At 40.9% G+C, this 117,407-nt stretch overlaps 1 protein-coding gene and 1 non-coding gene across 2 annotated transcripts; one reads left to right on the plus strand and one right to left on the minus strand.

Annotated features, from left to right (window-relative positions):
• Positions 1 to 23,301: 23,301 nt before the first annotated feature.
• Positions 23,302 to 108,716, plus strand: LANCL3 (LanC like family member 3). The gene is made up of 5 exons (XM_061179059.1): positions 23,302 to 23,874; positions 93,059 to 93,182; positions 94,110 to 94,307; positions 101,670 to 101,877; positions 108,557 to 108,716. Exons 1-5 carry the CDS (start codon positions 23,302 to 23,304, stop codon positions 108,714 to 108,716), a joined length of 1,263 nt encoding a protein of 420 aa, XP_061035042.1.
• On the minus strand, positions 37,575 to 37,647 carry TRNAP-UGG (transfer RNA proline (anticodon UGG)). The gene has a single exon. It is a non-coding gene; the product is annotated as a tRNA-Pro (tRNA).
• Positions 108,717 to 117,407: the final 8,691 nt, after the last annotated feature.

Raw genomic sequence — 117,407 nt, forward strand, 5'->3', positions numbered from 1 at the left:
TTGATTTAATTCTAATCACAAGGAAGAATTGGCTGGTGATGGTGGTGCTGTAGAAGTGTTAGGAATCTGAAGAATATTGCCTTGTTGTTTTAGAAATTGTCTGACTTAGATGACCCTGGATATATCTGTCTAGATATTTGGTAAGCAGAGATTTCAAAATTTTAACAGAAGAAAAACAGGAATAAACTCTTTTGACAGTTGTGTTATAAGTGTGGGGGTGAAAGACTAAGAGATTGGGATGGTTTTTTTGGCCTGGTATCCCTCTTCCTTTGCTGTGGCATCAACAAACACCCTATCATATATATATACGTAAATACATATTATTTGGTCATACATATGACCAAAGAAGTCTGGACAATCAGATTTGTTCTGGAATGAGACCCAAATCAGGCCAAAGAGAGCCAAAACCTTGAGAGAAGCACTTTTTTTTTTGGCTGAGCCACACAGTTTGTGGGATCTTAGTTCCCTGACCAGGGACCGAACCTGGGCCCCCTGCAGTGGAAGCATGGAGTCCTAACCACTGGACTGCCAGGGAAGTCCCCAAGAAGCACTTTTATTAGGGCGTGAATTTGTACCACTTAAGCCTGTCTCCACTGTCTGATGGTGGCTATTTTATCAGTGTAAGAAAAGAGCCTGCTTAAGAAAGGATCCAACATGGGGAGTGGAGAGGGTGAGAGAGGGGGAGGGAGGGGGAGGAAGGGGCAGAGAGAGAGGAGATATCTTAACATCATTATTTTAGCACTTGGTTCCAGCCATGCCAGGATATTTTGGTTCTGAGCCTTTTGGCAAAGCCCAGGTAGAAAGGTTGAGCTGAGTTCTGCCTAATTCAGAGGCATCTAAAGAATCCAATGTAGTTGCACAGTGCATTTGCTGAGCAACAAATATTTTAGAAAGACAAAGACACGATGGAGCAACTAACCAAACATGAATACAGAGGAGTAGCATGAAGGTCTAAGGGAGGCATCAGGAAGACACAGAGAGAGTTTAGGTCATTAAGTAAGTGTGCAAAAATAAGATACAATCCTTTTTAAAAATTATTTTCTCAGCAAGAAGATATAGGAAACTATAGGAGTATTTGTTGGGTCATAACAGATGATAGAAGGAAAGTTAAAACTATTCTACTTCTGTTTCTATTGTTTTTCCATTGAGGAAAATTATTCTCAAATTGAAAATGTCAGAACAACAAAGATCAGGAGAAAATGGAAACCAGGAACACTTACAGAGACTGGAGGTTATTTCAGTCGAAAACAACTTTGGCTGATTTGAACAGAAAAGTGATTTATTAACAGGAAATTGGGTAGCTCATAGAAACTCTGGAAGGGGTGGAAAGCTAGGCTCAGAGACTAAAGGCAGGGACACTGACCTAAATGACCTGACAGAACAGCCTACTGAGGACTCAGCTGTCACAATCTCTGGGCAGTGGATACTATAGTTTGTGCCACAGCTACCACAGTATCGGACATTACATGCTGCCACTAGGATCCTGTCTCTGCTGCCCTGGGAACTCTATCTTGACACAACCATACTTTCCACCCAAGATGAATCTCCACAGCTATGGATTTTGTGCATGGCTGACTTCAATCCAAAGTCTGAATGGACTGACAAATGTATCTGAGTAACAGAATGTAGTTATGTACTTACATCCTAGCTGCAAGGGATGCTGGGAAAAATCTGAGTGTGGTATTTTTTTATTCTATAAGAGGAGGTAGATTCTGCCTCTCACTAAAGCTCACAAAATGTGAATTCCTCAAGCTTTTCATATATAGTTGTTAATGTGTTGAGGTAAATTCCTCATATACTTACCTTGTTCAGAGTTTTTATCACGAAAGGGTGTTGTATTCTGTAAAATGCTTTTTCGGCATATATTGAGGTAACCATGTGATTTGTATCCTTAAGTCTGTTAATGCTGTATCACATTTATGGATTTGGGTATGTTGAACCATCCTTACATCCCAGGGATAAATACCACCTGATCATAGTGTGTGATCCTTTTAATGTGCTGTTGAATTCAGTTTGCTAGTATTTTGTTGAGAATTTTTGAATCTATGTTCATCAGGGATATTGACCTGTAGTCTCCTTGAACTGTCTTTTTCTGGTTTTGTTAGCAGGGTAATGCTGGTCTCATAAAAAGAGTTTGGAAGTCTCCCCTACTCTTCAATTTTCTGGAGGAGTTTGAGAAGGATTGGCATTATTTGTTCTTTAAATTGTTTGGCAGAATTCACTCATGAAGCCATCTGATCCTGGGCTTTTCTTTATTAGGAAGTTTTTGATTACTCATTTAATCTTCTTACTAGTTATAGGTTTATTCAGATTTTTTATTTCTTCATAATTCAGTTTTTTGTAAGTTATATGTTTCTAGGAATTTATCCATTTCTTCCAGGTTATCCAATTTCTTGGTGTACACTTGTTCTCAGTAGTCTCATAACCCATTTTATTTCTGTGGCATTGGTTCTAAGGTCTTCTCTTTAATTTCTGATTTTGAGTCCTCTCTGTTTCTTAGTTTAGCTAAAGGTTTGTCAATTTTGTTGTTCTTTTCAAAAGACCAAATCTTATTTTGTTTTTTTCTATTCGTTTTCTATTCTCTGTTTGATTTATTTTTGCTCTAATCTTTATAATTTCCTCCCTTCTGGTATTTTTGGGCTTAGTTTCATAACTGAGCAGGACTCCATGGGGCCTTCCTGGGAAAGAACCCCCCATGTCCTCTGCCTGCCTCTTGTTTGTAGAAAAACTTTACCCCCTAGGCCTTCCCCGAATTCCAAGAGATAAATTTAATCAGAGGAGTAAGAAAGTACAGAAACAAAGGAAAACAAACAAGACAAAATAATAGTTTAGCCATTAAACAAAGTCAAGGATCTTTAGTTCCTCCTCAAGGGCTATAGATAATATTCTGAGCCAAATCCTTTGAGCTGTTTTGAAGATACTGAAACCCCCACCAGGTGGAAGAAGTTAACTATGTGCTGACCACAAGCACATAGACTTTAGACCAGTTGGAACCAGAAGGTTGATGATGTTGACTCCTGATTACCTCACCAACAACCAATCAGAAGAATGTCCACAAACTGATTATACACCCTGAAACTCTCCCCCTTCCCCATTTTTTTGAAATTTATTTATTTATTTTTGGCTGCATTGGGTGTTCGTTGCTGCACGCGGGCTTTCTCTAGTTGCCGCGAGCAGGGGCTACTCTTTGTTGTGGTGTACGGGCTTCTCATTGCAGTGGCTTCTCTTGTTGCAGAGCGTGGGCTTCAGTAGTTGTGGCACGTGGGCTCAGTAGTTGTGGCTTGCTGGCTCTAGAGCGCAGGCTCAGTAGTTGTGGCACACAGGCTTAGTTGTTCCGTGGCATGTGGGATCTTCCCCAACCAGGGCTCGAACCCATGTCCCCTACATTGGCAAGTGGATTCTTAACCATTGCGCCACCAGGGAAGCCCCTCCGCCGTCTTTTAAAACCTTTCCCTGAAGGACTTCAGGGAATTCAGGCCTTTAAGCATTAGTCACCTTTACTCCTTGCTTGGTGCCCCATAGTAAATGTTGTACTTTCCTTCACCACAACCTGGTGTTAGTAAATTGACTTTACTGCATGTAGGCAAACTGACATGTTATTTGTAGACCTTTTTGATGATAGCCATTCTGACAGGTACGAGGTGATACCTCATTGTAGTTTTGATTTGCATTTCTCTAATAATTAGTGATGTTGGGCATCTTTTCAAGTGCCTGTTAGCTGTCTGTATGTCTATTTTGGAAAAATGTTTTTTCTCATCTTCTGCCCATTTTTTGATTGGGTTGTTTGTTTTTTGATATTGATTTATATGAGCTATTTATATATTTTGGATATTAACTCCTTGTCAGTTATATAATTTGCAGATATTTTCTCCCATTCCGTGGGTTGTCTTTTCGTTTTGTCAATAGTTTACTGTACAAAAGCTTTTAAGTTTAATTAGGTCCCATTTGTTTATTTTTGCTTTTATTTCTTTTGCCTTAGGAGACAGATCCGAAAAAAATATTGCTGTGATTTATGTCAGAGAGTGTTCTGCCTATATTCTCTTCTAGGAGTTTTACGGTTTCAAGTCTTATATTTAGAACTTTAATCCGTTTTGAGTTTATTTTTGTATATGATGTGAGGAAATATTCTAATCTCATTATTTTACAGGTAGCTGTCGTTTTCCCAGCACCACTTGTTGAAAAGACTGTCTTTTCTACATTGTATACTCCTGCCTCCTTTGTCATAGATTAATTGACCATAATGTGCATTTCTGGGCTCTCAATTCTGTTCCATTTATCTATGTGTCTGTTTTTGTGCTAGTACCATAATGTCTTAATTACTGTAGTTTTGTAGTATAGTCTGAAGTCTGGGAGGGTGATACTTCTAGCTTTGTCCTTTTCTCTCAAGACCGCTTTGGAAATTTGGGGATTTTTGTGGTTCCATATGAATTTGGATTATTTGTTCCAGTTCTGTGAAAAATGTCATCGGTATTTTGACAGGAATTGGATTAAATTCGTATCAAAATAGATTAGATTGCTTTGGGTGGTAATGCCATTTTAATAATATTAATTCCTCCAATTCAAGAGCTAGAGGTATCTTTCCATTTCTTTTTATCATCTTTAATTTCCTTCAGTAATGTTTTATAGTTTTCAGAGTATAGGTCTTTCACTGCTTTGGTTAAGTTTATTCCTAGGTTTTTTTTGTTTGTTTGTTTGTTTTTTTGGCCATGCCACGTGGCTTGGGGGATCTTAGTTCCCCAACCAGGGATTGAACCCATGCCCCCTACAGTGGAAGTGCGAGTCCTATCCACTGAACTGCCAGGAAATTCCTCCTAGGTATTTTCCCCCCCTGGGTATTTCATTTTTACGTTTTGATGTGATTTTAAACAGAATTTTTTTTTTACTTTCTCTTTCTAATAGTTCATTGTTAGTATATAGAAAAATAACATATTTCTGCATATTAATCTTATATCCTGCAACTTTGCTGAATTCATTTATTAATTCTAATAGCTTTTGTGTAAAGACTTTAGGGTTTTCTATATAATGTATCATGTCATTTGCAAATAGTGACAGTTTTACCTCTTCCTTTCCAATTTGGATGCCTTTCATTTCTTTTTCTTGTCTGACTATACAGGGAAGTATAACCATCATTTCTTTAAATAAGCTTTCTGCCTCTTTCTCTCTCCTCCTTCTGGGACTCTCATAATGCATATATTGGTCCTCTTTTTGATGTCCCATAATTTCCTTGGGGTTTTGTCACTATTTTTCCTCTTTTGTCTTTTTGTTCCTTTGAGTGGATAATCTCAAATGGCCTTTTCTTCAACTTTGCTGATTCTTTCTTATGCTTGTTCATGTCTGGTTCCTCTAAGGAATTTTTAAATTCAGTTACTGCATTCTCCAGCACCAAAATTTGTTTTTTTCTTTTTTTATATTTTCTCTTTGTTGAAATTCTCATTTTGTTCATGAATACTTTTCCTGAGATCCTTGAGCATCTTTATGATAGTTATTTTGAATTCTATGCCAGGTAATTCATATACTCCTGTTTCTTTAAGGTTGATTTCTGGAGATTTATTTGTTCCTATGACTGGGCCATTTTTCCTTGTTTGTGTTCTTTGCAATTTTGTGTTGGTATCTGCACAATTGAAAAAACAGTCAACTCTCCCAGTCTTTATGGACCGACATCATACAGGGAAATACTTTCACCAATCAGCCCAGTTAGAGATTCTGGGGACCTCTCAAACCTTTTCTGTGGATGTCTCTTCTCTAAACTTGGGCATGTAAACCGCTAATTAGAGGGATTTGCTGGTTTCTTTTTTCAGTAGTTTGTAATCTCTTGCTCCCTCTGTTGTCTGTCTGCTGTACTGCGGGCTCTCTGAAGCAGCAGCATGCTGGCCAGCTCTTTTTTTGTTCTCAGCGGGCCCCCAAGCAGTACAGAATGCCAGTTCCTGTTTATGCTCTGAGACATGTGAGACAGAAGCTAGTCCTTGCATAGCCCCCTGAAAAGCCAGAAATGTTGGATGCACACTCCACTCCTTTCCCCCTGAGGGAGAGGCCACCAAGCTGTATCAGCCTTTGTCTACTGTGGTTCCCCTGGAGCTCTAGCATGCCATCCAGCTCAGCAACTCCAGGCATCTAGAGTGTGCTAGTTCACATAAGTGTTCCAAGACAGGTGAAACAGAAACCAGTACTTTGGGCAGCCCCCTAAAAGTCAGAACATTGAAAGTAAGGTCTAGTCTTCTCTTTCACTCCCCAGAGAAAAGCCAGGAGCTAGGAGTTTGATCCAAGATTGCATAGCACCATAGCAGGGAAAGAGACTACAGCAAGAGAGTGTCACAAATTTTCCTATGGACTTCAGTGTGACCGGTTGCATGCTTGAATCAGTATTTCCTTGGGAGGAAGGAAGCTCTGGGGCTTCTATTCTGCCATATTGCTGACATTACTCTCTATACCTTTGACTTTTTTTTTTCAACAGGAGAGAGAAATAAACTTCTACTGTACTTAGAATTTTATCAAATATATTTTTTCTTTATAAGCAGCTAAATATAATTTGAATGGATGCAGATAGATGCCTGCTTTGGATGGTAGGTAATACTAGATGAAGTCTTAAAACTTTACAAACCTAGGATGATCCAAATCTAAGATTCAAATTATTTTTCTTCTCCCAAATATTTTATGAAAAAGAGGAAATTTTAAGAAATGATGAAAATGAGAACAAACAAAACCTAGTCAACAGAAGGAAGGAAACAATAAAGATCAGAGAGGAAATAAATAAAAAAAGAGATTAAAAAACAATAGAAAAAGTTAGTAAAACCAAGATCTGGTTCTTTGAAAAAATAAATAAGATTGACAAGCCTCTGGCCAGGCTCACCAAGTAGAAAAGAGAGAGAACCCAAATAAACAAAATAAGAAATGAAAAAGGAGACATAACAACTGATACTACAGAAATACAAAAAACCATAAGGGAATACTATGAACAATTATATGCCAACAAATTTGACAACCTAGAAGAAATGGACAAGTTTCTAGAAACATACAGCCCACCAAAATTGAATCAAGAACAGATAATTTGAACAGACCAATTGCTAGAACTGAAATAGAATCTATAATTTAAAAACTCCCTACAAAAAAAAAGTCCAGGACCAGATGGCTTCACAGGTGAATTCTACTAAACATAACATACCGATCCTTCTCAAACTCTTCCAAACAACTGAAGAGGAGGGAACACTCCCAAGGACATTCTATGAAGCCACAATCACCCTAATACCAAAACCAGACAAAGACACCACCAAAAAAGAAAATTACAGGCCAATATATTTAATGAATATAGATGTGAAAATTCTCAACAAAATATTAGCAAACTGGATCCAACAACACATAAGAAAGATCATACACCAAGACCAATGGGATTCATCCCAAGTTCACAAGGATGGTTCAACATATGCAAATCGATCAATGTGATACACCACATAAACAAAAGAAAGGACAAAAACCACATGATCATCTCGATAGATGCAGAAAAAGCATTTGAAAAAATTCAATATCCATTCATGATAAACTCTTACCAAAGTGGGTATAGAGGGAACATATATCAAAATAGTAAAAGCTATTTATGACAAATCCACAGCCAATATAATACTCAATGGTGAAAAGTTGATAGCCTTCCCACTAAAATCTGGAACAAGACAAGGATTCCCACTCTCACAACTTCTCTTCAACATAGAATTGGAAGTCCTAGACACAGCAATCAGACAAGGAAAAGAAATAAAAGGTAACCAAATTGGAAGGGAAGAGGTAAAACTGTCATTATATGCAGATGATAAGATATTATACATAGAAAACCCTAAAGACCACACAAAAACTACTAGAACTGATAAACAAATTCAGCATGGCAGCAGGATACAAGGTTTACAGAAATTGGTTGCATTTCTTTACACCAACAATGAAATATCAGAAAGGGAATGTAAAAAAACAATACCTTATAAAATCACAACCCCAAAAATAAAATACTTAAGAATAAACCTCACCAAGGAGGTGAAAGACTTATATGCTGAGAACTATAAAACATTAATAAAGGAAACTGAAGATGATTCAAAGAAATGGAAAGATACCCCATGCTCTTGGACTGGAAAAATTAATATTGTTAAAATGGCCATACTACCCAAAGCAATCTACAGACTTAATGTGATCCCTATCGAATTACCAATGACCTTTTTCACAGAACTAGAACAAATAATCCTCAAATTTATATGGAACCATAAAAGACCCAGAATTGCCAAAGCAATCCTGAAGAAAAAGAACAGAGGAGGCATAACCATCCCAGACTTCAGACAATACTACAAAGCTACAGTAATCAAAGCAGCATGATACTGGCACAAAAACAGACATATGGATCAATGGAACACAATAGAGAGCCCACAAATAAACCCACACACCCATGGTCAATTAATCATCGACAAAGGAGACAAGAATATACAATGGGTAAAAGACAGTCTCTTCAGCAAGTGGTGTTGGGAAAATTGGACAGCTGCATGTAAATCAATGAAGTTAGAACACGCCCTCTTACCATATAGAAAAATAAACTCAAAATGGCTTAAAGACTTAAACATAAGACATGGCACCATAAAACTCCTAGAAGAGAACATAGGCAAAACATTCTCTGACATAAATCATGCCAATGTTTTCTTAGGTCAGTCTCCCAAGGCAATAGAAATAAAAACGAAAATAAACAAATTAGACCTAATCAAACTTACAAGCTTTTGCACAGCAAAGGAAACCATAAAAAATACGAAAAGACTACCTATGAAATGGGAGAAAATATTTGCAAACGATGCGACCGACAAGGGCTTAACTTCCAAAATACACAAACAGCTCACACAACTCAACAACAAAAAAACAAACAACCCAATCGAAAAATGGGCAGAAGACCTAAGTAGACATTTCTCCAAAGAAGAAATACAGATGGCCAATAGGCACATGAAAAGATGCTCAACATCACTAATTATTAGAGAAATGCAAATCAAAACTACAATGAGGTACCAACTCACACCGGTCAGAATGGCCATCATTAAAAAAACTACAAACAACAAATGCTAGAGAGGGAGTGGAGAAAAGGGAACCCTCCTACACTGTTGGTGGGAATGTAAGTTAGTGCAGCCACTGTGGAAAATAGTATGGAGGTTTCTCAGAAAACTAAAATATAGAATTACTATATGTTCCAGCAATCCCACTCTTGGACATATATCCAGAGAAAACTATAATTCAAAAAGATACATGCACCCCTATGTTCATAGCAGCACTATTCACAATAGCCAAGACATGGAAACAACCTAAATGTCCATCAACAGATGAATGGATAAAGAAGAGGTGGCACGGATATACAGTGGAATACTACTCAGCCATAAAAAAGAAGGAAATAATGCCATTTGCAGCACCATGATGCAACTAGAGATTGCACCAATGCAACTAGAGATTATCATACTAAGTGAAGTAAGTCTGGAAGAGAAAGACAAATACCATATGATATCACTAATATATGTAATCTAAAATATGACACAGATGAACCTATCTATGAAACAGAAACAGAATCAGGGACATACAGAATAGACTGGTGGTTGCCAAGGGGGAGGGGGGTGAGAGAGGGTTGGATTGGGAGTTTGGGATTAGCAGATGCAAACTGGTATATATAGAATTGATAAACAACAAGGTCCTACTGTATAGCACAGGGAACTATATTTAATATCCTGTGATAAACCATAAGGGAAAAGAATATGAAAAAGAATGCATATATATGTATGACTGAATCACTTTGCTATACAGCAGTAATTAACACAACATTGTAATTCAACTATACTTCAATAAAAAATTTTTTTAAATGATGAAAATGCATAAAAGTGTAGTTCCCAGGAAAGCAAGTCCTCCTCTTTGATTTTTTTGTTGTTTTTACCCATAGGAAAATAATGGCTTTCATGCTGTTTTGGTTAATTAGGAAGAACAGAACAGACATCCAGATGTTAATCCCTCATACTCTACATCTTTCTTTGGTCTGGAAACTAAGTCTGCATCAGAAACCCAAGTCAGCTTGTATTAAATAAATGGTCTCATTTTATTTATATTTAACCACTTGGTAAATGAAATAAAGCCATTAGAAGAGATAATAGACCTCAGATTTAAAAATAAATGTTGAGACGAGATAAATATCTCTGCTTTTCCATGACATTTATCTGGCAGCAGGAACCTATTAGACTGTCATGATATTCTATTCCACTGACTTATTGCCAGGCTCCCTTTTACAGAAGGCCAATCTTTCAGATGCTTTTACACTCCTCATTTATATATACTTACCTATTTATCTCTTTTGCATTTGCTAGTACTCTATATCTGAATTCCAATTTTGTATATCTCATGCGAAACTTAAAGTCCAAATGTACGGTGTTCTTGACAGAAAAAAGGCTAAATGTCCCCATCTGAATAAAAACCAATTTTACTGAGTACTGGTGGCCTGAAGGTTCAGTTATGTGGAGGTTCTAATTGTGAATTTCAAGTGACCACGTATGAGCCACTCTTGCCCGCATGTTCAAGAGAAAGATAATATTGACGGTTTTCTAGAACATTTAATTGAAAGAGAAAATATAATTAAAGACTGAAAATACTGATTTCTTTTCTTAACTAAGTTTGTCTTGTACAACTTCCAGCCAATAATAAAACCAAATTTCTCTATCACTCTTTCCAGAAGCAGCTCAAATAACCCAAACAACCAAAGATATCTTGCAGGTTTTCTTTAAAAGTTGTGAGACAGTGATAAAGTAAGGAGAAATGGTGGAAATCTTCCATTGTATTTAAAAGATCGAAAACCACTGAGTCAAATATCCCCCTCATGTAGTGCCCGCCTACCCCTCTTTGCAGACACGCTCACCAGCATGGCTTTATGTCACATGTTTTTACTTTCCTGCCCACTCGTACCACTGTAGAACCAGAAAACCTCGAAAAAGATTAATTTTATTCTCTCTTATGCATTAGCAACAAAAATTTGTCAACTTGAATCTTTATTACCGGCGATCACATCAAGGCTGAAAAACACAGCATAATCTCTCTTTTCACCTTAGAAGTTGAATTTGTCACACTAAAAAAAAAATTCTTTAAGCTTGTAAATGGAACATGTTTGACTTAGGAATCATTGAGAAAGAATAAGCAAAACAACCCCCCACCCCTGCCCCATGACTCTCTTCTAAGGAGAACCAATTTAGAAAAAGACAAAGATACAAGAGGTTAGGTGGTAAGCAGGCAGTGGGAATTCACTTTTTGAAGCAACTACATGCAGAATAATAATGATTGTGGACAAATGCTAACATTTATTCAGTGTTAGACAACAAGTTATACCCTTTATAAGCTTTATCCTAACCATTTTGTGAGGCAGAGTCTATTATCACTACCAATTTCTAGATGAGAAAACTGAGGTTTAGGAAGGTTAAATAACTTTCCCAAGGTCACACAGTTAGATTTGGTGGAGCAGAAATTTGACATCAGGTCTCAATGCAACACCTCCACTAATTCATTTCTCAAGAGCTGTTCTCAAAAAGCTCTTATTCTCAATCATCTCCTCCAACGTGACTTCTACAACTGTTCCAAACATTTTCCCTTGTTCCTCTCCCTACCTACCCAGCTTCTCTAAACAAATCACGGCAAACTACTTTAAATGATCAAAAACCCGAATCAGTCCAGACCTCTTTCTTTTGCAAATGACAGTCACCCACTTGAGCAAAAGAAAAAAATGTACTGGGCCTTATAACTGAATAGTCCTTCAGATAAGGCCAGGTACAGGCATGCCAACAATGTCATCAGGTCACACTTTTTGTCCATTACTCAGTTCTGCTTCCCACTGTGTGGCTTTATCCTCGGCTTGATAGGATGGCCACCAGAAGCTGTAAGTTTAATCCTTTTACTTTAGCAATCCCAGCTTTCCCAATGTTTCTAGCAGAGAAAGCTCAGAATTACTTCTCCTAGAGCAGGCCTGGGATATATGCTTCCCCTTGGGGACATGGAAATCGTTTAGCTCCACTCAGATCACACGTTATGGTAATGGGGGATGGTTGTCTTTCAAAGGAAACTCAAGATATTATTGATAGAATGTAATGGAAGCTGGGTTGGCAAGCACAACAGACCTCGTTCTGACGTCTAGCTGCACGCCTTTTCCCATATTATCACTATATTATCCCATTTCCAAAGCTTACCTCCATCAGCCTCCTTTAGTCAGTCTTACTGAACTTTGAGTGCATCTTCAGGACTTAAGTGCTGTAATTTTATATCTATATATCTCCCATAATAAGACTATAAAGTCATACTCAACAGTTTCAAAACTGTATTAGCCATTGTCCTTCCCCTCCTGCCCCATACCTATTCTACTACCTGTATTCTTTGGCTTGGTGTAGAACACCTCCATTGGCCCAATTGTCCAGAGCAGAAAACAGCCATAATCTTTGACTCTTATCCTACATTACTCCCACATCTAGTTGGTCATCAAACCCTGTAAATCCTATCTGCATAATATCTCTTGACTCGTTCTAAGTCCCTCCATATTTCCTGCTACAGACCTAGCTCAGATTTCCTCATTTCTTGACTATTCTACTTACCATCCCAATACATCTTACTCCTTTCAAATATATTGTCCAATTTTCCAGAAAAATAATCTTTCTAAATCACAGATATGATCCCATCACTCTCCTCTTTACAACCATTCAGTGACTCCCTGTTGTATGACTGCCAGGGATCTCAGTTTCCTTATTGTTAAAGGAAAGGATTAAATTAATGATCTCTTGGATCCTTCCAGCTCCATAATTCTTTTAATCTTTGCCAACCTAAAGCAGTTATTTTTCTTTGGCCATCTGGTAATGGCTTTTTCTGCCTTTTGGATTATGGGCTAAGACTCAGGTTCTTTCTGGGTATCACTCCTTATTGTACCTCATAGGAACGCTGGGTCAAGCTATCTTGAGAAGTCATCTCACATTGAGAACAGCTGGAAAAGTGTAAGCATGGGCATTGCAGAGTCAAAATCAATATAAATTATTTGAGACATATCTGATTCTTTAACTACCACCACTTACATTCATGAAAATGTCTAGAGATTGACTGTATCAGAGAATAAACTCTATGTTATATTTCTGATATTGGAACTTCTTCCAACAATGAGAACTATATAGATGCAGAAGTAGAAATATTGGTTTATCATAAGATGAAGAGCAGAAATGTTAATGCATTATTCATTACTACGTTATTATCTGACATCTGTTGAACTATACCACCATAGAGATCTTTAATCACTCCTTTCCTCCTAATATCCTGAATATTGGAGAAAACCTTAGAAATGACTACATGTAGGAAACTGTTGTAACTTTCAAGTTAAAAGAATTTACTCTAACCAAATGAACACCTCCATCTCCACTTGCCGATTTAAGGTAACAACACAGATTCATCAATTTAAAATAGAGGCATATAGGGACTTCCCTTGCGGTCCAGTGGTTAAGATTTTGCCTTCCAATGCAGGGGGTGTGGGTTTGATCCCTGGTCGGGGAGCTAAGATCACACATGCCTTGTGGCCAGAAAACCAAAACATAAAATAAAAGCAATCTTGTAACAAATTCAATAAAGACTTAAAAAAATAATAGAGGCATAAATTTGCTGTACACCTGAAACCATCAAAACATTGTAAATCAACTATACTCCAATATAAAATCGAAATTAAAAATAAAATAAAATAGAGGCATACCTGTTTTAGCACTGTCCCATACAGCAATGATTTACTATAGCACATTCAAATCTTATATACATACACATACATTATAGTACCCATAGAAAAATAGTAAATATATTTTTCTCACATCCAGTACGGTAGGGTGTGCATTATTACTTGCTCTTGGCCAATGTGACTGATCCTTCAGATGGAGCAATGAGTGCCAGTGCACTTACTTATTGCACCTGGTTTCTAATTCTGCCATTACAGTGTGTGATTATGTTTGACTTATAATGGCTAGAAAAAGCTTCAAATTGATAATACTGGAGGTACAGAAAAAGAGACAAGAAAAAGAATCAAATCCAATGTTAAAAATGCACGTTTTTATGGCCGCCTGTGCAGAGGAGCACAATCAGGAAACTGGTCAAGAAAGCAGACAGCAAAGCTCAGCCATCAGTTTGGGATCGGTGGAAGTTTTTGATATTATCAAGGGTATCACAGACATCAGTAAATATCTACTGAGCAAATACTCTGTGCCAGGCATTAATCTAGATGCTGGGGATAAAGCAGGGAACAAGAGAGATGAAAATTCCTGCCCTCATGGGGATAACATTCTAGTGCAGGGAGACAGAAAAGAAAAAACATAAATCAGTAAAAATTTTTGGACACTAAGTAAATACCTTTTAGACACTAGTGGTTGGGGGAAGGATTGTAATTTAAAATAAGAAGTCCGGGGACTTCCCTGGTGGCGCAGTGGATAGGAATCCCCCTGCCAATGCAGGGGACACAGGTTTGATCCCTGGTCCAGGAATATCCCACATGCCACAGAGCAACTAAGCCCATGTGCCACAACTACTGAGCCTGCACTCTACAGCCCGCGAGCCACAACTACTGAGCCCATGCACCACAACTACTGAAGCCCGCGCACCTAGAGCCCGTGCTCCGCAACAAGAGAAGCCACTGCAAGGAGAAGCCCATGCACCGCAACAAAGATTAGCTCCCGCTCACCACAACTAGAGAAAGCCTGCACACAGCAATGAAGACCCAATGCAGCCAAAAATAAATAAAATTTTTTAAAAATGTTAATTATCCATTCTGTGTAGCAAAATTTTTAAAAATAAATAAAATAAAATAAAATAGGAAGTCGGGGAATACTTCATTGAGAGAGATTTGAAGGGGCAAGACATGAGTATATCTTTTGAAGAGTATATCAGGAAGAGAAAACTGCAAAGGAAACTCTCTAAGTTAAGGCTATGACTAATACGTTTGAGGAACATCAAGGCAGCCAGTGTGGCTAGAACTGAAAGAGCAACAGGAAGAGGAAAAAGAGGAGAAGTTGGGGAAGTGATGAGGGTGAGATGGCTGTGAGGCTTTTAAGCCATCCTATGGACTCTGAATTTTACTTTGAGGGACATGTGAAACATTGATATCATCAGTTAGAAGATGATATGGCTTATATCATTCTGGCTGCTATTTTGAGAAAAGCCTATAAAGGATGAAAGAGCAGAAGCAGGAGAAACCTCCAATTAGGTTGCTGAGCTAAAAAATCAGAGATGTGGCACCCGGTTTGGGCTGGGAGAGGCAGCCCCAAGGCCCCAGCTGGGCTGTCCCAGACGGCAGCTGTTGGTGTGCCATGGGAGAACTGAGAACGGTAAGGTGGCTGCACCACGCTCCTTGGCTCTTAGACGCCAGAAGACGCAGATCTGAACAAACCACTTGACCGGAGGGTGGAGACAAGATGCGGAGTGAGCTCATCCCCCATCATGAAAACACCAAAATCACTACTAACTGCTGAACAACCATTGATAAAAAAAAATGCTGGAACCTATCAAAAAAGATATCCTACATCCAAAGACAAAGAAGAAGCCACAATGAGACAGTAGGAGGGGCGCAACCGTGATAAAATCAAATCTCATACCCGCTGGGTGGGCAACTCACAAACTGGAAAATAATTATATTGCAGAGGTTCTCCCACAGGAGTGAAAGTTCTGAGCACCACATCAGGCTCCCCAGCCTGGGGGTCTGGCATTGGGAGGAGGAGGCCACAGAGCATCTGGCTTTGAAGATAAGTGGGGTTTGATCACAGGAATTCCACAGGACTGGGGGAAACAGAAACTCCACTCTTGGAGGGCACATACAAGGTCTCGTGCGCACCAGGACACAGAGGAAAAAGCAGCTGCCTCCTAAGAGCCTGGGCCGGACCTACCTGCTGGTATTGAAAGGTCTCCTACAGAGGCGGGGGGTGGCTGTGGCTCACTGCAGGGGCAAGTAAACTGGCAGCGGCAGTTCTGGTGAGTACTCATGAGAGTGAGCCTTCTTACAGGCCGCCATTTTCTCACCAAGACCTGGCCTTACCAGACAGCCTGTAGGCTCCAGTGCTGGGACACCTCAGGCCAAACAACCAACAGGGTGGGAACACAGCTCCACCCATCAGCAGACAGGCTGTTTAAAGTCTTCTGAATAAACAGCTGCCCGATAAACACATCCCCTGACATGGCCCTGCCCATCAGAGGGACAACACCCAGTTCCACCCACCAGTGGGCAGAAACCAGTCCCTCCCACCATGAAGCCTGCACAAGTCTCTTAGACCAGCCTCACCCACCACGGGGCAGACAGCAAAAGCAAGATGAGCTACAACCCTGCAGCCTGCGGAATGGAAATTACAATCACAGAAAGTTAGACAAGATGGCAGAAGAATACGTACTAGACGAAGGAACAAGATAAAACCCCAGAAGAACAGCTAAGTGAAGTGGAGATAGGCAATCTACCTAAAAAAGAACTCAGAGTAATGATAGTAAAGATGATCCAAGATCTCGGAAAAAGAATGGAGGCACAGACCGAGAAGATACAAGAAATGCTTAAGAAAGAGCTAGAAGATCTAAAGAACAAACAGAGACGAACAATACAATAACTGAAATGAAAAATACACTAGAAGGAATCAATAGCAGAAAAAATGAGGCAGAAGAATGGATAAGTGAGCTGGAAGACAGAATGGTGGAAATCACTGCCACAGAACAGAATAAAGAAAAAAGAATGAAAAGAAATGAGGACAGTCACAGAGAACTCTGGGACAATATTAAACACACCAACATTCGCATTATATGGGCCCCAGAAGGAGAAGAGAGAGTGAAAGGACCTGAGAAAATATTTGAAGAGACAATAGCTGAAAAATTCCCTAACCTGGGAAAGGAAACAGTCACTCAAGTCCAGGAAGCCCAGAGAGTCCCATACATGATAACACCAAGCAGGAACATGCTGAGACACATATTAATCAAACTGACAAAAAGTAAATACAAAGGAAAAATATTAAAAGCAACAAGGGAAAAGCAACAAATAACGTACAAGGGAATCGCCATAAAGTTATCAGCTGATTTTTCAGCAGAAATTCTGCAGGCCAGTAGGGAGTGGTATAATATATTTAAAGTGATGAAAGGGAAGAACCTACAACCAAGAATACTCTACCCAGCAATGCTCTCATTCAGATATGATGGAGAAATCAAAAGCTTTACAGACAAGGAAAAGCTAAGAGAATTCAGCACCACCAGACCAGCTTGCCAACAAATGCTAAAGGAACTTCTCTAGATGGAAAAGAGAAGACCACAACTAGAAACAATAAAATTATGAATTGAAAAGCTCACCAATAAAGGCAAACATAAAGTAAAGGTAGGAAATCATCCACACGCAAATATGATATCAAAACCAGGAATCGTGAGAAGAGGAGAGTACAAATGCAGGATACTGGAAATGCAGTTGAAATGAAAAGACCAGCAACTTAAAACAATCTTGTTTATATATAGACTACTATGTCAAAACCTCATGGTAACCAGAAACCAAAAATCTACAATAGATACACACACAAAAAAGAAAAAGGAATCCAAACACAACAGTAAAGTTAGTCGTCAAATCACAAGAGAACAAAAGATGAAGGGAAGAAAAAAAGACCTTCAAAAACAAATCCAAAACAATTAACAAAATGGCGGGAATTCTCTGGTAGTCCAGTGGTTAGGACTCTGCACTTTCACTGCTGAGGGCATAGGTTCGATCCCTGGGCCTTTGCACAGCAAAGGAAACCATAAACAAAGCGAAAAGACAGCCCACAGAATAGGAGAAAATATTTGCACACAATGCGACCAACAAGGGATTCATCTCCAAAATATACAAACAGCTCATGCAGCTCAATATCAAAAAAATAAACAACCCAATCAAAAAATGGGCAGAAGACCTAAATAGACATTTCTCCAAAGAACACACACAGATGGCCAAAAAGCACATGAAAAGATGCTCAACATCACTAATTATCAGAGAAATGCAAATCAAAACTACAGTGAGCTATCACCTCACACCAGTCAGAATGTCCATCAACAAAATGTCTACAAACAATAAATGCTAGAGAGGGTGTGGAGAAAAGAGGACCCTCCTACACTGTTGGTGGGAATGTAAATTGGTACAGTCACCATGGAGAACAGTACAGAGGTTCCTTAAAAAACTAAAAACAGAACTACAATATGATAAAGCAATCCCACTCTTGGGCATATATCCAGAGAAAACCATGGTTCGAAAGGATACATGCAACCCAATGTTCACTGCAGTGCTGTTTACAATAGCCAAGACATGGAAGCAACCTAAATGTCCATCGACAGATGAATGGAAAAAGCAGATGTGGTACATATATACCATGGAATATTACTCAGCCATAAAAATGAATGAAATAATGCCATTTGCAGCAACATGGTTTGACCTGGTGATTATCATACTAAGTGAAGATAGTCAGACAAATATCATATGATATCCCTTATAAGCGGAATCTAAAAAAATTATACAAATGGACTTATTTATAAAACAGAAACAGACTCACAGACCTAAAACACAAACTTACGGTTACCAAAGGGGAAAGGTGGGGGGAGGGATAAATTGGCAGTTTGGGATTGACATATACACACTACTATATTTAAAATAAATAACCAACAAAGATCTACTGTATAGCACAGTGAATTCTGCTTGATATTCTGTAATAACCTAAATGGGAAAAGAATTTGAAAAAGAATATATATATATATATGCGTAACTGAATCACTTTGCTGTAAACCTGAAACTAAAACAACATTGTAAATCAATTATACTCTAATATAAAGTAAAAATTTTTTAAAAATCAGAGATGCATCTCCAAAGAGAATGTGCTATAAGGACTGGACATAGCACTGATTCAGTTATCTAAACCATTTTCAAAACGCACGCTTTGAGCAAAACTTTGGAAAACTTTCTGAAAGTAATTTTAAGATGGTTTATCCCATAAAATGTACTAAACCTTACATGGTGAGGTTTGACAGTTATACAACAATTTTTTTTTCATATTCACCCTTAGATAGCAATGATGTTCATAAGAGAAGCCCTTTAATTTCAATATGTTTTTCCTGGATAGTTTTGCATAATTTTTACATGATTTCCTTGATGAACCCACTAAAACTATTTTCCATCCATAGTTTTGCATAATCTGCATACTAAGGAAATACTGAGGAAGAGCTAGGAACTGGGCAATTCAGCAGGATCACAGAAACCACGTGCTGGGAGCTGCCTGTCAGCAAATGCTGCTAGAGATTCTGTAAATATCAGGAAAAGTCTTGCAGGTAAGGACAAAATAAATGGCTTTGGCAAGTTTTGTATAGGCTGCATATTTCTTGTGGGGTCAGTGCTACTTCTAAAGAGTCCAAGTAGATTATTTTGGAACACAATTTTCTGTGTGCCTGAATACTTGCTGTCTCCCTGCTTAGATTCCTCCATAAAAAGCCTCTTGAGTGCACTATTGATTACAGGGACTTTATGGCATTGGATGATGGGAAGCTAGCAGGATGTTCTAGTTAGCATTGCTGAATAACAAATTATCTTAAAACTTAGTAGCTCAAAACAACTATTTTATTTTGTTCATCATATTGTGGGTCAGGAATTCTGGAGTGGTTTGGGATGGGGTTCTCATGGAGCTGTAGTCATCTGAAGGCTCAACTGGGCTGTATATCCAAGGTGGCTCACTCACATAACTGTCAGTTGATTCTTTCAGCTGGGCTGTTGATCCAAGCACCTACAAATGGCCTCTTCATGTTGTCTGCACTTCCTCACAAAATGGCAGCCTCTCTTAGATTCTTACAAGGTGGCTCAGTGCTCCAAATATGAGTGTTTCAGCATGTAACACGGAAGCTGTATCATTTTTTATGACCTAGCCTTGCATGACATGCAGTGTCATTTTGATCACATTCCATTGGTTACAAGTAAGTCATAAGCCCACTCAGATTCCCACTCAGATTCTCAGCCCACTCAGGGGGCACATACCTTACCTCCTGATGAGAGGAGTGTCAAGGTCACATTGTAGAGGAGCATGTGGCAGAGCAGATATTGTTGGGGCCGTAGTTGGAAAATACAATCTCCCACACAGGGTTAGTTATTAAAAATAGAATGTGTGAAGTCACTGAATTCAAGGTAGAGTATAGAGGTCACCAGACTTCGTGGAGAAACAAAGTAAGGAGGCAGAAACTGCAGAATGTTTACATCCTCACATTCAAAAGAGCAAAAGGATCCAAGAAAACAGTGGGAGTTTAATCAAGTCAGGCTAAAGTTTCAATAAAGGCTTCACTGCATGCTACACTCCAGGTGACCTTGCTAACGGTTCTCTTAATGGCAATTCATTCATCATTTCACAAACTTTTAGTGAGTGCCTACTACATGTGCCAGGGACTATTCCAGGCTCTTGGTGCAGATCAGTAAATTAATGTAGCAAAAAGCCCTACCCTCACGGAGAGTATATTCTAGTGGAGTCATGATATTAAAATAAACAACACTGCTTGCAAATTAAGTAAATGACAGAGGCGAGGCTTCACGTGGTCTAACTAGCTAACTTCGCCCTGAAGAAGGTTCTGTGCTAAGATTTTGCCAGGTAATTGTGCAACAAAGTGGCAAGGTCTTTGGGAAAGAAGTTTACAGGTAAAAGGGTTAATTTGTCCTGTGAGTTTAAGAGGGCTTCTAGATACCACTAATTTCTTGCTTCTCCCAAACCAGGCTGTTTCTCATCCATCTTGCGACCTTTGTTCTACTTGTGGGCATCACTGCAGAAAAGAAACCCCTAGGAACCCTAATACTTCACCCCACCCTGTATACACACCCTTTGTCATGTAGCTTTGGAATTACATAAAGACACCCTGTATTTCCTGATGTAATTTGCCAATAGAATAAGGCAGACAAGAGTGTGTCAGCTCTGAGACCAGACCTAAAGAAGTCTTGCATGTTTCCTCTTGTGCTCTGGCCCCTCTGCCATTGCCATGCAGTCATGCCAGAGTTGAACTGCTGGAGGATGAGACATGTGGACCAGAGCCCAGTCAACCCAGTCTCCCTAAGCAACAGCCAGCCCACCCCCAGAGCGCAGCCAAGATCCCAGACGCATGAGCAATAAACTTATTATTATACGCTACAAGATTTTGTGATTGCTTGTTATGCAGCGTTTTTTGGCAGGAGGTGGGAGGGGAACACAAGTGGGAAAAAAGCAGAGCTTCTCTCGGAGACCTGCTTCCATTTTATTTTGAAGGCTATCAGCCCAAGTCCCTTTCATTGCTGCTGGTGCTACCTTGGTGCTGGGCTGTGTGGAAGGATAATCAGAGCCAGAATGAACAGAGTTGCCTCTAGATTCATGACGAGGGTGAGGTGGGGAGGAATAAAGTAGAATAAGGCTTCACTTCTGCTTATGCAGGTTTGCATTTGATGTCTCCTTGCTCAAAGGGGCAAAAATCACTCCTAACGCCTACTACGACTGAGGGATGAGGAAGAAGCTCCAAGGAGAAACAGAACATTCCAGATGCTCCTTTGATACCGTTAGCCCATCACACTCCCTGCCTAAAAGTGGACTTAGCTTTTTATTATTATAATTAAAAATGAACCTGTTTCGGCACGTTACAGGAGAACGGAGGCCATATCATCCGCTCTATGGATGTGTCAGTCCTGGCGGTCATCTTGGCAAACTGAACTTCTCCAGAATACATCAAGCAAGGACAGAGGGACAGCCTATTTAATCTCTGCTTCCAAATCATTGCGACAATTAACACTTTTGAGGAAAAAAATTACCTCCAAGCAAAACTGGCCTTTCAAGTAAGTGGAGCTGCTGCTCTCCCAGCAAAGGGTCAGAAACTTTTCCACGAGTCACTCATTCTTTTGTGTCTTGCACCGTCCCTATCAAAATGCAAATACCCCTGGGAAAGGTGAGCTCTTTGGCCTTCACTAGTCAACACTTTGGGAAAGGAAGAATTATTTCAAAACAGCTGAGCAAAAGAAGGCAATTCATTTGTTTAATTGTTCATTTTCTGTCTTTCCCACTGGGCTGTAAGCTCCAAGAGGTCTAGGACCATGTCTATTTTGTTTATCCGTCTATTTTCAGGGTCCAGGACCCATAGGAGACACTCAATACGCCTGCGGCGGGTGTGGGGGGGGGGAAGGAGCAGAAGGGAAGAAACATGGGAAGGAAGGAAAGGAGGGAAGGAAGTAACTAAGGACACACAGAAAAGGGTCAAAACGCCTAATTAAAATTCTCAGCAGCGTTTACCCTTATATTCACTAGTTAATGGCCTCAAGACATTTGCGGGGTGCTCAGTATGCATGAATGGGGGTCGGGGGCGGTCTCTAGAGTAGGAGACAGAACCCCCATCCCTTACCTTATCCTGGTGTGGTTCTTTGAACTTTTACTCCTAGATAGTCCAAGAAAAACAACACGACAGCCAAGGCCGAGAAAAAATTACCCTATGGGGCATTTCACCGTTTTACTGCACGAAACGTGCGTGATGCATTCAAATCCCTCAGCCTTTGGGATGAAACACTCAGCATGAGAAAGCCAAGTTGACCAAGACGAAAAACAAGTTGCAGGAGAGCGCTCAGTTTTTTCCCAGTAGCCTCTACTAGTTGCGTGGCTTCTCAACCTTTACTGTGCATGCGAATCACCTGGGGATCTTGCTAAACATGCTGATTTTGATTCACTAAGTCTGGGGTGAAGTCTGAGCTGCTGCATTTTTAACATGCTCCCAGGTGATGCTGATCTGCTGACTCGAGGAGGGCCACCCTGGAGTACACGAGGGACTCGAGGTCTTCGCCTCCGCCGCCAGGTGTGCGTATGCCCATCCTCAGCGTTCCGGATCGGTGTCCCGCGCGTTCCTGGCCTTCCGCCGAGAGGGGAGGAGCCGGGGGCGGAGCGAGAGGAGTGGCGCGGCCCCCGCGTGGGTCCTGCCGGAGATCACCTCGGCCCCTACGAGAGGCGGCCGAGCTGCGGCGGCGCAGGAGGGGGCGGGTTCGGCAAGGGCGCGGCCTCTGCGAGGGGAGCGCGAGACGCGCATCCCCCGCGCTCGCCGGGGCCACTCGGGAGCCTCGCGGCAATCCGGTGCCCCACTTGGCAATCCGCTCCGCGCTCCTTCCTCGCGCCCGCCTCCTCTTGTCACCTCCCGTCTCAGCCTCCTCGCTCCATTCCGGCCGCATCCACCGCCATCCGAGTGCCTCAAAGAGCGAGAGGTGGTGCGCGGGACCGCAGGGCGCGCCCTCCGGCAGACCCCGGCCCGGCTTTGGGGGGCACGGGCGGCAGCATGGACACCAAGCGCTGCTTCGCCAACCGCTTCGATGACTACCAGGGCAGCCTGCTGGCGGGCCAGTGCGAGGAGGCGGTGGCGCCCTTGGTCACCGCCACCATCGAGCGCATCCTCCAGGAGCTGCCCCCGCTGGGGGGCGGCGCTGAGGGCCGGGGGGCGGCGGCCGCAGCCAGCAGTTGCCAGGGAGGGCTGTATGGCGGCGTGGCCGGGGTGGCCTACATGCTCTACCACGTCTCTCAGAGCCCGCTCTTCGCCGGGGCCCGGGAGCGCTACCTGCGCTCGGCCAAGCGCCTCATCGACGCGTGCGCCCGCGCCGAGGAGTGGGGCGAGCCGGACGCCGACACCCGCGCCGCCTTCCTGCTCGGGGGCGCGGGCGTGTACGCCGTGGCCACGCTCGTGTACCACGCCCTGGGCCGGTCCGACTACGTGCAGCCGCTGGGCAAGTTCCGGTCTCTGTGCGCCGTATGCGCGCCGGTTTCCTTCCTCGAGTGCGGCTCCGACGAGCTGTTCGTGGGCCGCGCGGGCTACCTGTGCGCCGCGCTCGTGCTCAAGCAGAAACTCGCCCAGGAGGTAAGAGGCAGCCCCGGCCGCGAGGCGGCGCTCGCCGCCTGCCCGGCCCTGACCCGCCGCCCTGCCCCGGACTCGCGGCTCCGGGAACAGCGCCCCTGGCTGTTCTCCACCTCTCTTTGTTACTCTTTGTCTGATATTGTCGTTTCTTGAGTCTCTTGAGGTTTATTTGAGGTTTATCTCCTGTTTTTTTCCCTCTCCCTCTTCTCCCTCCCCCCCCACTCTCAGTCTCTCAGTTGGGATTCTGAGCCTTTGCGCTTTGCTGGTGTTTTACAGCGGACGTGGCACCTCCCCAAAAGCCAATTTGCCCAGTAGTTTTCTGGAGGCCCTTTCAAGTGAGATTTTTTTTTTTTTAATCCCAAATGAAAGAGATTTCCCTTCCTTTGACCCCCCCCTGTCAAAAGCTGAAGCACCCTCGAATGTTAGAGTACTAGAAAATAATAGAAGTTTGGGGGGCTGATATGCTATTATTGTTCCCATCATTAAGGTGAAGGTAAGTTGCTTCTGCGACCCCCAGGTCTGTAACCCAGAATAACTGCCCAGCTATAGGTCTGATGTGCTTCCTGTGTTGCTTTCTATTCAGTTCATTTCATGGCTCTTATAAAATGCAGATCTGATGGGGTGTCCTCTTTTAAATAAATGTAGACAGAATTTTACCCCATTGTAATTCTATGTGTTTTTGTTTTTTTCATTTTCAAGTGCGTCTTTAGGATTGTCAAGACGACAGCATACTTGACAGGGCAGGTTTTCTTAATGAATAGCTTTCCAGTGGCTCCTTGAAGTGAATTGGATTTCACAGCTACATATGGGGTGGGGTTTTTTTTCCGGATTCACTTTGAATACAGCGTGTGGATATTAGAAGAGAATGTGCCAGTTCCTGTAGAGTAGGCAAAAAAAATCCTCCAAAGGATCATAGTAACTAGAACTGAAAGAGAGGCACTTTCATTCATAACCCACTGGAGCCAAATATTGTTCTAGGGAGGAAGTGACACATTTAACTTGGCTCTATTTGGGCGAGAGCGGCGTTTGAAGAAAAATTAAAGGCACACAGTGTTTTTAAAGTGTAATTAACTTAGATAACCTCTACAGAGGCAGGCTTGATTTTTGTTTTAATTTATAGCAGGTGAGGTTAATTCAAGTGAGAAAAAAGATTACTAAAGACTGCACTGTGCTAGCAGGGAAGCAAAGGGCTGTGTGACCAAGTTGTCTTGAAATAGTTCACTCTGCTTCTGAGTCACTGTTATCTGCTAGCGGTTTCCCAAGGGCCCTTCCAGTTGTATAAAACCTTTGAGAAGGCCACAGGGCTATTTACATATCATTTGCATTATATTTGCATCTGCTCCTCAGACCTTGCTGTCTGGCGGCAGGCAATTTTCAAATTCGTGGGGGTTTTTTTTCCCCCCTAGTTGTTTTCCTTAAACTTGCTGCTTTCCCTTTCTATGCTTTTCTCTGGAATGGAATGGCAGAGTGGGAGACCCATCAGGCTACGCAGGTGGCAACAGATCAGGACTCCTTGCCTCAAGACTGGTGGCCCAGGGCCAGTCTGCAATGCTGATCCACAAAGACATTTATTAAGACCTCTCTTTTGCCCTGCTGCCAAACCAGATCTCTCTTTTTATACTAATCAAGTTGAGGTGCTCTGGCCCCTGCTCCCAGGACATAGAACAAGCTCTGAGAGTAAAACAAAACACAAAACAAAACCCATCTCTTAGCCTGAGCAAATCAGCTAGTCTCAGTGCCAGCCTCAGCTGTGGTAACCCAAGAAGTTCAGGCTTGACAGGTGCAGGGCAGAGGCTAAGCATGCCAGGCTGGAAGCCCTTTGAGGGGAAAATACAAGTTTTCTGCACCATCCCCACCCCCATGTCCTAGCCTGCATATGGCTTTGCCCTCAGTAGATGATCCATAAACCTTGATTAAATTGAACTGTGAACTTCTGTCATTTCTCTATAAATAATCTGTCATTCTGTCCTGGGTTTCTTTTCCTCCAATGTCATTTATATTCACTTTCCTCTGGCCCGGTTACCACCCTAGTCTAGCTCCTCCCTACCCTACTAGGCACATCTTTGCCATCTCATAAGTAGTTGAATGAATGAATCACCCTATACTGGGATTAGTGCAATATATGTACTCTGAGCTGGCTTCTCTCACTCAAGCCATTCCATGTATCTCTGAGATACTAGGGTTTCTTAAAAACACTTTTCATTATGTCACTACCCTGCTCAACATCCTGCAATGGCTCCCTATTACCTTTTCTCTAGTGGCTGCTCATCTCACTCACAGTTAGAGCTAAGATCCTTAAAATGGCTGACAAAGCCGCATGTGATCTGGGCCCTGCTTCAACCATACCAGCCTTCTTGCTGTTTCAGGTATTTATTGTCTCAGAGTGTTTGTACTCGCTGTTCCCTCTGCTTGGAATACTCTTCCCGTAGGTATTTTTATGGTTAGCTCCCTGACCTTGTCCAAGTTAGCTCCTCAGTGAGACCTTCCCTTTCCACCCTATTTAAAACTGCCACCTGTCCCCTGACTTATGCCCCTTTCTTACTTCATTTTACTTATTTTGTTTATGTCTTTTTTTAAAATAACAGAACATACTTTATTTTTTAAATTTATTTATTTATTTTTGGCTGTATTGGGTCTTCGTTGTGGTGCGTGGGCTTCTCACTGTGGTGGCTTCTCTTGTTGCAGAGCACAGGCTCTAGGCGCCCAGGCTGCAGTAGTTGTGGCATGTGGGCTCAGTAGTTGTGGCTCGCGGGCTCTAGAGCACAGGCTCAGTAGTTGTGGCGCATGGGCTTAATTGCTCCGTGGCATGTTAGGATCTTCCCGGACCAGGGCTCGAACCCGAGTCCACTGCATTGGCAGGTGGATTTTTAACCCCTGCACCACCAGGGAAGTCCCTGTTTATGTCTTCTTAATTAGAATGTAAGTTCCATAAGAGTAGAGAGTTTTTGTTTTATTGCTGTACTTAAGCATTAGACAGTGCCTGGTGTATATTTGGGTACTCAGCTTTCCTTGTTTTGGTGGTGGTGCAAATATTGTCTACTCTGTGGCTTGCTTCATCACCCAGTTTTAATGGCATCCCATTTATCAATATCTTCCTTTATGGTGCTGCTTTTGGTGTTAATGTTTTAAAAAATCCTTTCCTATTTCAATAAAAACTTTAAAAAAATCCTTTCCTACTGCCAAGGTATCAGTAAATATTGGTTGAATGCGTGAATAAATGAATACTAGTTTGTTACAAATTTGACCTCAAATCAAACTTAACCACTAGACCAGTGTTTGTTAAACTTTAACATTATAGGCCTCACCTGCAGATCTTGTTAATAAAATACAGATTCTGATTCAGCAGGGCTGGGACTGGGCCTGACGTTCCGCATTTCTGACAAGTTCCCAGGTGATGCCGCTGGTCCAGGGCCCACACTTTGACCAGCAGGGCAATACAGTGCTGCGTAGATTTCGGCATTACACCAGCCATGTCTATTAAGACACCGTTTTGTGAAGCTTGATATATTTATTTGTAAGGTTTTAGTTTAGAAGACTGATCACTATATCCTACCATGCTTTCATTATAAAGATCCACAAGAGGAATTTCTGTCAAGGCTTCGAAACAGGAAGAGTTGTGCTCCTCCTGGAAATTGATTGAATTTTTTAAATCTCCAGGATAAGTTGTGTAACTGATTGTCTTTCTCACTTTATGTTGGCTACTAGGAAGCATATGGCAGAATTGTGGTCCACACAGCTTAGGTACAATACCTTATCACGTGTGTTTTTGCATACTAAACTTTGCCCTGGGTTTGTCTAATTTTTTTTCGTCTTTCATTTACCGTTTTCTGCATTTTCTTTCTTACATTTGATTTTATCATTTGTATTTGTTTATAAGATTCATACATTAAAAAAAAGTGTGTGTATGCAGAGAGAGAGACATACATACAGACAGAACGAACCACTCTATCCAGGTAATATATTTTTGGTTAATTTGGCCCTCCTGGAAATACTCAAGGGAAATAGCTTAGAGGGTTTGTTAGGCAGATAGCCTTGAGCAACGGAGCACTAAAGTCTCAAGAAATCACACCATAAAAACTTGCATTGGGTCTATTCTGCTTTCCAGATTGGTGGAAATGTTGCAGGGAAAAGGAAGTTAGAAAGTATGGTGGAGGGATTAAGGGCGAGGCCTAGGGACCACAGTTAAAATAATAACTTTTGCCCCCGGGTGACCTTGGACAAATAATTTAACATCTTGGAGCCTTAATTTCCTCACTTGTAAAATGGATTAATAATAGCTTCCTCCTTCGCTTAGTCTGTCATTCATTCATTCAGTGAATGTCAGGTTTCCACGTGTGCCAGGCACCTTGCCAGATGCCAGGATTGAGCAGTGAACAAAAATCAATATATAGTTATGTTGTCAGAAGGGCTTGGAAGGAGGCAAACAGGAAATAAGTGCAGGCGGGGCGGGAGAGGGGAGGGGTGCTGCCTGGCATACGTTAGCGGGGAAGCATTCTCTGCGGAGGTGATGTCCTAGCTCATCACTGAAGCATGAGAGTGAAGTGGCTGCCTTAAGGGCAGGCATTCCAGGCCTAGGGGACAGCAAGGACAAAGCCCCCGAGGTGGGCAACTGCTTAGAGATTTCCAAGAAAAGGAAGGTGGCCTGCCCAGCTGGAGCAGAGTGCGCAAGGGCTAGAGGGCTAGAGACCAGGTCGGCGCTGTGAGCAGGGGAAAAGCAGATCCTGCAGGGCTGGGGCCGTCCAAGTTAGGAGTTCGCATTTGTTTCAGGTTGAAACGGGAATGTCTTCATCTTATTCACCTTTCAAAAAAAGATTTCCCTGGTGTTCTGTGTAGATAATGGGTTGACCAGTATTAAGAAGGGTCACAAGGGGGGCTGATTAGAGGGGGTCTAAACCCCTTTTGTGCCAAGGACTCCTTTGTAAATCTTGTGAAACCTACAGTACCTCTTTTTAGAAGAACATTTTTAGATGCATAAAATACACAGGATTACAAAGGAAGCTAATTATATTAACATTCGGTTACCAAAACATTTTAAAAATGTGTGATGCAGTAGCATATGTGCTGCTTGATTAACACATTCAATAAGGTTTTGCAGCGGGGCCTAAGGATTATTGTACATTTGTATCATGAGGGTCAATGATATTTCAAGATATCTTCAACAACTGCAGTGTGACATGAATATATCTGATTTCTATAGGTGGCAAAGTCACAAGTACTCCTGGTGGTTCGTGGTCTGCATTCATAATGAAAGGAAATGCCAAGTTGTTTAAATAAGACTGGAGAAAATATAGATGTGATTTTCTTTCCCCAAAGGGGACTGTTCTGGAAGTTGCTGCAATGACTCACCCTAGATAAAGTGCCTGGTGTAGTGCTTGGCACAAAGTACCTGCTTAATGAAATCAATGTTATTTCCCTTTGCACCTACTAACAAAAAATCAAAAGTGATTCTGAACATCACATAGAAAATTATACCCAATACAAGGAATCTATCTTACTGCCATGATTACAGGAAAACACCTTTTGCCAGATTGTTAGTTGTGTCCTTAGCTCATTCCTAAGGCAGGTGGTTGGCAGCTGTCTAAGCGGGGATGCCTTTAGCTGCAAATAATGGAATGTCCAGTAGAAAGTGATCTAAATCAGGTAACTGGGCCGCACAGCAGGAGGTGAGCGGCGGGCAGACGAGAGAGCGAAGCTTCATCTGCTGCTCTCCATCACTCGCTACCACCTGAACCATTCCCCCCCCACCCCACCCCCGTCCATGGAGAAATTGTCTTCCACGAAACTGGTCCCTGGTGCCAAAAAGGTTGGGGACTGCTGATCTAAATAATGGGAACACTATTACCTCACTTGACAAGGAGTGTAGAGCTAGGTCATTACAGGATTGGTTCAGCAACTCAGGAAAATCATCAGAACCCAAGCCCTTTCCAACCTTTTTCTCTGCTATTCTGGGTGTGTGAGCTGTATCACTCTTCAAAATTGCAAGATGGCTGCTGCCATTCCAAGCATTGTGTTCCCATACAACTGGGTCTGAGGGTTTTTTCTTTGAATTTTTTTCTTATCATATGGAACATCCTATCCTTGAAGAATTTCCCTTCTGCCTCATTACCCAGCACTTGGTTAACAACCCAGCACTGGCCACTTCTGGTTTCTGGGGATGCCAAAAAGGCTAATATCCTTCATTTCTAACCTCTGACCTCTAGTGGATGCAGGTTCTGACAAGAAGAAAGGGGAGGGCAGTGGCTGTTGGGTGGTTACCAAAGTGTCTGCCCCTTGGCTCCCTTACCAAGGTCTGTCTCATGACTTCCCGCTTGGCTATTGTCAATAATGCTGCAATGAACATGGGGATGCAGATATCTCCTCCAGATCCTGTTTTCATTTCATTTGGATAAATACCCAGAAGTGGGAATTCTGGATCATATGGTAGTTCTAGTTTTACTTTTTTGAGGAACATCCATACTGTTGTCCGTAGTTGTCGTACCAACTGACATTCCTGCCAACAGTGTACAACGGTTCTCTTTTTGCATCCTCACCAATACTTGTTATCTCTTGCCTTTTTGGTGATAGTCATTCTGACAGGTGTGAGGAGATACCTCATCGTGGTTTTGATTTGCATTTCCCTGATAGTGATACTGAACACCTTTTCATCCAACTGTTGGCTGTTTGTATGTCTTCTTTGGAGAGATGTCTATGCAGTTCCTCTGCCCATTTTTTTAATTCAGTTGTTTGTTTTGCTATTGAGTTGTGTGAGTTCTTTATATATTTTGAATATTAACCTTTTATGGTTCACAAATATTTGCTCCTATTCCATAGTTCCATAGGTTGCCTTTTCTTTTTGTTAATAGTTTCTTTTTGCTGTGCAGAAGCTTTTTAGTTTGATGTAGTTCCACTTATTTTTGATTTTGTTGCTTGTGCTATTGGTGTCATATCCAGAAAATCATGGCCAAGACCAGTGTCAAGGAGCTTTTCCCCTATGTTTTTTCACAGGAATTTTACATTTTCAGGTCTTATGTTTAAGCCTTTAATCCATTTCAAGCTAATTTTTGTAAGTGGTGTAAGATAGGGGTCCAGTTTTATTTTTCTGCATATGGTTATCCAGTTTTCTCAATACCATTTATTACTGAGACTGTCATTTCCCCATTGAGTATTCTTGGCTCCCATGTCAAGTATTAGTTGACCATATATGTGAGGGTTTATTTATGGGCTCTCGATTCTGTTCCATTGGTCTGTCTGTTTTTATGTCAGTACGATACCATTTTGATTACTATAGCTTTGTAATATAGTTTGAAATCAGGAAGTATGATGCCTCTAGCTCTGTTCTTTTTTCTCAAGATTGCTTTGGCTATTCGGGGTCTTTTGTGGTTCTGTATGAATTTTAGGACTGTGTTTCTCTTTCTGTGAAAATGCCATTGGAATTTTGATAGCAATTGGATTGAATCTATAGATGGCTTTGGGTAGTATGGACATCTTAATATCAATCCTGATCCACAAACACAGGATGTCTTTCCATTTATTTATCTTTAATTTCTTTCATCCAAGTCTTAACAGTTTTCAGTGTATAGATCTTTCACCTACTTGGTTAAATTTATTCTGAAGTATTTTATTTTTGATGTTATTATTATAATGGGATTTCTTTATTTTTCAGATAGTTTTTTTAGTGTACAGAAGCACAACTGATTTTTGTATGTTGATGCTGTAACCTGCAACTTTACTGAATTCATTTATTCTAGCAGTTTTTTGGTAGACTCTTTAGGACTTTCTGTATATATGATTATATCATTTGCAAACAGACAATTTTACTTCTTCCTTTCTGATTTGGATACCTTTTATTTCTTTTTATTGCCTAATTGCTCTGGCTAAAACTTCAGTACTATGTTGAATAAGAGTGAGAGTGGGCAGCCTTGTCTTGTTCCTGATCTTAGAGTAAAAGCTTTCAACCTTTCACCATTGAGTATGATGTTAGCTGTGGGCTTGTCATATATGGTATTTATTATGTTGAGGTATATCCTGTCTATACCCAATTTGTTCACTTTTTATCATTAAAAGATGTTGAATTTTGTCAGATTCTTTCTTTATCTGCATCTATTGAGATGATCATGATTTTTATCTTTCATTATATTAATGTGATGTATCACATTTTTAGAGGAAAACATTTTTTTATTTACTCACTCATTCAATTACTTATTGAACAGACTATGTGCCATGCAGTGTCCTTTGTACTATGTATACATTTTTATTTTCATTTTTTCAGCTGTACTGAGGTATAATTGACAAACAGAATTGTAAGATGTTTAAAGTGTACATCATGGTGACTTGATATATGTATACATTGTAAAAGGATGCTCACCATATAGTTAATTAACACATCCATCACCTCACATATTTGCATTTGTTGAACCATCCTTGCATCCCAAAGATCAATCCTACTTGATCCTTGGGTATGATCCCATTAATGTGCTCCTGAATTCAGTTTGCTAGTATTTTGTTGAGAATTTTTACATCTATATTCATCAGGAATATTGGCCGTTAGTATTCTTTTCTTGTAGTGTTCCTATCTGGCTTTAGTATGAGAGTAATGCTGGGCTCATAAAATGAAGTCGGACATGTTCCCTCCTTCTTTTGGAAGAGTTTGAGAAGGATTGACATTAATTTTTCTTTCAATGTTTGGTAGTATTCACTAGTGAAACCATCTTGTCCTGGACTTTTCTTTGTTGAGAGGTTTTTGATTACTGATTCAATATCCTTAGTCATTATTGGTGTGTTTAGACTTCTATTTCTTCATGATTCAGTCTTGGTAAGTTGTATGTTTCTAGGAATTTATCCATTTCTTCTAGGTTGTCCAACTTGTTAGCATATAATTGTTTATAGTAGTCTCTTATATTTTGTATTTCTGTGATATCAGTTTTAATGTCTCCTCTTTAATTTCTGATTTTGGGTCTTCTCTCTCTTTTTGTCTTAGTCTAGCTAAAAGTTTGTCAATTTTGTTTGTCTTTTCAAAGAACCAATTCTTAATTTCATTGATTCTTTTGTCTTGTATTCCTGTTCTCCATTTCATTTATTTTGGCTCTAATGTTTGTTTATAATTTCCTTCCTTCTGCTAACTTTGGGCTTAGTTTTTTTTCTTTTTCTGGTCCCTAGAGGTGTAAATGTTAGGTTGTTTGAGAGTTTTTTTCCTGAGTTTTTCTTAAAAATTATTACTGTCATACTCACAAGGTAAACACAAACAACAAGAGGATACAGAAAGATATACAGGCATACCTCAAAGATATTGTGGGTTCAGTTCCAAACCACTGCAATGAAGCAAATGTCTCAATAAAGCAAGTCACATGAAGTTTTTGATTTCCCAGTGCAGATAAGTTATGTTTACTCTTATATTGTAGTCTGTTAAGTGTGCAATAGCATTATGTCTAAAAAAACAATGTACACACCTTAGTTAAAAAATACTTTATTGCTAAAAAATGCTAACCATCTCAGCCTAACATTAGTGAATCATGATAGTAACATCAGAGATCACAGACCATCATAACAAATATAATAATAATGAAAAAGTTTGAAATAGTGGGAGAATTACCAAAATGTGACTCAGAGACACAAAGTGAACAAATGGTTTTGGAAAAATGGCTCTGATACATTTGCTTGACACAGTGCTGCCACAAACCTTCAATTTGTAAAGAAAAAAAAAAAAGGCAATGTCTGTGAAGCACAATGAAGTGCATAAAACAAGGTATGCATGTTTAAAAAAATGTCTTCTTTGAACATTTTTAAAGAAATATTCTGGGTATATAAAATACCTATATTTTTATCCATTTATGTGATATTTTGTGTGTGTGTGTGTGAGTGTGTGTGTGTATTGGGTTGGCCAAAAAGTTTGTTTGGGTTTTTCCGTAAGATCTGATGGAAAAACCAAACGAACTTTCTGGCCAACCCAATATATACATACACACACTACAGCTTGTTCTTTTATGTGCCTTGTGCATCTTTGCACATTACTGTGTAGAGAGATCTCATTCTTTATACTGGTTTGATTTAATAGCTATACCATAATTTAACCATTATTGATGGACATTAAGTTGATTCAAACTTTTTTCCTTTTTTGCTATCAAAATTAATGCTGTAAAGTATACACACTAGTACATATAATGTGCATATATACGTATACAACATCTACATGTAACATATACATACATACATATGTCTGTATATGTATCTTTGCCTTCTGTTGCAAGTATATATGTAGGATAAATTTTTAAAACCCAATTGCTGAGTCAAAGTTTATAGATATTTTTCACTTGATGGAGATTATCAAACTGTTCTCCAAAAAGGTTACATCAATTTCCATTCCCTCCATGAGCGTTTGGGGGTGCCTGTTTTCCCACATTATTTTCTTTTTTTTTTTTTTTTTTGCATTTTATAATCTAAACTGTTTTTTTTGAATTTTTGAATTTTATTTATTTATTTTTTATGCAGCAGGTTCTTATTATCTGTTTTATACACATTAGTGTATACATGTCAATCCCAATCGCCCAATTCATCCCACCCCCACCGCTTTCCCCCCTTGGTGTCCATACGTTTGTTCTCTACATCTGTGTCTCTATTTCTGCCTTGCAAACCGGTTCATCTGTGCTGTTTTTCTAGATTCCACATATATGCGTTAATATACGATATTTTTTTTTCTCGTTCTGACTTCACTCTGTATGACAGACACTAGGTCCATCCACCTCACTACAAATAACTCAATTTCGTTCCTTTTTATGGCTGAGTAATATTCCATTGTATATATGTGCCACATCTTCTTTGTCCATTTGTCTGTCAATGGGCATTTAGGTTGCTTCCATGTCCTGGCTATTGGAAACAGTGCTGCAGTGAACATTGGGGTGCATGTGTCTTTTTGAATTATGGTTTTCTCTGGGTATATGCCCAGTAGTGGGATTGCTGGATCATATGGTAATTCTATTTTTAGTTTTTTAAGGAACCTCCATACTGTTCTCCATAGTGGCTGTATCAATTTACATTCCCACCAACAGTGCAAGAGGGTTCCCTTTTCTCCACACCCTCTCCAGCATTTGTTGTTTGTAGATTTTCTGGTGATGCCCATTCTAACTGGTGTGAGGAGATACCTCATTGTAGTTTTGATTTGCATTTCTCTAATAATTAGTGATGTTGAGCAGCTTTTCATGTGCTTCTTGGCCATCTATATGTCTTATTTGAAGTATCTATTTAGGTCTTCTGCCCATTTTTTGATTGGGTTGTTTGTTTTTTTAATATTGAGCTGCATGAGCTGTTTATATACTTTGGAGATTAATCCTTTGTCCGTTGATTCGTTTGCAAATATTTTCTCCCATTCTGAGCATTGTCTTTTCATCTTGTTTGTTGTTTCCTTTGCTGTGCAAAAGCTTTTAAGTTTCATTAGGTCCCATTTGTTTGTTTTTGTTTTTATTTCCATTACTCTAGGAGGTGGATCAAAAAAGATCTTGCCGTGATTTATGTCAAAGAGTGTTCTTCCTATGTTTTCCTCTAAGAGTTTTATAGTGTCCGGTCTTACATTTAGGTCTTTAATCCATTTTGAGTTTATTTTTGTGTATGGTGTTAGGGAGTGTTCTAATTTCATTCTTTTACGTGTAGCTGTCCGGTTTTCCCAGCACCACTTATTGAAGAGACTGTCTTTTCTCCACTGTATATCCTTGCCTCCTTTGTCATAGATTAGTTGACCATAGGTGTGTGGGTTTATCTCTGGGCTTTCTATCCTGTTCCATTGATCTATATTTCTGTTTTTGAGCCAGTACCATATTGTCTTGATGACTAGCTTTGTAGTATAGTCTGAAGTCAGGGAGTCTGATTCCTCCAGCTCCGTTTTTTTCCCTCAAGACTGCTTTGGCTATTCGGGGTCTTTTGTGTCTCCATACAAATTTTAAGATTTTTTGTTCTAGTTCTGTAAAAAATGCCATTGGTAATTTGATAGGGGTTGCATTGAATCTGTAGATTGCTTTGGGTAGTATAGTCATTTTCACAGTATTGATTCTTCCAATCCAAGAACACGGTATATCTCTCCGTTTGTGTCATCTTTGATTTCTTTCATCAGTGTCTTATAGTTTTCTGAATACAGCTCTTTTACCTCCTCAGGTAGGTTTATTCCTAGGTATTTTATTCTTTTTGTTGCAATCCCACATTATTTTCAATACTAGGTTTCATGAGACTTTTTAGTATATGACAAACTGATGGGTAAAAAATGAGGATGGAAATTTCTCAGATAGGAAATGTGTCCTCTTATCGTTCCATTCAGCACTCACTGAACAAAATGTATATGCAAGATTTCACTCAGTCTGAATTTGAGTGGTCCCTGGTTTGTAAGCAGCTGTGTGTTGTTCATTGCATAAGTAAACCCTGCAGTTTGGCTTGAAATGACAGCAGGTTGGGGAAGCTGGATTTTTGTAAGCTGAGTCCAGTTCCTAATTGCTCGATTATAGACCTCTCAGGAAATGGGGCACTTCTGTGGGCTGCATCTTAGATCCTTTGTTACTCTTGATCCAGAACCCTGTGATGGCTAAAAGGACATAAGAACTAGCACTGCTTGATTCCTTGTTGTGCACACCGTTGTAAGCACTTTACAGATATTGTGTCGTTTAATACTTATGACCTAGGCACCAGTACTATCTCCATCCTCCCCGGTGAGGGAACCGAGGCACAGAGAGGCTGTGGAACTTGTTCCAGGTTACACAGCTAGTCAGTGGCAGAGGGGGGTTCCATCCCCACAGGCTGGTCGCCAAATCTGTGCTTTCAGTGCGCACTCTTCACACTTTAACGTGCACGCAGATCTCCTGGGGATCCTGGTAAAAATCAGGTTTTGATTCAGCAGGTCTGGGGTGAGGCCCAAGATACTGCATCTCTAGCAAGCTCCCAAGTAACGCTGCTGCTCCTGGTTCATTGAGAAGATTTGAGTAAAAAGCTTGAAATCACTAATTTTTTTTTCAATTTTATGGGATTGCCTGTCAACAGATTTGACTGATCCCCCCCACCCGCCTCCGCCAAACTTCATGATTTTCATCGTTTGGCCTTTGTACTGAACATGATTTCTTCCGCAAATGCCAGAATATCAGCTTTCCAATTCGTGGGTGATGCTGAAGGAAAGAATCACTGCCTGGCACGTCTTCTTGCAGGTTTAAGGACTCTGAGTGACTACATGGATTTCTTTTTTTCTGATAAATGTAATTTTGCACTATATACACAAGGATTTTGTTGTTGTTGTTGTTTGTTTTTTACATTTCTTTAAAGACCCAAATAGACCATGCTCCAGCAGTTTTAAATCCTTTCATAATAAGAGACACTGTCATTCCCAGATCAGATCGAAAACATGATGCTCATAGAACTACTCCCATTTTAGACTCATTCAATTAAATTTACCTGTGTGACATAAAGGAGTGCTGCCCCAACTCTAAATTAAATTGAAGATGCGTAGACTTTTTTCCTTTTTTTTTTCCTGATACAGTGATTTAACACAGAATAATCTGGATTTCCTTAGAGATAACTTGTTTACCCCTTTTAATTAATCTACTAATATACATTCCACTAAAACCTAAACTTATCATTTGTATTGTAATTTATTTGGAGAGAGCATGGTTCATAATTTTCTTATTACTGAAGAAGTAAATTGGGGAAATGTGCATAGTAAAAATTATTATTTTTTTCCTGCACCTCGTGGCATGCGGAACTTTCCCAACCAGGGATCGAACCTGTGCCCCCTGCATTCCAAGTGCAGAGTCTTAACCACTGGACCACCAGGGAAGTCCCAAAATTATTTTAAATGTACTGAATTATTTGTTTTGCCAATAACCTGACCTCCCAGTGTTCCATAAGAAGGTGGTTTTAATGGAATTTCACTATATTTATTGATTCTGAATGTGAAAATGATAGATTGTATTAATTTCTCATTAACTTGGCTAATTTCCTCTTTGCTGGTTAATGAGAGATGTTTGTCACTCGACTGGCTCCTACACAACACACAGTGGATTTCCTCCATGTGTGGAGGGGGTCCTTTAATATCCCCATGTGGTGATGGTCTCTTAGTAAACTTGCCAACAGTCCATGATGTGTCCAAATAAGCATTTCTCTTCGTGGTTCACTTTTACTGATTACTCTCTGACCTACATTCACTAATTAAGTACAATGCCTTGGACGTTGGATGTTTGGTTTGTCTCAAAGAAAAACATGTTGTTCTCATGCGTTATTTATATATATCTAAGTACCTCTTATCTTTTCCTAGTTACTTTCTCAATGGATTTAGCTACTAAGGAAACCTACCAAGTTAACAGCCTCATTATTCTTGGGGTGCTAGCCACTTGGACAAATGGAATTTTCAAGAAGTCATTTGATCCATTCTTTCTTTTAGCAAGCTGAACAAAGAAGTGTTTTGTGTAAGGTCACATTTCCTTTTCTGAATAGCTTTACACATTCAACAACCCAGACAAATGAATGCCTTTGACACTGTGAAGTGTGAGCATTGCTACCTGGGCCATAAAGAAGCTGTTTCCCAGATGAGAGGCAGTCTTACAGACTTCATGGGTGAGAACATCATCTGAATGAGAGGTGGCAAAACAAATATTGGTCATAGCATTATGTGCAGTTAGCTGTTACTGTATCCATCTGCTGGCTCCATTGCTTTGCATGGAATGGATTCCCCGTGCTCAGTGGTGTATTGAAGTCTGGTGTCCATGGCAACCGAAGCATCACCAATCTCAAAGCAAATACTGTGGGGACCAGCTGAATCTCCACTCCTACAATGACTTTAGGAGGGAGTCACATTCCTAACAGACTTTACAGCTATCTAAGGCTGAAGAGAACCAGTGCTCAACCAGAAAGGAAGTATTGTTCTCATGCACATTTCAGTAACATAATTTTGCTCTTTAAAATGTTTCCTCTTCCCTTGTAAGGCAAAGAGAATTGCACGTGTATCACCAGTTGCAGCTGTTGAAATAGGTTAGCGTCTCAATGAAAGCATTAAAAGATGATGGTTAAGAATAGGGCTTTTGGGACTTCCCTGGTGGTCCAGTGGGTGAGACTCTGCACTCCCAATGCAGGAGGCCTGGGTTCCATCCCTGGTTCGGGAACTAGATCCTGCACACATGCCGCAAATAAGAAGTCCACAGGCGGCAGCTAAGAAGCCCAGGGCCGCGTACCGCAACTAAAGATCTGTGTGCTGCAACTGAGACCCAGTGCAGCCGAAATTAAATAAATAAATGAATATTTTTTTTAGAAAAGAGATTACTTAAAAAGAACAGGGCTTTCAGTCATATAGCCTTGGGATTGAATCGTGGCTCCATCACAGTAGCTGGTTGACCTCAGCCATGTTACTTAGCATCTTTGAGGCTTGATTTCCTCATCTGCAAAATGTAACACAAGCAGCACCCACTTCATAGGTGTGGTATGAAGAACCACTGAGAATGTGCATGTAACATGCTTAGCAGAGGGTCTGCTAGGCACAGAGTAAAGACTCTGTATAAGTCAGTCCTTGTTTTATTAGTATTTTGAGTATTATTGTCATTAATGTAAGTGAGACCCTGTGTTGACTAAATAATACAAGTATGTTTTTTGGACATTCAGCCCGTCTAATATTCCCTGTGGTGGTAGTCAGAGCTGCTATGCCCCTGCTCACATCAGCAAAGCTTTGAGATCTTCAAACAGAGGCCATAAAGGGCTGGAGGGAAATATCCTCTTCTCTGCCACACAGGGGATTAAGCTGAGCAGCTCACAGAGATTATGTGTCAAAGTAAATTGAGTGGCTGGTCATCACCCCTGAAACCCGAAGCCATGCAAGTTACCCTTTGCACTTTGCTTCCTCCAGGAGGGTGTTCTTTTCTCTTTTTAAAATTTCAGGCTCCTTGAAGACTTAATCTAGGAATTGGCTTTCCTGTGTCTGATTTGTACTCCTCAGAGTAAATCACCTAATTGGCTTTATCGGTAGTAAATTGCTATGCAGGTGATGTTGGAATGTTTGCTTTTTGCTCTCTTCCCCCAGAATCTGAGTGGTAGATTCAAGGAACTCTTTCCTGCTCTTAAGTTCTCTTCTTTGCTTCTAAAGATCATTTGCTTGCATGGCGCTAATTCAGAATTTCAGACAAATTTCAGTAGTTGTGTCTCTGGCGAAATGACAACTTCAAATGAGTTTTCCTCAGCAAATGTTCCAGATCATGTACAGTCGGTAGCTTGTTTCAGAAAAGGATTAATACAATTAAGGATTCTTCCAAGTGTTTCTTCAGCTTCTGGGCCCAGAAATTATGTTTTTCTTGCATTAATGTACTTTTCTATTTGCATTTCAAGGCTATGTCATATAGACCTACTGTCAATTTTACAAACTTAAATCTATGTTTTACTCTTTAGCTGCTATTCATATTCATTTATGACATGATGATCTTGATATGTATAAACTATACTACTCTATTAGTAGAGGCATCATTATGAGTTCTTATCCCTAATCATTGAGTTGTCATGTATAATCATTAGTTCTGCTTACAATCTTCAATACCATACCAAGTGGCTCTAGGTCTGTGGCCTTCATCTCCATGGGGGTCTATTATATCTTTCTCTGATCTGTGGCCTTAGGTCAGTGTTTCGCACACTTGAGGGTGTATTAGAGTCCCCTGGAGGGCTTGTTCCATCCCCAGAGTTTCTGAGTCAGTAGGTCTGGAGTCGGGCCTGAGACTTTGCACTGTTAACAAGTTCCACTGATGCTGCTGCCTGGACACTACTTTTTTAGAACCACTGCCTTAGACCATACCCTTAACCTTGGCTGAGCATCTCTGAAATGTGGGAACTGGGAGAAGGCATGTGGTGGTAGTACCACAAACTTATCACCACCACCAGAAAAGAACTCAAAAGACAGGACTCGGACTTTCCTAGTGGCACAGTGGTTAAGAATCCGCCTGCCAATGCAGGGGACACGGGTTCGAGCCCTGGTCCGGGAAGATCCCACATGCCGCGGAGCAACTAAGCCTGTGCGCCACAACTACTGAGCCTGCGCTCTAGAGCCCGTGAGCCACAACGACTGAGCCCGCGCACCACAACTAGCGAGGCTGTGCTCTAGAGCCTGTGAGCCACAACTACTGAGCCTGTTTGCCACAACTAGTGAAGCCCGTGTGCCTAGAGCCCGTGCTCTGCAACAAGAGAAGCCACTGCAATGAGAAGCCCATGCACCACAACGAAGAGTAGCCCCCGGTCACCACAATGAAGACCCAACGCAGCCAAAAATAAAATGTAAATAAATAAATAAATTTATATATATATAAAAAAAGATAGGACTCACTATATTACAGGTACTGTGGTTAACATATCCATTTCAGGGGAGAAAACTGGGACTTAGGTTCAGTAACTTGCCTGTCATCACACAGCTGGTCAAGCAGTTAAAGCCACATTTTTCAGACTGCAGATCTTCTTTTAGAGATTTAAGTCAGGTTAGATTTCTGCCTGTTTTTCTAGTAACGTATACACTGCCAAGAGGAGAGTGAGTTGTACCCCAAGCCATCTGGAAGGATAGTTTTAACTTGGCTCTCTGAACCTCAGGGTGTTTCTGAAGCTCAGCTTAAGATTGAATAAAAGTGGCAGTACAGGAGAGTGCTCTACATTGGTCCTAAAGTTCCAGAAGCCTGTAAGACTCAACTTCAACTCGGTCATTTACAAGTTTGATAGAGTGGTTAGACTCCCGGATCCTTTCCCAAACCCGAGCAACTAGATGATGGTCTTAGGCCAGGTTCTCCAAAAGCTGACTCTGAGATATGGGCACGCTCCATTAAGGAAGAGCTCTCAGGAGAAACCAGTATGGGAGTGGGGGAAACAGTGAAGGGTCAGAAGCCAAAACAAAGCTGTGATTTTAGGCTAAGCCCCAGCTTTCTGTCTCATTCTGTAGGGGAGCTCCGGAGTGTAAATCACATCTCAGAGTTTGTCCTGACTAGAGGTATCGCTCTCCCACCAGTAATTTACTACAGCTGCATTGGGGGTGTGGTCCTCCGGGTACTTCAAGGCTTCTGGAACAGTGGGGCAAATGTGAAGCACATGAGTTGCTGGATTTAAGGGGCCCACCAGCATGTTGGATGGAAAAAGAATAAAAAGAGATTCTAAACGCTTCTAAGAAGAAAAACAAAACTGCTTCCTTAAAAGGATTTGCACTGGACTTTGAATAGCAACTTAAGAAGCTACAGGACAATGGAGCAAGACCTCCAAAGTTCACTAAGAAAATTCTCAACTAGAATTCTATAGCAGCCAAAATTATCAAATGTGAGAGTAGAAAAAAATCTTTGCAAGTTCTCAAAAAAACAAAACATTTTTTTTTTCTTTCAAAAGCATGAGGCAGAGGTAATCTAGCTTCACTGAATGTGTTAAAAAAACTTAGGGGCCAGACGTTCCAAATGAACCAGCCACCATGTGGAACACTGCAAGAGCTGGTAAAACATTTTTGAGGGAGGTCCATTGCGATGGGAGAATGAACCAAGAAATAGGAAAATATGAGATCTCAAAACCTGGAGCTCCAATGCAGGTGGGATCAGAAAACTTTGAGAGTGATGGTACAGGACAGCCCGAGATGGCAGCTGGGTATCAGACCTTGAAGGCAGCTGGTAAGTACTGAAGCAGAGCTACAGCCAGGATGATGCTAAGAGAAAAAACAAAAAATAGAACAGGCGGCTTACCTGATATGTTTGGCTGTACCTAGGGGAGTTTTGCAAATTTGTTGGAAAGTTCGGGCATGAATTTGGTGTAGACAAAATAGAAAACCGAACAATATAATAAGAAAAGGAAATTGGGCTTCCCTGGTGGCGCAGTGGTTAAGAATCCGCCTGCCAACGCAGGGGACACGGGTTTGAGCCCTGGTCCGGGAAGATCCCACATGCCACGGAGCAACTAAGCCCGTGTGCCACAACTACTGAGCCTGTGCTCTAGAGCCCGCGAGCCACAACTACTGAGCCTACGTGCCACAACTACTGAAGCCCGCGTGCCTAGAGCCCGTGCGCCGCAACAAGAGAAGCCACCGCAATGAGAAGCCCACGCACCACAACGAAGAGTAGCCCCTGCTCGCCGCAACTAGAGAAAGCCCGCACAGCAACAAAGACCCAACGCAGCCAAAAATAAATAAAAATAAAATAAATTTTTTTTTAAAAAGGAAATTATTAATTTGTGCGGCGGACATGGGGAGAAGGGAAATGGTAATCACTGCACATGGCTTTGTTTAATGAATATTGACTTAACCTCATATTGCTTGGGGAAAAAAAAGTGATATAAGTGTTTTGGGTATTTGGGAAAGGAAATGTATGTGTGGAGAGATTATAAGAGAGCTAAGTCTTCATCTTCCGTGTTAGGAAATTAATAGATAACACCTTTGATGGAAAAGTCAAGAAATAGCTGTACAAGCATCTCATCTAGAAATATGAAGATAAGTAGCTAGAAAAAAATGCCAAAAACATGTTTTCAGTTTTTGCCTTGGAGGAGTCAGAATGTGGATGGGGAGGGGTGGGGCAGGAGCCTGCTATTATTTTAAAGAACTCTTCACTTTTTAAGTTATGCACATGTATTTCTTTGAGAAATATAAATGCCAAGAAAATAAGAACTATTTTTCTTAATCTCACCTGTGCTTTTTAGATGTGATTTCTCCATGTTCTCTTCTTCACATATATCTTATTCCTGCTCGATGATTGTTCTCAGAGAACATCTATGGAATGTTCCTAATAATAGAATTGATGTCACATAGAGATAAATTTTGTCAACAGATATTTCCCCATCAAAAATATAGCTTGATATATGTGTTTTATTCTTATAAATAATACTAAATTAGGATTTAATTATGACATTTTATTAGTTTGAATGGTCGAATAGCTCTGTGTCAATTAAAATCTTCATATGGTTTAATTTAAAGAGTTGTGCCTTCCTTAATAAAGTATTGAGTAAAATAATGAGGATCAGAGCTATATTTATTAAGCTGCTACCCAAGAAGGAGGAGGAGAGAGCCCAGTTAAAATAATTAAAAGTGAAAAAATAGATGGTTAGAATACAGTGAAGACTGGTGGAACCACTTACGTAAAGCAGAATTTTTTTTTTTTTTTCGAGGCAGTAGCTCTAAGATGCTCCAAGATTCTAAAATGCTTCCAAGTCATTGCAGCCAGTGGTAACTAATTATTATATAGAACATTAAGTCAGCGAAGTACTTTTTACGTAAGCTGTCCCATTTAATTCTCACAATATCTCTTCGAGTTACATATTATTACTACTACCATTTTCTGAACAGAAAATAGAAAGCATTGCAGAGAGGTTGAGTAACTTTCCCGAGGACGTAGGGTCGAGAAGTAGGATAATAACATTTACTGCCCAAGCAGGATACTTTTGGTAGGAACCAGCCAGTTGAAAATCTAAGACAAGAGAGAGAAACCAAGACTTACCTATGGGACTTATGGTCCCCAATTGATAAGGGGTTAAATCTAGTCTAGAACTCAAGTTCTTCTGCGAACTCATGCTCTTTCTGCTGCCTTGGGCTGGTGGTACCCTTAGTGTTAAACAAAGTTCCCCAGTCCCTAAATATACCGATAAATGTTGACTGATAAATGGCAAATAATTGTTTCTGTTGAGAGAACCCTCGAGGGAGTAGGTGGAGCTTCTGAATCAGTTCTGGGGCTTCAGGACCGAATTAGTTGCTCACTCTCACCCCAGATTCCACATAGTAGCTTGAAAACTCAAAGAGAGGAGGTGTCTGGAAGGCATTCAGGTACAGGTGACAAGTTCCCAAATAGAACATGGCAAAAAAAAACTGGGGGTGTGATATTGGAGCCAAGCATGGATGATTAAGTGTGGGGATTGAAAGTGGATGGCAAACTGTGAGGGAAAGGATGCTCAGCAGGAAGTGCCTAACACCACCTGAGTTTCTTTTGTTTTTTTTTTTTTTTAATTATTTATTTTGGCTGTGTTGGGTCTTCGTCATTGGGTCTTCGTTGCTGCTTGTGGCCTTTCTCTAGTTGTGGTGAGCGGAGGCTCCTCTTCGTTGTGGTGCGAGGGCTTCTCATTGCAGTGGCTTCTCTTGTTGCGGAGCTCGGGCTCTAGGCACACGGGCTTCAGTAGTTGTGGTGCGCAGGCTCAGTAGTTGTGGTGCACAGGCTTCCTTGCTCCGCGGCATGTGGGATCTTTTGTTATTTTTCTCACAAGCCTTTTTTCTCAATCGATCCCTTTCCCTGGCACCTCTGGCTGCCCTTTTTGGGTGTACTGTTCAATGCATATATCGTGTTTGTTTCCATCCTACATGTTTCCGAGGGAGCCTTGCCTGCAGCATGACTGGGGCAGCTCTAAGCTCTTCATCTCCACTCCGTTTTTACTACTACTCCGTTTTTACTACCACTCCGTTTTTATTCCTGAGCTGAATAATAGGCAGACTCCCGGCAAACAGAAGATTCTTAATACATATTCACGGAAGGAAGGAAGGAATGAAGATGAACTGTTTTTAATTTCATGAAACTAAATAATCCCCTTTATTTGAGGCTCAAGAAGGGACAACCCACATTTTAAAAGGAGCTCCTATTGAAATGTGTTTTAGCTTTTATGGGTCTGACAGCAGAGCCACGTAGGATGAAATACCTGATGGACAGGATAGTTGATTGGTCGTGCATATTGTCATATTTTCATTTGCAGTCAGCCTTGTGACAGCCAAGGGATGGTAAAATTCTACCACTTTTACATTACAAAATGAGAACAGTGCCCAGCTTGTGACAGGTCAAAATGATCCACTTATGCATTTCTGTGCTGACACACAGAACTCTCCGATTGTTAACATTTAATAGACTTTTTAGGAAACTCTGTGTCTGGACTTGTACAGTATGTGACATCTAAAAAGGTTTTTGTTTTTAAAATAATCTGTTACTTTTATATTCATGCAGGTGATAAAAACTTGCGTGTGTTTCTCAGCCTTTATCTCTCTTTAAAACTTGCATTCACTCTTGATAAATTAACCATTGACAGATGTAGACACATAATCAGCTGTTAGAATTTCTTTTTTGTTTGTTTGGAAGGACTTATGCTTTTCCAGCAAAGGAGAACTGAATGTAGAAAACTGTCCCTTTAATTGCATATCGAAATACCGTTCCTCAAACAACTGTTAAAGTAAATATTTATGAATACGAATATGTAGGGGAGTAGAAGAATCAAAGCCAGTTTTCAGTAAGTATACTTTTACTACAGCTAAGAAATGAATACCTCATCACGTCCGTCACATAGTGAATAAACAAATACCTGAAGAGATAACTAAATCAGAAATTAGAAGGAAAAATGTACCCTCAGAATTTTTCTACAGCATACTGTGACTTAATATTTCTCTTCATCTTAGATAGCATGAGCTTTTAATTAGCAAGGCGGTACCCTGTATGGCACAGCTATTTCTGATGTATACTATTGAATATTGACCAACACGTAACTAACTCCCCATCAGTATTTTTAGCAGTCAGAGAAAAGTCCCCAATTCTTCTTGGTGCAGGTGACTTCTTAGAGATTCTAAATAAAACTGTGTAAAATGGCTTTTGACATTCAGCTTTCAAGCTTGAGGCATTCTTTTTTCTTTAGGCAAGCCGTGTTCCTGGCCAAATGTGAATCAAAGACAGAACAATACTCTTTTGATTTCTGTTACTGCCTAGTGTTTTGGTTTTTCTAGAGATTTCAGGCCAAATGTGCTACGTTCTGAGTAGTCTCTTCTCCTGAAGTTCTGGCAGTTAAGGTGCTATGATGCTTTCAATGTGTTCTCAATGCCCTCTGAATTTTGATTGCCAGGGATTTCCTTGTTTTGGGCTATCTGCAGTTTCACCATAGTGTGTCTAGAGTAGATTTCATGTTAATAACCCTCCTTGTTATAGGCTGTGCTTCTTATATTTATGGATTTGTGTCTTTAATCAGTTCTGGCAATTTCTCAGTCATTGGCCCTTCAAATATCACCTCTTCATTTTTTAACAATTTTACTGAGATATAACAATTCACACATTCGAAGTATACAATTCAGTGGTTTTAATGAGTCCATAGGGTTGTCCACAATCGATTTTATTTATTTATTTATTTTAAATATCTTTATTGGAATATAATTGCTTTACAGTGGTATGTTAGTTTCTGCTGTATAACAAAGTGAATCGGCTATATGTACACCACAATCAATTTTAGAAGATTTTCATCACCCCAGAAGGAAACCCTGATGCTGTTAGCAGTCACTCCTCTATTCCACCCAACCCCTCCTCCTATTCCCACTGCTCTAGGCAACCACTAATCTACTTCTTTGTCTTTATGGATTTGCCTGTTCTGGACATTTCATAGGAATGGAACAATACCCTATGTGGTCTTTTGTGATTGGCTGCTTTCACTTAGCAAAATGTTTTCAAAGTCCATCCATGTTAGAGCATGTATCAGTACTTCATTCCTTTTTATTACCAAATATATTTCATTGTACGGATATATCACATTTTATTCATCCTGTTATGTGTTGATGGACATTTGAGTTATTAAAAGTTATTGGCTACTATGAAAAATGCTTCTGTGAACATTCTTGTATAGGTTTTTGCTGTGGACATCTGTTTGCAATGTTTTCACTTCTCTTGGGTGTATACCTAGGAATGGAATTGCTGGGTCATATGGTAATTTTATGTTTAACTTTTTGAGAAACTGTCAGACTGTTTTCCAAAGCAGCTGTGCCATTTTCCATCAACACCAGCAACATACAAGGGTTCTAGTTTCTCCACACCCTCACCAACACTTACTATTATCAGACTTTTTGATTATAGCCATAAGCAGGTGTGAAGTAGTATATAATTGTGCTTTGATATGTATTTTCTTGATGACTAATGATGTTGAACATCTTTTCATGTACTTATTGGCACATCTTTGGAGAAATGTCTTTTTAGATCCTTTGCCCTTAATTAAGTTATTTGTTTTTTATTACTGAGTGTAAAATTTCTTTATATATTCTGGATACAGATCCCTTATCAGAAATATGATTTACAAATATGTTGTACCATTGTGTGGGTTATCTTTTAACTATATTGATGGTTTCCTTTGAAGCACAAAATTTTAATTTTTATAAAGCCTTATTTATCTACTTTTTCTTTTGCCAGATGTGCTTTTGGCATCACTTCTCAGGAGAGTGACTAAATCAAGTTAGTGATCTTCGCCATTTTTCTTTTTTATATTAGTGCTTCTCTACCTTGGCTGCACATTAGAATCCCCTGAAGAGCTTTAAAAATTCCTGAAGCCCAGGCCATGCTCTAGAACAATTAAATCAGAATGTCCTGGGTGTGACCCAGGCATCAATAGTTTTATAGCTCCACAAGTGCAACCAAGGTAGAGAACCCCTGCTCTACATCCTTCTGAGATCCAGATGCACGTATATTCCATCTTTGTATCACTTCATGTTGCTTATCCTCTCTTTTATGTTTTCCATTTACTTATTTCTTTGTGCTGCATTCTAGGTAACTTCATTAGATCTATCTTCCAGTTCACCAGTTCTCCCTTGAGCCATGTTTCACCTGCCATTAAACCCATCTGTTGAGTTTTACATCTATCAATTTTATGTTTCTTTTCTGTAAGTTCCAGCTGAGCTTTTCTCATGGTTTCATATTGCTTGTTAAGTTTTGTGATTTGACCTTTTTGGGGGAACATTTAATGCATTTTTGGGGGGTACTTCATATCTGGTAATGTAAATGTTGGAAGTCCTTGATGGTGTCATTTTCTTGTTTGTGGTTTCTGCATACTGTCACTTATGGGGGCTTGTTTCCTTGGGTCCTTGATCTTCTACCGTGCACATATATTTGGTTGATTTTAATATGTGGTGTCTAAATTGAGGATGCTTCTTTGCAGAGATCTGTGTTCGCTGCTTCTGGGATTCAGGGATACTGCCAGCCTGGAACCATTTTAGCCTTTTTCCTTGGTGTCCCCAGCTTGATGCAGGAGATAGCAACATTTGCCCTCAGGGCGACCTTGCCTGGCTTATCACATATGGTTCTGCTCAAGTTTTTTGTTTCGTTTTGCTTTTTTAGGGGGACTTGGGGCTTCCCCTTGCTGTATTTGAGCCTAACTATATACTGGTAAATAAGTCTCATAAAGGATATGCGGTATTTAATCAATTACAAGATTCTGCCAAATTAAGATGCATTTTTTATGTACCAGTAAGAAAGAAAAAAAAAAGGTCCATTAAACTGACATAATACTTCTTATCACTAGCATTTTACACTTATTGAAAGAGCTCGTTTAGAGTTATTTAGACAGTGATTTTTATCATATATCACTCTTGTGTATACCTAGAAGAAAAATATAAGCAAAATAAATTGGTTTATGATATTCACAACACTTTCTTACATTCATACAACAGGCTTTAATTACTTTCTCCTTAGAGTCACTAGCATCTGTGATTTTTCTGCAAAATATCATCCTCTGTGCTGTCAAAAGCACTGGTGATGCAGCATTTCTTTAAAAAGTGTTCCACTTTGTCTCTGGCATTTTTCCAAGTGCTTGACACCCATTTTGGAGGTTTTGATGCACCATGCACAGACCAGGAGAGCTAAGTCCTACTGCCTCTGGGCAGATAGTGATTTTGAGGTACATTTTAATTACAGAGATATTAAAATTTTTTTTAAAATGGTGCATCTTAGAATCAATAAAATTATGCAGTGCCTCTGTTATAGGGAAAGGCCTTTCTGAGTATCCAGATGAGTGCTACTGAAAGTGTGGCTTGCAAGCCAGTGCCATTCTGCAAATTTGTTCCTGATCTAAAAGGATATAAGTACAGAAATGAAAAAAAAAAAAAAAAAAAAAGACCAACACAAATATACAGCCTACTTACCAACTATGAAGGTCCATGGTGTACATATTTTTGTGTATTTACCCCACCCTTGACTTCATCTTAGTTATCCTGCTCATTTTTATTTCTTGTTATCTTCATGGTGGCCTACGAGGTCCTATATGTTGGGCATCCTCCCTTCCTGGCCTCACCTCTCTGACCTCATCTCCTGCCTATCTCCCCCTGGCTCTCACTGCTGCAGACACACCGGCCTCCTTATACTGTTCCTTAAACACACAGATACCCTTCCACGTTAGGGCCTTTGCATGAGTTGTGCCCTCTGCCTAGAAAACTCTTCCCTCACACATCGCTTTGGCTAGTGTCCTCACCTCTTTCAGGTCTTTGATCAGATGGCGCCTTTTCTACCAAACGTGCCCTGACCCTCCTATTTAATACAGAATACCGTGCCCCTCCCCACAACCTCCCAACCCTCCTTCCCCGCTCTACATTCTCTTCTCTCCTTAATGCTCATCACCTTTTAGTATACTAGATACTCATTTATCATATTAATTTCATGTTTTCTGAACCTCTTCCTCCTGTGTTTTGGGGGTCCCCAAGACCACCCCAGGATTGTTGATGCACTCAGAGAACTCAAAGGACTCAGTACACAGTCATAACCATGGTTATGATTTACTACAGCGACAGGACACAAAGCAAAATCAGCGAAGGGAAGAGGTGCCCGGAGTGAAATTTGGGGGAAAACCAGGCACTGGCTTCCAAGGGTCCTCTCCCTGCAGAGTCAAAAAGGACACGCTTCATTCCCCTGGCAGCTAGTTGTGACAACACATGGGAGATGTGGTTTGCCAGGGAAGCCCATTAGAGACTCAGCACCCCGGGTCTTTACTAGGGGCTGGTCATGTAGGCGCCCTCTGCCCAGCACGTATCAAAATTCTAGACTCCCAGAAGGAAAGCAGGTGTTCAGAATAAACTATATTGTTTGCACGAACAGTTGAGGCACACCTTTACTAGTCCTGGGCGTGGTTGTCCAGAAATCCAAGTTCTCAAATGCCAGCCAAGGCCAGCCTTGCAAACAGGCCTCTCTAAGAATGGCAGTTTCGGGCCTGCTGTGATAACTTTTTTCTCCATAGCATGCAGGAATCTAAGCTCCTTGAGGACAGAGATCTTTGTTTTGTGCCATCGTGCGCCCCCTAGAGCAGTGTCTGACACATAGTAAGTGCTCTAAGTGCTCAGCAAATATTTATTGAATGAAGAGAGGGAACACAGGCCCTTGGGTGGACTACTCCCTGTGGCAGAAATACCTCACAAAGGAGGAATAGTCTCCTGATTTACCCCTACGGGGCTTTACCTGAAGTACGACTCCCATCCAGACAGCCCCTGTCCAGGGGACCTGAAACAAGCCTGGCCTCCACACCCTCACAAGTCCATTTGTCCAGGAGCAATGTGTTCAGAGTAGTTGCTTGGTGAGGATCCAGGTCTTTTGATCCTGGTTTTCCTCTTCCCATGTTTGTTTTTTGCCATCCTACGGTGCCGAGGGTTGGAATGAAAACTGGCCTAGTTGTGGACCATTTGACTTGACCTGCATCTGGTTGTGACATTTATGCAAGCAATGTCTTAGTTTCTTCTTCTAGTGTTTATTTTTAAAGGCAAAAGGGCCATGTGAAAGGACTTTCCCTTCACACGATATACATTTCCTCCTTCTCTGTTTCCAGATCCTGAACCATTTTTCACTGTGACTCTGTAAGCTCTGTAGTTTTCCTATGATCAGTGACTCTTCAGGGTAAAAACCTCAGTTTTTCATTCCCCGTTCCCTCAGTAAATGAAAGATTAAGCTAATTTCAAAACTACTTGTGTCAGGATTTCATCCCATCTGGAAAGCCTATCTGTTTCATAGAAGGCTTGCTTGTCACATTCTGAAGTTTGACAAATTGATGGAATGAATCATTTGTTGAAATTCAGCAAAGAGCGCCCAGCCCCATATTCTATGTCTCGGCTTAAGATTGGTCTCAGCTCAAAAATACTAAATTGCATTTATCAGCAGGAAAAAAAAAATGAAAGGTTTTTAAAATGCATATCATAGTACCATCTGACAATATAAATCTCATGTAACATTTGTCATCAAAATTAAGTTTTAATATTATTGCAAGAATGTGTTGATCCATCATTCCTACCAATAGAATAGGCTAGGTTGGCATATTAATAACAATTCTAAGTAATGCTGAGTCACTTTTGTATAGGGAGAATATTCTTCTGAATGGAAGGAATTATGAATCTACTCTTAGGGCAAATAAAAAATAATTACCCATCAAGATTGCCAGACTGATCAGATGAATTAATATTTCTGGCTGAGAAATGGTAAATTCTGGGGGAGAAAACTGTCAGGGAGCATTCACCGGGCGACTTTAACAAATGACTTGGTCTTGACAGAAACGTTTTAAATACAGCTTCTAGATGTTTAAAGTATTTAGTCATCTTGACAAGATTGGGTTAGCCTTTCCTGAAACTTAAAAAAAACAAAACAAAACTGACATGTTCGAAAAAAGGGAATCATATGGCAGGATATTACAGTACTCGGCCAGAGCTCTTGAGGACAGTGACTTTGTTACTTTCTGGAGCTGGTAAGGACCTAAAAGAATTTCTGCTCCATGTCCTTCATTTTATAGATGAGAAAACTGAGGTCCAGAGAGGTGCAGTGACTTGATGACAGCCACACAGTAAACTAAAGTGGAGCACAGAAGAGAACTCAGGTTCTTTCACTTTCAGGTTGCTGTGCCATTCTGATCCAATGATATGGTCTAAGGCAGGGGTCCCCAACCCCCGGGCCGCAGACCGATACCAGTCCGCAGCCTGTTAGGAACGGGGCGCACAGTAGGAGGGGAGCGGCGGGCGAGCGAGCGAAGCGGCGGGCGAGCGAGCGAAGCTGCATCTGTCGCTCCCCATCGCTCGCATTACCGCCTGAACCACCACCACCACACCCCTGCCCCCGTCCGAGGAAAAACTGTCTTCCGTGAAACTGGTCCCTGGTGCCTAAAAGCTTGGGGACCGTTGGTCTAAGGCAGTGGTTCTCAAAATCTAGGGGCATCAGAATCACCTGGAGAGCTTGTTAATACACAGCTTCCTGGGTCCTACTTCAGAGTTTGTTTCCATAGGTCTGGGATAGGGACAGGGAATTTGCATTTCTCTCAAGTTCCCAGGTGATGCTCTTGGTCCTGGTCCAGTGACCACACTTGGAGAACCCCTGGGCTAAGGGTTGGAGGGGCTAGTGAGGAAACTAAGAATAAATGTGGAATTTTCTGCAGGGGAAGAGGGAATGACTGACTGATTGATTTTAGCTACTCCTGAGTGTCTTCATACTCAGAGAATAGAAGGTCTGTTAGTAATTTTACTTTTCCTATTGTACTTGTACTTATTGTTAAATAAGGTTTCTAGTATTAGCCCAAGTGGTAAATTTCTTTCCTGACTCAGAATTATGACCCATTGCGGGCCTGGATAATGGGTAAAGGGGACCACAGCAAATCAGTGCCAAGGAAAAGAAAATCCTTAAGAGGTATTTTAAAATATGGAATAATGGTTGATTGTAAACACCTCTTCAGAATCAAAATCATTACCAGGAAATCATCGAGTTGCCTTTACTCATCTTGAGCATTCCCATTAACATAGGAAGAAAGAGAGCCAGAAATGGTGACTGCAGACAAAAAAATTGGTTCATTGAGTTGACAAAGAGAATTGAACTTAAAGCAGGAATTTTATCCCTCCAAATTTTGTTTTTCTGGGCCAATTAACAAATTTGTTGCCAGAAGTGTGCTTTACGTTTTCCTTGGTGCTACAGAATGTGAAGACTGTCTGATAGTAAGATGATATCTAAAAACCAAGTTTCATGGTAGATTCTAAGCACATCTTTTCATTAACATAAAGTTTATCTTTATTTCTTCTTTTTATCTTTTTGTCGGTATTCATTAGCTAGTTAGATTGAAATGGATGCTTTATAATATATTGAGACAAAATCAAAATTGTTGGTCGCAACCTTTCCTCCTGCCTCTTTTCAGAAATCTCCTACCTGCTAAAAAGAACCCATATTTGCCTGCTCAGAATCCCTCTAAATTGTCCCCTTCACCTTCCTAGAGTAGGAAGAAATTATTCCTTGCTGGCCCGGAGACAAAATCAAGGTTTTGGGAGAAGGGGAGAGAAGACAGAGTGGAGGAAAAGAACCCAAAAGGATTCTGGGGCTCAAGAGATCATTTGTGTGTAAAAGGTTCCAAAGCAGCTGTGAGGGACAAAGGAACTAGTGATTGGGGAAGGGGTTGAGAAAGTGTTATGTGGGTTATGAAGGGATCTCTATTACTATGTTTTGAAAGACAAAGAAAAGAGCTGCTTTTTCGATGGTCTGTAGGTACTAAAAGAGACACTGCTCCAAGATTAGACCACATGGGTCCTTGGATTTATTAAGTTTACTCAAAGTACCTACGATTCAGTCTTTGCTCTAATAAAATTTGTTTGCAAGAGGGAGTCAAGGGAATCCATGGAAAATTAGGTTTCCAAGGAAACCAGCCTGGATGGGATAAGAGAAACATTATGCCTATCTATCAATTAACAAATATTTACAGTCACATGAGGGCTCTTGCTGTTGGTGAGAAGGGAAACATTCCACACTGCTCCAGCAGAAGTGGTGAAAGAAATAGGGGCATGGAGGTACAGGGGAGAACTTGAGACTACAGGCCGCAAAAAGGGAAAAATATACTGTGGTTTCAGAAAAAAAAAAAAAGGTTCTAGTAAAAACTCTGAGTCACCTTTCCATTCTGGGGTAACAGTGTATCAGTTACCTATTGCTGCGTGACAAACTGCCTCAAAACTCAGTAGTTCAAAATAACAATCTTTTATTTTGCTCAAAAATGTGCAATTTGGATAGGGTTCAGCAGGGAGGGCTTGTTTTTTCTTCTGCTTTTGTCCACTGGGAGGGCTCAACTTGAGGCTAGAGTAATTATTTTCAAGATGGCTCACTCACATGGGTGGCAAGTTGGTGCTGGTTCTCTACTGGGAGCTCATCTGGACTCGGAGCCTTGGTTTCTCTCCCCATTGGCCTTTCCATGGACTGCTTGGGCTTCCTTACAGCATGGTGGCTGGATTAAGTGAGCATCCTAAGAGAATATGACAAAAGTGCATGGCATTTCATGACCTAGCCTCGGGTGTCATATACTGTCACTTCTGAAGTACTCTGGTCAAAACAAATCACGGTGTCCTTTGAGGCTCAAGGAGAAGGGGAATGGAAAGGCCCTGGAAAAGCATGTGGATGGACATTTTTGGGTAATCTGCCACACAGGGAAACCTAAGGCATGGTCTAGGCTTTGAATAAAGTCAAACAGATGTCTCCGTGCTTCTCACCTTGCTTCTTTTCCTCCTTTTATCCCTGTAGACAGAATGCTTAGCCCTTACTAAAAGTCCAGTCCTAGAAGCAGCAACCCTAATCTTCTCCCATCTTTTTTTAAGAGGACAATTTGGGCCATTTTTAAACATTTCAGGTCACAGAGCTGGGAAGGAGAGAGTCAAAAAGAATTACACAAGAGAAGCGGAAGTTGCAAGTGTTCATCAGCAGCCTTTCTGACCAGCAGTGGCCCTCCCTAACACACTAAGAGATTCACCGATTCTGGAACTTCACCTGTAGTGGGCACTGTATTAATTGTATATACTCCTTGTCTTAGTTTGGGTTTCACTAAAGTGCACCCTGGGACAAGGATTTGGGAGCAAGTAGTTTACTCGGGAGGTGATCTCAGGAAGCACAGTGAGGGAGTAGAAAGTTGAGGGAGTAGAAAGTAAGGGAGGGAAGGGAGGAAAGCCAACGAAGTGTATGATACTGAGCCGCTTCCCCCCTGGGCTTCTGGGGCACAGTCCCATGGGGACTTCTGATAGATGGTGTAGAACACACCCCAGAGCTGTCCCTTAGGAGGAATGAGGAGAGTGCAGTGTTTATCCACCAGTTCCTGTCCCTCGTTTGTTGTAGGCATTAACCCTGACACTTCTAGCCTGCCCCGTGCCCAGACCAAACACACTCACGAAGCCAAAGGAAGGCTTCAGGCAGACAGTACCCATCTTGACATTGTCTCGCACATGAGACTGTGCTTCAGCCCAAGACAGAAAAGTAAACTGCTGAATGCCGACTAGCTTTCTCTCCTCCTCTTCCCACGCAGCACCCCCAGCCCTTGTGCATCTCCTCTGCTCCACGGCTCTGGTGGTTTCCTTTTTTTTTTTTAATTTTTTGTCTCCCATCCCAAACCATGGTTAGAAGGATGCCTTTGCTTACCTATCTCACCATGGTTTGTGTCATATCCATCCTTCTCATGGAGGCAGGCCTAGTCATCCTCTCATTTTTTAAAAAATTTTTATTGGGGTATAGTTGATTTCCAATGTTGTGTTAGTTTCAGGTGTACAGCAAAGTGAATCAGCTATACATATCCACATATCCACTCTTTTTTAGATTCCTTTCCCATATAGGCCATTACAGAATATTGAGTAGAGTTCCCTGTGCTATACGGTAGGTCCTTGTTAGTTATCTATTTTATATATAGTAGTGTGTATATGTCAGTCCCAGTCTCCCAATTTATCCCTCCCTCCCCCCTTTCCCCCCTGGTAACCATAAGTTTGTTTTCTACATCTGAGTCATCCTCTCATTTAAAACAAAGAGGATAGGGCCTGTCGTCCCCTTCTGATGTGGGAAATGGAAGGGTTCCTTGAATGGCCCGGGTCAAGGTCTTAGTAATTATAGCTAGAGGATGAAGGAATTGAAGAAGACTGATACAGGCCAGTGTTCTTAAAGTGATGCTCCTCCAGCACCAATATACCTGGCCTGCTTGATGTGAATACATGCCAGGTGGCAATAGACTGGGGTGCTTCCGAGCTTTGGGTCCAGTTGCCTGAGTTTGAATCCCAGAGCTCCTCACTAGTTGTATGACCCTCGGCAAGTTACCTGAGCCTTCTGTGCCTCATTTTCCTCATCTATAAAGGGTGTCATATGATTGTTTTGTGGATTAGATGGGAGAGAACATGAAATGCATATAGAATGATGCCTGGCAATTACTTAGTGCTCAGTGATGCTTGTTGTTGTTTTTATTATCATTCTTGTCCATATCCCAGACCTAGTGAATCATAATCACCAAAGATAGAGCCTGGAAACCTTCATTTCAAACCAGCCCCTCGTGTGTGATTCATATACATCCTGAAGTTTGAACACCACTTCTCCAGGCTGAGAGACCGAGAGAGCTATCAGGTGATGTCAAGGCAAGATTGATTAGCCCAGGAGCATCTCATTTCCCAGCAACTTCGGGAAATGAGGAGTTTCCTGTAAGTCAGTTTCCCAGATGTCTGGAGCTTTTCTCTTGTTTTAAACACCCAGTCATAAAAGTTAAAACTTGATGTATTATTCATCCTGAAGTCTAAATTCTAGTACACGCTTGCACAGAGAATTCTGGAAATAGTAGTGTTGTTAGCAGTATTTTGGAAGGAGACAGTCATGCAGATAGTAAATATTTATAGACTGCCTTGCTGTGTCCCCTTAGTGTGGTAGGTGCTGAGGATACAGTGACAAACAGGACCAAAACCCTGCCTTCAAGATGTTCACCGTCTAGTGAAGGAAAGGCCAGGAAATGGCGCTGATGCAGTAAGAGGGGTGATAGGACAGAAGGCGGTTTTGAGCTTTGTCGCAGGGATGTCCTAAAGGCTGTGGAAGTGGGAGCGGGGGGTATGTGGCCCTCATGCTGGGCGCTCTGAGTGCTTGGTCCTGCTAGTTGATGCTCCTGCATCCTTCCCTGGCTGTCAGTTGACACTCCTTGCTTCTGTCAATTTGCCTGCCTTCAAATGACATTCCTGTCCTCATCTAATGCACTGCTTCTAATCTGCTGTGGGCTGGAAACTGGATACCCTGAACTTGCTGGAACGTTGCCCTCTCAGAAAGGCCTTCTCTGACCTTGCCGTCTAAAATAGTGTGCCCCCCTCCCCCCAACACGGTCTGCAGCCCCTTACCCTGATTGACTTTCCTTCGTGGCGTTTGTCACCTCCTGATGACATGTTACATGTATGCATTTATGTTCGATGGTCTGCCTTCTTCACTAGGATGTAAGTGCCAAGAGGGCAGCTCAGTCCACCTCTGTATCCAGCACCTGGAACCTGACCTGGCTCAGAATAGGTTTTTAATAAATATTGAGTGAGTAATAATAATAGCAGATAAATTTTTTTTTTTTTTCTTTTTTGTCAGGGTATAACTTGCACTCAGTAAAATGCACCCATCTTACACGTGTTCAACTCAACGAACAGGTGTACATGCATGCACACATTGTAACCCCACCCAGAGCAGGATACAGTGCCTTTCTGGCACCCACCCAGCAGGTCCCTCAGACCCCTCCCAGTCAGCACCTCCTCCAGAAGGTACCCACTCTTCTGACTTCCACCACCATTGATTAGTTTTGCTCATTCTTGAATTTCATGTAAATGTAACCATGTAGTCTGTGTTCTTATGTGTCAGCCTTGTCAACACTATGCCTGTGAGATTCATCCATGCTGTTGAGTGTAGCGGCACCTCATGCTTTATTTCATTACTTGCAATGTTCTGAGTGAATTTATTGCAATATATTTAACCCATTCTGCTCACATGTGGATTGTTTCCAGGTCTGGCTGATAAGGAAAATAAGTTTTGAGAATGGTCCTGCAAGGCTCTGTGAGTTAGAGGGCATGAATGTCATGGCAACTTTTTGGGATGGTTTACTCTTACCCCATTTTCTCAGTCCTCCATTTCTGGAACTCTACCCCTCCTCCTGTTTCGTCAGGGTTCTGATTATGCTTGGACCTGTGATGTCTGCCTGGAACTCAGTCAAATTTACAAAACCCCTACTTGGCCTGGTAGAGCAAAGCCACATTCCTGGTGGTTCATTCCCAAGACATAGAAGCAAAATGCTATTAGCTATCCCTCCTGGTGGCCTTCCCTTCTCTTCCTCTTTTGTCCTTGATTCTTGTTCACTTTCTGCTAATGCCCTCCACTAACTGGGGGCACCTTTGGGCCTCATGTGTGTTATAACAGGGGTTCTCAACCACGGCTGCACATTACAATCACTTGGGGAACCTTGAACACCACCATGCCTGAGCCCCACTCCAAAGCAATTAAATCAGTGTCTCTGCAGGGGTGGTGCCTGGGTATCAGTGTTTTAGATACGCTTCCCAGATGATTCTAATAGCCAGCCAAGTTTGAGAACCATTAGAGGACACATCTTATCATAGGAAATGGTGCAGTTGTGTAGAATCAGCTCAGCCCCTTTTCCCCCATCAGACAGAATCAACTTGTTTCTACAGGACTTACTAGATAGGGCTCATTTGCATGTTGTCAGCTTTATAAATTGCAGGGAGCAATTTATATTAGAACTGCTTAAAAATGAGGAAGTCAAGGAATGTGGCTTTTTCTTCCACCATATTAGTCACTCCATGGTGTCTAGAGCAGTATTAATTCAAGTTTGGTTCATGTATTACAATTGAGATCCATCATTTAAACTCCAGGCTGTGGCAGAGATGCCTTGAGTACCATTGGATGGGTACTTCTGAAAGACTGTTACTTTTTTTTTTTTTAATTTACTTTATTGAAGTACAGTTGATTTACAATGTTGTGTTGATTTCTGCTGTATGGCAGAGTGATTCACTTATACATAGATATTCATTCTTTTTCATATTCTTTTCAATTATGGTTTATCACAGGATATTGAATATAGTTCCCTGTGCTGTACAGTAGGACCTTGTTGTTTATCCATCCTGTATATAATAGTTTACATCTACTAATCCCAAACTCCCAATCCTTCCCTCCCCCACCCCCATCCCTCTTGGCAACCACCAGTCTGTTCTCTATGTCTGTGAGGCTGTTTCGGACTTGTAGATAGGTTCATTTGTGTTGTGTTTTAGGTTCCATATCTAAGTGATATCATATGGTATTTGTCTGAAAGACTGTTATTTGTGATTATTTTTATTTTTAAGTGGGCACCACATGTAAACAGAATTAGTACCACCAGGTCAGAAGTGTCATGAGGTCAGGGTCTATTTTTTAATCATCTGTTTCCTGACAACACCCAACAGTATTTTGTCCACTGCAGCTAACATTTGTTATTTACTGCACTCAGCGTTTAAAACTTAATTAATCCTCAACTGTAACAACAGCCTTACTGAACACTTATGCACTGTCCCCTTTTCTAAGCTCTTTGCATGCATTCATTCATCTACTCTACTCAACAGCCCTATGAGTTGAGTTTTTATTATTATCTCCATCTTATGGGTTAAGAAACTGAGGCACAAATCGGTTCAGTTCCGTACCAAGGGCTCACAGCTGGTAACTGGTAGAGCTAGGATTCAAGAAATTTGGGCTCAGAGGCTGTTTCCTTATCATCTACCCAGTGCTTCTCAAATTTTAACGCATGTAGAAATCACCTGGGGATCTTGTTAAAAATGAAGATTCTGGCTCCCTAGATCTGGGGTAGGACCCAAGATTTTGCATTTCTAACAAGCTTTCAGGTGGTGTCGATGCTATAGGTTCATAGTCCACGTTTTGAGTAGCAAGGACATGCCCTGTGAGATCGTTTCTATTTCTGTCCCCACTTTCAGGTGAGTACTCTGAGGCTCAGAGAGGAGAGTGGTTTCACCAGCTTCTCGCAGAAAATATACGGTGAAGCTATAATTAGAATTCATGCAATGGGGTCTCAAAGGTGGTGGTTTAACCAATATGCTTGGGTCCTTGGTATACAGCTATTGAGTGAGTAAGTAAAGGTATAACTTGCACTCAGTAAAATGCACCCATAAGTAAGCATTGGGTGCTGGGTCTAACAGATCACCACTGTGTAGCCAGAGGTTGGAATATAATGAATAGAACCCAGGTAATCACATATCTTTCGTCGGTGCTTTTTACACCTTGGAACTGAATCCACTATCAGCTTTTATCTTGACCGCATTTTCTTCTCATGGCCTAAGCAGGTCCTTCCACCTTTGCTGTTGATAGAACATAAAGGAAGCAGCTCAGCAAGTGTTCATTGGGGTTACCTTTCCGTGTGTCTGTTGCTTTGGAAAAAGTGGCACAGATGTGGCATCCTGCTGACATGAATATTTCTTACTAAACTGAACAGCAATATCAGTAGATGTAGAAGCAATATTCATTTGGAAATAATGCCACTATTTAAGCTTTTGTCATCGGCAAAGTGATTGTTTTCCACTTTTTGGAGGAAAGAAAATATTTCCACGAATAGCCTTGACCCCTGCGCCCAGCCAGGCCCAGTGCAATTGTGTGGTGGATGAGATTCAAGCTCTCATCGGCCACTCTGTCCTGATAACAGAGATTTACTCCCTGAGGGGCCTCCTGAGAACAAGGCCGTCGGAACAAAATAAGAATGAAATTTCATGTTCCTTGCAACAATTCAACAATTATAGGTTCCGGGAAGAGCTCTCTGTGCACTCCCACCACCCTGGACAATGTTTTCCAGCTAGATAATGCATCTAGTCAGCCCTGCGTATCCATGGGCTCCATGTTTGCTGATAAGGAGGGCTGACTGTAGGTAAGGGCCTTGAGCATCCTCGGATTTTGGTAGCTGTGGGAGGTCCTGGAATCAATTCCCTGTGAATAGCGAGGGATGACTGTATATGTGACAAAGAGGATTTGCCTGGAAGAAAATTTATTTACTTATTAGATTATTTTAAGAGACACTTCTTGGCTCAGAACTGGAGGGAACAAACTGTGTAATAGAAAATATGTGACTTATAAAAAATATGTGATTTCATGCAACAGAAATCAGGGGTGAAATCCTAGCATCTCTACATTGTAATGGGGTCCAGTGTTAAGAAAAGGACTCTTCGCTGTATTTTATTGACTAGAATTCTGAAGCTGTTATTCTCTCTGCAGAAATGTCAGTTGAGGTACTAGTTGTCTCATATTAGTCACTGCTGGGAATGAGAAATTAGACCTGAAGATTAGTGGCTGTATTCACTTCACTCACTCATTCATTCATTCATTCATTTCATTCAGTTACTCAATAAAAGTTGTTGAGTGCCACTGTGTTAGGTACTCTGAAGGTCCCAAGGAACATAAAACATGGTGCCTGCCCTCAAGGCGTTCACAAAATTACTGAGGATACTGTTCAAAAAGGAAAGAGGTTAACAGCAAGAACTGGTGTGTGACAAGGATAATACAAAAGGTACACAGTAACATAGAGCAGTGTTTCCTCAAAGAATGGCCCTGGACTGTGCATCAGCATCGTCTGGGAGCTTGTTTGAGATACAGTTCTTGGGCCCCACCCCAGGCCCACTGAATCAGAAGCTCTGTGGTTGGGACCCAGGGATCTGTATTTTAAGCAAGATCCTAAGGTAATTTGTAGGCACATTAAAGTTTTAGAAGCACTGTTTTAAAAGATCACTTGTATCAGAGGAAGAACACACTAAGGTCTTGTCCTCAAGGGTCTGCAACTTAAAGGAAAAAATGAAATTTGAATACGAATAACCAAATGTGATAAGAAGGAACATTAACAGATGTGACTGTGGGAACAAAGAAGGACGGGAGGTAGGGAAATTTTGCTTGACGGCAGGTAGGGAAATCTATTTCCTGGAGAGGGCCTTGGAGGATAGGAAATGTATCGGCTAGGCAGGCCCTGGGCTGTCAGTAACAAAACCTGATTGAGAGGGAGTTAAGGAAGAGGGGTGGTTCTTTCTTACAGAAGAAGTAGCCTGGAGGTAGGTGGCCTCCAGCGCTGATTCAGGTACTGAAGGATGTCTGCCCTCTTTTTTTTCCCCCTTATGGTCACAAGGTGGCTGTGGTAAGCTAGGAATCCCATCCTCACCCTACTGTATTCAAATGCAAGATGCAGAGGGCCCTGGGGCCAAAGGATTCTCCTTCTGCTTTCTTATCAAGGAGGCAGCTGTTTCCTAGAGGCCTCCTAGCAAACTCCCCCCTCGCCCCATTGACTAGGACTGGGGCATATGACCACAAGGGGCTGGTCTACCCTCCATGGCTTCTAGGAATCCTAGCCCAATACTTATGTAGAATTGGGCTTGTTTCAAGCAGGGAATAAGTATTTGTAAGTGGCAGAGCTTTGGAGTAATCCACCAACACTGTATGGCACAGGAGGACTTCAGTGGGTGAAATCAGGAGTACAGGCATTCCCAGGAGAGGGAGAGTGGAGGGTGTGTGAAGAATAGTTACCAGATGAGTTTGACTGAAGTGTAGGGGTCTTACAAAGGAATTTCCAGACATTTATTTTTATTCTGTGGAAGCCCAATTCACAGAGGAGAGGAGAGCATAGCTGCTTTGGTCAGAAGTAGGATGGGAGGCCTGGAGCTGGCCTGCTCAGCCTCTGGCCTACCCCAGCTGAAAGAGGGCTGCTGCTGCTTTCTCCCCCCCCCCAGTTTTATTGAGATATAATTGACATACAGCACTGTTTGAGGTGTCCAGCATAATGATTAGATTTACATATATTGTGAAATGATTATCACCATAGGTTTAGTTAACATCCATCACCTCGTATAGTTACAAAAAAAAAATTTGTTTCCTTGTGATGAGAACTTTTGGGATTCTCCTCTCTTAGAAACTTTCAAACATACCATACGGCGGTGTTAACTATAGTCACCATGTTGTACCAAAAGGACCTCTTGAAGGCCAGACTGAAAAACGATGCCCCAGGCCCTGCTCCTTTGACCCTGCCACACCCGAGGTTCCTTGGGGCCCTCTCCTCGCAGGAGACCATGAGGCACAGTTAGCAAGGGCCCTCATCTGGCCTCAAACTGGAACTTCACAGGTATGTATGGGAAATACAATGATCCAGGCTGGGTCCATGTGCTTGTTTTTATGGTGGTGGGCTTTGAAAATGCCACATGGGGCCCCACACCTCTTAATCCTATTCCTGACCCTAAATCACTAGAACAGGAATTGAGGAGAGCCTCGTGGGGAAACGGCCAGAGGAAGGGGAGCTCTGTTCCTTGTGGGAAGTGGTTTGCCTCCTCACCTCCTGCCCTTACCACCCTGTACTAGTTTCCCAGGGCTGATATAACAAAACACCACAGACTTGGTGGCTTAAACAACAGAAATGTATTGTCTCACCATTCTGGAGGTCAGAAGTACAAGACCAAGGTGTGGGCAGGACTGGGTCCTTCTGAGGACTGCGAAGGAGAGTCTGTTCCAGGCCTCTCCCGTAGCTTCTGGTGGTTTCCTGGCAGTCTTTGGCGCTCCTTGGCTTGTGGATCTCTGCCTTCATCTTCACGTGGTGTATTCCCTCTATGCCTTCACGTTGTCTTCCCTGTGTGTGTGTCCATCTGTGTGTGAATTTCCACTTTTTAAGAACATTTTATTGGAGTAGAGTTGATTTAGAATGTTGTGTTAGTTTCAGGTGTACAGCAAAGTGATTCAGTTATACATATACATATACTCATTCTTTTTCAGATTCTTTTCCCATATAGGTTATTACAGAGCACTGAGTATAGTTCCCTGTGCTATACAGTAGGTCCTTGTTGGTTATCTATTTTATACATAGTAGTGTATGTATGTTAATCCCAACCTCCTAATTTATCCCTCCCCCCCACACATTTCCCCTTCGGTAACCATAAGTTTGTTTTTGAAATCTGTGAGTCTGTTTCTGTTTTGTAAATCACTTCATTTATATCATTTTTTTAAATTAGATTCCACATATGAGTGATATCATATATTTGTCTTTCTCTGTCTGACTTACTTTGCTTAGTATGAAAACCTCTAGGTCCATCCATGTCGCTGCAGTTGGCATTATTTCATTCTTTTTATGGCTGAGTAGTATTCCATTGTGTATATATGCCACATCTTCTTTATCCATTCCTCTGCTGATGGACATTTACGTTGCTTCCATGTCTTGGCTATTGTGAATAGTGCTTCAATGACGAGTTTCCACTTTTTATAAGGATACAGTCACATGGGATTAAGGCCCACCATAATGACCTCAACTTAACCATCAATTTCTAAATAAGGTCACACCCACGGGTATTGGAGGTTAGGACTTCCAACATCTCTTTTTCGGAGCAATATAATTTAGTCCATAACACATCCCATATTCCAAACCTCCACTTCCCTTTCTCTGGGGCCTTCCCCTCCCACTCTTGTTCCCAGTGGTCACAGTCTAGTCACTTAACTCTTACACCACTGGAATTTAGTGGGGGAAGGTGGGTGATTTCAAGGAATATTTCAACCTCACTGTTCTGTTTGAAGGGATGATTGTGTAGAATAGTGTATTAAAAGAAACTCTGGGACTAAATTATATACCTATATTCAATCTTGTGCATGGGATCCTAAGTTTGAAGAAAAAAGAATGGAATCAAAAGACTGAATAATAATTATTATAATTTTACCACTATTATCATTTATATAGCGCTTTCACACAGATTCTCATTTGGAAACACGTTCCTTTTTTTGCCAGTGGTCAAGATCCCTTGTTCCCATCCCCTTTTACCTCATAATAAGTTCTCCTTGAGGATGTTTTCTGACAGGATTGTCTGCAGAAAACCCTTTACTTAGAGATGTAACTGGATCTTCCTAAATTTAGCAGAGTTCATGCCACACTGAGCTGAAACCCAAGTAAGGGAAGATGGAGAGAGAGAGTAAATGAGACACTGAAGAAATGTGAAATAGAATTTATAGAAAAAATCACTTTTTTTTTGGTAAGGGCACTGACAAAGGTGGGGTCAAAATTTGGTTGAGCCAAGTTATTTTTAGGTTATATGGTCCTAATTTGGCGACATGCTTTATTTTTTAAACTTGGAAACTTGCTAATAAAATACTAGTTACTAGTGACAAAAATCTGCCCTTGATCAAGGAAGCAAAAAGGGGAAGTTACGACACTGGCTTTGGTCTCTCCACTTTCTTGCATTTGACCAGTTGTCAGATGTTACGATCATTTCCTCTTACTCAGTGGAAATTTCCTCTTACCCCATTTTCTCTGCAAATGAAGAACAGCTGCACAGAACCTCCATTCAGCCCTCCCTGTACTCAGAGATTCTTATTCGTGTCATCACGTCTTCTCTCTCCTTTATCCCAGTCCATCAACAAGCTCCATTCATTTCTCCTCATCAGAGCACTTGAAGCGTGACACCAAACCATTGCTTACACTGTCATGCCTACCTAGAATGCTTTTCCCTCTGAATTTTCTGCCAGAATCTCTCCTTTCTTCATTGAATACTTAGCCGAGGAGAGAGTTCTGGAGCACATCTAAGAAGGCATAAAATGGGGAAGCCCCCAGAAAGGCAGGTAAACACATCCTGAGGTGACGCAGCTTGGCTTCCTCATCTCTCCCTGTAGCCCTCCTAATCGGCCATGCCTCAAGTGCTCATTGTTATCGACCAGTTGGGGTTTTCTGGATCTCTACTTTCCTAAAACCCAGCTAACTTCTAGGATGAAATGCAGTGTGTGGGTGTCTCCAGAGAAAGAAGGCCCAAGGCGTAATAGCAGGTGACTCTTGAGGTCTCAGACATGGGAAGACAACTACAACCAACAGGGCACACTTGGAGGTTTGGGTACCACTTGGCTGCTGAAGGATGAAACCTCTCCTAAAGAAGAAAAGGAGGCAGATATTCAGACCTGTGATGGAGTCAGTGAATTTCATCTACCCAGTTCCCATCAGGTCCAGGGAAACAGGGACCAGCTCCAGAGTCTGTGTGGTCTTACAGAAGCTGGGGCAAGTTGCAGAGAAGTTCCAAGGACTTAAGTCCAGTGTAGCCTGGATTTGGGTACCACTGGAACACAAACTCTTCCGTGCCCATGCAGTTCTTAATTGCTGGTAGCCCCACGTCCAGAACCAGAGATCCCAGCATGCCTATGGCCATTTTGCATCCAAGTGCTGCCAGGGCACTTGCAAATGGGGCCAAGACCGTAGAACTAACCATGAGACTATGGCCAGGACTGAGGAGTTCAGCTATATTCTTCAACACCTTCAGACCCTTGATAGCAACTGTTGAAAACTGGTAAATGAGATCTTGTCTCCAGTACAATCATTTGGATCCTTGGCTGTTCTTTAATGTTGAACCCCACATGCCCGACTTAAAGGAGTGTCCTTGCCAGAGACGCTTGAGATGCCCTTGCCATCACACGAGTTCTTCTACAGCACTCCTGGAATGACCTAAAAGGGCCCGTGAAGTGGCACCGACCCTTAGCTTACTACTTCTCGACGCTGATCCCCACAGATCACATCCTAGTTTCTGTCACATCAGTAGCTCCCCTGTCTCATTTAAATCCAAATGAAGAAAATCTTAATACAAGATTTCATCATTTCCAGATTGGACCAGGCCGGCTTTGGGTATCTCAGTAACAAGTACCTTTGTCCTTTTCAGTCCATTATTTTGCTCCTGAGGCAGTGTCTACAGCTCTGGTGGGTAGTACAGTATTTGTGTAACCCTGCCCCTTTTGTCCAATTACGCATACTTTGAGGTCATGCACTGTGTCTTTTATTAGTTTTTCAGACTCTACGCAGAGCTTGACACAGTATTTGCCAGACACAGACATACTATTGCTTAACGTGTAAATTCAAGGTGTTTGGTTGATTCTGAAGAAGATCAATTATGTAGTCTTTCTCTAGCTGTAGGCATTAAGTTCCAGAAAACCCAGAGGCTAAAGGAAATCCTGGTTGAAGGTCGTCTTTACGGCAGAGGTAAGGGTGGCTGGCTCAATGGCAACCCATTACAGATATTTTCACATTCACTGAAACAAAACATTAAAAGCGGCATTCTAAATAGAATATTAATAACATTTTATCACCTTCAGTTAATATTTGGTGATTTTTATTTTTTTACTTTCCTCAGCTCACGTGAGAATTATGTCTTCTCTCCAATTGCAAGAAAATGATTTGCTTTCTTGCAGAAAATATTCATGTGTGAAAAACCAATTTTGGCCTGTGTCTGGTCCTATGTCCAGCATTTCAGTCCTTCTGATTTTAGGACTTGAAATTGTTGACCTTGAACTTCAAGTGGTCCACCTTAGCGAGCCACCGTATCCCAGGGATGTGGAGGCCCTTGGAAGCTTGAGATGGAAAAAGCTCTGTTGGGGTGGATCTAACTCAGCTCCTGCCCCAAGCCCCTTAACTGGTGGGATCCCTTCGGCCCCGCCCCCAGAAGCCCAAGCCAGAGCACCTGCCATCAGCTCCTCTCACACGCATCTCTCTCCGGTGCCCCCAAGGAGAGTTTCCAGTTCTGAGGTCAAGGCTGATCTCATCTTCCTTTGTCTTTCCCAAGACATCATTGCCAGAGCCCCTGCTGCTCTTCACCGTCTGTTTTACCTCCTAATTCTCAGCTCCCTCTTTATTCTAAGAGCCACCCTCCTCCCAGAATGGACCTCCCACATGGCATCTCACCAGTTCTTAGGCTGGTGAAAAGGCGTTAGGATTGTATGTACGTGAGAGGGGAACTCAAGTTGGGGAGAAATTTGGGTACTCATCACGGAGAGCTTCCAAAGTTTCCATGTCCATACTGTAACTCAGGGGTCCCTAACCCCCGGGCCATGGACCGGTACTGGTCCACAACCTGTTAGGAACCGGGCCACACAGCAGGAGGTGAGTAGCGGGCGAGCAAGCGAGCGAGCGAAGGTTCATCTATATTTACAGCTGCTTGCCATCGCTCGCATTACCACCTGAGCTCCGCCTCCCGTCAGCATTATGGTGAGTTGTATAATTCTTTCATATATTACAATGTGACAATAATAGAAATAAAGTGCACAATAAATGTAATTCGCTTGAATCATCCCAAAACCATTCCACCCCCGCCCCCCGGTCCGTGGAAAAATTGCCTTCCACGAAACCGGTCCCTGGTGCCAAAAAGGCTGGGGACCGCTGCTTTAACTCATTTTACAAGCCATGGTTTATAGACCTTGTCCTTGGATCCCTTCCTTTCTGTGGAAGGGGTTCCCCATTGCCTCCCTGGTGTTCCCCAGAGTCGTGATATAATTGGAGGTTGTGCAAAAAGGGGGACTTTTGGTCAAATATTTTCTTCGCAAACTCTAACCCACTCTTGGAGATCCATACTACACTGAGAAATTCTACGTTGGGGGAAAAAAAAACCCACTTTTTTTAGCTTAACACTTCTCAAATATTTAACCACAAGGACCAGGACCGTGCCCTCCCCCACCCCCACCATAGATCATCTATTATCATCGAGTAGGACAGAATTTTGCAAACACTAGGGTAACCCATGAGTTGCACACTTCCGCATGGTTTCCAAGCCTGCTGCAAAGTGGACTGAGCTTCTCTACTCAGCCCAAATGTTCTCTGTCTCTCCTTCAGAGTGTGATATACTATGCCACCGGGGGCCATTTTCTCCATTTGCTGGCGCTCCACCTCTAGGCCTTCGCTCGTGCCTTTTTACCCACCTGGATACTTTTACCCTTAGGCACAGCTTATGTTCCAAATCCCGTGTGAAGCCTTCTCCAGCCTCTCCAACTGCCAATACGCTTTGTCTCCAGTCCTGCACCAAGTGAAGGCCTAATTCTCTCCCAGCAATGAAACTGTACATTCCCATTAGGCATGACCGTATCACATCCAACTGCAGTGTTTCTCCTTCGCTTCTTTTGAGGATGTAAAAAACGCACTAACCACCTCTTCGTTGACTGATGGATAACAAGGTACCATACAAGTGGCACCTTTTGATCTGCAGTTTTGGGGGCATGGAGTGTGGTTTCCTTAACCAGGTACAGTTCAGTTCTTCCTGAGAATGCGGCTACCCTGCATTTACCCCCATGAAAGCCTAGCATACTTATTTCTACTTTATTTTAAGGAGAGAATGAATGTTATGGGGGTTTTCCCCCTGATTTAACAGAAGTGACAGCTTAGAAATTTCATAATGGCTCAGTGCCTAAGAAACACTTCAATTCTCCCTGGACCAGTCATACCACAGTGGTAACTTGAGGGTCTTGTTCCTTCCACTTCTCTGCAGTAGAAGTTCGAGCCATGACGATAATGCAGACATTATCTTTCATGTGTCCTCAGAGTTATGTAAATGACCCTACCTTCCTTGCTGACTGAAAAACTGTCATTAGTTTGCTTTTCGGGTCATTCTCTGTCTACTGAATGAAATTCAATAGTCCTTGGGAATTCAGCCTTCTGCAGTCTAATCACTAGATCATTGTTAAAAAAAAAAAGGTTATCCTTTTAAATGAATCAATTTTTCTAGAGTAGTAGAAAGGCAGTTAGGTTTTGTTTTTGTTTTTCCTGTATACCTTTAGGGACTGTTCAGTTTTTGTTTTTGTTTTTGTTTTTATTTTTATTATTTATTTATTTTTAGCTGTGTTGGGTCTTCGTTTCTGTGCAAGGGCTTTCTCTAGTTGTGGCAAGTGGGGGCCACTCTTCATCGCGGTGTGCGGGACTCTCACTGTCATCGCCTCTCTTGTTGCGGAGCACAGGCTCCGGACGTGCAGGCTCAGTAGTTGTGGCTCACGGGCCTAGTTGCTCCGTGGCATGTGGGATCTTCCCAGACCAGGGCTCGAACCCATGTCCCCTGCATTGGCAGGCAGATTCTCAACCACTGCGCCACCAGGGAAGCCCCCCGACTGTTCAGTTTTTACCTTTATTAACTAGATTTTCATTTTTAAAAATATTGCATGTACTTGGTAAACACACACATCCAAGTGTACAGAGGGTACACATTGGGCCCTCCGTGTCCGCAGGTTTCTCGTCCACGGATTTGCAGATCGGTTGGTTGTATCAGGGGATGGGAAACCCAGGGATACAGAGGGCCGATCGTATTTTTTGTACTACATCATTTTATATAAGGATCTTGAGCATCCGAGGATTTTGGTATCTGCGGGGGTCCTGGAACCAGTCCCCTGCAGATACGAGGGACGACTACATAAAATGAGAAGTAAGTCCTCCTCTCACCTCAGATTCTCAGTCTCCAGTTATCCCCATGAGTGAACAATTTTACCTGTTCCTTGTAAATCTTCCCAGGAATATTTTAACATCTCCACCACACACATGCACGTGTGAGTGGAACATGCTACAAACACTGTTATACACTCTACTTTTTTTTTAATCCAACCAGATAAGTTGGAGAACTTTCCATATCAGCACACCTAGATCTACTTTATACCTTTCATTACTGAATAATATTTCATTGAGTGGGTGGTACCACACTTCATTTAACTAGTACCCTGGTAACAGGCATTTTGGTTGTTTCTAGTCTCTTGCCATTGTATATAACACTGCAATGCATTATACATATATCTTCGTACACCTGGGAACGAATATTTGTTGAAATTGCTAAGACAATTTTTGATCAATGTTGTGAAGTTCCTTCCCAAGTGGCAGCACCTATTTACTTTCCCCCTTAATAGTGTATGAGTGTTTCCCCACAAGTTGCCTGTGCTACAGATTTTACTTACCCGTTTCTGCCCCTCTGCTAGATTAAACATGGTATCTAATTTTAATTTGCATTTCTCTAATTATGTGCAAAGGTGATCTTTGCATAAGTTTTATTAAGTTTTTTGCATATCATTATATGCAGATTCTTTGTTCATGTTCTTTTCCTTTTTCCTTTGAATTGTTACTCTTTCTCTGACTGGTTTGTGAAATTTTAAATGTTAATATCTTCTGTCATGTATTTTGCCAACCTATGTAAAATCATTCCTAATGTGTGTTCTTCTGCAACTTTTCTGATTACTTTTTAAATGTTGTCTAAATATTTTATCCATCTGGAAATTAATTTATTATACTAAATGATTGTAAGTTTCATGGGAATAGAGGCCAAGTTTTAAATTAGCCGTTGTATACCTAATATCTCACACATTATTTTAGTACCAGTTGTGGCCAAGATACAATGGGTAGCACATTTCTGGCATTTTCTTTGCTCTTTTTACCAACTTTCTCTCAAAAGATTCTCTGACCTGAGGTTTGGGAGGGATAAGCCATACCATACCACACTTTACTGAAATAGCAGCAGTTGGGCAACAGCGGTGGAGGTGATGGTGATGGTTAAGGAGTTGACCTCCACCCTGACCTCCGTCACTTCCTCCTCATGATGGGCCTTGGGTAGCACCCAGAAGTGTATCGCCCCACATTCAGCACTTTCCTGGCACTCCCATGTGAGATTTGGTCACCTTCAACTGTCTCTGAGTGGAAGAAAACTCACAGTACTGTATACCAGTCAAACTGAGGGCATTGGGGAGAGGGGGATGTCCTAGAAGATTCTTTGGAATGTGCTTTGACTAAGGTAGCTACATGCACTGCCATGTGCAGACTCCCCTGGGTGGTTACACATCGGAGCTCACCTCTACCATTAGTTTGGAGTCTGGAATTGATAGCAAGGTGGGGCTGAGTGAACTTCAAAACATTGTCACCATTTTAAAATTTCTTACAAACACCCCTAAATCTCAGTGGCTTACAATGACAAACATTTATTTTTCCTCACTCCTGGGGCAGCTCCATGTGGGTTCAAGTTGGCTCCGTGTGTGTCCTCATTCTCCTTGGGCTGTCAGTTACCTGAAGGATGTTCTTCTCATGGCAAGTGCAAAAGGACGGGCCAAGTCACATTACCATATTGAGCTCACCAAGGTCAAGTTGAAGGGATTTCCAAGTAGCTTCTGCCTACCTCTGATAGAACACAATATAGGGAACTGGTGAAGATAATGGACATTGGAGCCTGACAACACTGGGACGGCAGACACTGTTGAATGCCTGCTCAAAAACTATCTCCTCTTCCTTCCATGCTGGTGGACACTAGTCCCCACAGTACAGGCTTATAACACCAGATACTTTTCTAGCCTCTCTTGCAGCTGTAGGTAGCCATGTTACACAGTTTTGGCCAATGAGACATCAGGAGAACCCTGCTGGGTGCCCCTGGGAAATTATTTTCCTATTTGAGTAATCCACTTAATTCCTCAACTCCTCGATATTCTTATCTGCAAGTTGGGGCTAGATATATTTCACAGTGTTGTTGTATTAGTCAGATTTGCTTTGTAACAAACAATCCCACATCTCGGTAACTTACAATAACTAACATATATTGATTTTTCTTGCTAATGGTCTGCAGGTTATCTGGAGGGGGTGGGATGGCTCTGCTTCAGGCCGTGAGTAGGGTTTAGCCCCACTTCATGTGTTTCAGAACAAGACAAACTATGCAAGCATGTTTAAAGTTTCTACTTATGTCACTAACATTCCTCTGACCAAAACAGTTCACATGGCCAAGACCATCAATAAATAAGGCAGCGAAATATGCTCTGCCCACAATGGGAAGTACTGCAGTTATGTGACAAAGGTGTGGGTGTATAATCCTGTAAGAGTAGAATGAAGATTTAGAATAAGAATCCAACCTCTCGCACTTGCTAGATGTGTGAGCATAAACAAATCACTAGCTTCTTAGAACCTTCGTTTACTCATCTTCCAGATGGCACAGGGCTCTTTGCTCTGGATTGGTATGAAGATTAAACATAGACCATGTACCGTAGGTGGCCCTCCCCTGCCCCCACAACCAAATTCTGATTGTTCACTAATGAATTCCTCCCCCAAGTCAGGTGTGGCGTGTGATTTAATGTTGGCTTCCCCTGAGGTTGATGAGTGGATTAAGAAGTCAACATAAAGGCTCCCTGCGGGAGGAGGCAATCCATTTATTCACTGAACACCTGAAACCATCATTTCAAGGTCATTGTCATGCTTTCATGCTTCAATAAACCATAACTTTTTTTTTCTTTTTTTGGCACATGACACTTAATTCAGTCTGACAAGAGCATACAAACACTGGTATTTTAGGGTTGATGTTTGGCTGTTTCATAGGCTCCCTCTGCTGGAGTAAAACATCAGGTTTTGTCCTCAAGACTTGAACATCCTTTCCCTTTAATTGAAAGCAAATGTAATCAACAATTTGCTGCATGGCTAGACTGGCTTTTCACACAGTGTTTCTGCTGCCACGTCCTAAATTTACCTGCCACAGAGCTGTAATACCAACCGGCACTCTTGCCTTTTCAAAACAGAGCCTTACAAAAGAGACTGACTTTAAAGAATTTGCCAGAATTGTGAATTGTTTTTTTTGTTTTTTGGTTTTTTTTTAACATCTTTTTGAATTATGGTTTTCTCAGGGTATATGCCCAGTAGTGGGATTGCTGGGTCATATGGTAGTTCTATTTTTAGTTTTTTAAGGAACCTCCATACTGTTCTCCATAGTGGCTGTATCAATTTACATTCCCACTAACAGTGCAAGAGTGTTCCCTTTTCTCCACACCCTCTCCAGCATTTATTGTTTCTAGATGTTTTGATGATGGCCATTCTGACTGGTGTGAGATGATATCTCATTGTAGTTTTGATTTGCATTTCTCTAATGATTAATGATGTTGAGCATTCTTCCATGTGTTTGTTGGCAATCTGTATATCTTCTTTGGAGAGATGTCTGTTTAGGTCTTCTGCCCATTTTTGGATTGGGTTGTTTGTTTTTTTGTTATTGAGCTGCATGAGCTGCTTGTAAATTTTGGAGATTAATCCTTTGTCAGTTGCTTTGTTTGCAAATATTTTCTCCCATTCTGAGGTTTGTCTTTTGGTCTTGTTTATGGTTTCCTTTGCTGTGCAAAAGCTTTTAAGTTTCATTAGGTCCTATTTGTTTATTTTTGTTTTTATTTCCATTTCTCTAGGAGCTGGGTCAAAAAGGATCTTGCTGTGATTTATGTCATAGAGTGTTCTGCCTATGTTTTCCTCTAAGAGTTTGATAGTGTCTGGCCTTACATTTAGGTCTTTAATCCATTTTGAGTTTATTTTTGTGTATGGTGTTAGGGAGTGTTCTAATTTCATTCTTTTACATGTACCTGTCCAGTTTTCCCAGCACCACTTATTGATTTGTTAATAATAAGCAGGTTCTTGTTTCCTGTGAGTAATGCCCTTGCTACTTCAATTCTAACCTTCTCAGTTTTAGAACATCTGGGAGTATTATGGGAAGGCTGTGACAGGCCTATTTAGAGGTGCTTGCTAAAAGGAAATTAACCTGAGTCACCAGGTTTGTTATGTTATGGAGGTAGACTATAATTTTGTGTAGAAAAAGTGAGGATTGCTGCAAAGCCAGCACTGGCCCCTGCCAGGGGCGGGAGCCGCCCTTTCTCAGGACACACATGTTTCCAGGGCCATCAAAAGGAGATTTCATGTGAATTTATTTTTTATAAAGCCACTGTTCACTGCTTAACGTTTATGGAGTTCCACTTTATTTCTGGCTTGGCAGGGTGCCAAATATGTCGTCTTCTCCTTTTTCACCTCTCTATCTTTTGGGAGTCACGTTTTGGATTTAAATGACTTAGTAGGGTATTCAGTGAATTCTGAATCAATAGACTCAAAGAAGCTTCTGTGTGATGGTATTTAGAGCAGAGGGGAATCTCACAGCAATGCTGACTCCAAGGTATGTGTGGTAGTGTTGGCACCTCCATTTCTGCCACAGCCAACAACAGTCTTCTCCAACATTCTGGAACTCCAAGTATGGTCTGAACCAGCACCACTGGCATCACCTGTGAACTTGTTAGAAATGCAAAAAATTCAGGCCTCCCTCCAGACCTACTGAATCTGACTCTGCACGTTCACAAGATCCGCAGGGAATCCAGATGCATGTTCAAATGCGAGAAGCGTTGGTCTGGAGTAAGGGGACTCACACAGTAATGCCAAGCCTGAGGTACGTGAGAGAGTGCGGGCACCTCAGAAGCTGCCATGGGCAGGAACACCTTACTCCTGCCCTCATCTGAGGTCTGTGACTAACACCCATGGGCCCAGGGCCAGCTCCACCCATCAGCTTTATAATGCCAGGCAATGAGCCCATAATCCCTGCCCTGCAATCAGTGTTTAAGTTCCTTGTTGACTGGCGCTTGCCGACTTTGACCTCGTGGACTCCGACTTCCTGGACCTGTACCTGTCTCCTCTCCACCGACTCAGCTGACTCAGATGACTCCCGGAGTCTCTTTAACAGCTGGTCTTCTTTGGCCCAGATGCCTAAGTTCTGGTCCTGTCCAGCTGGGATGTAGCCAGGCCTAAGTGGTGACACACCTTACTGTTGAGACAGTATTAAAAGAGCTTGTGTGTGTTCAGCAACTCAAGCCTTAAATTAGTCGTAACTTAAAAAGTCTCAGACGATGGAAATTCAAGTTGAAGTAGCTTAATTCTAAAAGGGTGGATGTGGGCACCAATATGGATCAAGTATCTTGACAAAATGTCAAAGTCAAGAAAGACAAAGAAAGGCTGAGGGTCTGTTCTAGATTAATGAAGTCTAAAGGGCATGACAACTAAATGCAATGTGTGATTCTGGATTGGATCCTGTAACAGAAAACACACACACACACACACACACATATATGTGTATATGTATCTGTGTGTGTGTGTGTGTATATATATATATATATATATATATATATACATTTCAGGGGCATTAGTGGAATTATTCGAAAATTTTAAATATGGACTATAGATTACATAATAAATATTTGTATCAATGTTGAATTTCCTGGTTTTTGATAATTACACTGTAGTTAGGTAAGAGGATGTCCTTGTTTGTAAGAAATATACACTGAAGTATTTGGGGGTAAAGGGGCATCCTGTCTGCAACTTACTCTAAAATTCCCCCTTCGAAAATAAGCAATGATAAAGCCAATGTGACAGAATGTTAACAAAAGATGACTATGGGTAAATGGTATATGGGAAATTTTGCATCATTCTTATAATCCTTTGGAATTCTATACTGAACATTTACAAAAATAAAATTAAAAGGGGGGTTTATTAACAGAATCCTGGGGAACTTCACAGAATTAAATGAAGAGATGTCAGACTCAGGGCAGCATGGGGACCTTGGGAACTTGAAGTGAAGCCACCAGAGCAAACTCTGACCTTGGTAAATTTCTTTAACGAAATGATAGAAACCTGGAAATTTACAGCAAGAAAGGGCTCTTAAGGTCCTTTCATGTCTCCATTTCATGGATGAAAAAACTGAGATCCAGACAGCAAAAGTGATTTGCCCGGGGAATCACAGATAATTACTTCAGTTTCCAACTGTAGAGGTTTAGAATTCCTCTTCATATTGATTTATAAACGGATCCCCAAAGTTTGTTCTTTTCCTTAAACTTTGAAGTTAGGATATGAGTTGAAGTAAGAACAAGATTAACATATATAAGTATTCAGTAACATGAATGTAGGTTTTATGAACAAATATCTAAACAAGATTCCCCCCCATGATTAACATGGTTCTCCCCCAATTTTGTCATTAAATGTATATATGATAAATACAGTATTTAAACATAAAAAGCAATGTCGTTGTCTTTGAACACAATTCTATTTGTATGTGAAAATCAGCTAGAAGATTTGAATTTCTCCACTCTCCATGTGGGTAGGTACATTCTGTCCTTTCCCATGCCCCTTTTCTCACCTCATAGAATACATTGTCTGTCGGTGGAAAGGTAACGCTAATCTACACTTGATTCTTGGAAATGTCCCTAGTGGTTTGGAGAGACTGTGATTGCCAACCGTTTAGAAAGCATAATATCAGGCATGTAGGGACTCCTAGAAGTCACCTAGTCCCACCCATTCCTTTGAAAGGTGAGCCTGCCTGCGGTTGGCTACTCACTCTCACCTCAACTCCTACACCCGTTTCACACTAAGGAACAGATTTAAAACGGAATAGGATCTATTGGCATATATCGAAATAATTATCTTTGAGATCACTTCTGAAATAGTATAATTAGAGAAAACAGAGCTCCTTTAATCATGCTTCCTGTAATCCTGTATTGTCTTTTGGTGTCGAAAAGGCATTTGTGTAGCGCTTGGACCGTTAGACTGGGAGCTGATAAACCTGCCTTGACCAATTACCTGCCTTGACAGCTTTTGAGAGAGAATGCAAATCCTAGCCGAAGGATCCTAGGTGGTTGAGTGCAAAATCCAGTGGCTTAGCGTGTGGTGAGAAGCAGTGAATTTTTTTAAAAAAGGGATTAAGTGTGCTTTCCATCACCTGTGTTCAGACATGATCATGAATGGCTAACATAAATTTTTCAGAGAATGTGGATTCCTATAGTTCATTCTGGTGCCAGACACTGCTGCCTGCCAGATACTCATTTTCCACGTTGTCTTTACTAACAAAAGCCTAATCTTGTTTGGCATAGCAATGTTCTCGGATAATTATTTGGTTTTCCAACTTCTCTGTCAGGGTGGCTATGTCAAACAGTACTAGCTAATGACATGTCAATATAAGTCTGCTTGGGAGTTCGGGGAAGCCTTTTGCTTTCCTGAGAAAATGGGCATGACTGGTGCTGGCTTCCCCATTTCTTCCTGCCTTGAATATAAACATGACGCCTGGGGTTACAGCAGCCATTTTGTTCCTATGAGCCAATATGAGGGAAGGAAGAGAGAATTGTGACATCCTGGCTGTGACATCACACACCAGTAAACATTATCAGCAGTTGGCCACTTCTAGACTTTCTTTAATGTGCGAAAATAACCTTTTATTTGATTAAGCCACTGGAAGTCGGATTTTCTAGTAGTTTAAGAGTGTAGTAGACCCTTTTAGGGAAGTCTGCCTAGCTCAAAATAATCCCAGTTCTTTGTGAAACACCATACCCCTCCCTCTCTGGGTGGATTTTTGCACCCATATTGATGCAGTTGGGGTGAATGCACCTGACCGAGGCTGAGCCAATCAGATTCTCTCTCAGGGATTTGAAATTAGGTTTCAGGGGTTCTAGTTGATCCTGAAGTGTGACTAAACCTGAGGGACACTATAAGACTTGGAAGCTGGTGTGTATCATGGTGTGATGGAGGTCACCTTCAGCCATAGAGAAGGAGAGAAAATGGGTCTGTAGAAGGTGAAAGGGAGAGGCAGAGACCAGTGTCACCAAAAGAGAGAACACTGCCTGGGATCTGGCAACTTTCTGGCTTCCAGTGTGACTCCCTTCTCAGGCCTGGCTGCCCTCAGATCCCTAGCTTCCTTCCAGAGAACTGGGCAGCCCTGTGTGATTGGCAGGGTTGTGCCCTGCACAAGGGCACCTGGCCGAAAGGGCAAGGGAAGTGAAATCCAGCCTCAGTGTTTTGGTCACTAAGCCTTGGCCTGGGGCTGCATCAGCCCAGAGGTAATGTGCCACTTTATGCAATTCATCTGCCCGGAAGGGAGCCCACCTTTTTTTTTTTTTAATTTCACACAAGATTTAGGAAGGCCCTTCTTCAAGATACCTAGCAAAGTTGGTGTCTTCCGACCAAAGGACCTTGACATTCAGACAAAATGTGTTAATGAACAGCTAAACCATTTGTACTATCATTTGATAGATAAGCTGTTCAATACCTTGATTTATTTTGCTTTTTAAAATTGAAGTATAGTTTACATATAGCAAAATGTATGAATCTTAACTGCATAGTTCAATGATTTCACTGTGACTCATATATTTATTACCCAGATTAAGAAAAAGAACATTTCCATCATTCCAGAAAGTCCCTTTATCCCAGTTAGTACCACTTGCCTCACACACACACACAAAAGATACCGGAGGAGGGACTTCCCTGGTGGCGCAGAGGTTAAGAATCCACCTGCCAATGCAGGGGGACACGGGTTTGAGCCCTGGTCTGGGAAGATCCCACATGCCGCAGAGCAACCAAGCCCGTGCACCACAAGTACTGAGCCTGCGCTCTAGAGCCCGCGAGCCACAACTACTGAGCCTGTTCGCCTAGAGCCTGTGCTCCGCAACAAGAGAAGCCACCGCAATGAGAAGCCCGCGCACCGCAACGAAGAGTCGCCCTCGCTTGCCGCAACTAAAGAAAGCCCGCACGCAGCAACAAAGACCCAACACAGCCAAAAATAAATAATAAATTAATTAATTAATTTTTTTAAAAAGATACTGGAGGTCACCACTCTTCTGACCTCTGTCACCATAGTTTGATTTTGCCTATTCTTGAAGTTCACATAAATGGAATCATATAGCAAGTACTCCTTTGTGCCTGGCTCCTTTAGTTCGGCATGTTCATGAGATCCAATCCCTGTTGTATGTATCAGTAATTTGTTCTCTTTATTGTTGAGTAGTATTCCATTGTGTGAATATTCCAAATTTATTCATTCTTCTGTCGATGGACATTTAGGATGTTTCCAGGTCTTATGAATAAAGCTTATGAATTAAGCTGCTGTGGACATTCTTATACTAGTGGACCTAGGTACTTCTTTCCTTTGGACGCTGATGTACTGTAGTAGAAGTCCAAATTATACATCTTTCACAGTAAATCTATTTATCTCACATGCATTTATCACGTGGATCAGTTTTGTCTGGAGTTGTTCCGTCATCGTGTAGATGGGAGACCTTATTTTGTAAGTGCCTCTTCATAACTATATATTTAATGTATCTCCCCCTTTACCTGTTAAACGTGGGGCTCCTCTCTCAGTATCATGGAGATGCGTGCTTTTGAAAAATTGGTAAATGGTCAGTAGTATTTTGTGTTACAACTAATGAAGCATATTTATAGAGATGGTTCCTGGCATCAAGCTTATAATTAAGAGTCTAGTCCGTGACCAGGAATAGCAACAGCACAGCTTACATGAACCACATAAGATTAAGCTGAGTTCCTTGTTCCTGTGCTATTTGCAATACTAAATCATGCTGGATTTGCAATGTAAAGCAATGTCTGTGTCCCAGCATCCTGAGTGGAGCTTTTTTTTTAAAAAAGGTGAGTGTTCAGTCCTACCTCCTATAAAATCTTCGTATAGACTGGGAGCTTTGTTTTTAAACCTTTCCATGTAATCATCTGCTATAGCAACTGGCCAACTGGCCATTTCTGTCCTATGTACATCCTTACACTTTTGGTGATTACCCTCAGTTGAACATCGGAGCCTGTGAATGGATTTCATCTCCTGTTAAATTTTCCCCAGGCAACCTGAGATGTGGCACACAATTTACTTAACATTGATTTCTTTATGAAGACAGCCCCATTAAAATAATAACAAATTATGGAAAGTGGCCACATAAGGCATATTGGGGGCAATAAAATATGGAGCACAATATGAATTTATTCAGACTGGAATGTCATCTCCACAATGGCAGAGGTTTTTCTCTCTTTTGTTGACAGACATTCTCTGAGTGAGCCATAGTAGGGGTCGATTAACATTTACAGGATAAACCTTATATAAGACAAAGACCTTAGTTACTAACTTACAAGGTTGTAAATCCTGCTTTGCTTAGTACTGGTTATATAACCCGGTGGTTCACCCCAGCCTTTGTAAGGACCAGGACGAAGCCTCCCTAGCTGTGTTCATTCCACAGCAACCACGTGCAACTTGTGGATACTGAAATCTAAGGAAGCGGCTTTGGGGAGTTTCCCGTCCTTAACAGAGCAAAGGTGTCGATTTACTTCACTCTTCTCTCCTCTTCAGCCACAGAGCCAGCTCCTCCTGAGACCCTCTCTTCTCCTCCTTCCCCTCGGCCTAAAATGAAAATTGAAAGCAGCCACAGAGACGCTTTTGTTCATCCTGGCTGCCTGGTCCCTAATGGGGCGGGGTGCGGGGAGGTTGGGGGGTGGCCACTCCCTTCAGCATACCTGCATGCCCAGGTCACCTCAAATCTCCTTTTTGGATATGTTGTTTATATAGAAAGCGATTCTTTCGGAATCTTATAAGCTAGCTCTCCTAAAGACCCCTGGCTACAACTGTTTCCGAAAAGAAACCAGAAAACAAAAAACCAGAATCATTTTCCCTTCGAAGTACCTGAAAGCACGGTGTCACCATAACGAAAATACTTTGGACAGGATCACACAGAGGATTCCCTCCAATGCCTCAATGAATACAAGAGGAGGAAGGAAAGTTAGATACATACTTATAAACCATCATGAACCAGAAAGGTCTCGGGAAGTTACTTGGTCACCTACCTCATTTTACCAATGAAGACTGTGAAGGCAGAGAGGTTACATCACTCGTTCAGGGCCATATAATGACAAAGCCAGAAATTCCAAATTTCCCAGCCACGGTCACCCAGTCCTCCCCACCCCCGCAATAGGTTTAGGTTTTATTTTGCATGCAGAGAAGGTACTATTCAGGGCCTTAGCTTCCTTTAGCCCCAAGGAACACTTTTTTTTTTTAATTGAGTATAGTTGGCGTTACACTGCTGTCAGTTTCTGCTGTGCAGCAAAGTGAATCGGCCATACATATATGCCCTCTTTTTTGGATTTCCTTCCCATTTAGGTCACCACAGAGCACTGAGTAGAGTTCCCTGTGCTATACAGTAGGTTCTCATTAGTTATCTATTTTATACATAGTAGTGTATAAATGTTAATCCCAATCTCCCATTTCATCCCACCCCCCCAGGAACACATTTATTAAAATGTATTTTAAGGTACTGGGGAAAAAAGACAAAAAGATGTAAGCCGTTTTAAAGAATCTCTGCCTTCTCTCACCCACTTGTGACCTTCAAGGCACCCATCAATCCCACAGGCCCATGGCAAAGAAACCCTCCTAGCTTATTTTGTCGAAAATATCTAGGTGAAAGAGTTATTGAGCCTTAAAATGTCACAAATGGCTCAGATATTGTTCTTCTAGGACCATTTTCGTGACTAGCTCTCTCAAGTGACAGGGCAGGTAGTACATAATACTGTCACTTAAGTTGAGGTGACAGCGGTTCCTGGTAAAGAAGAAGATTGCTTCACAGCACTTGTTGCTGAGGCTCCCGCAAGTCTCCTCTCTGTCTCCCCAAATCGACTTTGAGGATTGGAGGATCTACTATCCTGGGGGCAGATTGGAGAGTGTCCCTTGTCCCTGACCTGGAGCAAGATAAGTGGAAGGAGTAGGAAGGTCACCCAGGGCGATGGCAGCAAGGTGACAGTGTGTTTGCCAGGCTTTGTCTCCAGGCTCTAGGGCAGCACTTAACAAGAAAAATCAATCACAACCTTGTGAGTACAGCCAGCACTGAAAACTGCATTTGAATTTGTCCACTCAGGCAGTCAGCCTCACTTTAAAGAGCTCCGGAGCTAGAGGTTTCCATGGAAACAGAGAAATATGTGGGCAAAAATTGCTTTACAGGGAAATGAATGCTAGCAGTGCTGTTAGGTTGGCACTTTACAGCTGCCCAGTTGATGCGAGTTTGTAAGTAATCCAATGAACAGTGACTTTAAAAAAGGAAATACTTTTTCTCTCATAACAAGGGTCTGGAGATAGGTACTCCTAGTTGTGGTACAGATGCCCAACGATGTCCACAACCCCCAGGATCTTTTTCCTCTATCATTCTGTGAATGTTGGTGTTTCATCCACAAGCTTATTACCTCAGGATGTAAAATGGCTGCTACAGCTCCAGGCCTCACATAAACATTCAAGGCACCAAAAAGAGGAAAGACAGGTAACAGCCAAGTCTGTCCAGTTTATTTCCATTTATCATGAAATCAAAAGCTTTCCAAGAAGCTCCCACCTCAGCAGATTTCTCCATTGATCAAAGTGAGGTCACATAGCCAACTCGAGCTTCAAGGAAGGCTGAGAACTGAATATCTGGCAAGGGACAATAGGATTGACATGACTGGCTGAAGCTGATATGCACTGTCTATCACCTGGAGTTAAACACAGTTGTCAGCCTAATAAAACTGAGATCCAGTTAGCAAGGAATAAGGGGAGAATGAATGTTGACTGGCTAACTAATAGTATAAGCCATAAGTATGCAATCAGAATTGACCTTTCCAAGTAAGAAAGGCATTTACTCGATACCTGACTATACACAACTACTCACCTCTATATTCCTGTAATCTCTAGCCCAGTGTCATGCACACAGCAAGCACTTGAAAAATGTCTGTTGAACCATGGTTTGAGACTAGTGCAATGACATAACCGTGGCTTAGAGGAGGGTCTGATGTGAAATGGTCAATTACACATCAGGCCTTAATAACGTAGTCATTCACTTTGGAGGCATCGGGAGACAAAGACTCCAGATAGTCAAGTAACCAATGCCAAGAGGCTAAAACAACTTCTAGTTCCCTAAGCTTTCTACTAGGAAGAAAGCACATAAGAGAGTATGCATCTGTTTTTTTAGTAAGAAGTTATGACTTTTTTAATTGAAGTATAGTTGATTTACAATGTGTTAATTTCTGCTGTACAGCACAGTGATTCAGTTATACATATATATACATTCTTTTTTATATTCTTTTCCATTATGGTTTATCACAGCATATTGAATATAGTTCCCTGTGCTATACAGTATGTCCTTGTTGTTTGTCTATTCTATATATAGTAATATATATCTGTTAATCCCAAATTCCCAATTTATCCCTCCCCCCCTTTTCCCTTTGGTAACCATATTTGTTTTCTATGTCAGTGAGTCTACTTCTGTTTTGTAAATAAGTTCATTTGTATAATTTTTTTAGATTCCACATATAAGTGATATCATATGATATTTGTCTTTCTCTGTGTGACTTACTTCACTTAGTATGATAATCTCTAGGTCCATCCACCTCACTACAAATAACTCAATTTTGTTTCTCTTTATGGCTGAGTAATATTCCATTGTATATATGTACCACATCTGCTTTATCCATTCATCTGTACATGGACATTTAGGTTGTTTCCATATCTTGGCTATTGTGAATAGTGCTGCTATGAACATAGGAGTGCATGTATCTTTTTGAATTATAGTTTTGTCTGGATATATGCCCAGGGGTGGGATTGCTGGATCACATGGGAGAATATGCATCTTCATAAAATAAAATGCCTAGAATAGAGGTCAAGTTAAACATGCGCTATAATCTCATTGCAAAGGGCTTTTTGCCTAGCCTGTACAAAATGAAACCACTGAAACATACCATCCCGTCCACGTCCCAGAATTAATGCCCAAATAAGTATTTATAGATTTGTAAATGGTTGCCGTAAAGTGTTGAATCACAAAATGACAAGATACTATTGCTGAAAGACACATTAAAGACCACCTCAGCTTAACTCCTTGTTTTTTCAGGTGAGGAAACTGAGGACCAGAGAGGTTACGTGATTGGTCTAAAGTAACAAAGTTAGTGACAGAGACTTGTCTAGAAACCAGGTAAACTTGAGAAGTAGTTTTGAAAGAGCAAAGCAATGTGGTTTGGAGATAGTGGGACAGTGAAACGCCCAAAGTGTGGTGATGAGGAAAGAAAAGTAAATACACAGACATGAAGAGCCATACGTTACTAGTCTATGACTTACAAGTTACGGTGACTTAGGAATGCAAGCTGACACAAGCTGGTCCTTGGATGGAAGATGGGGTGCGGGAGGTGAACAGCAACAGCAGGGCTATTTTATGAGGGAGATTCTGAGCGCAGACCTCCAAGGCCTGTGGTGCTGAATGGTGGGGTTGAGTCACTGCTGGACTTGCAACGTCTGTCTTAACCCCAGCTTACTGCATTGCGCACGTGCTTCATGGCAGGAATTGTGCTAAGTGTCTTATATGGAATCCTCATAACAATCCAGTGAGATAGGGAGGTCTTATTAGCGATACTTTTTACAAATGAGTAAACTGAGGCTTAGAACGTATAAGTAACTTGCCTAAATCCACACTGCTAGAAAGTGGTGAAGCGAAGTTTCTCAGTGATTCTCAAACTTGACCGCACTCTGGAATCACCTGGAGAGTTTTCATAAATACTGATGCCTATGTCCCACACCCTGAGAGGCTGATGTCATCGATTTGGGGTGTGGTCAGAGACTAAATTCATGTTGTTTCTAGCCACCAAGTTTAAGCAGCAATAGAAAGCCAATATAAAAGTTAACAAGAAAGTAAAGTATTTCTTTTTTTTATTGAAGTATAGTTGTTTTACAATGTTGTGTGAATTTCTGCTGTATAGCAAAGTGATTCAGTTATACATATATATACATTCTTTGTCATATTCTTTTCCATTATGGTTTATCACAGGGTACTGAATACAGTTCCCTGTGCTATATAGCAGGGCCTTGTTGTTTATGCATCCTATACGTACTAGTTGGCATCTGCTAATTCCAAATGGGAACTGCTTTTTTAATAATAGTCTCACCATCACCTGAGGAGGTAGGTGGGGCAAGTCATTGTGATCCACCTTTTGTAGATAAGGAAACTCAGGCTCTGAGACCTTTCCTGTCTTGCAAGAAATAGAACAGGAAATCATCTAGTGACACTTGGTGCAGACTGGGTTACCAGGTACTTGTAATAAATCTTTCAAGCCAGCAGTCAGTCAGCAAGAATGGGGTAAAACCTGTTTTTCTTTTCTAGTTTCCAGTGTTTTCTTGGCTTGGGTTTCTTGACATGAGAAGGGAAAAGAAACAACTTTGAAATGGTATCTGGGACCAAGTGTTTATAAGTGAAATTCTCTGTTGAATCCCTCTAAAAGATTGGAAGATAATCATTAAGTAGAGCAACCCCCTTCCGATTCCTCATCGCCCAGCATAATGATGGTCAGGGGGCATCAGGAAAACCAGATGGAAGGGACTTATTCTGCACCAGCACATGCGCCCCATTTGGAGACTAATTAAGAAAAGAAACCTGGCCACATTGGCTAAGAGAGCTCCCCACTGGGTTCTGCAGATTTAGACACACTTTTCCTACGCGTGGCATATTGGAAGAGAATTTCCCATTGTTGCTGCTTCTGTTTTCTGGGTAATCTGATCATTGAAATTATGGTATGCAGTGTTCTTGCCTGGTGCCCCCTCTTGCTTCCTTGAATGTCTTTGGGAACTTCCTACAGTTCCTTCCAAGTTCTCACCCTTCCCAAGAGAAATCCTCTGCTGCAACCAGCCTCTGTGCGCCTATAATCCCATCGCTTGCTACTTCAGGTGTGGTCCTGGGACCAGCAGCAGCCTCGCCTGGGAGCTTGTTAGAACTGTATTCTCCTGGCCCCGTCCCTGACCTACTGAATCAGAATCTGCATTTTTAACAAGAGCACCAGGTGATTTGTGTGCACGTTGCAGTGTGAGAAGCATTGCCCTAATACACAGGGTTTTCCCCATCATCCCACAGCTTAAAATACCCTCTCTCCCTCCCACCCCCCACCACTTTCATTTATCCACTTCCTAATTGCCCTTCAAAGCTTAAGCTCATGTCCCTCTCCCTCTGTGAAGCCCTTAATATTCACTCCCTCCACCTTACCCCTATAGATCATAACTTTGAGAATTTAAACAAATGCGAAATATTTCATTATTTAAATGATTCAGCTGTTAAGATGATACCTTCTCTCAAAGTGCCTGGCACATAATATGAATTGTCTGATTCATCAAGATCTGTTTCCTATTTGAAAGCCTTCCCTTAGCCCTGCTTTATCTCTTTAAGCTTCTTCTGCATCAAAGCAGCTCCCCTGAGTTTTTGTCTTCTCAACACCTGAAGTACATCTCCACCCACTCCAGAGATTTCCTGAAGGCCTGGCTCTTACCTGTAACCTAGTGGCTTCCAACTGAATCAAAGCCCCAAACAGGCCTCAAAAGTAAAACTCTAACCATATGTCTATATTGACTTTGTACCCAAAAAGTTTCCCTAACTTTTAAATTTGGGTAGTGAATTTTTTTAGAAAAATTTTCTTTAGGGTATGGGATGTTTTTCTGCTCCACCATGGTACCCACAGGAAACTCAGGATTGTCTCTGGCTTTCTTGTGGACATGCCGTGCAGCGGTATCTCTCTTACTGGCCCCAGACCCTGAGGCAAGAGCCACATCTTTGAGGCTGCCATCTCCCCAATTCCAGGTGGGAGTGGGGGACACACATCCTAACTACCTATAGATCCCCAAACCTTTTCGGGGGATTATAGGATCTCTCCTAATGCTTAGCGCAAGGGAGTGGAGCTAGGAGAGCAGGAACTCCACACTGACTTTCAGTTTCCTGGTTTCGCCTCTTTCCACCTTGAACAGCTTTAGCTCCATCCTGACTCTACATATCCTTCAAGTCTGTTGTTTGTATCATCAACTTTAAGTACTAAAATACCCAGTTTCTAACAACTCAACAGCCTTTTTTCCTCAGAGCTATTATCTCCATGGGTCTCAAAAAAAGAATGAATATATGTATATGCATAACTGAATCACTTTGCTGTACACCTGAAAGTAACACAACATTGTAAATCAACTCTACTCCAATAAAATTTTTTTTAAAAGTTAACATAAAAAAAGTCATTTTGATGTTCGTTGGTCATCAAATGGCTTGTTTCTCTCTCAGGCAGAAGCGTGTGCTACCACCAGAATGGCGGGGCAAAGGAGTGGATGAAATAAATTGCTGGAGGAAATCACCTAAGTTAATGTCAGATTCTGGCTCTGTTACATATGTGTTTGGCATGATATTGGAGTGACCTTCTGCATTCCATCTGGATGGGCAGTCACATACTTTGGGCATTTTGGACTGTTGCTTGCTAATGCTGGCAGTGGTTGATATCAAGCTAGCAAAGACTGCCACTTCAGAGGGCCTGTGGGCAGGACACTTAACCCTGGAAAGGGGTCTGTGGTGAGGCAGGCTTTCTGTGGCTTGGCCCATTTCATTCATTTCCTTAACAAAGGTCATCTCTCCTCAGCAGGGAGTTGGTTCCATCAGAGCACAACCTTTAGGCGGGGCCAGGAAACATAGAATGGGCTTTATTGCTCTCTGGTCTCTTCATACTCAGAGCCCAGCCCAATGGGACTATTTCACAGCAAACACCTCCGTTCAAGGATCAGCGAAGGGAATCGATTAAACTAATGAAAATATTTACACCAAACCACCAGAGACTTGCTTTGTATTTTTGAGATATCTTAATTTATTTCAATTCAGTGTAAAAACAAATTTTTATTTAAAGAACCAAATCCAAATACCATATGATATCACTTATATGTGGAATCTAGTGAGGTGGATGGACCTAGAGTCTGTCATACAGAGTGAAATAAGTCAGAAAGAGAAAAACAAATACCGTACGCTAACACATATATATGGAATCTAAAAAAAAGAAATGGCTCTGATGAACCTAGGGGCAGGACAGGAATAAAGATGCAGACGTAGAGAATGGACTTGAGGACACGGGGAGGGGCAAGGGTAAGCCGGGACGAAGGGAGAGAGTGGCATGGACATATATACACTACCAAATGTAAAACCGATAGCTAGTGGGAAGCAGCCGCATAGCACAGGGAGATCAGCTCGGTGCTTTGTGACCACCTAGAGGGGTGGGAAAGGGAGGGTGGGAGGGAGACACAAGAGGGAGGGGATATGGGGATATATGTATATGTATAGCTGATTCACTTTGTTATACAGCAGAAACTAACACAACATTGTAAAGCAATTATACTCCAATAAAGATGTTAAAAAAATAAATATTTTTTAAAAAATAAATAAATAAATAAATAAAATATACCACACATGAACCGAAACAGACTCACAGACATAGAGAACAGACTTGTGGTTGCCAAGGAGGAGGGACGTGGCTGGGAGGAAGGACTGGGAGTTTGGGGTTAGCAGATGCAAACTATTACATATAGGATGGATAAACAGCAAGGTCCCACTGTATAGCATAGGGAACTGTATTCAATATCCTGGGATAAACCATAATGGAAAAGAATATAAAAAAAGAATGTATATATGTGTATAACTGAGTCACTTTGCTGTACAGCTGAAATTAACACAACATTGTCAATCAACTATAATTTTAAAAAATTTAAAAAAAAAGAACCAAATCCATCCAAGACATCAACACATGCATAGCCTTATGTGCTACAGATACAGGAGAGGGAATTTGGGTTTGTTCTGATAAAGGCCTAACGCGCAGGGAGCCGCTCTCTGCCATCCCCAGTCACTTTTTTCCCCAGTGGAAATGCCATTTCCTCATTCCCAAGGCCTCAGAGTGTTTCAGCAGCACGGAGGCCGTCTTCTTGGAAGTGTGTGCGCTCGTGTGTTCCTCTGTGCTGGGAGTGCGGCCTGGAGAGGGCAGACAAATGAGAGAACACGAAGCAGCCCCTGCCCCGCGTCTCATCTCCTTTCTTCCTAACGTACTGTGTGTTGGGCGGGGACCAGTACCCTCTTCTTCAGTGCTCTCCTCTGCACACTTTTCACGTACACTGTTTTTCCCCCTTTATATTTGCTGATCAATAAAGCCAAGGGTAGGTCTTGTCTGTTCCCAGCGATAAAGAACTGCACGCATAACTGGTCTTTATCCGGCCCGACAAGTGCCGTTTCTCTTTGTTTTTCACAGTGTTTCTGCGAGATAAGAGGAAACCACCCAGACATGATGCATGACCGGGGAAGTTTTGAAATGTTTTATAAACTCATTCTCTATTCTGAGCTGTGGATCAGGGATGGAAAGAAAGAGGGCACCACATAGAACCAAAGTTGATTTTCCTTTTCTGGGTTAAAAACAAGCAGGCGGGGCGGGGAGAGAAAGGAGACATGAATAAATGTTCAGCTGAGGAAAGAATAATCCAGTTTTCAATTATCAGCACAGAAGTCAAATAGGGAGAATTTTAGTCATTCAAACGAGTACGTACCCTGAAAATCCAGTGGCCTTTTCCTATCACAAAAACTGCCTCTGTCACATGGATTCAACACCAATAGTGGCATACAGGACCTCAGTTCAGGTGAAGAGCCAGATATATTCCCAGGAAATTATGGGATGGGACCAGGATAGACTCCTCTTAAGTTCATGCCCTTTGAGGCTCTTGGCAGGTTTCTGAGAGTAAGCCAGGATGGAGGAGTTGATATGAGGCTGATGATGCAAGATATTACATAGAGTAAGACTAAATGTGAGATCAGTTGGTGCTGATAAAGGTACAGAGAGAGTAAGATGTTGTCAGTGGCAAATGAAATTTTGGTAACAATTCGAACGGATGCAGAGGAGGAAATCATTTAGGAGAAATGTGCCGTCCAGCTAAGGAAAGACCCGAGGCTGAGCCCTGAAATGACGGTGGGAAGGCATGGGAAGATAGGGTCTTTAGGATTTCTAGGCAGAAAGGAGGAGTAAACCCAAGAGGCAAAGACAGGTACCTAATAAAAGGGAAACTTAAGTTGGAACCCATGATGTAATTGTTTCTGAGCGACCAGATGGAAAATGAGGGGATGAAGTCTTAGTGAAGCTGATGTGTTAAATATTCTGCATTACTGTTTCTTTCCACCCCTGCCTGGGTTCATGAACTTTTTTTTTTAATTAAAAAAATTTTTTTAAACTGAAGTATAGTTGATTTACAGTATTTCAAGTGTACAGCAAAGTGGTTCAGTTACATATATATATATATATATTCCTTTTCAGATTCTTTCCCCTTATAGGTTATTACAAGATATTGAATATAGTTCCCTGTGCTATACAGTAGGTCTTTGTTGTTTATCTATTTCATATATAGTAATATATATCTGTTAATCCCAAATTCCCAATTTAATCCCTCCCCCCCTTTCCCCTTTGGTAACCACAAGTTTTTTTCTATGTCAGTGAGTCTATTTCTCTTTTGTAAATAAGCTCATTTATATCATTTTTTTAGATTCCACATATAAATCATATCATATGATATTTGTCTTTCTCTGTCTGACTTACTTCACTTAGTGTGATAATCTCTAGGTCCATCCATGTTGCTGCAAATGGCATTATTTCATTCTTTTTTATGGGTGACTAATATTCCATTGTGTATATGTGCCACATCTTCTTTATTCATTCATCTGTCGATGGACACTTAGGTTGCTTCCATGTCCTGGCTATTGTAAATAGAGCTGCAATGAACATTGTGGTACATGACTCTTTTTGAATTATGGTTTTCTCAGGGTATATGCCCAGTAGTGGGATTGCTAGATCGTATGGTAGTACTATTTTTAGTTTTTTAAGGAACCTCCATACTGTTCTCCATAGTGGCTGTATCAATTTACATTCCCACCAACAGTGCAAGAGGGTTCCCTTTTCTCCACACCCTCTCCAGCATTTATTATTCGTAGACTTTTTGATGATGGCCATTCTGACCGGTGTGAGGTGGGCTCATGAACTTTAATCACTCTATTGTAGACTTTTGTCTATGTCTGTCTCCAGTGCTGGACAGTAAGTTCCTTGTAGGAAAAAAAACGTGTCCTAGGCTTTCTAGAGTTTCCCCCACAATACCTACTAGAGGGCCTCACTGGAATAGTAGCTCAGTAATGTTAACTGGCAGAATTAATTAATGAACAACTTCCTTTTCATGTGATTATTTTTCCAAATTAAATGCTAGATTTGAAGGGGCCACGACCTGGATTATATTTTGCCCTTCTAATGTTGCGTAAATCAGAGGAGCAAGTTATGACTTAAGAAATCATTAGTTATTTCAAAAGGAATGGGTGAGTCTAATGGCAGACATCAGGTAGGAAAATTTGATGTGTGAGTCTTCAGAGAAAGGCCAAAATCCAATAGATTGTTCCTTGATCCCAGATTCATCCAGTCATGCCAAGGCTGAACTTTCGGTGATTTTTTCTTTTTTTGGTTACTCTGGCTAGTACTTTTCCTGTGTAGGTCCGCCTTTTTGGAAGGTTGGCTTCATGAGAGTAAAGGTCTTGTCATCTTGTTCACTGTTGTGTCTCCAGCGTCTAGAACAGGCTTTCCTGCTTATAGTAAGGGCTTAAGAAATAATTGTGGAAGGAAGAGGAAGAGGGAGGGAGGGGTGAATAAAGAAAAGAGGAGAGGGGGGCTCTGCTTTTCACGGCAGTCCACCTGGCACTTACTCACTCATCAGTTACCAAAGGCCTCCTTGGGCTCAGAGTCAGGAACCAAGGATACCAAAATGATGAGACACCACAGTCTTTGCATCTGATCATCCAGTAGAGAGAGACAGAGAGAACGCAACAGGTGACAAGTGCTGTGCCAAAGGGAGCATCCAGTGTGCCCCGAGGCAGAGTGGCAGACAGAGAACATTGCAAACGTGAGCAGAACCCTAATAAACGCAATGATGCTTTGTAGGCTTGAGAACATTTTAACCTGTATAGCCCTAAAACTTACGGTACCTAGATTGAATAAAATATGGGAGACGGCCTTTTAGCCATTCTCTATTCAGCATCATTTTGATAGTAAAAGTTCTTTTGCCTTGGTCCTTATTGGACTTTGGTTTCCTTCATGGACTGCAAAAGGCTCCAGCGGGTCTGTCATGCAGCAGCTTGTCATAGAATTGTGGCTTTATAAGCACAGTCGAAATGACACAAACTGAAGGCCCATTGTCTGAGCCAGACCCGCGCCATACATCAGAAGTAACAGCTTTGCTAAGCATGGTCGCTTAGGACCAGTCTTTATTCTTTCCTGAGCAACTTCTTGTTCCTGTGACAAAGATTAATGATATAACAGCTGTTAGGTGGTCTCTGCCATTTATAAAAACCTATAGCAGTAAAGGTGTGTGTTTCCCATCAGAACTGCAAATTTTCTGAAGAGGGGAGATAAACTTGACAACGAAGAGAGAATCAGTGGTTTAAAAAAAAAGGTATGGTGGGCTGAGCTTATTTACAAATAGGAAAAGGACAGGGGGATATGCTGATGGACTTTTTAAGCAAGAAAATCCAGTGTCTGAGGAATAAGGAAGATCCTGACTTGACTTCTGCTTCTTTTCCTTACTCAGGTGCTGACCCCAGCACAGATCAAATCAATTTGCCAGGCGATCCTGGACTCCGGGAAGCAATATGCCATGAAAAAGAGGAAACCATTCCCACTGATGTATTCTTACTATGGAACCGAATACTTGGGTGAGTAAGGGTGTTGGCAAAGGCCTGGAGGAGGAAGGCAGTCTCTAACAGCAGCATTGGCTAAAGACTGGAAGAGTTTGTTTTTGACATAGGTCATCACTATTGCTTTCAGTGGGAACCCTTTAAAAGGCCATTTAAAAACAAATATCGATGGATACTACAAAGCACAATTTCATATTTGTTTTTAGAGTCTACCTGTCAGAAATGGAGCTATTTGGGTGGGAGGGAGACACAAGAGGGAGGGGATATGGAGATATATGTATACATATATCTGATTCACTTTGTTATGCAGCAGAAACTAACATGACATTGTAAAGCAATTATACTCCAATAGAGATGTTAAAACAAAAAAGAAAAAAAAGGAAAAAAAAGAAATGGAGCTATTTTAACAATGACTTTCACTAAAGACTAAAATCCTTTATTCTCAATTGTGAATTCACTGGCCTAATTTTGCTGAAAGTTTAACAGCTTATATGCTCACTGCCAGTAGTACCTCTGCACAGGGAAGCAGGATTCAGCCAATGACAGTTTCAAGTTTTTAATATTAGTGGATCAATAACAGACTACTGAATCACAATGACTACTTTTGAGATACGAGGCTTGTAAAGTGAAAGTTAGTTACTACCCCTTTGAATCCTTCAGTGGCTCCCCATCACTCCTTGCAAGCATGACTTGCAAGCCCCTTTGTAGATTGCCTGCCTCCCTCTCCAAACTCAAGCTTTATCTCTCCCTTCCCTGGTTCTGTCCAGCATATTCTCCAGCAGGCAAAGTGTTCTCATACCTTTGTAACCTTTGTGCCTGTTCCTTTTGCCTAGAATGCCTGGCTTTCCCCAACCCCTTCATCAATCTGTAATACTTAACGCCCAGACTTCAAACTGGTCCTCCTCCCAATTGTGTGAATTAATGATGCTTTGCTTGTCTATATAGGAGCAGCTCATGGCCTGTCGTCCATCCTCCAGATGCTTCTTTCGTACCATGAGCACCTTAAGCCCTCAGATCAGGAGCTGGTGTGGCAGAGCGTGGACTTCCTTATGGAGCAGGAACAGAACTGCAACTGGCCACCTGAGCTCGGCGAGGCCATCGAGAGGGAGAACGAGCTGGTGCACTGGTGCCACGGCGCCCCAGGTCTCACTCCTGTTATTATCTGATAGCATTGCCTTTCACTGGGCTTAGCCAAAAACGGGTGCCTTTTCTGAGAAGTGAGGGTATTTCTCATCTTATGCCATTACCATGGGAGATGAAAAGGTCAAGATGAAACTTTTCAAAGCCAAGAAAGTCTCCATCAGTAAAGGATGTCCAGAAATGATCCTGTGTTTAAAAACTATATGATCTTTATCTACAGTATTTGTATACAAATTAAACTAGTGCTGTCCAACAAAATATAATATGAGCCACATATGAAATTAACTTTCTAGTAGCCCTATTAAAAACATAGAAAGAAACAGGCGAAATGAATTTTAATAATAGATCTACCCCAATATACGCCAAATATTATTTCAACATGCAACCAATTTAAAAATCGAGTGACTTCATATTTTTTAAATATCCAGTCTTTGAAATCCCGTGTCTCTGTTATACTTACATCCCATCCTGATACAGACTAGCCACGTTGCAAGCGCTCAGTAACTTCATGGGACAGTGCAGATCTGGAACCTGGCAGTTCAAAACGCGGTCCCTGGATTAGTGGCACGGGAGTTTGTTAGATATCCAGAATCTCAGGCCCCACCCCAGCCCCACTGAATCCGAATCTGCACTTCAACAAGATCCCTAGGTGATTTGTACGCACATTAAGGTTGAAGATGGACTGTTCTGTAATTCTTCTCCAGATGAGGGTTTCCATTATCACCTAATGAAAAGTCTAGAGAAATGAGAAGCCATTTGCAGTGAACTCTCTGGAATCGAGCCTGGAAACTTATCAGACCCCATCTTTTCCTTTTTTTTTTTTTTTTTTCCAATCCCATTACACTGCTAATTAGGCCTTAGAGAAGGGGCAATTCAAAAAAGACAGTGCATTTTGGTCGATTGGCCAGAGGAGAGACTTAAAATACCAAAATAACACACACATTTTTGATTAGGAGTGTATTTAATTTTCAAGGCTATGCTTCAGTGCCATGAGTACAGCTTTAAAATATATTTGATTTCTCTTTCATTTGTTACCTGATTTTTATTACTTCCTTTCCCCGCCTTACGTAATTAATGTTCTTTAATCCAACTGGAATTTCATTTTTTCTTCAGTACAGTTTGAGGTGACGAATAATAGAAGTCTTAGTCCATTGGCCATATTTTCTCTGCCTGCCACTTTTACTTAAGGAAGGACTTCAAAGGCTCCCATGTGTGCTTGTACGAGCGCCAGGGCATTGTGCATTATGTCCAGGCTAATTCCCACCAGTGATCATTTGAGCCCACTTTTTTCTTGCTTTGAACTTTCTGAAGAAAAACAGCAGTTATTTACCATTCTGGAAATGATATCTCTTCATGTTACGCTCAACACTCCCATTTCCTATTCCCTTTAATCATTTTCAGCAAAGGCCTTTGGGTATCCTCCAAGCACCCCAGGATCCTTGAATTTTGGAGATGTCCCAAATTAAATACAGCCTATTTTGAAAGGATTCAATGTATAGTAAAAGCCCTGTGAAGAGTGGGAAGATAATTTACTAAAATGAGTGGCTGGGTCACTTAATTGATGTGGGGCTCTTGAAGGGCAGTTATTCCATTCTCTCTGTACATCACATCCCATCTGTCTTTGTAAATCATGGACCATAATAGTACAGCATAGGATTCATCACCTTGGGGACTTTATTTATCCTCATTTATCATTCATGTTCAGTATCTTGGTTAGATTAAACGCAGGTTGCAGGGCAAAATCATTCAATCCACGTATTCACTGGACTGCCAAAAATAAACTAATTCACAAATGAATAAAGAACCAAATGGAGCCCATTATGTCTGCCAACCCGCACTTCCATCTCAAGGGTATTGGTCTTCCCTTTAAGAGATGTGCTAAAAATAGCATCAAGAGTGATTATAAATCTGATAAGTGCAGGTTAAAGACCATCAAGATGCCTCTGAAGTTGGCAACAGTAAGCTCTCCAAAAATTATAAACCAAGAGATGACCTAGAAAAATAATTCTCACTTATGTGAGGAGAACATTTTTTGAGAGTAGATTTATGAACAGTGCAGATGGTTTGGGGCGGCAGACTGATTCTGTGATTAAAAACCTGCCAGAAATAATCCACAGTGTGGAACTTCATCACTGATACCTTATCTTCATCAATGATACTATAATTGTTTCCTGTTGACTTTCCTTCAACCCACCTCTACAGGTGACAGCCTTAGTTATCATTTATGCGCTGTGAATATACTTCTGGACTCTTAAGTTAGTAACTCTGGGTTCTAATTGTAGTTCCAACACTAACCAGCTAAGTAACCTTGAGAAAACCACTTTGTTTCTTTTGTGCCTTTGTTCATCTGTGAAAGGAGTGTATTGAGGTGAAGCAGTGAAACTCAGTCTTTTTTTCACCACAGACCCCTTTAATCCTGTGGACCCTTACCGTTCCTGAGGGATATGGCCCAAAAGATTTGCAGACACCCACATTTATAAATACCCAGTGCGGCGTAGAGTTTTTCTCACTAAATACAACGAAGTATAGCAGGCAGATTCACCTGACCCCTTCCTAGCCTTAAAGATTCTGCAGTACAGGGCAAAAGTCATTTACAAAATCATTAAAACAAATGCTGTGGCTAAAAGAAACTCTAGATCGCATTATGTTACATCATTACTGTGGTCACACTGACAGCGCATTTCCTTTACTCTGGGTGAAACACAGGTGTAGCTATATTTTTTTTAAATCATTTCATGAGGGCTCCTGGGTAGGTGACTTTGAATAGAGAACAGTAAGTACTTGTACAATGCAGGTGTCTTTGGTCACTAAGCTTTGTAGCACACACCGTACAATGCATGCTTCGGTCAAATTCCGGATCCCAGAACGGACCTGTGCGCTGATTCTCTAGGATGTTGAAACGAAACGTGCCAAGTCTGGCTATCACGAGGCTCTGCTGGATCACATGTTTCCAAGATTTAGCCTCTCAAACCATACTTCTTAAGTAATAATTCATTTCCCCATTTGTATTTGACAAAGACATATATCATTGCTGCCTCCGGGTTTCATGTCAATGCACAATAATCAGTGTTCCCAGGATGAAATGACACCGTTCCCAGCAAAAGCAAAGAAATCCAACGTCCTTTCCTTTTAGATTAAGCCACCTTATTGTGGATTTCATTAGGTTAGGTAAGGAGACAATAGGTGTAGAAGTTTTTCAAGGTCCTGTCCATGTACCATTCCATGATCCAGGCTGCAGGAAGAGGCCCTTTGTCTCTGGCCAGAACCATAGGATCAATACCCATTAAGCTGCCTGGGGCTAATGGCCTGGTTTAGCAATTAGACCATCTCAACCCGTCTTCCTTCCACAACTTTGATCTCCGCTTCAGCATCGGCCTGCGCTGGGGTGAGAAATGGGACATTATAGGGTCAGCAGACATTTGTGGAGGCCTTGCCATGTGTCAAACACCATGCCACAGATGGGGGAGCAAAAATGAACAAGACAGAGTACCTGCCCTTGGGTAGCTGGCACAATACTAGGGGCGGCAGCCATGAAAACAAGTAATTTCAACAGACTTACAGATATAGAAAACAAACTAGTGGGTACCAGTGGGTACCAGTGGGGAGAAGGAAGGGAGGAGGGGCAAGATGGGGGTAGGAGATTAAGAAATACACACTACTATGTATAAAATAGATAAGCAACAAGGATATATTGTATAGCACAGGGAATTATAGTCATCTTGTAATAACTTTTAATGGAGTTTAGTCAGTAAAAATACTGAATCACTATCCGGTACACCTGAAACGAATATAACATTACAAATCAACTATACTTCAATTTAAAAATTTTATTAAAAAACAGGTAATTTTAATATGATACTGTGTGAGTGCTAAGGTTTGTATAAGGAGTGATGGGAGCTCAAAGGAGGGATTTCTGGTCCTCCTCCAGGTTCCGGGAAGGCTTCCTGGAGGAGGTGATGCCTGAGATAAGTTAGACTAAGAAAGGTGGGAAGTTTGTTCCAAGAAAAGTCAGTCAGAGGCATGGAACCACATGGTGAAGGAAGGGGAACTGTGGGGTGGTTTGGTTTCACTGAAGTAAATGCTTCATGGAGGGCATGGGGGAGAAGTGGCAGGAGGACAGAGTAGGAGCTGGGTGGCAAAGGGCTCTCTGTGTCTCACCTGGAGAGTAGCTTCACCTGGATTCTGGGTGGGGGGGGAGCTAAGAAGCACAGATGACACCACAGAGTTGCTCTGTCTTGAGGCAGCCAATCATTGGCCAAAACCTGCTGGGGGAGGTGCGTAGCATAGCCACCCCTTTGGCTGAGGCCATATCTCCCAAGAAGAGGGCAGCAGTGAGCTTTGTCAGCAGTCAACTCACAGCAGCTGGGGGATGGGGCACCTGCCAGTAAAGTAAAGGGATCCGATAGAGCACCAAGGGCTTCCGGTTCACCTGGCCTGTTCCTCCTCCTCCTTTGGTACCCAGGTTAGATGGTGTCCTTTCACCAGTGGGCCTTTCCTACCTCCAAGTGTCGGTTAGGAGCCTTCCTCTGTGCTTCCTCAACGCCTCTCTGTCCCCTCACGTAGCCTAATGAATGCCCCAGTTAGGTTGTAAAGACTAATGAAGGCAGGGGCTTTTATTTATTTATTTATTTTAAACCATCTGCTTCTCTTTTTTTTATATAAATTTATTTATTTATTCATTTATTTAATTTTTGGCTGCGTTGGGTCTTCGTTGCTGCGCGCGGGCTTTCTCTAGTTGCGGTGAGCGGGGGCTACTCTTCGTTGCGGTGCGTGGGCTTCTCATTGCGGTGGCTTCTCTTGCTGCGGAGCACAGGCTCTAGGCGTGCGGGCTTCAGTAGTTGTGGCTCATGGGCTCTAGAGTGCAGGCTACAGCAGTTGTGGCTCGCAGGCTCTAGAGCGCAGGCTCAGTAGTTGTGGCGCACGGGCTTAGTTGCTCCGCGGCATGTGGGATCTTCCCGGACCAGGGCTCAAACCCGTGTCCCCTGCATTGGCAGGAGGATTCTTAACCACTGCGCCACCAGGGAAGCCCTGGCAGGGGCTTTTAAAAACCTTAGCACCGACTACTGTCCTGGTATATAGTAGGTGCTCAATTAATATCTAAATAGCCACCCATCCTGTGAGCTGTCTCTTTCATTAGCCTCTTTGCCATCTTTCTGCTGACACGATCAGCTCATAGCTACCCTATTGCCCTTCTTTCAGTCTTGGTTGACCCCACAGTGGGGCATTTTGTCTATAATAGTAATCACATCATTAAAAATATAAACCAACCAATTCACAACAAAACACTCCCACTGGTTCCCTACTGCCCACGAATACAGTCCAAGCTGCCCAACTGGACTTGTAAAATCATCCAAAATATGAGCCCAATCTACCCTTCCAGCCCATGGTCCTGCTGCTTAGAACACTGCCCCACTGGTCTTCATGTGACTTGTTTATTGTGGCTTAGAAACTTTGCCCTTGCTGATTTGATGCCTGGAATGCTCTCTCTCCATCTCCTCAGGCCTGCAGTTTCCTATGCGTCCTACACAGTCCTGAAGAAAGCCTTACTTCCATCAAAGCTTCCCCTGACTGTCTCCCTCAGGGAACTTCCACTTTTCTGATCCCTCTAGTATTATTTTCAGGGCCATTCATTTTATGTCCCAACAGCATCATGAACTACATGTCTTATTATGTATCAGTCAAAAGTACATATTTTTCTCTCCCTTTCTAGACAGTGCCTTCCTGAAGGGCAGGAATCGTGTTTAGCATTTATTGTATATCACCCAGGGCCAGAACTGGCAACATAATTTGGGGGACCCAGTACAAAATAAACATGCAGACCCCTTTTTAAAAAATGATTAAGAATTTCAAGATGGCAACAACAGAGCATTCAATCCAGGGTGGGGCCCTTCTGGAGGCCCTCTGTGAGGCTGTACAGGTCACATGCCCATGAAGCTGGCCCTGCCTAGGGCTGTGCATACAGCAGATCATCAATGAGCACTTTCAAATGAATGGATACAGTGAATGAATGAAAGTGTCATTAACTAAGTTCAATTCTTTTAAAAATCATTCTTTGTGGGAATGACACTTTCTTCCTAAAACTGAAGGAGGACAGTGCCATAGGTGACCATTGTCAGTGGTTGACTGGAAAGCACTGGCTGAGGAGAGCCCGTTGTTATGTGTTCGTCATAGGGAGTGTTAAAGGATACATTTTTAAAAGAGAATAAAATCATGACTCTCATACAAACATAAACATATGTCAACAATTTTAACTCATAAATGAATGAGGGAACCACAAAGGTATTACAACTGGTTCAAAGGAAAATCCAAAGAGTGGACATATTTCTAGGCTATTAGGAACGCTGACATGAGTTTACTTAATAGATGCAGAAACTAGCTGCTTCCACGAAGACTGAGGGAAGCCAATGCAGCGTCTACCGGACAGAATGTGAGTTTCTAGAGACAGGTATTATTTACATTACTGTCAGTTTTCTACAAGGTAATTTCTGTCTTTACACAGTTGTAAAATAGGCTAGTCAAAGACAAAGGCAGAGATAACCTTGATGGATGAGCTAGTCAAAATATCTACTAAATTCCAGTCTTTCCCAGTTTCTATACGAGAAGGGTAGGCGAGGCAGGAGAGAGAGTGATCTTGTGTTATTAATCTCCTCTCTGAATATGAGCACCTGGAACGTGGGGGAAATTGTTTCTATTAATAGCTGTCACTTCTCTTGTTTCCATTCCTGCCTGTGTAATTGAGATTGCCTTGGCTGAGGAGTTTTGAAGGAACGTGTCTTTCCTTGGAACAATCAAGTGGGGAGGGCCTCACTTCACAGCTGAAGCCAGAGTCTTGGCCAGGTCACTTGGGATCATTGTTGTTTTTGGAAGGACTCCCAGTTTGGCTCTTAAGAAAAGGTGTGTAGTTATAAGTACTTTAACATTACAAATTCTGAACATCCGTGGGGGAATGGGCAAACTGTGTAAACATTTAGCCATTCCAAAAAGCCAGATATGCATAATGCTTACCAGGGTATGTGTCATCAAATATTAACCCATTTGTAAATTATGGATTTTGTCAATCTAGATACTTGTTACTCTTTCTCTCAGGGCCAGTATCACCATACAATTCAAACAACTTAAACTAAATCTCACAGGTAAAATAAGACTCCCTTGGAGAAGATCCTGTAGCCTTGCTACTCAAAATGTGGTCCCCAGAAGGGCCGTCGTTAGAAATGCAGTATCTCTGGGCCCACCTCAGACCTACTAGATTAGAGTGGATATTTTACCAATACATTGGTGATTTGTGAGCCTCTTAGAGTTTGAGAAGTTCCGCTCTATAGTATTAAGCCCTGAAAATCACCTCTAATGTCTTTGATGTTTTCACAGGAATTGCCTATCTGTTTGCAAAAGCTTATCTGGTTTCCAAGAAACCACAGTACCTGGACACATGTATCCGGTGTGGGGAACTCACGTGGCAGAAGGGCCTGCTAAAGAAGGGGCCAGGGATTTGCCACGGGGTAGCTGGCAGTGCCTATGTCTTCTTGCTGCTATACCGGCTCACGGGAAACTCTAAATACATCTACCGAGCCCAAAGGTCAGCCTTTCTTTGCATGTTTTTTTTTTTTCTCCAAATGTTAATACAATTAATGTTCTGAACAGGTAATAGAGTCACATAGTTTTAAAGTGTAAAAAGAAATACTTCCACTGTGCACTATAGCAATTTAGTTCACTTCCCAGGAGATAGTTACCAGTCTCTTAGTTATCTTCTCAGGGATATACGTATCTGTATATATACACAAGCAGATAGGCATATATGTAATATTTTACCCCTCTTTTTTGTTACAAATGGTAGCACTGCGCTATCTTAACGATCACCCTAAATCAGTAAATAAAGGACTTTTCATTTTTATTGCTGCGTAGTATTACATCTTCTGAATGAGCCATAGTTTATTTAACCAGTCCCATATGGAGGGCAATTTGGATTCTTTCCAATATTTTGCATTACCTATAATGCTATGATGAAAAACCTTGTACATATATCATTTTGTTCACGTATGGGTATATCTGTAAGTAAATCCCTAGAAGTGGAATTACTGGGCCAAAGGATATGTATATTTGCGATTTTTTTTTTTATTGTGGTGAGAACACTTAATATGAGATCTATTCTCTTAGCATATTTTAAAATGTACAGTAATATCTTGTTAGCTATAGACACAATGTTGGACAGCAGATCTCTAGAACTTATTCACCTTCAGTAACAAACTTTATACCCATTGAGCGAAAACTCCCCATTTCCCCTCCCCCACCCCAGCCTTTGGCAGCCCTCATTGTATTCTCTGCTTCTATGAGCTTGACTGACTATTGTACATTCCTCATGTAAGTGTTATCATGGAGTATTTGTCTTTTTGTGACTGGCTTATTTCACTTAGCATGATGGCCTCATTTATCATTTAGAACAGTGCCTGGCCCATAGTAACTGCAATGTAAGTGTTCACTGTTATTATCACTAACAGTTTGAGTTATATCATTCTAGACATTTCTCTATGGATGAATGTATGTTCCTATATATATATATATGTATGTATTATACGTACATATTAATAAGATCCTACAATTATGTATGTGTAACAGTACTATACATACTGTTTGCACTTTATAATTTTAAATAAACAATTTTTAAGGGACATCCTTTATTTCAGTTTGCATAGATCTATCTCGTTGTTTTAATGACTATATAGTTATTTATTATAGTTGTACCATGATTAATTTAACCAATCTTTAAGTAATGGACACTTGGTATATGTGCAATCTTTACTAATACAAACAAAATTGTCCCAAATATCCAATACATACCTTTCTGTGCACTATGAGAAAATTTTTTAAATTGAAGTCGTTAAATCCAGAGGCATTTTAAACTGTCTTTGTCTTTTGCCCATTTTTTCCTATTGTGATGCTTATTTTGAGGACTGTAACTCTTTGTCAATATATGATGTAAATATTTTTCTACTTTGCCATTTTTCTTTCAACTTAGCTCATGGTCTTTTGCCAGATGAAAATTTTAAGTATTTTTCTTGATAAAGTTGACAAACTTTCAAGATTTCTGGACTTTGTGTTATAGTTAAAAAGACCTTTCCCACTCTAAGATTATAAAAATATTAATTTACACTGACTTTTAATACTTTTATGATTTTATTTTCATTTTTAAAATAAATTTGTACCCCTTCACCCATCTCTCCCACCAATTTAGAAGTTACTTTAACTTTTAAATCATTGATTAGTTTAGAGCTTACTTTTTAAAATAGTGTCAGATGGATATCTATCTTTGTGTTTTCTAATGAAAAAACAAAACTTCCCCGTAACATCTGTTGGCCAATTACCCCAATCATTTGAAATTCCAGTTTTATCATAAACTGAATTTATATAAATGTGTGGGTTTGTTTCTGGACTTTCTATATTTCATTATTCATTTATTTCTAGTTTTTCTTAGCTGTTCTCTCTCATTTATTCTTCCAATTGTATTTTAGAGTCAATTTTTCAAAAATTAAAAAAATCCTACGGACATTTGATTGGAATTTCAATGAATTTATATGTTACTTAGTGAGAATTCACATTTTTAGAATATTGAGTTTTTCCATCCAAGAGTATGGTATGTTTTCCCTTTATTTAAGTTTGTAAAAATGTCATTTGGTAAAGTTTTGATCTTATGAAGAAGGACTTGTATGTTTCTTGTTAATTTTATTACTATGTATTTTATGTTTCCAGGATTGTGAGTGGAATCTTTTCCTCCCCTATATTTTCAGGTTATTTATTACTGGCATTTATGAAGACTGTAAAAAACATACATATTATTGCAGTTTAGCAATCTAAGACGCCCTTCTCTCATATAAATCTGCATTGTGTCTTACAAACATCTTAGTTTTGATAAATATCAAAATGATATATCTGGCCACCTTACTGAACTCCATTAATCTTTCTATTAGATTCCATTGGGTTTTCTAAGTAGGCACACATATTATCTGCAAATAATTATAATTTTGTTACTTCCATTCTCAACTATATACTCTTTTTTTTTCATTTCCTATCACATGGGTCAGAATCTCCATAACAATGTTCAATAAAAACAAGGATAATAAACATCCTTGCCTTTATGCTGATTTCATTAAGAGTGAGTCTGTGTTTCACCGTGATCTTTTAAATTTGCTTCTTATAATGTGTATCATGTTGGATTATGACACTCCTCTGTTCAGGATAATCTGATGGCTTCCCACATGAATCAGAGTAAAAGCCAAAGTCTGTTCTCTGAACAAAAAGCCCTCCAGGATCTTGCCTCCCATTACGTCTCTGATATCATGCCCTACTTGTCTTGCTCCTGGTTCTTTGCACCACAGTGGCTTCCTTGTGACTCTGTTAAGATGCCAGGTACAATCTACCTCAAGGCCTTTGAAGTTTTGGTCTCCTTCACCTGTGATGTTCACTTTCTATGTATATGTCCCAGTTCTCTCACTTCATTCAGACCATCACTCAAAAGTCATTTTGTCAGAGAGGTCTTCCCAAGGCAATTTATCTAATATTCGATCTTTAAAAAAACCCATAAAATACCCTTTATGATATTTGCATGTATGCACAGAAGGAAAAATACTAACATATGTGAGTCCCCCATTTGTAGCTCCATTGTTTTGGAAGTCTGTTAATATATTTTGATTCATGGCTCCCTAATCTGTTTAGGTTGCAACCTGACCCTTTATTTCCCAAATACAGGGAAAAAAAGTCATTTGGGATCTTACTTAGGCTAATGTGGTATCACCTTTGGAATAAATTTCATCGGGGTTGTCATTCTCTAGAAAGCCTATTAAAAAGAATCAGAACAACCCCTCTATTTTTCTGGGAGACTGGTCCTTGTTTACAGAGTCTTAATTATAAGTCTGGGATTACAGGGCCCTTCAGACAACTTAAATTTCTCACTTACAGGTAAAGACTGAAAATGTGCGGGTAATATCTGAATATTGTTTGGGCATTGCATTTAATTGTTTAGTGTACTGAAATTTCCACTTCATCATAACTCAAAGTTAAATATGGTGTGGTCCAAATTGGGGAGACTTCCTTTGGCCGTTCCTAAAACAGTAAAGTCAAACAATATGTACCTTCCTGAAATAAACATTACTTGGTCATCGCCTACTACTCTTTTAACACAGAGTTGGAATTTATGGTTCCAGAAAAATATTTGACCACCTTTTAAGTTTCTTCTATGATTATTTAATTATTCAGGTTTTCTACCTCTTTTTGAATTATTTTTGGTAGTGAATAAACTACTATAAAAGCATCTAGTTCATATGTATTTTCGAATGTTTGACATAAAGTTCTAACAGTATAGTTCCATGATATTTAAAATTTCCCATGTCTGTGATTACATGCCATTTCACATTCCTAATGGTTTTCCTTTTTGGCCAGACACACCAGCATTTTGTCTATGTTGCTTATCCTTTCAAGGAACTGGCTTTTGGTTTTTATTAATTATTTTTGTTTTTCTCTTTTGCTTCCTAATACGTTGTTTTCTGCCTTTATTTTTGGTTTTCCAGTGTTCCTTCCCTTTATTTTGTTATTTTCTACAGTTTTTAAAAAGTGCTTAATTAGAATACCTTCCATCTTTATAACATCAACAACAACAACAACTCAGATCAATGAATTTTCCTCTGAGTTCAGTTTTGGTCATAGTCAATAGGTTTTGATATGTAATGTTATCAGTGTCTGTAATTCTTTTTAGTTCCATAATTACCATTCTGACTTCTATTTTGACAGAGTTTTTTAGAAAAATGAATTTGTTAGTTTGAATTTTGCACCATTGGGTAGATTTTGGAAACAATCATTTTCGCTTTAGTATGATAACATGTTGTATAGGTCAGAATACAATGAAACTGCTACTCTCACACATTGCTGGTACTCTTGTAAATTGCTATATATCATTTAGAAGTTATTTTGAAAAGCACAAAAAATGTTCATCATATTACTTTTAAATTAAAAAATGTAGGGCTTCCCTGGTGGCGCAGTGGTTAAGAATCTGCCTGCCAATGCAGGGGACACGGGTTCGAGCCCTGGTCTGGGAAGATCCCACATGCCACGGAGCAACTAAGCCCGTGAGCCACAACTGCTGAGCCTGCGCGTCTGGAGCCTGCGCGTCTGGAGCCTGTGCTCCGCAACGGGAGAGGCCGCGATGGTGAGAGGCCCGCGCACCGCGATGAAGAGTGGCCCCCGCTTGCCGCAACTAGAGAAAGCCCTCGCACAGAAATGAAGACCCAACACAGCCAAAAATAAAATAAATAAATAAATAAATAAATAAATAAATTTATAAAAAAAAAAAAAATGTAGGATACTAAATATTATACAGACTCTGATTTCAATAATGTAATAAATAAATCTAACCCTAGGGGGGAAAAAGGTCAGAGGAGGGAGCAAAATTAACTGTGGATTTCTCTTAAAATGTGGTGGGATGGTTGTCTCTATTTTACAAATATTCTGCTATACTATGTTTTTGTGAAAAAATTCGGTTTACCAGGTATCGAATGCTTGCTCTTTGCTCAGAGCCGTAATATATGGTATCTTTGATCTTTACAGATAATCTTATGCAATTCTGCAACTTCACCGTTTTAAAGTCAGATTAAGAAATTTGCCAAAGGTCATCTAACTTGAAATTATCAGAGTTGCATATTGCAACCCCAAAGCCCTTCCTCTTCCTGCTACACCAGGGCTTCGCAATCTAGGATTCGTGAATTTACTTGAGAAAAGTATTACATTTCAAGCTGAAATGTAGCATTTCCTTCGATTCTGAATTCGCAGTAGCTGTGACTCTGTCACCAATAGATGTCATAGATATTCTCATGTTATTAGTCTTGTTGCAGATATTGTGAAATATATTTTACTCCCATCACTACTTAGAAATGTCAGCAGTTATTAGACCCACTACTAGATCTTGTTATTTAATGTGTTAATAAAGAATCCATATATCACTGTATCACAAATCCGGTTGAAAAATTTTTGCTAACCATGCTTTAATATAATTAATTTCCTTGGGAATCCTGTGTATTTTTCTTTACATATTTGAAGACTTTTTTTTTTCTGAGAAGGAGTCCAGGCTGCCAAATGATCCATAGCACTAAAACAGTTAAGACTCCTTGAAGCTATACCACGAAGTTTCAGTGTGTAATTACAAATTTTGAATTAACTCTTAAGATGCATCATTATTCTACTGTTTAAAATTTTGACTTCCATTAAAAATTGTTGCATATTCAGGAAAACAGTTGAGAGAAAAATTGTCCCAGACAGAATTGCAGTATGTTTCCTGCTGATTTATTTTAAGCTACCGTCAATTCTAAGAGCCCTAAAAAGATCAAACAAGTAATTACTCTTCATAGGACCCCCTATGTAGTAGCAATAATCTAAATTTATGGCAGAATCAGCTGTCAGGCCTTTTCAACCTGTGAGCTCTAGCCTCTGAATTAGTGATTATTTTTGTTGTTGATGGGAATGGGTAGAGCAAGTCTGTAAAGAGGTGACAGCACTTTAAAACCTGTAAGCTACTAAAAATGTTACTCATTGTAAATGATTTGAATAGGCTTTGTGGCAAATACAGGTAAAAGAAAAAAAGATCTCTCATAGAGAATTTAGAGGTCAGTGATTTATTTTTAAGGCAGGTGTCCTAAAAATAATCTATCTTGTAGCTGAGTTTGCTGTTTGATATCATGATTATAAAATGTTGCTTGCCTTTTCCCATTCATCTTATTCTTTTGTTTGCCCAAAGCACAGATTGTATAAAATCTTGCCCATTTATTTTCAGTCTCTGCTCTCTATCACATATAAATGAAACCTAGCTCAGAAAAAATATGCCTGCAGAAACACAGCATATTTACTTTTTTTAAAGGCAGAGGCCTATATCAGCTTGCTTCTATTCAAGATAAATAAAAGTATGGCTATTTATCTGTCTTTTTTACTTTTAATTATCGGATGACAGAAGGAATGAAATCCTCAGAAACTGCTTTGCTTTGCAAATGCTGAAAACAGTTGAATTTACTTGGCAGCATGATCTGTTGTGAAACATACACAATGGCATAATGACTTCTCCGTTTTTTAACAGGGAAGAAGGCTTCCTTCAGGTATTATACACGTCTGGAAAGAGAATGATGCTAAAACTTGAACTTAGCAGAGAGGAGGAAGAAGCAACCCAGGGCCAATAATATGGAAACACTCATGTGAAAACTGTTCATATTTTCTCCTTCTCTTAGGTTTGCTGAATTTTTATTTACCGAGGAATTCAAGGCTGGTTCCCGGGTCCTTGAAAGTATATACAGCTTGTATGAAGGCTTCTCCGGGACGGTGTGCTTTCTGATCGATCTGCTGCAGCCCAACCAGGCTGAGTTCCCTCTCTTCAGCATCTTTGTTTAGAAGGTTCCTGAGATTTCCTGAGCCTACTACCTGAGGCAGTTTCCACATAAGCCACATTCAATGGTATCACAGCCATGAGCCTTAACATGGCTGTCGGAAGGAAGGGAGGGAGCAAGCAGGTGAAGGCAACATGATACCTGATTGAAGGGAGAACAGTGTGAGAACCTGCAAACATAAAGACACCACAACTCTTCTAAAACCCCTAGAGATGGAATAGTTGAGGGAATAGATGTGAGACCAGAGATCAGAGGAAAAAGGGAAAGAGAAATCATCTGTCTTTCACTTGCGGGATAGAAAACAAAATTGAAATGTGGACTATGGCAATGAAATGCCAAAAATACCTTTGCAATTGGAGAGAGAATTTGACCATTTGTGGGTGCCCTCCACCCCTAAATTCAGAAATAAAGACGATCAGAAAACTAAAGTAATTGCCCAGCTAAAACTGCTAGGAGGGACGTGTCAGGTTGCCGAAGGACAAAAAAGGAAACTCTTGGTTGTCCTTTGCCTTTACTTAATTGAAATTCATGATTTTTAATGAATGGAGAAATTTGCATATGAATCTCTATTTTTTAGCATTACCCTGGGCACTTTAAAGAGATCATATCATAACTTAGTTTAAACCCCCAAATTCCAAGTTCCCTTAGGTCTTAGAGCGTCTCTCTTCCTGGGTTCCTTTTTCTTTCCGAAAGCTCAATTAGAATAGCAAAATTCACAGGCTAGCAAATACTGTAGCAAGTGTTATACTGTCAAGTGTTTTTCTCAATTTGAAGCATAAGCTGTGTACTGTCTATTGTTAGTAATTTTTTAAATGCTTATGTAATCCCTATGAAGCTATTAGCTGAACTGTAAAATATACTCGTGGAAAAAATCACTCATCTCAAAGATCAGGGTAACCACTACGAAGGTGGGTCATTTCTGCCTTGGATGGAATACTGTGTCCCCTGGGACAGGCACACAGTGGCCTAGAAAGGGACCAATGATTATGAAAAGAACACTGCTCAATTTTATACTGTAAGATTAAGAGATGCGTGAACTCCCTGGCTGATCACCTTACCCTCCAAGACACAGGCTCCACTAGAATTTGTCTGCAGTACCCAGTGAGCCAAGTTGTCATATTAAATTCAGCCCTGCCATAAACACATAGAAGCTGTAAAACTACTTCAAGTAAATAGTGGTTTCCAGAACATTGTGGGAGCATCTGTCACTTCAATACTCAGAACATGAGTTTATCCATTTTCTAGAATTTGGTCAGTGTCAATTACATATATCAGAGTGAGGAGGAAATTGCATACTGTATAAGATTTAACAATTATTTAAATAGTCATTAAATATTTGGATATACGTGATAGATGTAGAATATGTATCATTAAGTGCTTAGGTTTACATCAGGATGTATCTATATCTAGATATGTATCTAGATATATGGATAGATAGGTAGACAGATAGATACCTAAGCGCTTATTCAGTTCAGTAGTTCCTAACTTCTTGATTCATAGATGAACTTTGGGAGGAGTTGGGGAATATTTTGTTGCCTAAAAATGTGTGTGTGTGTGTGCGCGCGCACGCTCTTTTTTCTGGGAAGAGGATCTCTAGCATTCACAAGATTCTCAAAGAATCTGGGGCTGAAGAAAGGTAAGAACTGTCTGGATATTTTCTGACCTTCTTTATGTTTGCACTCATCAGAACAAACTAGGACAAAGTGGTTTTGAAAAGCATGTACGTTTGTAGCTCATTGTTTCATTTTCACATCCTCAGATATAAGTATATAAAATTGGCCTCAATTGTTCCTCTTTGAACATACTCAGATTGGGGCAATACCACATAAATAGCAGCTTTCAGGTGACTCCCAAAGTTGGGTTCTACAAGTTCTTTCATGAATGGTCAAGGACCTCTCAGAAAGCCTTAAGACAAAATGCCTTCTACAAAGTAGTCTCCTTTTGAAATGATAGTGGTAGCTGCTTTCCACCATCTGGATTTAAATTCATTTCATCTGACCCCTATAGGCTGACGGTAATAAGCATTCAATATACAGGGCTTTATAGAACGCATGCTTTTTTCATCGTCCTGCAACCCTTCAAGGTGATTTACGTAATTGATCCAAAGTCTCACAGTTAGGATGTTGTTGTGCTAATCGTTGTGAAAAGGCAACCATTTTGTCAAATCCAAGAAAAGGCCATGTTTGTGTCTTTATGAATTGACACCTCAGTAAATTAGAAACAACGGTAAGCTTGTTTAGCACTTAAACATGTTGAACGTTTTTATTTTCCTGAGAGAGTAGAATTACAAGTTTGGGTAGGTCTTCTTCTATCTTGTTTTCCCAAGAAGTGGGAAAAAAGACCCTTTAGTGTTGCTGTGGAAAAGTGTGGCATGTCACTTCTTGTTTAATTAACCAAGCTGTTCCCTTCAATGTAATATTCTTTTTTGAATAGCGCTGAAGTGTGTTGCCTCTTGAAGACTATGAGGGGATTTTCACCACCACTAGTATAACTTTAATGTTATTTACTATATGTGATGCGGACAATTTTAAACCTGAAGGTAACAGTGGAAATTTGAGGATAGATTGAAAGAATCTCTCAACAATGGGGGAGACTGCCTTATACTTGGAGAACAGGAAGTTTTGGAAAATACTACAACTCCGTGTATTTTGTTTCATTAACACAATTATGTACCTTCTCTTTCGTGTACCTCCCCCCATGTATCTTTATTTTGCCTAATCCCATTTCAGTCATCAGATTTTACTTTTTTATTCCATTTGTAACCTGGTAACTGAGAACAGAGGTTTGAGAGCATATATTCCCCTGTGCTTCTTTAGGTAATTGACTACACTATTAAGATAATTGTATTCACTTTCTGATAACTCTGAGAAACAGAGTCATTTTCTTGGCCTGTGCTAAATTGGAACTTTTCCATGGCAATTTGTATCTTTAACTTCCTTTGACACACTTAAGATTTTAATCAAGACAGTGTTCAAATTGTTTCAGTTTCTGTAGAGAGCAAATCTCAATAATTTCAATGCAACAAATGTAAGTTTGTGATTTATAGCCATGTTCAGGGAACACATGATTAAAAGAAAAAACATTAGTAATGCAAAGAGCCCTGTTTTGGAAATCTCAAATCCTTGCTCGGTGACCTCCATGGGCAGCCATAATCACCATCATCGCCCTCTCTACCTCACAGGGTAGTCAGTGATAAAATGGATATAAGAGAGTTTTATAATAGGCAGGTCCTTTATATGTTTAAAAGGGAAGCTATATTTTAAGTACCTATTACGTGCATACAAAACCATGCTCAATTATGACTTCAAGTAAGCATTTCAGCCAAATGGAATCTCCCTGTCTGGATGCAGAGCTTGGAGTCTGGATCACTTGATGGGTAAAAACAAAGAATGTTCTTTATATTCTAGAACCAATCCTGACTATAGCATTTGTGCCTCAGAAAGTTCTGATTCACTGGGGCTGAGTACAAATGAATAGGCTGGTTCACTGAGGAGCTCCTTTTAATGGAAATATTTATTTTGCTCACTGGAAACAAAGGATTACAGTGCCAGTAACTTGAGAAAAGGAGCTGCAGGCTAGGTCTGCAGAGAAAACATGAACTGGGAAATAAAGTAATTTGGGGTTGAGTTTGGTCTGCACTTTCATTCAGGCCTCAGAACTGCATGACATAGAGCAATAGAAATATACTCTCCACGGCACATAAGGCCTTCCTTTGGGGACCTGGAAGGAAACACTGTCCCAAATCGATAGAGAAATGACGAAGCCTCATATTCGCCAAGGCCGGGTGATTTTGGCATAAACTTGGCAAGGAAAGCAAATGAGAAGGCAGGCAAGGGGGTGGGTGGAGGAAAGCTTGCCTCAGCCCAGCATCTCAGCGTGAGTTGTGGAGGCACGTTCATTGCTGCTAAAAACCAGTCATCTTAGTCATGGGTTTTATTGCTTCAAGGGACCACTAATCCCAAACCACCCCTGATTCAGCAACTTCTTGTTCTCCTTCTCCTCTTAAATAGTAGGTTCTGATTTTTTTTTCCCCTGTGTCTGCTTAATCATGTGACCTCCTGTCACCTGGGAGGACAGGCTTTCTCCTTATCTCTTCCATCCACGTCAGTTGGTAGCTAAGAGCTCCAGGCTCAGGAAGGCTGGACTCCCCTCTGGGTGGAAGGGCCGATCTCAAGGTCAGCAGCAGGAGGAGTTGGACCCATTCTGCAGTCACATCACAGGTCCAAGACAGGCTAGCCGGGGCGCAGCTGTTCACGAGAGGAGAACAGCGGCTGCGTTTATCCTGCTTCTCCTCCATAAAGAAACCTGGTCATTTTATTTGTACTGCTGTGGGAAAAATTAAAAAAAACCAAGTTCATGCTACATTAAATATCTGAGCCTCCTGCATTATCATAAATCTCATACTGGGGGAGGGTGCCCTCTCTCTCCTTGTTTCTTTAATTGCAAGTGGTAATGAATTGAGGCCTGATGGATGATGCCTTTGGGGTGGAAAATATATTTGTTTTTATTTTCTCAAAGTACTGAACCTTGTCATTTCCACGTGGACTTCTCCACAAATGGCAAAGTCCCTTATCTGCAGAATTTCCTGCACCTCTTTTGCGTTTGTGTACCCATTACCCCCCTGAACTGAATTTGAAAAAATAATTTAAAATGAAAACCAAATCATCCATATTTTTATTCTTTGCCCGGGGTGGGGGTTGGTGAATAGCATGATTAAAAGAGCAGATGACCCTTTCTTTCCTTGCCTTTCTCCTCCACACACAATATCCAGGAAGGAGAGGGAGAGAGGGAAAAAGATACACGAGCCTTGACTGCCAAAGACTGTGAAAACACAGTTTGCAAGGACTTCCTGTTTGTTTCCTGTTTGGGTTTTTTTTTTTTGTCCCTATAGGAAATAGTTTGTGTGTGTGTCTGTGTGTGTGTGAAAGAGAGAGAGAGGGAGGGAGAGAGACTGAGTTAGAGTCAGAATCACATATGAAATAAAACCCCACATTTAGCTTGGAGATGTATCTGAATGAACAGATATATGCAAGCGTAAACATTAATGAGTGGCTCTTCATTGTGTGTTAACTGCTCTCTAATAAATTACCACGTAATTAATGAGGGCTCTAGTTATACTTCGAGTTGTCTATCTTAAGCATTCATTTTCATTAAAACTTCTGCTGCCAGGTTAAAGCCGTTAGTAGCCATCTTGTAGAAGAGAACAGATGTGAGTTTCACAAATAGAGCCACAAATGTGAGCCACATATGTAGTTTTAAAATTTTCTAGCAGCCACATTAAAAGTGCAAAAAAAGTGAAATTAACTTTAATGATGTAGTTGATTTAACTCAGTCTATCCAAAATATTATCATTTCAACATGTAATCAATATAAAGTTATTAATGAGATATTTGACAGTTTTTGGTACTGACTCTTCAAAATCTGGTGTGTATTTTACACTTACTACACATCTCCAATCGGACTAGCCACACTTCAAGTGCTCAAGAGCCACATGTGGGTTGGCTGTTGCGTTGGACAGCAGGGCTAGCATCCCTCTGCTGTTTCACAGTATTGAGAAAGTCCTCCTACAGCGTATGTGTATTTTTGTTGTTACAAGAGAAAATGGAAACCAAACGCTACATATTACTTGAGTACTGCAGTGTTTCCCCAAGTGCAGGACACTAGGATCAAGAGCTGCCCTGTGGAAAAATAGATTCGGTGATGAAATAAGTTAGGAAAGTTCTATTCTTGTACCCCCTTTTGGAGATTTACATGGTGTGCTAACATAGCACAGACTCTGAGAAAACTCTCTTGGGTAAAGGAGCCTATTGGAAGTTGAGTTCTGTGTCTGTAAGGTTCCACCTCCCGAGTGTGACTGTTACCCAGCTACCACTGTAACAACATGGTTAGTCTGGCATGGTACATTTATGGTACGCTTATAATATTTTTTTTTCCTACCGAGGTGTTCTAACACCCCTTGCCTCCCCCCGCTCACCCCGCCAGGCCCATGAAAGATACCAGAACAATGGTTCTGTCCCTGAGTATTTATCCGTATTAATTATCTTGCCCTCACAAAAACCTGAGGTCATTCTTTACTACACTTTTGGGGACAAGAATTCTGGAAATTGCCACAAGTGTCTCTGCGTAAGGAAAACTGTGTCTTCCCCTCCTCCACTCTTTTCAGAGCCTATCTCTACTTATTCTTTGTATTCAGAATCACCCGAGAGCCAAGATACGTCTTCTTGATCTAGAACCACCTACTAAATTGAAACCAGCAGATGGCTGTAATGTCTTGTACGTGGACACAGATTTTCAGAAAGTACCCAAATACACACCTTCCTCTCATTCTTTCAGAAATGATGAGAACTCTACGAAGATGAGGGGAGAAACATCTGAATGTGTGTATGTGTAAACACAGAATACAGTTTCATAAGTAGAGTAATACCGTTCCTGCTAATGCTTTTTAAAAAAATATTTTGTGTGTGGTGTTAATTTACATGCTTTAATGTGTACTGTTATTGTAAAGTGTGTAAAGTAGTTGTGACAGCAATCAGTTTGAAGAAGATATACACTATACTTAACAACTGTCAATCTTTAGCAAATGATCTTTTTGCCTTTGTTTTAGTGGGACCTCTGACGCTGCCCCCGTAAGTTTTGTTTTACGATCTGTACTGAAGTGGCAATTACCAGTTAAACAACTTCTGTCCCTGAATTCGGTCCACGTTGACTGTAGTAATGCTTATATGTGGATGTATTTAAATAAGATTGATTTAAATGATCTGTTTTGTCTCTGTTTTTTAGCACTTTAGTATTTCAATATTAGAGATGTCTTCTGAAGACTCTAGCAGCAGTAGAATCCCTTCGCTCTTGAAAACGCAAATTATACCATGAGTTTCATATAGACTTTCCAGAAGTAGGAGTGGAACATTCTAAGTGCAAAAGTTTGGCTTTAGAATCTGTCTGATTAGGAAGGGTAGTCCATTCCCTAAACAGGTAACAGCCTTCCCAACTTTGAACATCTGGGGGAGCTCTACTTGGAAAAGAAGTCTGAATTTTAATCTCATGGATTTAATGGCGCTAAATTAACACAAATTTTTTAAATGGATTTTGTAGAATCCAATTATTAGGGGAAATCATTTAGCAAAGCCATATACTCGGGAATAGTCAAACACCACGTGCTAGTTTTGGAATGTGCATTTCCCAAGTGAATAGAATTTACTTCACCAAAAAGATTTTTCTGCACAATTCACAATACTTACAGAAATATGATTGTATCATTGGAGAAAAAAAAAGCTCACCTCTCTAATGATACATTTCACATTCACTAGTAAACTAGTATAATTCCTTAATTATTTGGGGGGGATGCAAAAGAATAATCTGTCCATAGAATATAACTGCTTATTCCTAACTGTATTTAGGAACGAATATATACTATTATTTAAAGTACTATTGAATTTTGAAGAACTGCTCAATAAATTCGTATTATTAATAAAGTTGTACTCTTTACATTTGCCTCAGCACAAATGCAGTTAAAAACATAAATTTATTTTAAAATACACCAAATAATACAGATTAGTTATCATGACTTTAAAATTCTAATTTCCAATAGCATTAAATCCCACACCAGTTATGTGTTGTATATAACTAAAACATTTAAAGTCTTGCACACAAAATGAGAGGCTTCTTCAAAAATGCCTTTTTTGCCAAAAACAGGTTCTACGACCTATTGCTAATTATTATATTTCTTTAGGGGTACTTTGAAGCGCTTTCAAAGACATATCTGTAGCAGTTAGATCTAAATTTAGAGCAGAACATTCTGTCAGATATTTTGCCATATCACAAAATGTTGTAGTACTGTATTTTATAATAAAACCAAATTCTCAAGTATTCTGGTATATTACATATTATTATAGCAAAAAACCACTTTCTAGCTGTCTATTATTGTGTATATAATATTTTAAGAAAATAATGGGTATTTCAGTCCAAGCAAGAAAGTATAATGCAATACGTGACATTCAGTTGATCTTTAGTCAAAATCCATTTAGGTATTTGACAGGGAAACTAGCAATCATAAGCTTGAATGTATACATTATTCTCAAGAACAAAATGGCAAACGATAATACATAAAGACATAGTCACTGGGGCAAGTTAGCTGGTGTGCAGACTGAAAAGGATCAACTTGCCAGTGCTCATCAGATTTTTTGTTATTGGTTGTTCCTGGAAGGGGAAGTGCTACAGTCAGTTGATGTTGCCTCCCCTTAGGTGGGGGACTTGCTCACAGTCAGTGCATGGTATAGTGAAATCTCTTTGGAAGCAGGGTTGAGTCAGAAGCTTAGAGATGCACCTCACTGTCTTTAAAACTGCTGTTACAATGTTCTGAGCACTGTGATCTTTCCAAATGTGTTTTCTGTATTTGTTTTGTACCGTAGAAAATAATACACCATAAACTGGACTCTGTAGTGTTTCAAGCAATGTTATTTATTGGCTTATTGCCCCCTGCATATTTATGGACAGTTTACTTACTAATATAAAACCTGTGATAATCCTTTGCCTTAAAAATAAAATCTAATGCTAAATATTGAGTGTGCTCTAATAATTTTAAGCTACAGATTAATTTTTCCTTTAACACTTAAGAAAGTGTCAAATAAAATATTACACAAATACTCTGTGGAGTGTTGCTGCCTATTCTGTTCTTGTGACAGTATGTGTATCTTGA

Source organism: Eubalaena glacialis, chromosome X (genome assembly GCF_028564815.1).
Source record: "Eubalaena glacialis isolate mEubGla1 chromosome X, mEubGla1.1.hap2.+ XY, whole genome shotgun sequence".
Taxonomy (NCBI): Eukaryota; Metazoa; Chordata; class Mammalia; order Artiodactyla; family Balaenidae; genus Eubalaena; species Eubalaena glacialis.

Coding starts and splice junctions, on each gene's coding strand:
- LANCL3 (XM_061179059.1), top strand. CDS start 23,302: ATGGACACCAAGCGCTGCTTCGCCAACCGCTTCGATGACTACCAGGGC. Junction 94,308..101,669: donor CTGGTGCCACGGCGCCCCAG/GTCTCACTCCTG, acceptor ATGTTTTCACAG/GAATTGCCTATCTGTTTGCA. Junction 101,878..108,556: donor TACATCTACCGAGCCCAAAG/GTCAGCCTTTCT, acceptor TCCTTCTCTTAG/GTTTGCTGAATTTTTATTTA.